Genomic DNA, 122,031 nt, shown 5'->3' with positions numbered 1-122,031 from the left:
CTAACAGTAAGAAGCAAACTTCAGAAGACTAACATCCTTAGGCAGCGATTCTCAAAGTGTGATCCCCAGACCAGTAGCGTCAGCATCCCCTGGGAATTTGTTAGAAATGCAATTCTCAGGCCCCACCCCAGACCTATGGAATCAGAAACTCTGAGGGTGAGGCTCAGAAATCTGTCTTAATAAGTGCTCGAGGTGATTTTAAAATACACTAAAGTTGGAGAATCACTAGAAGTAAGATTTTAGTCTTGGCCAAAATGTGGGCAAAGGAAAAATACTAACTGGAACTGTGGCTCTCAGCTCTGGCAGCACATTTGAATCACATGAAAAGCACTGATGCCCAAGCCTCATAATTGGTCCAGGGTGGAGCCTGAACAATGGTTTTTTTTTTAGAAGCTCCCCAGGTGATTATAGTGTGAGTCGGGGCCAAGAACCTCAGCCACAAGACTTAATCCAGGGGCAGCATAATGAGGGTGTGACTGAATTTGGGTTTCAGAAGAGGTTTGCCTGGCCCCTTCATGCTCCAAGTCATAGCATAAACAAAACCATGCTTTTATTTTGAACTTAAAAAGAATGAAAGACCATATTTCTTTGGTCTAGTTACAGATGGACTACAAAATGTAATTTCAGGGTAGCTCGAGAAAGAGAATTATGTGAATATTTTAGGTGTGAAAAAGGTCCCAAATTAAGACAGAGTAAGGTAAGGATTTAATGTGGAAAAAGAGCAGAAATACTGAATCTTTAGCTGGGAGGGAGGCTACTTCCCACGCTTGATGATGTGGGCTCACTAAGGAATTACAACATGTGGACAGTATGCTGTCCTCTGCACATGTGACCCCAGTCACCATAGCAGCATTTTGACTACCATCTTTTTCCCCCACATAATCTAAAATCAAGTTTTAGTTTTACCTCAGGAGTACCTTATACGGATGGAGCCTGAGCATTTAAAACCAGGAAGTTGGTGATGAAGATCTGGGAGCCATGGGTATAGATAAGATGGCATCTATAGATAGATGCCATGGGTATAAATAAGAGTATCCTGGAGAGAAGATATGAAGGCTGGGGCTTCCCTGGTGGTGCAGTGGTTGAGAGTCCGCCTGCCGATGCAGGGGACACGGGTTCATGCCCTGGTCTGGGAAGATCCCACATGCCGCGGAGCAGTTGGGCCCGTGAGCCATGGCCGCTGAGCCTGCGCGTCCACAGCCTGTGCTCCACAACGGAAGAAGCCACAACAGTGAGAGGCCCGTGTACCACAAAAAAAAAAAAAAAAAAAAAGATATGAAGGTTGAGTGTAGAGCCTGCAGCAATTCGTCCACTTGTTAGCAAGTGGGAGGAAGAGAAAGACCCAGGAGAGGGAGAGAAGAAATCAGCAGAGAGGAGGGGCAGGGACAAGGGGGCAGAGAAACATGGGAACATCTCTGAGAGGACACTGGGCAAGATCCTCTTCAATGACATGACGAGGGCTGGTCCACAAAGGTCAGGTGGGAAGTGCTTTCAAGCAGTTTAGACAACTTTTACAAAAATATGTCTGTAAAGGGTAGGATAGGAGTCTTAGGAAATACCAGAGTCATGGGATGAGTTTTTTTTTAAAGACAGAGCAGATCTAACCATATTTTACAGGGAAAAAGGAGGCTATGAAGACAGAGAGACCAAGGATTCAAGAGAAAGATCAAGACATGGAAACGACCTAAATGTCCATCGGCAGATGAATAGATAAAGAAGATGTGGTACATATACACAATGGAATATTACTCAGCCATAAAAATAATGAAATAATGCCATTTGCAGCAACACGGATGGACCTAGAGATGACCATACTAAGTGAAGTAAGTCAGACAGAGAAAGACAAATATTATAGGTTATCACTTATATGTGGTATCTAAAATATGACACAAATGAACTTATCTGACAAGCAGAAACAGACTCACAGACTTAAAAAACAAACTTATGGATATCAAAGGGGAAAGTGGGGGAGAGATAAATTAGAGTTTGGGATTAACAGATACACGCTACTATACAACAAGGGCCTCCTATATAGCACAGGGAACTATACTTTATATTTTGTAATAACCTATAAGGGGAAAGAATCTGAATATATATATATATATATATAAACTGAATCTGAATACATATATAATCTAAATATATATATAATCTGAATATATGTATACATATATATATATATATATATATATATATAACTGAATCACTTTGCCGTACACCTGAAACTAACACAACATTGTAAATCAACTGTACTCCAATAAAAAAAAAGGATTTAAGAGAAAGAGTAAGGCTGTGGAGTACCTTTCCTAAAGAGACTAGAAGGAGTAGATCCCACAAAGGGGCAATTGTGCACATTTTGGAGGGAATAGGTATTTCTTTGTAAACAGGAGCAAGAGAAGAGATGGGGCTGAGAAACGTTGTCCATGAGAGAAACAGAGTCAGGGACTTATGTTGAAATGGCTTCAGTTTGAGAAGTAAAATGAGAGATGAGCTCGTCTACTAAGAGCTGAGGGAAGAGTTGGCAATAGGATGTGTGTGGCAGTTGCCATGGGAAAGCAGCAGAGTCGGTTCTGTCCACACTATTGACATTTGGGGCTGGATAATTTTTTGTTGTGGGGAAGGGGGTGAGTATCCTGTGCACTGTAAAATGCTTAACAGCATCCCTGACCTCTACCCGCTAGAGAGGGTAGCATCCGTACCCCAGTGGGGGCAACCAAAAATATCTCCAGATATTGCCAAATATTCCCTGAGGGTAAAATCTTCCTCCTGCCAACCTGTTCACTCAGTTGAAAAGGAAAGACAAATCCTAAAACAAACAGGAAAAGGGAAACTAGGGTGATGAAAGGAGAGTAATCTATCTTTGGGGAGAAAAAACTACAACTAATATCCTGATAAATATGGGTAGATACGGTTTTATTAAAACAAAAATAAAGTACATTGAGTACTTATTGAGGCAACAAAAAAACTATATATTGGAAACTAAAAATATGAGATCAAAATGGAAAAGATAAGAAAAGAATTAAAAGACAAAACTGAAAAGAAATCTTCCAGTTAGTTAGACAAAATGATAGACAAATGAAAAAAATAGGAGAGAAAAATAAACAAAACGAAAGTATCATTCAAGAAACCAACATTCAAACAATAAGTGTTTTAGAAAATGAGTTCAGAGAAAAATAGAGGGGAATAAATTACCAGATAAATAATCTAAGAAAATTTCCGGGAACTGAAGGACATGAGACTCCAGTTGGAAAGATGGCCTTAAACATTCAGTACAAGAGGATGAAAGCCACTTGACTTCAAAGCACATCTCTGTAAATTTTCAGAAAATCGGGATAAAGGGAAGCTCAATAACAAAAATTGGGGCACAGACAAAAATTTGTAAATAATAATGGTATTTGATTTATTTTCAGCAACAATGGAGACTATAAAATAATAAAAAACACCTTTGAAAATCTTAAAAAACTACCAAGTGTGACAAGGATTTGGAATTAATAGAAATACCATACATTGCTGGTGGGAATGCAGAATGTCACAGCCACTTTAGGACACAGTTTGGGCATTTTTTAATAAATCGAAACATAAACTTACCATATGACCCAGAAATCCTGCCCACTTATAGAGAAAGAAATGAAATAAAAATATATGTCCATATAAAGCTTGTGTGCAATGTTTGTTGCAGAATCCAGTGTCCATCAGTTGGTGAAGGGACAAATTGCAGTATATTCATACTATGGGATACATCTCAGTTGTAAAAAGGAAAAAATGCATATAACAAAATGGATGAATCTCAAAAACATACTAGATGAAAAAGGACAAACACAAAAGTCTATAAACTGTAGGATTCCACTAATATGAAATTTTGGAAAAGGTAAAACTATAGTGACATGAAGCAGGGCAATAGTTACCCGAGAATTGACTGTAGAGGGACAAATTTTTAGAGTGATAGAACTGTTCTATGTTTTGATTGTAGGGGTATTATTTACACAATTATACATAATTACCAAAATTATGAAGCTATATACTTTTTTTGAATTTTATTTATTTTTTTATACAGCAGGTTCATATTAGTCATCAATTTTATACACATCAGTGTATGCATGTCAATCCCAATCGCCCACTTCATCCCACCACCATCCCTACCCCCCCGCAGCTTTTGCCCCTTGGTGTCCATATGTTTGTTCTCTACATCTGTGTCTCAACTTCTGCCCTGCAAACCGGTTCATCTGTACCATTTTTCTAGGTTCCACATACATGCATTAATATACGATATTTGTTTTTCTCTTTCTGACTTACTTCACTCTGTATGACAGTCTCTAGATCCATCCACATCTCAACAGATGACCCAATTTCGTTCCTTTTTATGGCTGAGTAATATTCCATTGTATATACGTACCACATCTTCTTTATCCATTCGTTTGTCATTGGGCATTTAGGTTGCATCCATGACCCGGCTATTGTAAATAGTGATGCAATGAACATTGGGATGCATGTGTCTTTTTGAATTATGGTTTTCTCTGGGTATATGCCCAGTAGTAGGATTGCTGGATCATATAGTAATTCTATTTTTAGTTTTTGAAGGAACCTCCATACTGTTCTCCATAGTGGCTGTATCAATTTACATTCCCACCAACAGTGCAAGAGGGTTCCCTTTTCTCCACACTCTCTCCAGCATTTGTTGTTTGTAGATTTTCTGATGATGCCCATTCTAACTGGTGTGAGGTGATACCTCACTGTGGTTTTGATTTGCATTTCTCTAATAATTAGTGATGTTGAGCAGCTTTTCATGTGCTTCTTGGCCATCTGTATGTCTTCTTTGGAGAAACGTCTATTTAGATCTTCTGCCCATTTTTGGATTAGGTTGTTTGTTTCTTTAATATTGAGCTGCATGAGCTGTTTATATATTTTGGAGATTAATCCTTTGTCTGTTGATTCATTTGCAAATATTTTCTCCCATTCTGAGAGTTGTATTTTTGTCTTGCTTATGGTTTCCTTTGCTGTGCAAAAGCTTTTAAGTTTCATTAGGTCCCATTTGTTTATATTTCCATTCTTCTAGGAGGTGGATCAAAAAGATATTGCTGTGATTTATGTCAAAGAGTGTTCTTCCTATGTTTTCCTCTAAGAGTTTTATAGTGTCTAGTCTTAAATTTAGGTCTCAAATCCATTTTGAGTTTATTTTTGTGTATGGTGTTAGGGAGTGTTCTAATTTCATTCTTTTACATGTAACTGTCCAGTTTTCCCAGCACAATTTATTGAAGAGACTGTCTTTTCTCCATTGTATATCCTTGCCTCCTTTGTCATAGATTAGTTGACCATAGTTGCGTGGGTTTATCTCTGGGCTTTCTATCTTGTTCCATTGATCTATGTTTCTGTTTTTGTGCCAGAACAATGTTGCCTTGATTACTGTAGCTTTGTAGTATAGTCTGAAGTCAGGGAGTCTGATTCCTCCAGCTCCGTTTTTTCCCCTCAAGACTGCTTTGGCTATTCGGGCTCTTCTCTGTCTCCATGCAAATTTTAAGATTTTTTTGTTCTAGTTCCGTAAAAAATGCCATTGGTAATTTGATAGAGATTGCATTGAATCTGTAGATTGGGTAGTAGATTCATTTTCACAATATTGATTCTTCCAATCCGAGAACATGGTATATCTCTCCATCTGTTGGTATCATCTTTAATTTCTTTGATCAGTGTCTTATAGTTATCTGCATACAGGTCTTTTGTCTCCCTAGGTAGGTTTATTCCTAGGTATTTTATTCTTTTTGTTGCAGTGGTAAATGGGAGTATTTCCTTAATTTCTCTTTCAAATTTTTCATCATTAGTGTATAGGGATGCAAGAGATTCCCGTACATTAATTTTGTATCCTGCTACTTTACCAAATTCATTGATTAGCTCTAGTAGTTTTCTGGTGGCATTTTTAGGATTCTCTATGTATAGTATCATGTCATCTGCAAACAGTGACAGTTTTACTTCTTCTTTTCCAATTTGGATTCCTTTTATTTCTTTTTCTTCTCTGATTGCCATGGCTAGGATTTCCAAAACTATGTTGAATAATAGTGGTGAGAGTGGACATCCTTTTCTTGTTCCTGATCTTAGAGGAAATGCTTTCAGTTTTTCACCATTGAGAATAATGTTTGCTGTGGAATATGGCCTTTATTATGTTGAGGTAGGTTCATGTCGTATATGGCCTTTATTATGTTGAGGTAGGTTCACTCTATGCCCACTTTCTGGAGAGTTTTTTTATCATAAATGGGTGTTAAATTTTGTCAAAGGCTTTTTCTGCATCTATTGAGATGATCATATGGCTTTTATTTTTCAATTTGTTAATATGGTGTATCACATTGATTTGCATATATTGAAGAATCCTTGCATCCCTGGGTTAAATCCCACTTGATCATGGTGTATCATCCCTTTAGTATGTTGTGAGATTCTCTTTGCTAGTATTTTGTTGAGGATTTTTGCATCTATATTCATCAGTGATATTGGTCTGTAATTTTCTTTTTTTGTAGTATCTTTGGTTTTGGTATCAGGGTGATGGTGGCCTCATAGAATGAGTTTGGGAGTGTTCCTTCCTCTGCAATTTTTTTGGAAGAGTTTGAGAAGGCTGGGTGTTAGCTCTTCTCTAAATGTTTGATAGAATTCCCCTGTGAAGCCATATGGTCCTGGACTTTTGTTTTTTGGAAGACTTTTAATCACAGTTTCAATTTCATTACTTGTGATTGGTCTGTTCATATTTTCTATTTCTTCCTGGTTCAGTCTTGGAAGGTTATACCTTTCTGAGAATTTGTCCTTTTCTTCCAGGTTGTCCATTTTATTGGCATAGAGTTGCTTGTAGCAGTCTCTTATATTTCTGTGGTGTCTCTTGTAACTTCTCCTTTTTCATTTCTAATTTTGTTGATTTGAGTCGTCTCCCTCTTTTTCTTGATGAGTCTGGCTAATGGTTTATCAATTTTCTTTATCTTCTCAAAGAACAAGCTTTTAGTTTTATTGATCTTTGCTAGTGTTTTCTTTGTTTCTATTTAATTTATTTCTGCTCTATGATTTCTGCTTTATGATTTCTTTCCTTCTGCTAACTTTGGGTTTTGTTTGTTCTGCTTTCTCTAGTTCCTTTATGTGTAAGGTTAGATTGTTTATTTGAGATTTTTCTTGTTTCTTGAGGTAGGCTTGTATAGCTATAAACTTCCCTCTTAGAACTGCTTTTGCTGCATCCCACAGGTTTTGGATCATCGGTTTTTCATTGTCATTTGTCTCTAGGTATTTTTTGAATTCCCCTTTGATTTCTTCAGTGATCTCTTGGTTATGTAGTAACATATTGCTCAGCATCCATGTGTTTGTGTTTTTTATGTTTTTCTTCCCTGTAATTCATTTCTAATCTCATAGCATTTGGTCAGAAAAGATGCTTGATATGATTTCAATTTTCTTAAACTTACTGAGGCTTGATTTGTGACCCAAGATGTGATCTATGCTGGAGAATGTTCCATGTGCACTTGAGAAGAAAGTGTAATCTGCTGTTTTGGGATGGAATGTCCTATAAATATCAATTAAAACTATCTGGACTATTGTGTCATTTAAAGCTTCTGTTTCCTCATTTATTTTCATTTTGGATGATCTGTCCATTGGTGTAAGTGAGGTGTTAAGCTCCCCCACTATTATTGTGTTACTGTCGATTTCCCCTCTTATGGCTCTTAGTATTTGCCTTATGTATTGAGGTGCTCTTATGTTGGGTGCATATATATTTATAATTGTCATAGCTTCTTCTTGGATTAATCCCTTGATCATTATGTAGTGTCCTTCCTTGTCTCTTGTAACATTCTTTATTTTAAAGTCTATTTTATCTGATATGAGTATTGCTACTCCAGCTTTCTTTTGATTTCCTTTTGCATGGAATATCTTTTTCCATCCCCTCACTTTCAGTCTGTATGTGTCCCTAGGTCTGAAGTGGGTCTCTTGTAGACAGCATATATATGGTCTTGTTTTTGTATCCATTCAGCCAGTCTATGTCTTTTGGTTGGAGCATTTAATCCATTCATGTTTAAGGTAATTATCGATATGTATATTCCTATGACCATTTTCTAATTGTTTTGAGTTTGTTTTTGTAGGTCCTTTTCTTCTCTTGTGTTTCTCACTTAGAGAAGTTCCTTTAGCATTTGTTGTACAGCTGGTTTGGTGGTGCTGAATTCTGTTAACTTCTTTTTTTTTTTTTTTTTTTTTTGTGGTACACGGGCCTCTCACTGTTGTGGCCCCTCCCGCTGTGGAGCACAGGCTCAGTGGCCATGGCTCACGGGCCCAGCCGCTCCACAGCATGTGGGATTCTCCCTGACTGGGGCATGAACCCGCACCCCCTGCATTGGCAGGCGGACTCTCAACAACTGCGCCACCCGGGAAGCCCTGAATTCTGTTAACTTTTGTTTGTCTGTAAAGCTTTTGATTTCTCCATTGAATCTGAATGAGATCCTTGCCCGGTAGAGTAATCTTGGTTGTAGTATCTTCCCTCTCATCACTTTAAGTATATCATGCCACTCCCTTCTGGCTTGTAGATTTTCTGCTGAGAAATCATCTGTTAACCTTATGGGAGTTCCCTTGTACATTATTTGTCATTTTTCCCTTGCTGCTTTCAATAATTTTTCTTTGTCTTTAATTTTTGCCAATTTGATTACTATATGTCTTGGCGTGTTTCTCCTTGGGTTTATCCTGTATGGGACTTGCTGTGCTTCCTGGACTTGGGTGGCTATTTCCTTTCCCGTGTTAGGGAAGTTTTCAACTATAATCTCTTCAACTATTTTCTCTGGTCCTTTCTCTCTCTCTTCTCCTTCTGGGACCCCTATAATGCGAATGTTGTTGCATTTAATGTTGTCCCAGAAGTCTCTTAGGCTGTCTTCATTTCTTTTCATTCTTTTTTCTTTATTTTGTTCCACAGCAGTGAATTCCACCATTCTGTCTTCCAGGTCACGTATCTGTTCTTATGCCTCAGTTATTCTGCTATTGATTCCTTGTAGTGTAGTTTTCATTTCAGTTATTGTATTGTTCATCTCTTTTTGTTTGTTCTTTAATTCTTCTAGGTCTTTGTTAAACATTTCTTGCATTTTCTCGATCTTTGCCTCCATTCTTTTTCCAAGGTCCTGGATCATCTTCACTATCATTATTCTGAACTCTTTTTCTGGAAAGTTGCCTATCTCCACTTCATTTAGTTGTTTTTCTGGGGTTTTATCTTGTTCCTTCATCTGGTACATAATCTTCTGCCTTTTCAACTTGTCTATCTTTCTGTGAATGTGGTTTTTGTTCCACAGGCTGCAGGATTGTAGTTCTTGCTTCTGCTGTCTGTCCTCTGGTGGATGAGGCTATCTAAGAGGACTGTGTTAAGTTTCCTGATGGGTGGGACTGGTGGTGGGTAGAGCTGACTGTAAACATTTTACTGAGCTCTGCTCTGGTGGGCAGAGTTCAATAAAACTTTAATCTGCTTGACTGCTGATGGGTGGGGCTGGGTTCCCTCCCAGTTGGTTGTTTGGCCAGAGGCAGCAACACTGGAGACTACCTGGGCTCTTTGGTCGGGCTAATGACAGACTCTGGGAGGGCTCACGCCAAGGAGTACTTTCCAGAACTTCTGCTGCCAGTATCCTTGTGCCCATGGTGAGCCACATCCGCCCCCTGCCTCTGCAGGAGAACCTCCAACACTAACAGGTAGGTCTGCTTCAGTCTCCCCTGGGGTCACTGCTCCTTCCCCTGGGTCCCGATGCGCACACTACTTTGTGTATGTGCTCCAAGAATGGAGTCTCTGTTTCCCCCAGTCCTGTCAAAGTCCTGCAATCAAATCCCACTAGGCTTCAAAGTCTGATTCTCCAGGCATTCCACCTCCCCTTGCCAGACGTCCAAGTTGGGAAGCCTGATGTGGGGCTCAGAACCTTCACACCAGTGGGTGGACTTCTGTGGTATAAGTGTTCTCCAGTCGTGAGTCACCCACCCAGCAGTTATGGGATTTGATTTTACTGTGATTGCGCCCCTCCTATCCTCTCACTGTGGCTTCTCCTTTGTCTTTGTATGTGGGGTATCTTTTTCAGTGGGTTCCAGTGTCTTCCTATCGATGATTGTCCAGCAGCTAGTTGTGATTCTGTTGTTCTCACAAGAGGGAGTGAGAGCATGTTCTTCTACTCCACCATCTTGGTTCCTCTTCTCCACTATATACTTTTAATGAATGAATTTTATTGTCTGTAAATTATTTATCATTAAAGGTGGCGGAAAAAAACAATATATGAATCTGAAAATAATTATTCACAACCTAGAATTTTATGCCTAGCCAAACTATCATTCAATTGTAAGAGTTAAGAAAAACACATCTTCAAACATGCATGGTCTCAAAAACTATATCTTCTGGCACTCTGTCTTAGTAGGAACCCAAAGATACATTCCATCAACATGAAGAAGTTAACCAAGAAAGAGTAACACATGAGAACCAGAAGACAAGAACCCCAACACAGCAGAAAGGTTGAGTACTTGAGAGGTAGATAGATGGACAAGCCAGGATGAAAGCTGTTCTGCAGTCCTATTGCAGCAAGAAGATGGAGCACTATGTAGAAAAAATAATGAAGGAAAATACAGATGACTTGAGGAATTTGAATATACTGAGGATAGATACACTTTTGGTAGAAAGTTTGGGATTAAAATAATGATAAGTACATGAAACCTAAGCAAAGAAAAAATTAGGCAGTTATTAGCTCCAGGGAAAGAAAATGCAATGACATGGGCTTCCCTGGTGGCACAGTGGTTGAGAGTTTGCCTGCTGATACAGGGGACATGGGTTCGTGCCCCAGTCTGGGAAGATCCCACGTGCCGCAGAGTGGCTGGGCCCGTGGGCCATGGCCGCTAAGCCTGCACATCCAGAGCCTGTGCTCCGCAATGGGAGAGACCACAACAATGAGAGGCCTGCGTACTGCCAAAAAAAAAAAAAAGAAAGAAAGAAAATGCAATGACAATACATTAAATGACTCAGCTCTGGATTATATTAACACAGTCATAATCATGAAAATACCAAAATTGATTAAAACAATGTTTATATAGCTCTTAGCATTTCAGTTTCAGATGTTACATGTGGACTTTCTAAATGGAATATGAGAATTTGCCTCCCTCTCAATCTTTCCCTTCTTCTACTCTCTGCAGATGAATGTGCTTACCTTTGAAAACCCTGGTCTACAATTCAAGATTAAGTGAAAGGCTGCAAGATTTGTGATGAGCATGATTAAGAAAACAAAGCCTAAACTATTACCTGAATACTAATATTTAAGAATTGATCTCAAAGAACTTCAAAACTATAGATAAGTTAAAATCCCTAAGGTCTAGAACACAACAAATTGTTTTAAATATATCTTCAAAATGGAGCTAATCATAGTGCCTACCTCATGGGGTCAATGTCCAGGTTAAATGAGAGAAAACGTGAGAGTACTTAGAACAATACCTGGCACAGTGTGTGCACCTGAAACTCCTATCAGCAGTAATGGCAGTAGTTGTGGTGATGGTGATGGTGGTGATAGTGATGGTGGTTCTGACAGTTGAGGTGGTGCTACTGGTTGTAGTGGTGGTGGTGATGGTGGTGATAATGGTGGTGGTGGTGTCAATGGTGGTCATGGTGGTGGTGGTGGAGGTGTTGGTGGTGATGGTGGTGGTGGTATTGATGGTGTTGGTGGTGATGGTGGTGATAGTACTGGAGGTGACGATGGTGGTGATGATAGTGGTGATGGTTGTGTTGTTGGTGTTGATGGTAGTGGAGGTGTTGTTGTTGGTGGTGGTGGTGGTGGCAGCAGCTGGCAAGGTAGGAAGTGGTAATGCAGTTGGGCAGGCTCACCTTCCACCCACCCATAGTCTCTGCTCCCCTTTCTGGCATGTGGCTCCTGCCCATTCTGTTGATTGGGACTCAGTTGCATGGCCACATCTAAGTGTGAGGAAGGCTGGGAAGGGTAGCCTGGTTTCATGCCCAAGACAAGAAGACAGGCTGGTGAACAGCTAGCCATCCCTGTCCCGGTGGCCATCTGTAATCTGGCCTGGCCTTCACCTACCTTTTTAGGTTTCAATCCCACCACACCACTCCAAGCTCCCTATGCATTTCCCAAATTGGAACAGCTGCTATTATCCCAAAAGGCGTCTTCCTGCCTCTGTGGCTGCCCCTGTTGGAATGTCCGTTTCCCTATCTCCACACATCCAATTTCTGCGTGTTCTTCAAGACCCATACTTTGCCACAAAGGTTTCTTTGGGTTGAAGTGTATCTCACTCCCTTCCCATTCTTCATCTATGTGTCTTTCAGAGACCATGCCACTTTTACCTTCTTTGTGGGCATGTTCATCACATCCATTAAAAATCAAGCTCCTAGCAGTCAGATGGTCATGTCTTAACATTATGCTTAATCAAAGCAGACATGAAAGAAAGATTTGTACCTAATTACATCATTCTCTCTATGTTCCTGTAGAATTGATACAATGCCTCCTATAGAGCAGGTACCAAGTAAACTGATGCCAACTCAGACCCTCAGGTGCCCCCTTCCCCCATCCATGGATGGACCACGGCACTCCAGCTCCAAGGATGAAATCTACTGCATCTATAGTAACTGAGAGCAGATTTGCCATAACTTTTAGCAGGCGTGTCCCCTAACTATGCCCTTGTCAAGGGCATGGAGAGAAGTACTCTCTCTTACCTCAAAACCAAGCTAGAGGGAAATTATTTTCTTTCCCCCTATTTTTCTCTTCCCTTCCTCTCTTTCCCTTTCTTTTCCTCTTGGATTTTTTTTTTTTTCAATCTTACCCTTCCTCCAATCTCACTCCTCTCCTGGACTTTGTTTCCTTAAATAAATATTTATTTCTTTGTGTCTATGTGTACAAGACAGATCTGGATCAATAATCATAATGAAGTACAAAATTACACAAGCATGTTTTTCGCTCTTTGGACTTCTGCAAGCCAGCAGAAAATTTTCCAGAACAGACGGGACAGCAGGGAGAGAGACAGTAACCCTGGTCCCCTCCTCCCCACCCTCCGTGAATCCAAGGCCCTTTTGCTTACTGATACGTTGCATGGCTCTATTCAGACAAGGTAGTTTGGATCCACCTCAAACAAGCTGCCAACTGACGTTTTGCAGGTTGATGCAGATTATGCTAGAGATGCTGAAATGCAGTTCTGTGAACAGCCAAAATAGAAATAAATTTTCAGTGTCCTCTCCCCCGAAGGTCAATAATTGTGCTTGAGGAACATATCATGCTCCACTAGCCAGCTTTTCTTCTTTGACAGATGATCTTGTTAACATTTACTTCAATCAACTTGGGGTATCTGCATTGTCATCCTCATTGATTGGTGTCATCCGGTTGCGGACCTAGACGGTAAGAATTTTGGCTGTTTCATCATTGTCCATTGAGGTGTCCTTGAACAAGTCATTGTGGGGAGAAGAAAGATGAGACCCTTTCCAAAGTGAAGGAAAGAGCATGTCACCCTCTAAGCACTTTGCTCCAGACAAGTCAGTGCCCAGTGATGAGTACGGGTCTGAGAACAGACTAGGGGACGTGTGGGAGAGGGTAACAATTGTGCCCACAAAGACCAACAGCCAGGCATCAGGGCTGCTAGAGGCTTTGTCATAGGAGCTAAAGGCACTGAAAACAGTCTGCTCAGATGAAAACAGCGGTTCTCCCATTTACAAATGACATGGGACATTGTTCAGAGGACTCTGTGCTTCTGTTTACTTACCTGGATAACAAAGAGCATCAACCTCAGAAGTTTCTGGTGAGAATTAAGATGATTAAAATGAGATTGTCCTTGCAAAACCCTTAGCAGGGCACCTGGCTCAGAGGAAGTGCTCCCTTGAGTATTAGCCAATGTTGGGGACTGGCCAGATGCCCACCACCTCTGTCTCCTCCCTCTGAACAAACAGAACAACTATATTTCCCAGGCTCCCTTGCAAATAGAGCTGTACTGTGCAACTAGTTCTGGGCAATGGAATGTGGCTGACAGTAAAACAAATCTTGTGTAGTGCGCTGAAGAATAGCTCCCAAAAAAGACATATCCAAGTCCCCAACCCCCAGAGCCTGTGAAGATGTCCTTATCTGTGAAAAGGGGTCTTTGCAGATGTAATGAAGTCAAAGATCTTGAGATGAGATAACCTTGAGTCTAGGGTAGGCCCTAAATCAAATGACAGGTATCCTCGTAAGAGAAGAGAAAGAGAAAGAGAGTGAAAGAAAGAACACAGATACACAGTGAAGAGGTCCAAGTGTAGATAGAGGCGGAGATTGGAATTATGTGTCTACAGCCAAAGAAACTCAAGAATTGTCAGAGGCACAAGACGCTAGGAAAGAGGCATGGAATGGATTCTCCCTCAGTGTCTCCAGAAGGAACCAACCCTGCCAACATCTTGATCTTGAATTCTGGCCTCCAGAGCTGTGAGACAATAAATTTCTGTTGTTTTAAGCCCCCAGTTAGTGTCAATTTTTTATGGAAGCCCTAGGAAACTAAGACACCAGGTAAGCACTCAAGCTCTTTCTCTCACAAGCAAATGACCCAAGGAGAGCAGACTCACCCAAGAGATGGAGCCTGAATCCCTGAGTCTCCACCTGGGTGGACAGCTGCCCGGGAGAGCTGACAGTGCTCATCAGATTGTACAGGAGTGAGAAACACGCTTCTTGTATACTGAACTGCTGAGATATGGGGTTGTTTGTTACAGCAGCTAGCATTAATTACCCTGAGCAATACAACTATTATGATGAAGAGATCAAAAGTAGGAATCCAGGTGAGACAGAAAGGAAGAGCAACCCAAGAGCAGGGAAGTTGAACAGAAGAGGAGGCAAGCGATTCTCCCTCCTCACCCTCAGTGGTATATCAAGTTCTGGGTCTTGGGGATTCCCTGGCAGTCATTGCCAAAAAAAAAAAGTTCTGGGTCTTTCTCGTTCAGTTGCACTCAAAACTCTGCTGGTCCCACCTTATCTTCGAAACCTGCTGGAGCTATTGTTGGCTCAGAGACATAGTCAGACCCCTTATTACAGAACAGGGCTGTCAAGTCCAGGACCCCATGGAGAAACACTAACATGATGTCCTGGGGAGACCTCACATAGAGGAGGAGTGTGGTCTCAGGCCAAAGCCAACCCAAGAGCACACCCAGGACTGAGCCAACACTGCTCAGGCATCCAGGTTAAAGCAAGATAAAGATGGTATAATCTGTCCAGAAGACAACTCAGTTTGTCAGATCGTCCATTAAGAAAACTGGGAAATCATAGCCTAGGGCTTAGAAACTATAGGAAAAGAGGAGAGATGGTGCTCAGGAAATTCTGAGGGGCCACAGTGCAATCTGTGTCATCCCAAATGGAACTGATTTTAACTGGAATAGCTTATCATGGTCCTAGGACAGCATAGGTGCAGGGAGACAGGCTCTGTTCTGTGCAGCCAGGATACCTAGATCTTGTGTCCATCAGAGAATTATTGTCACAGACATCAAGGACCCTCCTGGAAAGCAGTAACCCTCTGGCAGAGAGCCTTGAGGGAGCAAGACTGGACCAAATGCAAGGGAACGAGGATCATTTGGAGAGCAGCCTGGAGGGTAAGGGGGCCGAGCAAGACTCCACAAAAACAAGCAAGGGAACATCTGGAAGGAGCAGGGAGAGTGGGCCCTGGGGAGCATCCCTGGGGGGAGGGATGGATGCACACATGCAGAGAGCATTACTCCTGTTCATCCTGAGATGCAGAAGCCATGTCCCAGAGACCTGAGCGCCAAGTCATAACAAATCAATAAAGGAGACAGCGTCCCTGAAACGACCTGAATTTCCTGTTCTCTGACCTGAAAAAGCAGAGAAGCATGCACAGGAAATTCCCAAGGACGAGAGGGAGGGTTTCTTGGCTGAAGTTCCAGTGATGAAGCGGGTGAGGCTGCTCCAGAAACATAAGTCAATTCTTCCCATTTTTTAATTCTTAAGAAGCTGATTTCTTCATAAAAGGAGGTTGTAAAACGTATAATATAAACAAAACATATCTTCCATATGGTCCAGAATTCTTGGAACCTGGAGTTCTGGCTAAAAATGCCCACACATCTCCCTTGTCTCACAGTCTTGGCTTGGATTCCCCCAGAAGCAAACTTTAAGGCAAGGATTTGGATGAAGGTCGTTTCACGGGTTGGTTATCAGAGGCAGCATGGGCGGGGACGTGCTGACATGAGGCAAGAAGGGAGTAAAGCCAATAAAGAGCAATGTGGTCGAGCAGGTCACTACGTGCTATTGGGGGTCACCTCCACCAGGATCTCTGGAAGGCAGGATGGTACAGCCTCGGAGTGACCCCACCCGAGGAGCAAGGGAGCCAGGATGGTTGTCCTCTAGCCCCCCACTGGGCATTGGCCAGGGACTGCCTTGAGTAGCAGTGATGCCCCATCACCACCGAGACCTGCATGCAGGCTGAGACAAGCCCCCGGGGAGTAGCAGAGGCTTGCAGGAGGCCATAAGCATTAACTGGAGTGACCAGGGCCAGGAGACACGGGAGACACGCAGACCATTTGTCTCACCACATCAATCCCAACTCCCCAGACCAGACATACCAAGAGAAGTGGACAGACAGCAACTGTCCAGGGAACTTGGTCCATATACGATGCCCATCTCTGTAGTTAGGCCACCAAAGGTGACCCTTGTGTGTCAGAGAATGTACAACCCCTCTATATCCATCCTCCCAGGTGTCCATCCCATGTCCCCTTCTTGGAACTGGAATGTGGACATCATGGTGATCCATCTTAAACCAGAAGGGAAAGGGCAGGTCCTCAGGATAGAGTCAAATGAGACAGAAGGAACGTGTTTCTGATCCCAGGAGCTGCTCTCCCAGCCCCGGAAGGCTTCACCCAGACTGTCACAGGTGAGACAAGCCTGTCGTTGGAGCCACTTTTACTGGGGGTCTTGGTTAAAGCAGCTGAGCTCAAATCTCGATTGCCACCCCCTACCCTCTGCTTTTCTGAGATCTGGACCATAATAGCGATGGAGAGACACCATATTATTTGCTTCCGAGCTTTCTTCCACTTCCATTCCCAGGGAATTTTAGCAAAAGGTTGTGTAGCCTAGCAAGCGGGGGGCCTCCTGAGGCCTGGCTGGAGGAAAGCACAGCCTTGTGTCTCTGATGGAAAGTCGGGGATGTGTTGAATCAGCCCTGTTTGTGGGTTAAGCGTCCTCGGGAGACACGCTGGCCCTTTAGGACTCTGGGCCGGGTCCAGGTGGTGCAGCCATGGACCAACCACTCCATTTCTCGGAGCCTTGCTTTATTTGTTTATGAAATGCGCGGGTGGATGAGATCCCACCCCCGGCCCACCCCGGGTGGCTTGAAGCATTGAACGCTTTTTGATTTATGAACAGGAAGGCACATAAGGGAGCGGTAGATGGGGGTGAGAGGGCCGAGTGAGTGAGTGCTGGATTGAGAGCCCGCAAGTTCATTTAGACCCAGACAGTCACCAAACACACTCCTCAGACAGCTCCCTGGAATCACCATCACACACCCCCTCGAGGTTATCACATTAATAAAGGATCCCGAGTCCTGCTTTCCCATCCAACATTCAGCTCCACCAGGAGGATGCCCTTGGAGCTACACTGCAGCGGGAGGGTGGCAATGCTGGGGGAAAATTACAAATGCTGCAGAGTCTGCACTGCCCCCTCCCCACTCACAGCTCTGCAGCAGCAAAGCCATTCCCATGGCCACTGTGCTCGTCAGCTTGGCTCAGTGCCCTAGTGCTGCAAAGGCTGCCAACTAGCTGGGTTGCAAACAGATCACACATAAAAGAGACTGAGCAACACCTGAACCACGAGAAGATCTGCGATGACAGCCAGTGCTGGCCCCAGGCCAACCTCTGCAGCAGGACAGGGGAATGTTCTAGAAAGAGACACGCCTATGCGTGGCCTTTGCCCACAGTTCTGCGGTCTTGGTAGCTGTTGATGCCGTGATGCTGCCAGGTCACTTCAGCCATCAACACCTCCCACCTTGGGGAATCCCACAGAAAATATGGGTGTGACGATGCTATGCAGCTTCCATCCACAGAGACCCAGCCTGGTGACACGGTGATCTGCCGGTCATCTCAATGGCCTCATCACTGGGCCACCATCTTGGACCTCAACAGATTTCTACTCGACACGCTGATGTGTCTGCACTGTCCTCATGGAGAGGGGTAAACTGTGGTCTCCCCCTGCCAAGGGATTCTCCATTAGCTAGTGCGATAATAATTAACACATGCATAGCAGGTAAGTTACAAGACCACACCAAGTGCTAAGGTACAAGAGATACAGCACAGAAAACACCACTGTATGAATTTCCTATTGCTGCTGTAACAAATTACAGCAAACCGGTACCTTGAAATAACACAAATTTACTATTACAGCTGTGGAGGTCAGGAGTCCAAAATGCATTTTAAGGATTGAAAATCAAGATGTGGGCAGGGCTGAGCTCCTTTTAGAGGCTCTGGTGGAAGAGCTGTTTCCGCCTTTTCCACCTTCTGAATGCCACCTGCATTCCTTGGCTCACAGCGCCTTCCTCCGTCTTCAAAGGGCATCACTCCAACCTCTATGCCATCATCATATCTTTTTCTAACATGATACTCCTGCCTCCCTCTGATAAGGACCCCATGATTACGTTGGGTTCTCCCAGACAACCAGTATGATCTCCCTACCTCAAGATCCTTAACTTAATCACATCTGCAGAGGCCCTTTTGCCATCTAAGGTAACATATTTATATTTTCTGGGGCTTAGAACATGGGCATCATTGGGAGCCATTATTTTATCTACCACCTCTGTTGGAATTCAGAGGCAAAAGGAACTCCTAAGGGCTTGAATGAATGAGGGAGGCATCATGGGGACCACTAAAGATTGTAGACCCCTAAAGCCACCCTATGTGCATAAGAAATTGGTATTTGATGCCTCGTACTGAGTGATACAGGTGTCAAGGACCGCAGGTTCTCAAGTCAGACACAGATGAGAGATTCCACTTCACCCCTCACTAACTGCATGACCCTAAGCATTTCCTGAGCCTCTCTGAGCCTTAGTTTTCTCATCTGTAAAATGGGGATAAAGCACCTACTTTATAAGATTATTAAGATTCAATGAGATAATATATGTATAAAGTGCTCAGTGACTTGCTTCAGCCTGACACACAGAAGGGACTCTGTCCCCTCCCTACCACCCTGGGGACTTTATTATACCCACTTTACAGAGGGGGAAATTGAGGCCAGTGGAAGTTATGGTTCTCGCCCAGGACAACACCGGTGGAAGTAACTGAGTTGGAGCCAAAGCCTGGCTCTGCTGACCACAGGTGCAGGGCGGTCTGCTCCCCTGAGAGGGTAGGTTGAGAGGAGGAGCTTCATCCACATGGAAGGAATGACAAAAAATATGCTAAGCAGGATCCTGGATTTGCAGTGTTCAGACACCTGCTGTCTTCGCAGCCACCACAGGCTTGGGGATTTGTTTGCTTTTTTATTTTTATTTTTTGGAAGGAAGTGTCCTAGAAATGTACATGTCTTGGTGCCCATCTATCCTGATTCTATTGTATGTCTACGCATTGTCAGCTGGGCTGACTTAAAAAATCCACCACATGACTGCCTTTCTAAGACCCTCTTCAGAAAGAGAAATGAAGCATGAAGGCTGATTTTGAACTCTGACCAAATCAAGGTCTTGCTTGGCTGTTGACTGAATGAAACCACAGGGTTCCTTTATGTCTCTCAAATATGGATCTTCATGCCCTCAAATACAATAGGAGCTGATTTCTTCAGAGTACATGCAACTTGGATATGTATTTATTCATTCACTCTCCCAGCAAATATTTAGCAAGCAACTAACTTGCCATCAAATGGATGTCCCTGACCTCACGGAGCTGAGCAGAGGATGTGACACTGATCAAAGAAGCACATAAATGCATGTGAAAGTGAAGCTGTAATAAGAGCCTTCAAGAACAGGACCTTATGTGTGGGGTGGGGGTGTGAGGGGAGGAGTTGCACCAGAAAGAGTGGTGTGTTTCCTCCACCTCCTGAGCACACAGGTGGACGAATTTCCTGCTTCCCTAGAAAATATGTGCAGCCACGTGCCTGTGTTCAGACCAGTGGAACTGCTTTGAGTCATTTCTGGGCCTGGCCCTTTACAAACCTTTGATGTCATCTTCCATGAGGAGGACAGCCATGGCTCAGAACACCTGCCTCAGGCTCTGCACTGAGTAAGAAATAAGCTTCTACTGGGTGTGGTCTCCTGGATCTGGGGGCTGAGCTCTTCCAGCAGTTAGTTTTACCTCAACTGCTCCAGAAGGTAGCTTGTCAGCTCAGAACTAAAGCATGATAGGAGGTAACCGGATGCAAAGACTGAGGGGCAGACTGAAACGCCCTGACATGGGAGGGAGGCCAGCACATCTGAAAAGCTGAAGTATCCAGAAAGTGAGGGGAGAGGGCACGTCAAGGAGATTGGCTTTATCCTAAGAGCACAGGGAAGCTGATGCAAGGCTTTAAGTGTGGGGACAATAAGGCAAGGAAAAGGTGACACAATCAGATTCACATTCTTAAAAGAGTACTCTGGCTGCTACAGGGGAATGTTCTAGAAAGAGAACAGCAGGTGCAAAATGGAGGAATCAGAGGAACAGTGAAGTGATACCAGTGTGAGTGGTGAGGCTCTCTCCCAGTTATCAAGTCAACCCAGACCTTTGGACCAGTGGATCGTTAGAGAGTGGGGCACAAGCTCTCCTGTCTCGAGCTGGATATGCTCCGTGTGTGGCTTCCACAGCACAGTGGATGGTTAGAGGACTAGGGCGCGGGTGGCCGTGGCAGTACCAGAGGGAAACATGTAGTCAGGGTGATGCTTCTGGCATTGGTAAGGTACACATGAGAACATGGCAGGGAAGACTTCTCCCAGTCTAACTGTGCTTTCACCTGCAACCAGGTGTCTCTGTTCAGGACTCCATCTCATAAGTCAATGAGAGCCTGGCTTGGGACAAGACAGTCATCTCACTGGAACTCCTCAGTTCATTTTGCAGGCAGGCTAGGAAATGGTTCTTTATAGTTGAGGGGCTGTAAAAAAAAAACCTCCCTGAAACCCAAAAAGCACTAACAGAGAAGCCCTTCTCCATCCATCCACCCTTTGTGAGCTGTCACAACTCATGTGATGGCATCTTTCTAAACTCTCAAGCAGCAGAGACCCTGCAACACTGGCACATAGAAATAACGAGAATGGTAGCTTCGGGGATTCAAAATCTTCATATTCACATCTGCTTTACAGGGCAAGGAGCAGAGAAAGGGCTAGTTCAGTGTTGTACTTTTGACAATCCTCTGGTCGTTTTATCCATAAACCCTGATGAGGCCCTATGCAAACCCATCATTATCCCTGCCCTGCAGACCCACCCCTGACTCCCAGGGAGGTCACATAAAACAAAGCAACAGTCACCGATATTCAATTAAGCATCTGTTAGCAAAAGAACAAACTATTTCCAAAAGGGCAATATGGCACTGAGCAGAGTCCACTGTCACAGCTGTGAGGAAAACGTCAAGGCAGCAACTGAGAGGAAACAGTGGCAATGAGAACACATCAGAGCCAGGTGGTCGATCAGTGTGGTTGTGGAGCAAGGCCAGTGTGTTATTCAGTCCAATCACATTACGGTAAAGGACTTTCGGGAGAGCAGGTGAGCCCTGCCCCTGAGAAGGTGGATCTTGTGGACTGAATGTTTGTGCCCCCCCAAAATTCATAGGGTGAAACCCTAACTCTTAATGCAATCATGTTAGGAGATGGTACCTTTGGGAGGTAACAGGCTTTAGAACAGGTCATGAAGGTGGACCCCCATGATGGGATTGGTGCTCTTATAAGAGAAGAAGAGACACCAGAGCTCTCTCTCTCCACCATGTGAGGACACAGCAAGAAGGAGGCCGTCTGCTTAAAGACAGACGGGTGGTTGCCAAGGGGGGAGGGGGACGGATTGTGAGTGTGGGGTTAGCAGATGCAAACTATTATATAGAGAATGGATCAACAACAAGGTCCTACTGTGTAGCACGGGGAACTATATTCAATATCCTGTGATAAACTGTAATGGAAAAGAATATGAAAAAGAATGTATATATATACACACATATATATATATGTATGTATATGTCTGTGTGTGTGTATATATATGTATAAATGAATCACTTTGCTGTACAATAGAAATTAATACATTGTAAATCAACTATACTTCAATAAAATAAATTTTAAAAGAAGAAGAAGGATGCCTCCTGCAAGCCAGGAAGAGAGCCCTCACTGGGGAACCAAATCTGCTGGCACCTTGATCATGGACTTCCAGCCTCCAGAACTGTGAGAAATAAATATTTATTGTGTAAGCCCCCCAGTTTATGATATTATGTTATAGCAGCCCAAGCTAGGATATTGGACATTGCACAGTGACTGAGAAACCCCACCTGGATCATCCATGATTTGAATTGGAGTCAAGTGAAAACTCCTTGACATGCCATTAATATGAATCCTCACCTTAAACACAAATTCTAAATGAACTCTAATCGTAAACTCTTTCCCCCTATCTAACCTTCCCCTACAATTATACTAACTTATCGAGGTTAAACTTCAGGGTATACAAAATGTGTGCATTCAAAGGTACAATACTAGGCTTGCAAGACTTGAGAAAAGACAACTGCATGAAGTTAAAATCAAACAACCCAATTAAATGACCTATGGAGATGCCTACCTCATGCATGAGATGGTCTCTCACTGTCACTTGAGATGGAAAAATCCCTTCGCCTCCCTCAAAACACAAGGATGGAGTGTAAGGAAGACAAGAAAGAACAAAGAAAGAAGCTAAAAATAATAGAAAAGAAGAGAAAAAAATATTGTTAATTACAGATCATAGATAAGACTGTCTGCTTGGAAATCTTAAAGAATCTACTGAAAAATGATCAGATATTATGTAGTTCAGTAAGATGAGTAGTTAATGAGTTAAATATACAGATATCAGTAGTTTTCCTAGAAAACAGCAAAACCAGCTAGAGAACACTTTGGGGAAAGAGTCTATTTAGAAGGACCAAAAAACTATGAAATCCCTAGAAATAGAACAGAAAGAAATCTGCAAGACCTATATGAAGAAAACTATAAAACTTGACTGAAAGTCATAAAATGCTCTAAGGACAATATTATAAAGACATCAATTCTTCCCTCACTGTACCCCAGTTTAGTTATAAATTCGTGTAATTCTGCTTGTCTGTGGCATTTTATTTTTTTCCTGCATGTCTTGGATGTTCTATTCTTGGATGTCTGTGAGACCCGAATAATTCTTTCTTTTTTTAGTTCATGTGAGTGGGTTTCTGCTCATTTCAACCAAATGAGTCAACCTAGGCTGCCCTCCCATCTCTCGTGGGCGCATATATCTTGGGTCTTGGATCCTCTTATGCATCCCCCTGCATCTCTCTCCACATGAACTTTTGCAGCTTCTTGCAAAAAAAAAGTTTGTTTTAAGAATTTGGGGCAGCTTTAACCTGCCACAATACCAGCTTCAGCCCCTACTCAATATCTTCTTCCCATTAACTGGCTCAGGTCCCATGACTATTGGTTCAAACTCACGAGGAAAAGATTCCGGTTGTCAGAGCCCACCTCTTGGGTCAGGTGCCCACCACTGGCCCAGCTGGATACAGCCAAGAGAAGCAGAGTCCCATGAATTGGGTTGACTCAAGAAAAAGCATGCTGGTGATGGAGGTGATGATTGACTCTTTACCTCATGGTTTATCATTAATAATCTTCCATTTATCACACACCCACAATGAGATATTTTAAATCCCTAACATTTTCCCATCTACCTTGCCAAGAAGATTTTATCATCACCTTGATGGTAAGGAAACCAGCTGCTCAAGGTAAACTTCTCTGCGGTCACTTGGCCGACCTGTAGGTCAGAGATGAATCCAGTTCCAAGTCCCGAGTGCTGGGGTCCTGTCTCCTGGCCTGCCCAAGTTTGGGTAGCAGTACACGCCCCCCCAAGCTGGGGTGTGCTAATACATCGTATCTCTGGGTCTGCAAAGTTCAGCACCTCTTTCTCCTGGGCTTTGCCCTGACTCTCCTCCACCAGCCAACCACCCAGGCTATTTAACTACAACTCCCACCATCTTTCAGATGGCTGCTGAGGGTGGCAATTCCTCAGGAAGACTTGAAGGATTCTCCAAGCCTGGATGAGCTGTCTTCTCTCTGTTGCACTGCAGTATGAATCTCCCCATTTTACTGTCTATTTATCGGTGCCTCTTCCCCACCAGCCTGCCAGCACTGTGACAGCACCAAGTACATACATGTAGTAGGAGTTCAATAAACATGCATGAAATGCAACTGACACCATGTGCAGCCCAGCTCGGGTGCACCCTGGAAAGGAAAGTTCCATCCTCTTCTCTGCAATGAACACTGCAGCCCACGGGAGCAGAAAGGCCCTCCAAAGGCAGGAGTCATGAGCCACTGCTCTTTCCTCTGGTTCCACGAATCCATAGACCCAACACACCCAATTCAATGCAGAGGGAGGTACATTTGGAGTCCCCCCCCCCCATTGCTGTTGGCTGGAGTTTTAGACTCTCATGAATCCACCTGGGAAGTAAAAAATTAAATTCATCCCTGTGGTTCACAAGAAGTCAGATACACCCTTGTCCTGTGATTGGAATGAAGGTGTATCAGAATCATTGAGGGGTCTCTCCAAATGTCACAGCCCTCACCCTATTCCCCTCCTTTTGCTCTCATGGGGATTTGTCAGGGAGGGAGGGAGAGTTTCCTGTCCCTTAGAATATTGGGGAAGAACCCCTCCCTAGGACTCCCTGCTTTGCATGAAAAGTCCCCTCTTGGGGGAGCATCCTCACTATAAAACCAGATTTGTTGAACTGTGCTGGCCATCAGGTCCAGACACATACAGCAAGGGGATATCCCACTTCCTTTATGTGAAATATTGGAGAGAATGAGGGAGCAATGGGGTTGCTGTGAGATGGGATGTAGAGGGAATTCATCGGAATTCCTTAAGCACTTGTTTTGTTCCCAACTTTCTTTACATTGGTGCTCCAGGGAACTCCAAAGAAGACTACGTCACATTCATACTCCTGCTGTCTAATGAAGCTTTCTATGGAGAGCTCCCTCAACCCACTGTCCTCTTTTCAGCGGGGACCACAGGTCATCAGGAGTCCCAAGAAGCCCTGGCTGCTTGCCAGTGCTCCAATGATCCTAACTAGTGCTTGTCTAATTGGAAACCCATCAGAGGAGCCCAAGTTCGCCCTGTCCCTAGCAGCCCCAGAGAACTGTCCAGGAAAAGGAATGAAGACGAAATGCAGCTTCCACATCAGGTTCTCATGCGGCAGAGCTCCAACCAACAGCCAGTCTCGGGGGCGGGGGCCTCCTGCCACCTGGGGCCCCAAGGCAGGCACTCACCCTGCCCCCTGGCTCTTGACTCGAAGGAGTGTTCTCTGCATGTGACAGCCCTCTCCTCCCTGCCTACCCTTTGGGGTGTGGGAAGCAATTCACCTACGAGGTTTGCAGGGGAAGAGCTGGGATGGGAGAGAACTTGCAGCTTCTCCAAATTGCAGGATGTGCTAAATAATCCTAACAGGTGGCAACTCACTCCCTGAGGGGTGTCAGGAGCTGTGGAGGGGGATGGGAGGGCAGACCAGAGAGCCACCTGGCCCTGGAGCACCCCAGGTACGGAGAGCTGCTGGTGAGCGGCAGACCAGCCCTCAACAGTGGGGGCATCCCCTGCGGAGCTCCGAAATGCAAAATGCGCCTGCTGTGTAAACCTGGGTGACAGCCCCTAAACAGATGCATCGCCCTCCCCCTTCTTGTTCTCCTGGATGAGTCTTAATTCCCCAGGGAACATTCTGACTCTCTAGCACCCCAGGATCCAGGGCTCTAATCCAATCATAAGAAGAAAATTCATCGCCATCGCCAGTCAGAGGTTAGAACTCTCCAAATGAGACAGGCACAGCTGAGAACGTATCTTCCATTCTCAGCAGGAAAGCTCCTCACAGAAGGCACCCACCGTGTTTCGGCTCTAACTCTTAGAGGGAGAAGAAAATAGACATCTAGCCTTACTTCTAGCAACGGTAACTTCCCAAGTTAATATAAAGGGAGAAGTGGAGGCAGACACTTGAATCATGCATCTCAACTCCATTTTATTACAACATCAAGGAAAATAATCAGTTGCGAGAGGAATGATACTGGGGATAAACAGATATTAAGCCGCTCACAATTGCATAGTCTATGCCTTCCTACAAGGGTATAAATATCACGGGTCTCTGTACATGCATTGTGGGACTGCGGTGCACGTGGGTATCATGTGCAGATGATTTCCCTCGAAGGTGTTGTTCTTTTAATTTCTTGACAGTGTGGTTGAAGGTGGTGACTTCTGGCAGACTAGGAAGGGGCTCTCCCGCTAGGACTGGGACCCAGCCTTTTTCTTCTGGAATTTTCTGAACTGAGACTGAATGGCCACTGCTGCGCGTTCTGTCTCTGGTGCATCCATGTCGATGTCGAACTCCTCTTGAACCTTCTTCTGCCCATCTGGAGCAAGAAAAACACAAACATAAGGCAATCACTGAGCTGCGAGCAGGAAGACGGACAGCAGCTCTGGATCAACAAAGCCTCCGGGGCACCACGTGGCACCACCCCCAGCACAAGACCTAGTTTGCAAAATACAAGCCTGTGGAGTGCGTCCTGAACCTCCTCCGGGCTCAGAAGAAGCATCTTCTGGCTGCTTGGCCTCTACCCCTGTGAGGGAGGGACGATGAAACTCAAAGACACAGTCGCAACATTGTAGATATCTTCTGTGCATGATTTTCTGTTCTTATGGCCCCATTTAACATTAGGGTTAACAGATACACACTACTATGTATAAAATAGATAAACAACAAGGACCTACTGTATAGCACAGGGAACTGTACTCAATATCTTGTAATAACCTGTAATGAAAAAGAATCTGAAAAAGAATATATATATATATATATATATATATGTTTAACTGAATCTCTTTGCTGTACACTTGAAACTCACACAACACTGTAAATTAACTATACTTCAATTAAAATTTCATTTTAAATTTTAGCAGTGATGTTACTTTCCTCTGGTTTCTCATGTAGATACAATTTAAACAGTGCTACAGATATGGACCCAGTGATACAACCACTAGAGCTAAAAAAGTCACTGAGTTTCTGTGCACACACCCTTCTATTACCAATGAGATTTACTTATTGAATTAGGGCTTCTGTTTTTATCATTGTCACAGATGGATGACACCATTCGACCTTCACAATCAAGCTGGACTTTCACAAGTCTTACGTTTTGTTCCAACAAGGTAGGCTTTGCATTTTTTGCTAAGGCAGAGGAATGAACTCATTCACGGTTACGATCATTGAAAATAGGATACAAGACAAAGCGAAGTGATCACCTGTGCTGATTGTCCCTGTGTGCTGTGACCTTTCCAGCTAAATGCTGAAAACAAACAGATAAATAAAACCCTCTAATCACTCCTTCGGTCTAGTGAAATTTAATCATTAGAATCATTAAAGGCATTATTTATTTTGCTTTTTTTTTTTGGACCAGGGATTAAACCCATGACCCCTGCAGTGGAAGCGCAGAGTCTTAACCACTGGACTGCCAGGCAAGTCCCAAAGGTATTATTTTTTAATACAGACACAAGGACCCACCCCAGACTCAGGGCTGCCTCTTTGTATGGCCACAGCGGAAGAGCTCCTGAGAACAAGACCAAGTTAGATAAATCAGCGTCCCTGCAGGTAGGGCCAGACAGCCCTACTTTTTAAGAAAGCCTCTCAGGTGATTCCAAGATGCAGGCAGAGTTGAGATCCAGCTACTTGGCTTCAGATGAAGTAACAAACAAGGTCCTGAGGTTAATTCCAGGAAGAACTGGGGGCAGAACCCACCTCGGCACCTGGACGGAGAGCAACCCTGCCACCCTGGGCTCACACCTGGAGCAGACAGGCCGGACAGTATGAACAGCACGTCTAGCTTGGGGATGGGAAAATCGGGGGCCTTTGAGGCAGGAGAGGAAGCCCAGCCAGGGAGCAGGGACAAGGCTCTATTCCTTGACTTTGTCACCAGGCAGCCTGAGTTCATCACTTAACCTAAATGTGGTCCGTCTTTTCAATGCCTGTCTTAGTGCCCTTGGATGAAAGTATTCAGGCAGCGCCCCCAGCATAGAGGGTAGAGGACACTGGGAATATATGCGAGACAGGTTCCTTCTCTCCTGTTTACTCTGTCCTGTTCTCTCTCACACAATCTCGTTCTCTCTCTCTCTCTCTCTCTCTCTCCCTCTCATAAATAGCTAGCTAGATAGCTAGGTAGTTAGAAAAGATAGATAGATGATAGATAGATAGATAGATAGATAGATAGATAGATAGATAGAATGATAGAATAAGTAGATAGATGAGAGAGAGAGAGAGAGAGGGAGAGAGATGCATCTGGTTGCGTGACATATCCCTTGTAGATCCTCGAGCAGGCTCCTCTCAATTTTCCCAGAGACTAAGCAGGTTCTGCCCGGAGCCCTCCAATCCCACCTGCATCTGGGAGGAGAGGATGCTGGCTTTGTAAGCCTTGCCGGACTGATCGGTCCATGACCTAAATCAGCAGAATTGTTTTCCTCTATCCCAAATTGACTGCCGAGGTCCCTAAGTGCAGAGATTTTGAGTGCACCAATGTCCAGGGACTATTTGGGGCAATCTTTTTTAACCCATGAGAACCCAGATGATATGGAGAATAGTGGGATTGTCTCTTACTGCATCGGGTAGCCATCCACGTTTTACTCCACACTGCAGGGCCCTTTCTTCAGAGACTCTCTAAGGGGCAGGGCCATTAGGAGAGGTAGGAGTTTCCTGAACCTCAAGTTCATCCTTTAAGAATGTTTCACTAATGTTATCACATGAGCCCGGGACTAAAGTGCAAATATCTAGCGAACCTGAAATGTGATGGCTCCAGCTCACCTGCCCACAGCAGGGAGGAGAAGCAGCAGCTTCTGTACCAAGATTGTCATAAGATGGTTTGGAGACCCAAGCCCCTGTCCTCCCGGAGGAACCCTTGCATCTACTGTACCGTGATTGCAAAGGGGGAAAATGAGCTCTGACTCAACAGAAGATTTCTTTTTCAGATTTAAAATGTTGCTGCAGCCTGAAGCTTTTGAATAGCCTGCTTTATCTTTTCCCTTTTACAATAATGGAAGAAAACAGCAATATTATTTTTTGACACATGATGAATGAAGATGCGGAAAATTATGTATATTTAGGGAATGTATAATGAGACAGTAAGGGCGGGTCATAAAAATGAATTTCACAATTATATCTTCAACTAATATCTTCAGCCAAAAGTGATTTATCGATTTCTCCCTCGTTTGAAAAGTATTCCAGTGTTTAAAAAAGAAACCACTAATATTTCAGGAATCGTTACTCTCTCTACTTTGTAGAGTCAAGCATGTCTTGGGGAAGGTCTGCCATGGTTACTCCTGCTGAGCCCTCCAGGGACGTGCAAAGCAGGAGGGGGACCCAGACTGTGGTGGAGAGGGGACAGCTAACTAGAATAGGTGGCACAGTGTTCAATGCAAATGATGTGAGGGCCTGGAGATGGGTCCATGTGGTCCTGGGAGCTAGAAAAGCAGAGCTCTGTGCACCCCAGACTCTGCAGGAGGGAAGGGATGATGGAGGAGAGCATCTGAGGGACCACTGCCAGTGCCCAGAGCCCCTGACCCTGCAGAAATCTCAGTCATCAAGCTGCCTGCCAGGCTCTTCTCCCATGACTTGGGTGACGGTGACCACGGAGGGTGCAGGGTGGCCATACGAAAGCCTCCCTTCCCCGTCACTCCAGGGCAGAGGAGAGATGCCTACCACCAGCAGCAGCTGAGACCCAGAGGTAGGACCTCAGCCATGCCCGCTGGGGACAGGAAGGGCCCCAGGAGGGTGTGCTCCCTCCAGGGCCCACCCCATCCCCTCCCCCCACTGCATTGTGGCTCTTCTTGGGGCGATCACTATCTTATTCTACTTCCTGCTCTCCTCCCTACTTTGTGGTCCATTGTCCCACTACAGCATGAGCTCCGTAAGGGCAGGGACATCACCTGCCTTGTTCCAGTGGCTCAGCCAGGGCTCGGCACATCGTAGGTGTTCCATGAGTAACCAATGATTGCAAGTGAGTCCGTTAATCAATAAGGCAGGCGGCTGTCCAGTGCAGGCCTTTCCTGGAGGACTACACCAAGTCACTCACACTGGGTGGGAACCGTTTCATTTCCACGTGGCAGGGGGTCCTCAGCCCCTCTTCCACCACATGGCCTCTCGAGGAGGAGACTGGGAGGTGCCACGGCAAAGCCTCCGTGGGGCATTGACCTAGGTGACATGGTGAGGAAGAGGTGAGGTTCCTCTCTCAGATGGAAAATGTGGCCACTTGGAATGACGTCAGGAAGCATTGTCTAAAGGGTTATAGGGGATGGTCAGGGCCCTGGTGGGAGAAGGGGTGCCCAGGCGTGCAGAGGTGGGCATCTTCCAATACTCCCACTGATGGTGGATTCTCATGCCAGGGAGCCCCAGGTGGGCTAAGCCCCTCCATGCCCAGAGCAGTGCCTGCCACCAGCACCATGTCAGAGAATAAACAAAAGGCAGGCCTCACGTCAGGCAGACAGAGCCCTCCAGCTCCCTGGCGGATGGAGCTGACTCCGTCCCAACCATCAGACCCTCCCGGCCCGGATGAGGCTGCTGGCAGAAGCAGGGCTGTGGGTCAAGGCGAGGTGGATTGGGGGTGTCTCTGCCTGCTCTGTGGCTCTCAGGAAGGTTCCTCGCTTCTCTGAGTCTCAGTTTGCTCATCTCAAAAATGGAGAAGTAAAAATATTTTTTTAAAAGCCTGCTCCGGGAGTTCCCTGGTGGCCTAGTGGTTAGGATTCTGGGCTTCCACTGCCGTGACCCAGGGTCAGTCCCTGGTCTGGGAGCTGAGATCCCACAAGCCGCACAGCACGACCAAAAGAATTTTTAAAAAACCTTTTTAAAAGCCTGCTGCACCTAGTCACCAGTGTCATGTGCAAATCCAGGCCATGGTGTAAATTGCATGCAGGCCCAGTTGTGACGGGCAGGCCTTGCTACGTCAGAGACGGCTGTGGACAGTCACGTGGTTCTCCAGCCCGGCCAGGGCCCTGCATCTGCTCAGTGGTGAGACTTACGGGTGCTTGGGCCCCAATGCGAAGGGGAAGGGATGCTGTCCAGCAGGGCCGGCCATGCAACCTCCAAACACAGCCCGGCAGGGGCGTCAAGGCATCAGGCCCCTCAGGTGGCCTGTGGCATTTGCTGGGCTTGTGTTTGTTGGGACGGTCCCTGCTCAGCAGCACAAAGCACAGAGACTCCTCCACCTAAAGAGGACCCCCAGGTCCCGTGAATAGACACCTGGGAGAGTGCAGAAGAAGGGCGGTGCCAGTCCCTGCCGCTGGGAGGCCCTGAGGGCACCGGGCTCTGCACAGCTTCTCCATCAGAAGGGACAGTAGACCTCGGTGAGCTGTGCAGGGGACCTGAGCCGTCTTCATTTCCAAATCTCCCTGCAGCCACCCGGCTTGTCCTCTGCTGCAGCTCACATCTGCACTGTGTGGGCTGCACCTGACGTTTTTATTCAGGGTCCTGATGCCTGACGTGGACAAAACACATCCCGCTCAGTTCCTGGCGGTGGCTTTTGAGGCTGAGCGCCTTGTAAACTGCCGGGAACTGAGCAGTTCTTATCACCTGTATCTGTCTGGGGTCCTGGAATTCGATCATTTCTGTATGTCCCTCCACGAAGGAGTTCTAAAGCTTACCAGGAGAATGGTCAACAGATTATTTATTCCAATCCACTGGTGTGATACAAAAAGATAGCAATTGCCAACTCCCCTGGAGAATGAGAGGAAAACCCACTTCCTGACAGTAGAGCTCAGGAGGTGTGAGTAGGACCCCAACTACCATGTTCCAGGGCCCCCCACAGACCTTCAGGCCCATTGCCTGGAGCATCTGGTCTCAGAGACATGAGGCAGTCTGAGGAGGTGAGGATTAAAACCTATCAGGCAGGGGCTTCCCTGGTGGCACAGTGGTTGGGAGTCCGCCTGCAGATGCACGGGACACGGGTTCATGCCCCGGTCCGGGAAGATCCCACATGCCGCGGAGCGGCTGGGCCCGTGAGCCGTGGCCGCTGAGCCTGCGAGTCCGGAGCCTGTGCTCCGTGACGGGAGAGGCCACAACAGTGAGAGGCCCGCGGACCGCAAAAAAAAAAAAAAAAACCTATCAGGCGGGACAGCTGACTGTTTCCACCACAGTATCCGTCTACCTACCCGTTATCCATCTCTCCGTGTCCCCATCTATCTTGTCTCTGAGAACAAAAGGCACAGCTGCAAAAGCGTCCCAAGCAATTAGACTTTCCTCCCTGGGAAGACACTTCATCAAACAACCCAGGCACAACACAGAGCACTGCCGATGGCCCCAGCCTGATGAAAAAATGGTGCTCCCTGGGGCTTGGGATGTCTCAGGATTCAGCGCTGCCATGACCTCCCCACCAGGAAAACATCCAGTCCTATTCAGATCTATACTTTGCACGGCTCTAGGTATTCCTTACACCATTTTCCTGAGATATTGCCTTTTCCTTGCAGAAACTGAGACAGGGAATGGCCCTGCTGGTTTTCATTTTATTATATCATAGGAGAAACGTTGAGGTAGCCCTTCTTAAAGATGTCGTTATGTTAAGAACCAGTCTTCCCTGAGCATTAAACGGATCTTCCTTCCTAGACGTAAGTGGATTTTCTTTTACAGATCGTTTGATGGCAAATGGAAAATCGAGAATCATAAATATCAAAGAAAGGAACTGCTACCGGGTAAAGACAATCCCAAATGGATATGACAAGTCTATGATGCTGTCATGAAAATCCATCCAATGGGAGAACGGTTTGATAGACTACAATCCTCTTTGCATGATAAACACAGAGTGTGAACTGATAAACACAGATCATCCCTACAGCCCATCAAAATTTCTTACTGAGCAGCTGTATTAACCAGTAGGGCTGCCATTATGAAATGCCACAGACTGGGTGCCTTAAACAACAGACTTCTTTTTTTTTTTTTTACAGTTCTGGAGCCTGGAAGCCCGAGACCAAGGTGTCAGATGCTGTGGTTTCTCCTGAGGCCTCCCTCCTTGGCTTGTAGACGGCTGCCTTCTTGCCATGTTCTCACATGGTCTGGGGTCTCTTCCTCTTCTTATAAGGACACCAGTCAGATTGGATTAGAACCCACCCTGATGACCTCATTTTAACTGAATCACCTCTTCAAAGGCACTATATCCAAACACAGTCACCTTCTGAGGGACAATGGCAGTTGGGGGGCGGCAGGGGGTCAGGGCTTCAGCATAGGAATTTGGGGGGAGGCACAATTCAGACCTAATCTAACTTTGGGGCTCTCTAGGTTTTAAAGCAACTTTGCATTCTGTGCCTTGTCTGGCTTCTGCAAACATTTATGAGAGCTGCGGGGGATATCCACCGTCCCCATTTTACAAAGGCTCAGAGACCGTAAGGTGCCTCACCCAAGAGCACCCAGTGAGTGCTGGCCATGGGCTGATTCAGAATCCAGGTCTTGTTTTTATTCCCCAGGATGTTGTTACTTTCAGGGCCTTAGACAGAGGCCAAGATGACAGCCTTCTGTATGGACCAGTTAATGTTGCTTAGGGGGAAAAAGAAATCTTAAATAGTCCAAGTCTAAACACATGGTACCATCTACCAGTTTGGAAAATCTGCCTGTTTACTAGGTGGTCCAGGAGAATTTATACCAAATTCTGTCGTTCGGCAAATGACCTGCAAGGCCTCGTACAGGCCCATCACTGTTCTAGGGGCTGTGAGAAAACAGAGCGCAAGCACAAAACCCTGCTCTCCTGAGAAAAGAGAAAATAAAAAGGTAAATTCATGGGTAAGTATTAGAATTTCAGAAATTTCAAAAATAAAGCAGGGTGCTAAGTGGGAGAGCGAGTGTGCATGCTTTAAGGTGGCCAGGTAAGGTCTCTGGGAAGGGGACAGAGCGGAGGGAGGAGGCCCGAACCCAAAGCGAACCTCACACCCACCTGCCCAGATTGGGAGCGGGGGGCAGGGGCCCTTCACCAATGAGAAAACACTTTTTGAAAGATTATTCTTCACTTGTTGAAAAAGTATTCTTCATCCACGCAGTTACCATCAAAGTGGCAGACTTCAAATAATTAGCATAAATTCTGTAGAAATTAACAGACATGTAGTCATCCAAGGTATAACAGAGCTACTCATGGATCCTGCAACAGCTCAGGATATGATTTTAAAAGTTGGAAATTCAGCATCATTCCAAAATATATCATATTAACCACCACGCTTGATCAAAGGAACTCTCACATTTGTTTACAATGAGGCAAAGTCATTGCCTAAAGATACCGGCAGTAATTCGTGAACCCAGGGGCTTGTGTGCGTGCGCGCGCGCACACACACACACACACACACACACACACGCACAGAGGTAAAGGCTTTTGTTTACACATTTATAACCCTCCATATTTTAGGATTTATTTTCTAGAAACATATTACCTCCTAAGGCCTAATCCTGTCGATCAGAAATTTGCACATAAGCAGTAAATTGGGATATAATTGTCCTGAGTAGGAGTTTGCCTTGATTAGGAGGCAAAGCACAGAGCGTACTATAAAAGGACCTAAATTTTAGCACGCCATCAAGAAATAACAGTCATTTAACTTAGTATGCCCTGCAAACGGGGTATTTTAATGCCAAATTTCTTAGAATGTCCTACCTTCTTTCAAAGAATAATGTTAACTTGGAAAGAATTAACGTTTGTCAGTTGGGTTGCCCTCGATACATATAAGCTAACTGACACATTGTGTTCGGGCTCCTGGGGACCCTGAGAGCTGGCCACTGACCCTCTCCAGACCAGGGCTACCACCGAGTGGCCCAAGGACAGCCAGCATGGCTTCCTTCGTAAGGATCCAAACCCAGCCCTCCAGGCAGGAAAAGTAAAGGGACAAATAAGAAAAGTAATAATTGGAATGTTTATCCTTTAAGCCTCAAATTGGATCAAAATACATCCAGAGAACAAGGCAGCTAGCGTTAGGGAAAAGGTCAATTCCTCCTGGGAAAAAAATAATAATAAAAATAAATTGGTATACCTAGTTCATCACGATGTTGACACAGAGAGCCATTTCATGAAATGCCAATAAAAACAAAGACAACACATTCTTTAAAAAGCTGGAAATGAACAGGAAGAGGCCACAGCATCCTCAGCCAGTTGTTCCTGAGTTAAAACAGTGCCTCCCTTGCTGGGCGGGAGCATGGAATCCCAGCAAGCCAGCTCCGAGCTCCGAGCTCTGGGCGATTTCTCGCTCCTGCCCGCTGGCTCAGGATTTATTGAATGGAGGCTGCTGGTGCGGAGAATTGCAATTTTCCAGTTCTGTGCTAAGCGGCAGAGACTAATGAGCAGGGTCAGGCATTAGCGGCGGCAGGCAAGGGGGTGGCTTTCCACAACTGCAGTGTTCTCTCTCGCATCAAATGAAAACACATTTCCCATTTCTCCTAACTTTGCATTTACCAAGTTAGCGCCCTTTTGGTACTTACAGCTTTTTCCAAGAGAGAGAAATTCTCTTTTGTCCTAAAATAGAGGCCTTCTGAAACCCACAGCCTCCACTGTTCCCATCAGGCTTTGGTAATATGAAGCCTCTCTCTCCCATAATCCCATTTCTCTGGCCCCTACCTGGATGTACCTTGCTCAGATGACTACCCAGCTGTGGCATTTAGGTAATCAGATAAGTGCACATCTGTGGGAATCAATGGAAAAGAATAAGCACTGGTGAGACCAAAAATTTCCCCAAACTCATTAAGTCTAGGAAGAGAACCAAAAAACGATATAAATATCGTTGAAAAAAGTTTTTCTATTGGAAAGGCAAAATCGGTTTCCTAGCTGTATTAGTCTGCTAGGGCTGCCTTAACAAACCACCACAGACAGTGCAGCTTACACAGCAGACATTTATTGGCTCCAGTCCTGGAGGTTGGAAGTCCAAGGTCAAGGTGTGGGCAGGCTTGGCTCCTCTGAGGGCTCTCTCCCTGGCATGTAGACGGCCGTCTTCTCACTGTGTCTTCACACGCTCTTCCCTCTATGTGTACCTGTGTCCTGATTTCTTCTTCTAATGACACCAGGCATCTTGGATTAAGGCCCACCCTAATGAGCTCATTTTACATTCATTACCTCTCTAAAGGCCATATTTCTAAATACAGTCACATTCTGAAGCACTAGGGGTTAGGGTTTCAACAGATGAAATTTAGGACATATAATTCAGCCCATGACACTAGCCAAAATGTCTCCATTTTCTAGGAAAAAAATAAAGGCGATGAGATATGATAAGAAACAGCTTCGCTAGAGAAGCCTCAAATTCAAGTTCCAGCTGACTGAGTGTGGTCAGATTTGCCTTTCTGAGGTTCACATCCTCCCCTGTGTTTGAAATGGGCGTGATCATGAATCAAGGCTTGTTTCTGTCTCAAGACGTTTACAAGAGAGTGTGCACTGGCTGCTTTGTAATGTGTAAAGAGCAATGACAAATTCAGGGTTATCCCCTGGTGGTAATAGATGGGGGCCTACAGGCTGGGTTGCCCAGTACCCTCTCTTTCCACCTTCTCCCTCCACCACAGGTGTCCTGGGAGCAGAATTCTGCCACCCAGGCGAAGGGCCAGCCCAATAGGTGCAGCGTGGCAGGATCTGAGAAGGCAGAAGTGAACCCAGCGGAGGCAACCAAACATAGGAAGAGGCCCCGTCTGGCAGACACAGAGGCAGAGGCATCCACAGTGTTTCGCCAGGGCAGTCGGCAAACATCAAGCATCCTGTGCCCAGTTCCAAGGGCCGGGCAGCAGCAGCAGTAGAAGGGCTTCTGCTGGAAGAACTTGCCATGTGGTTGAGTGTTTCCGTATGCATTGTTCCTGGCTGTGCACAGCCAGGGCTGGGTTCTCTGCCTCCCAGAAATTCTGCAAGGCACCGATAACCTGTAATAAACCCCTTTCAGCTGAATCTAGCAAGAGTGGATTCTGCTGTCTGTGCCACCATCTCCTTCCTACAGGCACACCTAGCTTATGTGGGGCTGTGGGAGGAGAGGGGAGTTGTGTAAGGAAAGGGTTGACATCAGATAGCAGGCTTTCATTTTATTTACATAGAAAATTCTTTACTATGTGCTGGAGAATAACTTGAATGAAAGTAGGTAAATAAGAACCTGTCGGACACAAGGATCACACTTCAGATGTTTCTTTCCTCTTCGGAGTACGTGGTGAAAATTCCTTCCCAGGAATCAGCAGCTAACTCACTTAACAGCAGACCTCTCAGAAAAGCCCCCGTTTTCCCTCCTTCACACTCTGAAGACTTCAAGCTGATTAGGGGTAAGGGGAATGTGGAGAACTTATGAGTCATCTAACACCTTAGACCTGCCCTCCATGCAAGCCAGCCAGGTATGTAAGTGCTCAAGAAACTCCACTAGTAGAAATGTGTTGTGGCCGAGTTGATTTCTTGCCTCTATTGACCCCCTTTTTCTTAGTTATAAAACCCCTGATTTGGTGCTGGGCACATGGTTACCCAGAATAAGCTTTTTATCCTCCTTACTGTTGGGTGACCTAGGTTCTGATCAATGCAATGTGAGTAGAAAGAAAGAAATCTCATTAAAAGAAAGCTAACCCTTTGCCCTTTTTACTTATTCCTATCTGCTCCCTACTAGCTGGAATGCAGATGAAATGGCTGGTGCTCGGGCAACTATTTTGGACCATAAGCCTTATGCTAAGGATAGCAAAACAGTAATACAGATGCTTGATGTTCCTTGAAATTATCCTGACTGCCCTCGACTACCTACCTCTAGATTCCTTTTGTATGAGAGAGGAATAACCATTTTTGTTTAAGCCGTTGTTATCTTAGGGTTTCAGCTGCTTATAGATAAACCTCATCTACTAACACATATGTCCTTATAAGGGTATAGTTCATTTAAAAGCATTTTGTTTCAAGCTGATAACAAATTCAAATACACATCCCTGTGCATAGTATGGCTTCATTGTCTTCACTTAACTACATGCTTGTTCTTCTGATATATACATCTGTCCAATTTCTGATATGGCTGGCCATTTCTTTATAGCACTTAATACTTTAAAAACCTCAGGGGTTTTTGCAGAAATATTGCCTGCATATCCAGTAACCTTTGCCAACCATCACTCGCAGGTTTCCCTGCTTCATCTCTCCTTTTCTCCTCATGGGGCATCAGCTTCTCTCGCCATACCCTTCCCCTTCTAGCTTTTGAAAGTATGTAGCTTTTCAAGTGCTTGAAAATTTAAGAAATGAACATGAGCTAGGTGGAGCTCCTAGGAAGGCATTCTCCCCAACCAGGTTTTGGCCCACTCCTTCCATTCTGCCTCAGGTCCATTTTTTTCTCTTCGTTTCAGAGCTTTGAAATAATTGGAGGGTTTTCCTTTCATTTATGTTACCTGGTTTTACCACTTCAGAAGGGTGGAACCTTCTCAGACTCACTTTTGCCCCAGCGTCTAAACTTCAAAATACCAGCTTTAAAGGATTAAATTCTGAAAATTTCACCAATATAGAGAATTTTCTAAAGTTCCCAAGTTTGAAATGAAAGAAAAGTCAAATGCAATCATAATCACGGGACATGTTCAAGTAGCTTCAAAGCAGCATTAATGCACCTAATTAATAGTAAAAAACCTCCCTTGACCCCATCGAATTTCTAACTCCCCTCACTGCATCATTCTAGAGAATTTGATTTGAAGGGGGAAGGTAGGTATCACCTCACACAAATCAGAATGGCTATCGTCAAAAAATCCACAAACGATAAATGCTGGAGAGGGCTTGAAGAGAAGGGAACCCTTTTGCACTGTTGGTGGGAATGTAAATTGGTACAGCCGCTATGGAAAACAGTATGGAGGTTCCTTAAGAAACTAAAAATAGAGCTACCATATGACCCTGCAATCCCACTCCTGGGCACATACCCAGAGAAAAACATGGTCCAAAAGGATACATGCACCCCAGTGTTCATTGCAGTGCCGTAAACAGTAGTCAAGACATGGAAGCAACCTAAATGTCCATCGACAGAAGAATGGATAAAGAAGATGTGGTGCATATATACAATGGAATATTACTCAGCCATAAAAAAGAATGAAATAATGCCATCTGCAGCAACATGGATGGACCTAGAAGTTGTCATACTGACTGAAGTAAGTCAGACAGAGAAAAAGAAACATAGTATGATATCACTTATATGCAGAATCTAAAAAAGAAAAATTGATACAAATGAACTTATTCACAAAACAGAAACAGAATCATGGACTTAGAGAAGGAACTTATGGTTATCAGGGGATAATGGTGGGGAGAAGGGATAGTTAAAGGAGTTTGGAATTGACGTACACACTGCTATATTTAATATAGATAACCAACAAGGACCTACTTTAGAGCACAGGGAACTCTGCTCAGTATTCTGTAATAACCTAAATGAGAAAAGAATTTGAAAAGGAATAGATACATGGGTATGTATAACTGAATCACTTTGCTGTACACCTGAAACTAACACAACATTGTTAACCAACTATACTCCAATATAAAATAAAAAGTGGAAAAAAAAAAGGGTGGGGGGAAGGTAGGTGCTAAGGCAGATGGAATGCATTCCAGAACTCCGAGCCGGAGGAGAAAAGCTGATGAGGACAAAGGCCAGACAAGCCTTAGGGTTCTCATGAAATTAGCCAAGCTTTGTGAATGACGTGGAAAGCAAACAGCATTGTGGGTTGGAAAATCATCACATGGATGCCAGAGAGGGACCAAAGCTGTTTTCAGACTCTGGACCCGGGGTTCTCTTTTCCTCCCCTTTGCTCTCTGCAGCAGGCACTGACAGATTAGAGAGGCCTTTCTCCAGCAGCGTCACAGGTGCTTCTGCATCCTTCCTGGACCCCCCCACCCCCGCCAGCCACTGAGCAAGGTGGTGCGCTCTCTCCCCTGACACATACTGCTCCAGCTCTTCAGACCTGCGCCTTTAATCCAGGCGGACAGGTGTTTTCCTTGGCAGATTTGCAGGGATTACAAGATTTCTTAGACGCACAAGACTATTGGGCAGATGTGTCCATTGTGTATATAGAATTTGACTTCGGAAGCAAAGCTTTGAAAGCAGGTCTGGGAAGCATAGCCAGAGCTCGGTACCTACCAGGTCCAGCTGCAGCCAGACCGATCAATCCCCATTACAGCTCAACAGCTTAAACCCGAGGCTGCCATCAGCATTGATTTCCCCATCTGGTGATGCACCTTGTGCTTCACAAATGTCCTGAGACAGGGACGGGCTCTGCATCGCGGTGCGAGCCTCTGTTCACAAATGCGTCTTTACATGTCAACAGAGATGCACATTCAGCTCCAGGAACTGCCGGCCCGTGGGTTTAGACTCAACACATTCTGGTCTCTTGATCCCACAGTGTCAGTCTTCCTTCCGCACCCCATTTTGTAGGTTTCAGGCAAAAACACATCACTTCTGTTTGCTTTTTTAAAGTGACACTATCTTAAGAGCCCATGACCAAGTGCTTGCTGATTTGTTGGAAAGAGCTTTTAGGACGTGAGCCATTTTAAGCTTTGGGCTTCGTTATTCTACTTACCGGGAAGATGGGTTCACATATATGTAAAAAGAGAATAAGATCAAACACCCAAGGAAGCATAAAGTGATGTGATTTCTGGGCGAGGTAGCTCAATCCCACAGAGCGTCTCAGATTCGGGAGGAAGAGCTCACAGTAGAGTTTGGGTTTTAGTTTTAAGCATTGTTTAATAATAATGTTCTGACGAGTAATCCCAAGAAGAAATGAAAAAGACGTGCTTTCCCAGGTAAGTGGAAATGTGCTAAAGCCCCAGAGTCCTCTATTGGTTCAGGTGAAGAACACCTGGGAAGAATCCAGTTGTGGGCTGTGCTCGGTCCCACGAGCCCTGCTTAACCAGGGCTTTATGTGACCCTGTGACAGGAAAGCAAGGCCTTGAACTTTGTACGGAGACCATCTGGCCCCTCCCCCCCATCCAGAAGTTCTTACAGACCAAAAATAAAGCAGAATATTTTTCTTACAAGAATTCCAAAAAGAAAACAATTTCCAGTGTCAGGCAACCTAATCAAAACAGTATTTAATTTTGAAATAAATTTTTAATAACACATAATTTTTCAAAGGACCAGCATGAAAATATTGTCCCTTGAAGCATTCTAATTATCAACGGAGGTAGTAGAAGCATTCCTGTCTAGATTAAAAATGGAAGCAGTGAAAAAATATCCATTTTTGGTGGCAGCAGCTCAAGGGAGCATTAAGTAGAGGCTGATGACAAGAAACTGATGAGAGAAACCAATTTAGATAGAATGCTAGGGGGAGAAAAAGTCTACCAGTCTAATGCTAGGGGGAGAAAAAGTCTAACCGTCTAACAGTCTAATGCTGGGGGGAGAAAAAGTCTAACAGTCTACCAGTCTAATGCTGGGGGGTGAAAAAGTCTACCAGTCTACCAGTCTAATGCTGGGGGGAGAAAAAGTCTAACCGTCTGCTCAAGAACAATGTGCTCCCAGAGCCATAGCATCTGACCTTTCACTAAAGTCATTTTAAGCTGAACTGAAAATCTACACAGCAGGGACTTCTATTCTGCCAGCTGTGAATGACCAGGGCAACCTAGCAGGCTGCTTCCAGCCCAGATATGGAATTGGCAAGATTTTTGTTTTGTTTTGTTCACCTCTGAGGTGTGTGAACAGAAAAAGACTGAAAGACTGAACATCTTATCTGCAGCTCGCTCACAATGCCTTCAAAGACCCTACGCTAGCCTTCCCTACGCTAGCCTTCCCTACACTAATCTAGCTCATGATTTCAAAATTATAGTGCCGTTCCTGCACACCTTGTTGTCATTTAAGATGTCAATGGGCTGGATTGATAGAAAATGCAAGTGAGACATTTTCCAGAAGTAGCTGCAACTCAATATTCAATTGCCATGGGGCTGGGGAGGGTACACCGCTGACAACCTCACATACCATTCCAATGATTCAGGGCAAATGGTGGCATTGCTTGGCCCACAAGGGAAATGGTTATAAAGTTTCAAAAGAAAATTGCAATACCTTCTGGCTGCAAAATCACAGTAACAATTTAATTTCAAGGGTTAAGGGAGCACTGACAGCAGCCTCTTTATGTGCACAGGTGTGTCCATTTTCGCCCTAGGAGGCCACCCACCTCTTTGTGTCCCTTTCATGCATGGACTCTTGTCGTCTACACCTGTCCTTGCCTGGAGGCCGGTCCCCAGCCGGGCAGCCTCGTTGTCAACCTGAATGAACACCACAGAAACATCCACGGAAATAAGCCACATTCGGAAATGCAGTTTGTCCAGACAAAAGGCCGTATTTTTCCATTTTAACCTATTTTGTTGAGATAGTTAACGTTAGTTATCACATGTCCACAGCCAGTGACAATCTGATTCAGATTCTGTCCACTGTACTTTCTTTCCCCTCTACTGCTTCCACCAAGAAATAGCATCTCATTTCTTCTTTGGACTCACTGGCAACATTCCCTCGATGTGTACAGAAAAGAGACAGAATCAGAATGTAGCCAAATTAGACAAGAGTCCAAAGAGAACATCGTCCCACAAAGAGGACATGGGGACCAAAAAAGTGAAATGATTCACTGTGAGTGAGCCGCCAGCAAATGGCCAAACCATAGAATGGCAGAGGGACCAGAGACTCTGGGGATTCACCCTTCCCCCACCCACTTCACGAGAAAACTGAGACACAGAAGGGGTGTTCAGGCCAGACCATGCCGCCGAGCAGGTTCAGAAGCTCTGCGATCAGGGGAATGGCTAAAAAGTAAAGAACCTTAAAAGCAATCGACTGAAAGGGGAAAAGCCCTGCAGAGGAGGCAGATGTGGTGTCAGCTCTTCCATGGATAGACCCAGCAAAAATTTGATGCTAAACATTTCTCTATTCCTTTTGAAATTCCTAGGAAACAATTACTGAGCGCGACTACCTGGGAGGAACATTTAGAGCAGCCAGAAAATGCACTGTCATCTACAACAGGCATCGCCATGGGCTGTGTCTGATGACCCAGCTCATCTTTAAAGCTCACTATAAAAACAAGGTCTTTATGGGCTGGTGAGAAATTGAATTTTGGTGAGCGCACATCAATTCAAACTGCCAAGAGGTTCATGTTTGCCTTGAAATTCTGAAACCCCGAAACCCCGAAGCCTAAGGAAGGCCAGAGACGAGAAGCCTCATCTCACTGTGATGAGCACGATTAGTGATCACTGTGCTGTGGGAAATGGGCCCTGCCATGTAGGATGCTTGGCTCTGTGAGCTGATTGTGATTGGACGAGTCTAAAGGGAGAGTGACTTCCCTCGCATCAGCACCAAAGCCACGAAAGCATCCCTCTGACATCCGAGGAGATTTTGCTTTCTAAATGAATGCCAGAGCGCAGTTCAATTTTTCAATTATCTTCAGGGTCTGGGACGGGGGGAAGGGTAGAGAGAAAAGAATGTGCTTTGGAAAGACTGAAGAAGCCACTTGCCAAGCATAGAAATAGAGCGAGCTTCCATTTCGCATAATCGTAAGTTCCTGGAAGCAGTGTTCTCATAAATACTGTGAGGAAGGCCACCTCGTCATCTGCCCATTTCCCATCCTTCCCCTGCGGCCCCCCAGGTCTGGCTCTGTCGAATCAATACATATTTCAGCTGATCATTGGTCGACTCAATTCTAGATCCCAACAGGAAGAAGGAAAGTGGCAGCTGGAACAGGACAGCTGTAGCAAGAACCCAAAAGCATCCCAGAGGGTTGATAAGAAGCATCTATTCTTTAGTTCGCTTTTTGAGAGAAAGGGGGTAATCTTCAAGAAAAATATAACTTTTTAATGTCTTATTAAATTAAATCTAGTAATATGCAAGTAATTGGCCTTCTCACTCCTAAGTGGCAATTTCTGTAAATAATAATAATAAATATTCCTTCACCTTAGTGCTGGAAAAAGTGAAGTCTATAAATAATTATCTTCTAATTCAATGATCCCACAGTCTTGCTTCTTCCCTCTTGAAGTTTCAAAGTCTGGCTTATATTAAAGGGGCTCAAATCCTCATTTCTTTGGGAAATATCTTCACCATTGTGCCCGAAAGAACAATCTCCCTGGTTGTGTGGGGAAGGGGAGGGATGAAGATTTGGGTTCTGGTTTGTACTTAATTAAAAGAAAGAGATGGTCATTTCTCATATTCTTTTAAGCAGCTGATCTCACAGTCACAAGTTTGAAGTTTAATTCAAAGTTCTGGGACCCAGGAATCCAAGAGGGACCAAAAGGAAAGCAAATCTGCTCTTTGATGCCTCCCCAGGACAGGGAAGGCAAAGGTTAGCATCTCTAATCTGCAGCGCTGGCTGGGAGAGCACGGTGCCGTCCATCCCAGATCAATACTCCTGCCCCAGGCCAGACGGAAGTTTGTCCAGGTCTCCCGGGGGACACCTGGAGTCCTGGCAGCCCCCCTTCTCCCACCTTTCTGGTGGCCAGGGCGGCTGGCTGAGTTACCCACTGACACAGTAGATCCCACATGCACACTGAAAGAAGTTTTTCTGGAAACTGGTGTGGCTTCCAGCCCCAGTTCACTGGAGGGGGTCTGGACATGCACCATCCCTATTTGGGCCCTGGTGGCCCCAAACCCCAGGAGGCTGTAAGCTGCTGTCCTCTCCCTACTGTCCCAATAACCCTGACTTCAGGGGGGAACCAGGCCTGCTCTGCCCCCCACCCCCTTTTCTGGTTGGCCTCTCCATAAGGTTTCTCTTGAGACTGGACTGAGATGCGTCCAGCCTCACCCCCGTCCTGGCTGCATTCCCAGTAAGCACCCCCCATCTCTGGCCACCTCCCTTGACCCTTGAATGACACCTGAGTTGAGCTGGGAGGCTAAAACTGACTGTGTGAACACACATTAACCTTTACAGGGACAGCCTAATTGCTCTAAGAATGTCAAATATGTCATCGTTCCCAAAAGGTCTGACAGTTTTCCTTCTTTTAGAATTATTAAGCCAACCAACAACACCGCAGTTAAAATAAAAGGATGATATTGATGGACTGCTTTTCTTTTCTTTCCTTTTATTTTTGTCCTGAAACCAATCCAGAATTTGGGTACAAAAATCACTCCTACTCTGTCTTTGTAAAGCTGCAATCACTTACAGTATAACAGGCTACATTTTTAATTAGGGAAGACTGAGAAGGGCATGGGTGACCTGGCCCACAGCCCAGTCGGAGAAGTGCAGAGGTAAGATGCAAGGCAGTTCTCACCTCTCACCCCTCCAGATTCACTCTCCACCCTTTCCCTAACCATTGTGCTGTGGCTTTGGTTGGATTCATCCCAAGGGTGGTCCTAGAGGCAATCAGAAGACAGACAGAACGAGATCTGGGTATTTATTCCCTTGCCTCCTTCCCTGCTAGGGTTGTCAGATACAATACAGACTGTTCAGTTCAATTTGAATTTCAGATAAACAACAAAAAACAAGTTTAGCATAAGTATGCTCCAACTATTCCATGGGATATACTTATACTTTTTTTTTTTTTTTTGCTTATCTGACATTGAAATGTAACTGGGCATTCTGTATTTTTATTTGCTGAATCTGGCAACCCTAGAAGTTTGCAAAATTGCCCGAGGCTTAGCTATGTCCTTCAGAAGACCACAGGCTGCTTCTGCGCACAGCGCCCTCTCTGGATTCTCTTGCCTCCCTGCAGGCCCTGCGGTTTCTAGTCTGAGGTGTTACGCTGTTCTTGGTGGGCTTCCCTGAACCCTGCACGCACCTTTGCAAATGGTCCCTTGGTAGTTAACTCTCCTCGAATTACTCACATGGAAGGTGCCCTCTAGTTCCTCCCGGGACCATGACTGATACATTCGTTACTAAGGACATCCGACCTCACTCTCCCGGCATTGCTTTTCTAAAGTATCGCATCCCCAGCTCTGAGTACCATCTCCAACATATATGAGGTGCTTAGCAAATATTTCCTGAATAAATGGATGAATGAATGAAGGAGCAAAACCAAGCTAGAGTCCAGAGTGTTTTGCAGCATCGCTTTTCTGGTTATTAAGGACCCAAAGGTCTGCATTCTGAAGGGATGCTATACTAACCGGCAAAGAAAATGATCCAGGATATACTTGAAGGAGGGCAGAGTGAGTGAAGGAGAAGCAACCGATGGGTTAGCAAAGATGAGTGGGTTACGTGTGTCCCAGTTAACTATTCCCGGGGAATGAATCACTCCAAATTAGCAGCTTAGGCACAAGATCTGAGTATTCTTTGCCCCCAGTTCTGTAGGTTGGCAAGCTCAGCTGAGCTCCTCTTGGACGGAGACACCCACACGGTTGCAGCCAGAAGGCCCTGGGGCTGGGGTCACCCGAGGACCTTCACCCACACATCTGTCAGCCGGGTGGGGAGAGCTGGCACAGTCACTGGCTGGGTGGGCATCTCTCCAAATGGCTGCCCCACGAGCTAGCTGGGCTTCCTCACAGCATCATGGTTTAAGGTAGCAGGACTTCTTAAGTGGCAACTGGCTTCTCCCACAGCAAACATTCCCAGAGAGAAAAAGCAGAAGCTGCCAGTTTCCTAAGGTCCCAGCCCGGAAACTCACAGGCCTCCCCTCTGCTGTGTGCTATTGGCCTGAGGAGTCCCAGCTGCCCCAAAGCAGGAGGAGGGGATTTAGAACTCCCTCTCCACCAGCCGAAGACTCTGTAGCCATCTCTAATCCTCTTCAAAGCCAGAACCCAAACCAGAAATCCTACAGAGTCACAACCAATATACAAAGTGATCCAGGAATATTCGCCAAGGCCATTAAAAGGTAAGGAATGTATAAAGAGAAGGGAAGTTTTACACCCCTGACTTGGAAACTTAATTAGATGCAAATCAGTTCTCATACTAAAAAGTTCCCATTATCTATCTGCTGTGCTTAAACCAGGGTAGCAATTTAGAAAGTGCTGGGAAAAAACATATTGTGAAATGAATGATACATATTGAATTGTTTTTAAAAAGGAGTTTGTCTGTGGCATCCCTCGGGCCGGCTGCACGGCAGGCAACGTGTGCAGGGACCCTCACTCAGAAGAGCCAGGGCTGGACTGAATGATCTGCTTAATAATTTTTAAGAAGGAGCCCATGCTTTCAATATTCCCTGGACCCTACAACTGACACAGCCAGCCCTGTCCTTTGCAGAGAACCAAAGATGTAAAGAGGCAGCAATCAGAGAACAGCTGAGGATGAGCTTATAGGGGTTTGTCTTCTAGAGCCTGTGGCTGGGTGACACCATGCCAACCTCGAGACAAACTCCACTGTGGTGATTCACGGCCTTTGTTCTCCTGCCTCCCCGCAAAGTGGGAGGCACCTGCCCTCTGTGAGGCAAAGCCACAGTGATGCAGCTGGTCTGCTAGACTAGCTTTTAGCGCAGGGCCAGCTAAACCCACTATCACATTTTGAAGTCACTCTTAAAAAGAGGATTCCAGATAAAGAAGATGTGAGATACACACACACACACACACACACACAGTGGAATACTATTCATCCATAAAAAAGAATGAAATTTTGCCATTTGCAGCAACAGGGATGGACTTGGAGGGTGTTATGCTGAGTGAAATGAGTCAGACAGAGAAAGACAAATAAATACTCTATGATACCACTTATACATGGAATCTAAAAAATACAACAAACTAGCGAATGTAACAGAAAAGAAGTCACAGATATAGAGAACAAACTAGTGGTAACCAGTGGGGAGAGGAAGGGGGGAGGGGTAATACAGGGATAGGGGAGTAAGAGGTTCAAACTACTAGGTGTAAAAAAAGCTACAAGGGTATACTGTCCAACACGGGGAATACAGCCAACTTTTTCTAATAACTATAAATGGAGTATAACCTTTAAAAATGTCCATTGCTATTGTACACCTGTAACTTATATAATATTGTAGAGTAGTTATCCTTCAATTTAAAAGTTTTTTTAAAAGAGGACTCAGAGCCAGTCTGTCCTCAGCTTGCCAAAGTTAGTGAAAAGTGGTCACGTCCTGAGCACGAGGGGCCCACTTAGGAGAGAATAAAAAATTGTACTTGGAGTGAAATAGCACCATTTCTTGACTGAATCATCTGAATTCAGGGCCAAATCATGGCAATTAATTAGGATTGATTGGAAACTCCAACTCGTTACTGATGAAGAATGTTGGACAAAACCAATCAATCGTGTTGCGTGGATTTTACAGAAACACACAACAGTCCCCCGGGGCTCACCCCACAGTGACATTCTAGAATCGCTGGCAGAGAACTTTCTGGTGAGACCCAGGGAGACTTCTGCCCTCGGGTCTGAGTGAGTTCTGTGGGTGCTCTAAGGATGCCAGGAGATGATCACAGAGACACGGAGATTTCCTTTTCCTGCACAACTCAGATAAGACAGCAGGTCCAGCCTAAGAGGAGGTCCAGTCTCTGAAGACAATTCAGCTCACTCTGTTGCTCAAAAGGATTTCTACATGCCTTTGTAATCACAGATACACCCACTGATAGGAACCCTACAAATTTCAACCATCTTAGCTCAGGCTGAAATGTAGCTCAGGCTGAAATTCTAGTTGTTTCTCTCTTCTGAAAAGCTATTTGCTGTGCAAATTAATTCTATAAATAAAATTATCAGTGTATCACCTACTTAAAAGAGCAAAACCTATTCAAGCACTTGAGACGCATTACGTCCGTACAAATAACTGATAAGCAGAATAGGAAATATTCTTATCTCCTGATCGGGGCAAAGGATAGACGGATCATCATTTTCCTGGTACAAGCTACTTCATAGGCTTAAAAAGATGTTGAGTAGCAATTCTTTCAGCATAATTTATAACTTCATTATTTTCGCTAAAGCATATGGGCCTTCTCCATATGATGCAAAATTCTATCTTCAGTTAGTCTAAAGCTGTAACATATAATCTCTAAAAGACAGGAAGAGAGGAGGGAAGGGAAGAGGAAATAAGGATAAGCCTACAAATTAGAATATCGCTTCAGTTTTTTAGTTTTGAAAATCAGCAGGGCTGTCCCTGTAATTAGCCTGTGATCACACCTCTTTGCCAGAGAACAGTTAAGTAAACTGATGAAAAGATGGTGCTGATGAGACTACGGTTTCCAGCCTGGCCAAGGTGTAAGTCTGTGAACTTCCTTCAGTTCTATGGGCTCAGACCACAGCCCACCCCAGTGGTCAGTTTACACCCAAGACTCCCCGTCAAGGAGAACTCAGGAGGGAGCGAACTTGGGGACAAGCTGGTGTGTTTAGATGGCAGTCCAGATGACCTGCTGTCTTTCCTGTGATTTATGTGACCTTGGGGCCTATCACCTGACTTCTCAAGGAACTTGGCTTGACATCACCTCCCCTACCCACCTCCCAAGTCGGCCACGGAATCGGTTGTGTGTGAGAGCATTTTAAACTATGCAAACGCCTAAAGACGTAGAGAATTATAACCAAGAGCAGGTAAAAGGCTCCATGTCTATTAACAATGCTTCAAGCATGTTTACTCCAAAGACACTGAATTAGAAGCATCGTGTTTATCCAAGGTATTACTAGAACGTTAACGTTATTATAACGCTCAGCCTGAAGGGGGGAAATCACCCTTGTAACTAAGATCGGCAGTAATAAATTCCCTGTCAGCACTAATCCCTAAAATAACCTTCACAAAGAATCGATTCACTTGTTGAACGATATCTCCCATTGACCAGGTGTGTGTGGATACCCTGATTAAAAGCCAGGCTTCATAAGCAATTCCAGTTTCATTCCTTCCTCATCTGGATCAATATCAGAAGCAAACATGTGTATCCACATCTTCCTTCCGGAACAGAGATTCTTTAGAGAGTTCAGAGCCAATAGCACAAAGGGCACGTCCTGCTAATAGTATTTGGAAGCCGTGTTCGTATTTCATCCATTCTTGTTTCGAATTTTCTTTTCTGGTTACTTCAAATGCAGAAAAAGAAGGGGAGAAAGGGCCAAGCGACCCCCGACAGAGACCAGAACCGTTCGATTTTTCACCTCGAAAGCTCTGTGTGACTCGGGATTCAGGGCAGCACACACAATACATCAGTCCAGGTGAATTCGAGACTTCACGCGGGTTTTAGCGCTCTAACAGGAAACCGATTTAGAGCTTCTTGGCCTGGGAATCGTTGCACACCCTAGTCATTGATTACCTCAGGGGGGTGCTTTTCCCACAGCCAGATGCCGTCTCTGAAAGTTTAACCTGCACATTTCTGAGACCTGTGGCAGCTCAACATTCAAGGTTATCATTTTCCCTGTTTGAAGGGGCTTAGAGGCTCAGCGCGGTAAGTTTCCACCTAAACTCGTACTGAGATTCGTGCAGAATTGGCATATTACATCCTCAGGGTGGAGGAGAGCTTCACAGCGCCCCCTGGCTTCCAGAACCCTGAGCAGCCTGCAGAACCGACACACATCCAAATTCTCTCCATCCAGTCTCAGACTCTGATTTATCCCATCTGGTATTAGAAGCAGAACCGAGTCATGTGTCCACCGCAGGCAGTTACAGGAGATGATCCCTCCATGGCCTTTCTGGAAATCGCATTTCCCCCCTTGCCTTCCATCCTAACCTCCCTGGGCCCAGGGAACCAGACCAGCCCGGCAGCACCTCCTGCCAGAACTGAACTTCTCTCTTGGGTGCGGTAGTAAACACACAGTAAGTCCCCTTCTGTTCCCGGCCCCAAAGCAGTCCCTTTCTACTCCAAGCTGATCTTCCATCCTTGCACACAAGACCTTGCCCCACACACTTCCACAGACCAAGGAGAGGTGATAGACTAAACGAACCCCCAGACAATCTGCCCAAGTCGATGCATAGACATAGAAAGGTCATCAAGAATACCACAGGGAAAAAATGGGGCGTCTGCTGCGTGCTCTGGAGCCAAGGGGGAAAGGGGGTGGGCAGTGTGTAAAGTGCTTTGGGAATAACTATTTGAATTTTATTTCTTATTTGAAAAGTCAGCCTCAGATAAATGCTAGTGTATCTCTCTGCCTATGAATGCCGGTCCTTCTGAATAAATCTCTCTCTACCTACTTGATAGCAGAAAAACAAAATTACTCTGTGTGTGTGTGTGTGTGTGTGTGTGTGTGTTCCCTCAAATCCAAAGGTGAGATAAACTTAAATGTGTATGATTTTTAGTTTTATTCAAATCAAGGAGAGGAGAGTACCCAGTACAACAACATTTGATCTTATTCATTGTTAGTAATTGTATAATCATATCAAAGCAAACCAAATCTTAGGTGCTCCTAGCATAATCCCACACCTACTAGAAATTTCTCAAGCCATGACCTCTTTTCCAAAGAAGAAGCCCCTATTCAAGTTGTGCTGAGTTTTTGCTCGGCTACTCACATCTCAAAGAAACTACAATGGCGGTGAGCCCCATGGTATTTCAGAACGATACCTTCCTTCTGGGCATTTACCTACAGCCTGGATTGGGTGGCGGGGGGATTCTCTTATCAAACTCAGGTATGTCCACATGCCTCTCACCTCCAAAGACAGACTTTTGGAAACAAACATATCATAGTTCACTAAGTCAAAAGAAATCCATTCCAGTTTTAGAAATTCAATTTAGCTTCGGTAAGCCTCCAAGCTCTGAAAGTAAGCTCCACCAGAAGTTTATTACTTATAATCTTTCCTTCGGATTGGAAGTCTCCCAGCAACCACTCTACTTCCAGTATTTTCCTATTTTTGTAGGTCAATAAAGGAATTTAACTCTTAGAGTCTCTCTGAAAGATGACTATCAAGATAGAAATCAAGAGACCCAGTGAAATTATTGTCTTACAAAAAAATCTTTTGATTGTGTCCAAACTGGTGACGACTGGTGAATAATCTAGATTCAGATGGTAGTGTCTGTATTTATAAACATGTTTGAATTTAATGTAGCAGATGAACTGTAACTGGAGGTCTGAACTGTTGTTTCACTCAAGTAGGGCATTATACCTAGAAACAAATTAAGTCCTTAGCCTAAACTACTCAAATCATAAGGGTACTTTGTTCATATAGGAATGAAAATCCCTGAACCAACAAGATCCTAATGAATTTATTTTTTAAATTAAAACATAATACAACCCTAATATTTCTGGAAAAAAAAATGTCTTCACGCTGCAGGTGAGATGAGGAACATCCGGATTTTGCTGGGTTGTGTATCCAGAAGTTGGTGTCCTGGAGAATAAGGACAATATCAGGGTTGTTCTGGATAGTACGGGGTAGATATATGTCAAATACCACGGCAACAACAACAGCAACACAAAAATAAATCTTAAAAGAATCCAGATCCCCAGCCAGTGGCTCTTTTGAGATAATACTCAATATAATAAAATTTCAGCAGAGCCCAAGACTTTAGATCCCGCTGGGGTTTTAATGTAGCTGACTTGTGTCTTCTCTGATCCAATTTAGAATTTCAAGTCATCCATAATTCACTACCATAGCCTTCATTGCTTTGTGTTACAGATCTCAAATAAATTCATAATATTTGAAATAAGAACACTTTGGCTTGTAGTCAACTAACAAAATTGAGGGATGTTCATTTTACAATGAATTGACTACTATCCCAACCTTATAACATTTTGATAGTCTACGCCTTATATTTCTGCTCTCATGGGTCCCTGTTCCTTCCACATGTGTAGGCAGCTTCATTTGTATTAATAGGAAATATACATTAGATAAAAGATCTCTCTAGATACCCGTGATGACAGAGTAAAATAATCTGAATTTCAATGGAATGTAATATTAGGTTAAAACAGAAATTCCGAGATGATCGTCTCATATTATGAATTTAAGAATAAGGAATTACACAACTTAGATTTTTAGGAAAGCATATTTTAGACCATTTCTAGAAATCTTTACCCCAATCTTTGTTGGGTTGTTACTGACTTTTGTCTTTGTCCATCTTTAGAGGCAAAAGCACAAACTTAATATTATAATAAAATACCATGTACGTATATCACACATGAGCAGTTTTATCTGAAATTAAGACAGAACATGTTAATAGCAATTTGAATGTATACAGCACCTTTATTTTATAGCTATCAAATAATCTCTAACTTTTTCTATTCAAAAATGAATATCCTCTAATATCTAGAATTACATAAAGAAAAGTTTTATCCGTAGCACCTTGAATATTTTTCTTTCTATTAACTTTTATACCTCCAGAAAAGGCACACGCAATTTTCACTAGAGTGGATCAATTTTTATCTGAAGGAAATTTCATGCCTTAGAATAGCAGAAAGTAGTGTCTTCTATAACAGCTGGTAATTCCCTCTGGTGCAAAGCAGAGCATGTAGACTTGCTTTGAAGGACCCGTGGATGCCAGGGGAAAACAGCGCTGCTGATGTATCAAGCACAAAGGACCTAGTCTTGCCTTGGTCACCTCTCTGCTTGATCTCAGACTCCATAACTCCTGTATGACCTGGGAGTTGCCTAGAGCAGCAGTTCTCAAAGTGTGGATGAGGTACCCTGGGGGCATTTCCTTCCTTTGAGGGAACCCACAAAATCAAAATTATTTTTTAATGGTACTAAGGTATTAGTAGCTTTTTAAATTTTCATCTGCTCATAGGTGCACATAGAAAATTCTCATAGAATTTTCTAGAGGCTACACAACACGTGATATTACAACAGATTGCATGGAGAAGCAGGCATCTTCCATGAAGCCAGACATGAAAGCGATTTGCAAAAATACAAAACTTTTCCACTACATTTTTTTTTTCTGTCTTGGAAAATATCATCACTTTTTATTTTTTAAATGTTATTTATGTTAACATGTCATAGGTTTGTCACTTTATTTTTAATGAATGAATAAGTAAACCCTTTAACAAGTTCTCCATTTTAATTTCTAATGTGGGAACCATCAATAGATATAGCCAACAAAAATGGAAGCTCTTAGGGGTCTTTAAGAATTTTTAAGAATGGAAAGAAGTTGTGAGAGGAAAATGCTTGAGAACTGCTGCACAAGGGCATCTCTGAGAAGCCTTTTGACTCTAAATTCAATGATTCCAAGGTTGGCAGATTCCATGGCTGTGAACTCCAATGATGAGACAGATATGAATCTGTGAACCCAGCAAACCGGGAAGCACCCGTGTGGCCGTCCTTCCTTCTCTGTTTGAGCAGCTCTCATTTTGCTCCTCTCTGCTTCCTGACCTCCTTGTTAATAACCCACCCCCACCACAGCCCACACAGAGAAGATGAGAAACGCCGTGGGCATCGTGAAAGGCTTATGAAAGAATTTATTTCCTCCCCCACCCTCCTCAATCCCCCAGGTCTGATCAGGACATTCTTGGGCACCAATCCCTCTGCTTATTAATATAATGACCATTTCATCCCAGCGGTCACCACCACACAGACCCTGTCCAGTACGACGGTGCCAAACAGGCAGCTGAGTCAGCAAGGCCCCAGATGAGCGCACCACAGAGGAAGAGTCTAGTACCTTAGTCTTGTTCAGGCCGCACTCAGACTCATGACTGAGGACCCTAAGTTGTTTTCAGGGCTCTAAGGAATTTTTACAGCTGGTTTTTGAGATTGGCATTATCCACAATTGGACGGACACCAGCCTAAATTCCATCCAGCAGGAAGCAGGAGTAGTTTTCCATAAAAAGTGTGTTCATTTTGTAACTAAGAAAAAGTAGGAACACCCAGAACCTAACCCCACCAGAACCATAACTAACCCTCGGCACTTACTTGGCGACTTTTCATTATGACCAGTCACCCTCTATCACAACCGCTAAAGCTGGGGAGCTGGGCTTCCTCCCAGCTCTGTCTCTTTCCAAGTCCACACTCTTCCCATTCCTGGCCATATCCCAGCTCTTCTGCTCCCTCCCAGTCTGTTTCCCCATCCATAAAATTTAATGATCATTCCTACAATTTAAGGCTGAGGTGGAGACTGGAATCAAGGATGCAAGTGCTCTGGTCTCTGCTAGTTATTGTTATCTGCTGGTGAATCCCTGCGGTGACACTGAGCCAGGACCTCCCCCGGTCCAGCACCGCGCTCTGTGTACGAGGGAGAGAGAAGCGAGTTTTAACCCTCCTTTCCTGTGAAGTTGAGCCCTTCACAGTTTTCAAAGCGCTTCTCTCATTTGATCTCATTTTATCCTCACACCAACTCGGACGATTCTCACCAACCCTAATGAAGAAAACAGAGAACGATATTTGCATTGTAACCATGTTGCCCAAAATGGGAGTCCTCCTTTGGGAGGGAAAGTGTTCTCATCACTGCATTTAGCTCAGTTTTCTTTGTAAAGCCAGACCACGGTGCTTACTTTGAGTTGCTAAAATCCACTCCAAACCAAAGTGCAGACGTATATAGTAGCCGATCAGGATGGAAGTTATGATCCGCACCTGCCATATGCCCAAGGCTACAGACGGGAAAAAAGTAAGTAGTTGGACTATTCATGGGGTCTTACCATTTTCACCAGATGTCTTGTCTTTTCCATTGGTTGCCCCAGCTCCTTGTCGCTAAAGGCATTATAAAAAAAAAAGAAAGAAATTGTTATCAGACACTTTCAGGATTATTTTCGTCTCTCTTATTGCTTCAAATACCTCTTGCATTATATCAAGTTCTATGTTACTTTAGCTCAGATGGTTAAAGCATGATGCTCGTGAGACCTGGAAAAGATCAGCCCATGAAAGGATGTACCGGAACGTCACAGACCACCACCCCACCGGACCAGATCCACTGCTCTATGCATGCAGTCACTAGTCACTAGTCACAAGGAAACCAGAGAGGAGACTGTTGATGGATCAGAACAGCATCAAAAATATGAGGGGAACAGCCAAGAGTTCGTGCCAGCCGCGAGATCAGAGCTGTCCCTTTTGTCAACCATTACACTGCTATAGTTTTGTTCCATTCACTATGTTCAATGCCTCATCTTCAAATAAATTGGAATCAACTAAAAAATCTTATGTCAATAGAGTTTCTCCTATTGTTGAGTTATTTTTCTGTCCGTGTTTATAGCAGTTGATAACAGCTGTGTGTTTTCATTTTACCAGGTCGACCAAAAGTATGAATATATTATGGTTAGTCTTGAATCTTTGGGCATGATTCTCTGGATATGTGGTCTGGGGAGCTATGTGCACTGTATTGTATATGCAAACGTATAAGCATGTTTCCTTGAGGCTTACCCAGTGACTGTCTTTAATTAACATGATGTTTTAAATTGTTCTAGTCCTTAGAGAGAGAAGTATTTCATTAATCCAATTTTCTGGTCATTATCAGAAAATATGCTTCGAGTTGAAAAAAAATAAAGTGATTGTAAAGTCTCTAAATTTCAGGTGAAGAAAATGAGGCCAGGCAGGGAGCCTGATTTGTCCAAGGTCATGTAGCTAATTGGATGGAAGTTACCACTGGAGACTGGACTTCCTTGCCAAGGTCAGTGTCTTTAAGGAATTGTCATCGTTATGTAACTATCTGATGGGATCATGGAAAGAGAGGCAAGGCGCTGACCAAGGAGAAAATCAATATAGATGACTTCCACCAGGGATAAGTTTGCCCTTAAAATTTATATTTCGGTCCAAGACTTCAGCCTAAAAACAATATTAAAAAAAAAATCATCAGTTCCCAATACTGCTCAGGGTTGTCATGAGAAATTCCCAGGTCCTTGGCCAACACTTGATTAACAGAAGCCGGATCATCTGGGAAAATCTTGCTTTCAAGTTCTGATTAGTGTAAATAAACAGGGTGAATGAATGATATAGACTTATGTGAACAAAATTAACCATCCCTGTGTACGCTTATTACCTGGTACATTTGATAACTCGAGAGAGAGGCAAAGCCAAGCCTCCCGTTTATTTCCAACCCCACCACACACATGCCGCACACGCGTGTGCACACACACACACACACGCGCGCTCCACACACACACCCCATCTCAGTCAACAAGAAGCTCAAACTCCCACCCACGGGGGAGTTCACGGGGTCACGGGGGTGCTCTGCCTCGTCCTGAGAAGAAAAACCACCTTTCTCTGGCAGGAAGTGGACGGAAAGGCTAGATAAGTGTGGGTTCTTTCTTCATATTTCACTTGAAAGTTCTTGAATTTTCAGAATCCAGACCTGCCATGTTCCCGCGGAGGAAGAAGGCTGCATCTGGCCAAGCATCAACTGATCGTCAATAAACTCCATTGAGCTCCCCACGTCATGGCATCATTATCTAAAATCTCAACCTGTAATACACATCATCTTGATTTAAACCAAATTACACCTTTCTTAAATACAGTCGATTTGCAAGTAAAAGTGCCACTTTCTTCTTGCCTGTACTTATTCTGTCTCCTCTTTTTAAACACAAAGCTGGTAAGTTCGCTGCTCTATGGAAATCTGATCACCATCGTGAAAGATCAAGCTAGAGGCACAGCAGCCACCCCTGGGGGCTGAACCGCTCCAGGGTTTAACCCCTCCAGCCTTCCTCACATAATTCATAGACGACTCAGAAAACAAAGTGAATTCCACAGAATAAAAGGACAGGGTTTTAGAGTTGAATAAAGTCAAATTCAACGGCATAGAAGTACAAAATAGGTGCACACCCAGCCCCACTGTCTTTAAATACCTTAAACACTGACATTTTTCAAATGTTGTGAATACGTCATTCCATAAAGGATCACCTTTTAGAAACCTAAAGAACACCAAGATGAAGTGTGCACAGGGGAGAAGAGGGGTTCATTTTTAAGGATTTCTAAGATAGGGGTTTTGGGTCAGGTCTTATATGATGAAGGTAAAATGAAGCTGATAGATGTCATAAGGAGATGGTGTCTCGGATCAGAAAATGATCCTGACAAAAAAAAAGTAGTCTTTGAAAGCACCTCATTTCAGAATTCTTTGAGACCTGGAGACATTTTTAAGGCAAGGCTGAGAGCAGTGGGGGAACATCCAATAGCTTTCCTGTTCCTGGGGTCTACAGCCGTCAACACACGTGATTTTTTTTTATCACCAGGTGAGGTGGCTGAAATTCCCTTGAATCTGTACCTGGAGAGGGTCTGAGTCAGGCTGGATGTCGAGGTGCTAAAGCCAGACATGCCCCAAGTGGTCCTGGGCATCAGTGAATTCTGACGGCATCCCTAACCAGGTAGGTAGCACCACTGTCCTCATCAGCATCACCCTACACATCGTATCCCCCGTCACAGAGGACTTGCTCAAGGTCACACAGCAGGGAGGTGGCAAAGCCTGAGCTCCAACCGAGAAGCACTGGCTCCAGAGTTGCCCTGGGAACCACTGAGCCTGTGCCTCCCCCAATATCCTCCTGAGGCCCCACCCCAGCAGGTGGGGAGATTTCCACATGGAGGGAAAGAAGACAGCACCACAGAGAAAAATAACTTAAGAGAAAATGCATCACCATTAAAACCCCCTCCTTCTCTCTCGCGCCCATTTCACCATCAGGAAATGCTAGGTCCCCATCTAAGGACACGGCCCAAGAAGTTAACATTACACACAGCATCGGAGTCGCCTTCTTCTGCAGCACAAGCTGGAGGCTTGCATGATGCTGGGATGTCTGCAGAGCGGTTGTGAGGTGATGTGAGGGAATAAGGCAGAACAACGGCCGGGAGAGGTCTTCTCTGGGTCCTCGGCCCTTAAACCCTCACCTGGCAACTCCCATGGGTCTCGGGAGGGAGGTTTCCTTCCTCGGTGATGTTAACTAATACAAGGATAGCATTACAGAGTCTAATAAAAACCCCAATTAAAAGGAGCCCAGGGCTTCCCTGGTGGTGCAGTGGTTGAGAGTTCGCCTGCCGATGCAGGGGACACGGGTTCGTGCCCCGGTCCGGGAAGATCCCACATGCCGCGGAGCGGCTGGGCCCGTGAGCCATGGCCGCTGAGCCTGCGCGTCCGGAGCCTGTGCTCTGCAACGGGAGAGGCCACAACAGTGAGAGGCCCGCGTACCGGAAAAAAAAAAAAAAAGTATGATTTTAAATCATGCTTTTAAATCATTACAAGTATGACTTTTGAAGTGATTTTTCCTGACAGCCCCCTTGCACCAAGGGCTACAGGAAAATAACAAGGAACATGTCTTAGTTTGGTCAGTTTGGTTTCTCAGAAAGCGGAGCCTGAGGCAAGAGCCATTTGTGCTACAACTCAGCTGGGGAGGGAGGTGCCAGTAATGAGGCGGGAGTGGGAGAGTGGGGCCCAGACAGCCCACGCGAGGACTCGTCATCCCTCTGGCACCGCCAGGCACACCCAGACCCCGAGCCTGCGCCCTCCGGCAATGCTTGAACTGTGTCCCAGGATCCACCAGCTCCCATCTTGCACTGACCCAAGACATGCGCCACAGAACTTAATTCCTGATGCTTCTAGTCTGGGCTGCGTCTCCAACCTGGCATCTGCTCGGGAAAAAGGAGGACGCCCTGGGGAAGGAGGTGGGGACGCACGGTGTGGGCAGGAGGTGACACATTGTCACTTCAGACCTGCCTGAAGTCTGCGGAGCCCACGCCAGCCGGCCACCCACAGGGGCCTCAAGTGACACGAGAGAGGTGCCTCACTCACATATCAATTTGGCTGGGTGGCTCTTTTCCACCAAGTTGCAAAGTCACGGACGGTCCTTTCATATTAGATGCTTCACTAGTGGAAGAGGCCACGCCTATTTTCCGGCACGTAGGCGGCTTCAGATCTATTTCGTCCTATGCTTTGAGCTCAGAATGGACATTACAGTGTGTCTGACCCCTTTGGTGCTACACGTAGAGGCCGTGCACACATCAGGAATACTTGTCTCAACGATGCTGGCTTGAATAGGAAGCATGCTGGCGTCCTGCCCATCACAGACAGTCTCAAACACAAGCCTGCTGCGTGTCCATCCCAAGCCTCCATGTGCTGTCACCTCTCAGTCCTCTACTCTTCCTTGTGAAATCTATCACAAAACCTGAGTTCTTGGAGTAATCACCAGTGGGTTAGGAGAGAGAGGCATTCGCCTTGGGCACAGAATTTAAGAGGGCCCCAAGAAACCCATTAATCAGGACAAACGCTGTCTGGGATCACTTATATGTGCAATCTGGGGTTGGGGGTCATAGGAGCTGAGAGAAGGATGGTGGCTGCCAGGGGCTGGGCGGGGGAAACAGGAGACGCGGGTAAAAGGGTACAAACCGAGTTATGAGGAAGGTCTGAGTGTCCAGTGCATACCACGCTGACTGTCGTTGATAGCACTCTGTTATAAAATTGAAATTTGCCAAGAGTGTGAAACTTAAGAGCTCTCACCAAAAAGAACCAGAAAGGTAAATATGTGAGGTGATGGATGTGGAAATTAACTCGATGGTGGGAATCCTTTCATAACATACATATATGTCAAATTATCCGGTTGTACACTTTCAGTATGTTACAATTTCATTTGTCCATTATACTTCAATAAAGCTGAAAAAAGGCAAATATCTTAATGCAATATTTTAGAAAGTCAAAAGTACTGCAAAAAGTCATAAACAAAATAGCAACATTGTACACAAAGACGGGTAGCTCGTACCACTGAAATTCCCTCAGGCTCCTGTGCAGCGCTACCATGGACTGGCCACATGTTTCCCCAAAGCAAGTAAAAGATTCAAGAAGTCAAGTCATTTCAAGGATTTAGAAAATTGTTCTAATACGGCCTTAGAAACTTTTCATCCGCAGCTTTCTCACGGGCTATGACTGTGAGTCATGAATCTGTGCTGTCATTCTGTGGGTTTTGTTTTTTTGGGGTTTTTTTTGCGGTACGCGGGCCTCTCACTGTTGTGGCCTCTCCCGTTGCAGAGTACAGGCTCTGGACGCGCAGGCTCAGCGGCCATGGTTCACAGGCCCAGCCACTCTGCGGCATGTGGGATCTTCCCAGACCGGGGCATGAACCCGCGTCCCCTGCATCGGCAGGCGAACTCTCAACTGCTGCGCCACCAGGGAAGCCCTGTGGGTTTTTATTATACGATTTCTAGAATACTGCCATGGAGGGTCTCATCTTTCATACTTTGCCATTGATACCCATAAAACTGGGTATGCCAGTCATATGTCGCACAGGACACGGAATCACAAAAACCTGCTTCCTCATTAATGCAAACTCAGAACCCTGGACAGATTATGTCTACTTGGGAAATCATTCAGCCAGTATATATTGTTTTCATCTTTAGGATAAGACACAAGTTCCCATGAAAAGATATTTATTTTTCATTCTAGAAGGTTGGAAAGAATGAAATATGAAATGAATTCCAGCAGGTGAAATTTGGGGCACAACGGACAGTCCAAGAATATTTTCTGAATCTATACCTATTAAGTGGATAAACCTGTCTTCACTCTAGAACTTGGCTGGATGCTTAATTTGGTGCAATGTGACTAGAGGGTGACCAGTTCCAAAGGCCCCTTAGAGTTGGGGAACGAAGTGCCTTCTGAAGCAGTAAGGGTCCCTGTTCATCCCCAGGGTCCCCAGGGTCCCCCCAAGTCTCCACCCCTTCTTCCTCCATCTTCCCAAGCAACTCGCCCATTGTGCCACAAAATTCTGGAACGAGCTCTCCCTAGGCATGCATTTGCTTTGACAACACTGGAGAAAAGACGACAACCCTCATGGAGCCAGGTCCACAGGGGACAAAGGACAGAGGGACCCACAGAAGCCTTTGGCTCACAGAGGCATTTCTTCTCAGTCCTGTTATCCAGCCATCAGGGGAGGGAAGTGAATGGGCTTCTCAGAGTCCTGGGGTCAGCCTGTCACTGGGGCTGCATTAGGAAAATTCCCCAGTTAGAGGACTCTGGTGTCTCCCAGGCTAAGAAATGAAAGATTCTTTTCAAAAGCAGATTATCAAAATTAGGTACATTCACCAATGCACAAAACCATGGGCAGTGAAGGTCACGGATTTAGCATCAGACAGAGGCCCGGAAGAAACCCGGGGGTGACTCGCTCCTGGACTAACAATTTACTTTTCCTTCTATGAGGCAGGCACTGGGCCGGGCCCTGAGGGTCCCCAGGAGAAGGGAACATCCTCTGACTTTGCTTGGCTCACAACTTAGAGGGACAGAGACTAAACCAACCATCTCATATGGTGGGTAAGAGCTTGACCAAAGATGACCAAGATCAGGGGCACGGAAAAGGGTCCCCAACTCACACTGGGGTGGGTGAGGGCAAGGGGGAGGTTCCACATCTTGTGGAGGACCATGAGTCCCAGCGACCCTACCAGCTGGGCATGGCTGGGGAAATCCCTTATCGAGTCTCTGTTCCCTCCTGAGAAGGAAAGATGCTAACCTCTGGCTCCTGCTGTCACAGGTAGGGACCTGACATGCAGCAAGTGTGCTCTCCCCGTCTGTCCATCAGTGAAGGAGTTTTCCAGTAGAGGCACTATTTATTGGGCAATATCAAGTGGATGGCATCTCTGTATCAAGGGAAAGGAAAATACATGTTTCAAGGCATCTTTTAATCTTTTCCCCTCTGTCCCCAACATCTGGCCTCTGCTGGACTCTGTCTACCAGGGAGTTGCAGAGATTTGGCAAAAGAGGGAAAGAAAAGTCCATCCCATCCTCAGGGTGGCTTGGAAGCTCTTGTTTAGCAAGTGCTACTTCACACCGTCTATCCCCCGATGATGCATTTCCTCTGAAGCTATTTTTCTGTGTGGCACTGTTTTCCTTTTGTGCTGTTGCATCCTGATATTCAGACTGCTAATGGGTTCAGGGATCCTGGAGCCCCTGAAATGGCAGCATCGTGACAAGCAGAGCCTCAGATGGGTCATAAATAAGAGGAAAAACACCTATCTCCGTGTCTGGCGTAGAAGGGACACAGGGACCGTGACGGCTCAGATACTGCATATTCTTACCAGGGTCAATATCCTTCGCAGGAGAGATGACAAGATGCAGAACCAGCCCCAAAGATCTCAGCCCACCCTTCTGAGGTGTTTTTTGATCACTGTGTTTATAAAGAAACAAAAAAGGCATGTTCCTATGGTATTATATTAAGGCGTGTTTCTACGGCATTATATATAATGTTTTATTGACGAAAGATCGTGAGTGTCTTAGATGAAATATCAGATTTTAAATGGACAGAGATGGGAAATCACAGCGATCGTGCAGTGAAATAAGACAAACAGCTGGGTCAGCCAGCAGGTAGCTGACGGTGCTCAGAGCCACCACAGTCATTAAACCAGTGGCTTCTCAGTGACTCCAAAGGCACACCATGAAAGGCCCCTTCCAAATCAAGGGCCCTGCATCTGTCTGAATAGCAGAAGAGTCTTTTCTGCCAGCATTTTGTGATAAGGACAGAATTGATTTAATTTCTTGCCACCAGTATTTTAAAATCATCTATATTTCTCCTGGTAACATTCCAAAAACTGAGTATTCAAAAAATCCACTAATTTAATCCCTAAAGGTGTAGAAACCAATTTCAGAAGAGAACTTCAGCTGCAGGGGTTTCAAAGAAAGCCAAAAAGTTGGTTAAAAAGAAAATGACAGGATCTTGCATGACAAATGCATTAACCTTTATTATTCCTCCTAATTCTTCCGCCCCCTGCTTTCACCTCTGAAAGACAAATAATTCCGCCTTAAATACTGTATTCAGCTTCTGGCATTTTCATCCTGACCTTTATGGTAAAAAGATCCCTCATTTTTAGGGATTGGTGGTTTGCCTTATTGAAATTTGCTTTATACTTTATCCTAGAGCCATATATTTTAAATTAGTATTTTCTACCCTTAAAAATCTCCTCTGTGCCCATCTTCTTTTCCAAGAAAAGAAAATTTTGGAAAATAAACACACAAGGAGGAAAGCAAAAAACTACTTATAATCCAACTATTCAGAGTTAATCTAGGTAATCTTCCTTGAAATATTCCAGAGTATTTGCTTCCCATTTTTTTCTGTGTGGACATACATAAATATAGCCTCCGTTTTATAAAAATGGCATATACCACCCATACAATTTCACAACAGGTAAAGGTTGCAATTTAAAGAATAGTTGCTATGTAACGGCTTCTCTATGGGATCCTCTGATTTCATAGATGCGATGATGAGTCCTATGAGTTCATCGTGGGATGAGTTCATGTCCTATTAAATTCATTTGCAGTAAATACCTCTAAATTTTCAAATCCACGTATCTCAAATATGCCAATAAAATCACTTTGCTTCATTTATTCAACTTAGCTCAACAAAGAGTCACGATGACATGTGTTGCTGTCAATTCTCCTTGAAAATGAAAGGCATGGAAGGTTCCAAATGGTCTTTGAAATTGGGTGGAAGGCACCACCACATTTGCAGTGTTATTTGTTGAATTGTGTGTCCCCAGAATTGGAGCCCTAACCCCCAGGACCTCAGAAAGTGGCCTGATTGGGAGATCGGGTCCTTACAGAGGTGATCAAGTTAAAGTGAGGTCATTAAGACAGGCCTTAATCCAATAGGCTGGTGTCCTTATAAAAAGGGGAAATTTGGACACAGACATGCATAGAGGGAGGACAGTATGATGAGACAAAGGGAGAAGATGTCATCTACAAGCCAAGGACAGAAACCCAGAGCAGATTCTCCTTCACAGCCCTCAGCAAAAACCAGCCCTGCCGATACCTTGACCTCGGACTCGTGGCCTCCAGGACCAAGAGAGAATATACTTCTACGGTTTAAGGCAGCTGGTCTGTGGGATTTGTTACAGCAGTCCTGGCAAACGAATAATGCAAATAAGCAGCACGTCAGAGAACAGAGTCCTCCACTTGGGCTGAACTCTAGATGCACATAGAAGAAAGCTCTGCACAGGCCTTGCCCCGCGTGCCCTGGACCCTGGTCCCAGAGAGCACAGGGGCGTCCTCCTTCCGCATCCCTTTGGGTGCCTGCTCTCCATGGGTGTGCCATTCTGTGGGAGGGGGCTGAATTCCCTCCTGAACCCCGAAGTGCACGGAGGCAGCATGCTGTCTCGGGCTCAAAAGAAGGTAAGTGTTCTCTTTAAACCACACGGCGTGACCCAGAATCAGCCCAGAGCCAGGGCTTTCCCAGCTGCATCACGGACGTCCTTGTCTGCAGCTACACGGGTGCCGACAGTGATGCAGGACAGAGCGACGGCAGAGGGGCCCTGCTGGCCGGAAGCTCCTCGCTGGTTTCTGCGTGGTCACAGCAGCCTGGCCAGAGCCAGGCCCCACGAGTGGGATCAGGTAGCGATGCTGAGCGTCAGTTTAAGGGCCAGGACAGACACCCAAGTGGAGACTGCGCTGAGGCTGCTGTGCGGAAGCTGAGCACCCCCTACTTCACAGCATACCCTGTCTGCTCTGTGAGACCCTGGAGTGATTGACAAGGACCCGGATCGTCACCCCTCCCTGGTCATTTTTTTTTACATTTCTAATACATCAGTTCTCAACTGTAAAGGACCATTTGGAAATTGTTGCAATATACGATTTAAATTATTTTCAACTATGTGATCGTGCTATTCTCTAGACACTGTAAACACCTTGCATAACCAGTTGGGCTTACTTTTATTTAAGGTGTGATACTGAAGAACCTGGGTTCTGGGGCTAAGAGTAGAGCCAGGGGACTGACTCCAAAGGGAAACAAAAGAACTTCTGGGAGTCTGATAGTCTATATAGTCTGATAGTCTGTATCGCAAGTGTAAGACTGTAAACATGTCAAAACTCATCCACTGTACAACTTTAAAAAGGGTAATTTTACTGTATATAAAATATACCTTAATAAACCTGACTTTAAAAAAAAGAAAAGAAAGAGAGCCCTGGAATCAGGCTGTCCAGGCTCTCCAGCCCTGTCACTTAGCAGCTGTGTGACCCTGCTCACAACACTTAACTTCTCTGAGCCTCAGTTTCTGCTTCTATAAAATGGGCGTAACAATACACCAACCTCATCAGGTTGTGAGAATTCAATGAGATAAAAATAGTCACATTACCTAGATGTGGTCCCTAGAAAAAAGTCAGACTGCCAAGTAATGGTAAAAGAGACTTGGAAAGACAAATGCCTCCTTCTTTTCCATCGTATTCAACTTGCAGTAAGTTAAGGTAACGGAGGCATACGGGGCTCAGCAGTTTGAGGAACGAGGAAACCCAGCTCTCAAATGTGGCTGAAGGACCCTGAACAAGTGATTTCATTCAGCTGCTTCTTCACCTGCTCAGTTTCTTCTTCGTGGAAAATTAACATAAATACGATTAAATTAAGCATGTATTTCACATGGCTATGATGAGAATCCAAAGACAGAATATTGGTCTGCATGTTCATTTCTTTTCATAAACTATGCAGCCTCTGCCTGTTAGTTGTTGGTACTTTCACTTGAAGTTCCCTGGACCTCTGTTTCTGCTGTGGATGCATTTGTGTGTTTGGTATAAATCACTGATTTATTTTCTTTCTAGAAAGAGAAGATGCAGAAGGAGGGTAGACGATGACCAGAGAAGGAAGGTGGAAGGAAGCTGGAAGGACCTAGTGACCCCCTTACATCGTGTGTGCCTCTCACCCAATCGGCAGACTCTCCCCAAGTCTGAGCTTGAATAAAAGGACGTGGGGGTCAATATACAGCCACAGTCAACTCAACCTGCCTGGGCCATCTCTGAAAGCCCCAAGGATCTGTAAGATGCTAGAACAGGGCTCCAGGACCCTGCAGACAGCTCTCTCTCCGTAATTCACTCTGTCTGGGTGTCCCGATTTATTTTCACACGTTTAACTAGCTTCATAAACTCTTGCCTGGACACTCCTCCTAAGAAAAAGCCAAAGCTCGGTCCCTGTACGTTGACTTGTTGTGACGGAGCGCAGACGTTGACTCAGCCCCACTCGCTACTCCGTGGGCTTCTCCAAAAGGGGGCTGTTCCAGGCTTCAGAAGCTAGTGTCTTTCTTTTTGGTAATAAAGAAGTAGCCAGGGATTTTTTCCCCACTCAAGTAAAACAAAAATAGCTTCAGAACATGGTAGAAGTCTGAGGTTTTATACTTTTGGAAGAGAGGGGAAGGCTTTGTCCTACATCAGCTGTCACAGCTCAAGAAGTGAATTAGAAATTAGAAGACAGCAGAAAAGCTATACTATATATAAAATAGATAAACAACAAGGACCTTCCGTAGAGCACAGGGAACTCTATATTTTGTAATAACCTATAAGGGAAAAGAATCTGAAAAAGAATATATATATATATATATATATATATATGTCTGTATAAATGACTCACTTTGCTGTACACCTGAAACTAACACAACACTGTAAATCAACTGTGCTTCAAAAATAAATAAATAAAATGAACAAAAGAAAAAAGCTACATGGGCCATTGAATCAGCTGCCCCCTGGGGAGGTGAAAATTCTAGCACTATCTCCACTTAAAACAAAACATACACAGGCCCCACCCACCCAGATGCACTGACCAGCTCAGTCTAATGTCTCTGCCTTCTTCACAAGCAATATTGCTCCAAATTTTATTTTCAAATCCCTCCGAAATCCAGAACAATTTAATTTGCTGGAAAACAAAACCCAGCTGTAATTTAGTTGAAGGTTGCCTTCCAGGGACGGGGCTGTGAAAAATGAAGGGAGCTCACGCCACCAACCTGTCTCATACCCGCCCACCTGGTTCTTACTATGGTTAGAGCTTTGTACTTCCCAAGCCCAAAAATGTTCCCTTAATTGGACAAGCATAACACACCTGCCCTCTGTGTCCCCTGACATCACACACACAAGGAGAAAAGGGTGAGGATGGAAGGCTTAAGTGCAGGAAAAGTCTCAGGACGAAACGGGCCCCTCAGAGCCAGCAACCTCACTCAGTAAAGACGTTTGGAATCCGACTCAGGGGAGTTTTTCACATTGAAGTTATAGCTTAGCATTTATATGGCCTTTAAAAAATATATGCTTTCCAAGTGTTTTTGAATCAGTTTTATGGCTCCAACCTCATGACAGTCCCACAGGGTCAGACAGCATCATCGATTCCTTGTTCAAGCATGTCCCTGGGTGGGCTTCCTCCAAGCTGGCATGAAAGCTGCATCTGATTTGTAGCTAAGACCCTCAAGCCACCCTGCTTCCATGGTCAGGCGTGGGCCATTCCGGAAGCCTCCACTTGGAGAGGGGAAAACCATATATAAAAAGCTCCAAGCATGGCAAAGAGATAATGGAATTATGTTGCAGCACTCTGTCTCTCTGTTTTGTTTTTTTTTAACATCTTAATTGGAATATAATTGCTTTACAATGGTGTGTTAGTTTCTGCTTTGTAATAAAGTGAATCAGCTATACATATACATATATCCCCGTATATCCTCCTTCCTGCGTCTCCCTCCCACCCTCCCTATCCCACTCCTCTAGGTGGTCACAAAGCACTGAGCTGATCTCCCTGTGCTATGTGGGTGCTTCCCACTAGCTATCTATTTTACATTTGGTAGTATTTGTAAGTCCATGCCACTCTCTCACTTCGTCCCAGCTTCCCCCTCCCCATGTCCTCGAGTCCATTCTCTACGTCTGTGTCTTTATTCCTGTCCTGCCCCTAGGTTCTTCAGAACTTTTTTTTTTCTTAGATTCCATATATATGTGTTAGCATATGGTATTTGTTTTTCTCTTTCTGACTTTCTTCACTCTATTTGACAGACTCTAGGTCCATCCACCTCACTACAAATGACTCAGTTTCATTTCCTTTTATGGCTGAGTAATATTCCATTGTATATATGTGCCACATCTTCTTTATCCATTCATCTGTCGATGGACACTTAGGTTGCTTCCATGTCCTGGCTATTGTAAATAGAGCTGCAATGAACATTTTGGTACATGACTCTTTTCGAATTATGGTTTTCTCAGGGTATATGCCCAGTAGTGGGTTGCTGGGTCATATGGTAGTTCTATTTTTAGTTTTGTTTTTTTCACTAAAAGGCAATCGGCAGCCCCCATTTCCACACCTCCCTTCCTCCACCTCACGGGGCCAGCCCTGTGGCCCTGTGACACTTGCAGTCCCCTACAGGGTCCCTCACTTAAAGGGCCCACACTTGGCATCACGTTCTCGAAATTCTTCATCATGTTCAACATGGAGCACCACATTTCTATTTTTCACTGTCCCCCAAATCGTGTCACTGGTCTTCTCCCCACCACCCAGTGACAGGCTCACTTAGACTGCCCAGCTCTGAGCTCCTGTCACCTGGAAAGAGGTTTATGGTAGAGGTGGACTGGAGCAAAAGATGACAGAGCTGTGGCTTGTTTTTAAGTGGCCTCGTTTCTGATGGGAATCTGCTCTACTCTTCAGCCCCTGTCCTGCTTCCTTGTTGTAATACTGAAGGGACACAGGAGCAGAGCAAGGTCCCCTGAGGCCCCTGCTTGTGACCCTACAGTTATATTACACGGCATATATATTTGTGTCAGGTGAGAATTCCAAATCCTCATCCAAAATTCAACTGCGGGGAAGCTCTTGCATGCATTTCAGTCAAATCTGGCTCTCAGCAAGAACTCAGCATAAAAAGGGTGATGTGGAAATTCACAAAACAGTGCCCCGCAAGTGAACTGAATCTGCTCTGAAGCTGGGAAAGACAAAATCTAGATGAAAAAATAACAGTGAACTTGCAAGAGGTATTTGGTGGAAGTACAGATTGACAAATGGCTACATCTATTTTAAGAAGACATCAAGAGGAAGTAAAATGGCCCACATTTTGGAGGTAGAGAACATTGCCAGAAATAATATTTGCGATGTGACACTGTATTATCTCGGTATTTTGAACAGGACTTATGCATATGTGAGAACTGAGCTATAAATACAGGGATGAGCCCACGCCCTGAACGAACTCCAAAGACAAGAAAATAATAATAATGAGTAACAAGCCCCCCGGGGCTCTGAGATACAAAGCGTGCAATGATATTCTGCCATGGACAAATGTTAATACCCTCACAGAAGATAGATTACAGGCATATCTAAATTCACTTAGGCATTTCTCACAATCAGAATATGGAACTTTTAAAATAACACAATATGCACAATTCCAAAAATCGTATTGACTGTCCTCATGTAATCTGCTTCCAAAGTACTGAACAGATTTATTTTCACTTAACACTTTTAAAGAAAGATATGACAAGTCAGTAGAACCCAACTATTCATTAATAAGGATGAAGAAAATGTCCAGCATGTTTAAAGCAATTTACATCACTAAGCAGGAGTTAGAAATCAACTACTGTCAGCCCTCCGTATCCGACAGTTCTGAATCTGAGATTCAACCAACCGCAGATTTAAAATATTTTTTAAAAATTCCAGAAAGTTCCAAAAAGCAAAACTTGAATTTGCTGCATGCTAGCAACTATTTACTTAGCACTTACATTGTATTTACAACTATTGACATAATTTACATTGTATTAGGCATTATAAGTAATCTGGAGATGATTTAAAGTATGTGGGAGGATGTGTGTAGGTTATATGCAAATATTATGCCATTTTATATAAGGGACTTGAGCATCTTTGGATTGGTATCCATCCGTGGGCAGGGTGGTCCTGGAACCAACCAATCCCCCTAGGATACCAAGGGATAACTGAATAGTATCCTAATAGATGTGTATCCATTCATTGGACCTGAAGATTGCTAAATTCGCATGAGGTTCTAACATATATGACTTTTAAGATTAACCATTAGTTATGGTGGTTATTCTTCAACCAACATGTACTGAGCTCCTACTTTTGTAAGCATTGACTCTTTGGGAAAGTTTTGCAGGTCACATCCTTCTTCCCCTTTCCAGGTCTGCACAATGACGTTAACCAATGCTTCCCTGGCACTTGGTCTATACAATGAGTAGCCCCGTACCCTGTATGGACCCTGTCGTCCAGTTAATTTTATGTGAACTCTGTCTCCCCCAGTAGCCTATAAGCTCTTTGAGGGGAGGGGTCCGTTCACCCAGCACAATGTCCAACATATAATGGATTCTCCATCAATGTGGGTTGAATGGTATGTGCTGAGCAGATGAAAGGGTGTAGAAGACACAGTCTCTGTCTTTTAAATATTCATAATCTAGAAGGCAAACAGAAATTTGAGAGGGTAAGTAAATACCAATAACAGGCATATCTCGTTTTACTGCACTTTGCAAATATTGCATTTTTTACAAATTGAAGATTTGTGGCAACAGTATGTCAAGCAAGTCTATTGGCGCCATTTTTCCAAAAGCATTTACTCACTTTGTGTCTCTGTGTCACATTTTGGTAACTCTCACAATGTTTCAAACTTTTTCGTTATTATATTTGTTATGGTGATCTCTGATCAGTCATCTTTGATGTGACTGTGCAAAATGAGTATGACTCGCTGAAGGCTCAGATGATAGCATCTTTTCAGCAATACAGCATTTTTAATTAAGGTAGGTACTTTTTCTTAGACATAATGCTATTGCACACTTAATAATAGACTACAGTGCAGTGTAAATGTAAATTTTGTACGCACTGGGAAACAAAAACATTTGCGTGAGTCCCTTTATTGAGATATTCACTTTATTTCAGTTCCATTGGTCTGGAACTGAACCCAAAATATCTCCAAGGTCTGCCTGTACGTGCAATGGTTTTGCCATAGAAAAGGACTCTGTTGCCTGAGCAAACATTTTCTAAGAGTTTGATTTTGGGGGTTTAGAATGGTCTTGCACTTTCAAACAGAGCCAAGGAGGGTAAGGCAAGGAATGAAGACCACTGGTGTAAACTCAAAGTCAAGGAAACTCTGCTGGACGATGCAGAAGGAAACTTTGTGAACAGAGATCTTTATGAGACATTGTACAAGAGTAGCAATACTGACATTTACCAACTTCATGTGTGATTGGGGTGGGAGGGTGAGGGGGTCGGCTTGGATACGTGAACCTCTAGAAACAAAGTGGAAGCCCTGGTGAAGGAAAGAATAACTTTGTCAAGATTTCTGTGGTTGTTCTTTATTTACTAAGAAAAAAATAATCCAGGATAATATTAGTTTTAATATGTTTCATGTCCAAGTCCTAAATGGAATTGGGACAGGTATAAAAGAAATTGGGCTGTATCCAGGATATGTCAGAAAATGAGAAATTTAATAGGATAGGAAATGTGTAAGTGAAACCTAGCCTGACTTTTCCTCAAGAATCTCTGTGATTTTGAACAGGATTAGCCTTGGGGCACTCAGTTCCCTATTTTAAATGACTACCTGGAATGAAATGACGATAGGGCCTCCTTTAATTCTAAGCAGGACGGTAGAAACAACCTTCTTTCTCTGGGTCAATGGTCTTTAAGCAGGCCAGCTGTGCCCCAGGAAGGGGAAGGGCCACCACGTTCAGCTGCACAGGTTGTGCACTGCACAACTCCAGAGGGCACCACTGACACAGACTGCAGAATGGATGGCACCTCAGGGACTGCAAGGTGCTCAATTCTTACAACTATGCGTGGTGAAGAGAAGTTTAGAATGTCTATGTATATCAGTTTAGGATCTAAGATCAGTAAGAGAGAAATTAGATGTTACCAGTAGCTATTATCTGGATTGATATCGACATCATCATTTGGTGGGTGGGAAACAGTGGAAATCCCACGACTGAGGATTGTCCAGAACACCCTCCCTCTTTTTTTCCCTTTTTTTTTCAATTGAAGTATAGTAATTTACAATGTTGTGTTAGTTTCAGGTGTACAGCAAAATGATTCGGTTTTATATATACATATTATATTTTATATATATATATATATATATATATATATACTATTTCAGATTCTTTTCCATTATAGGTTTTTACAAGATACTGAATATAGTTCCCTGTGCTATACAGTTGGACCTTGTTGCTTATCTCTTTTATATATAGTGGTATGTATCCATTAATCCTCCTCCCACCACTTTCCCCTTTGGTAACCATGACTTTGATTTCTATGACTCCCTCACTCTTAAGTTGCTCTTGGAATATCACCACATGCTGCACTGCAGTTCTTTGTGCTCCGGTAAGAGGATTTATATTTATACACCTACATTTAACCAACCTAATCTCACCACAGTAGGTAAGTGGCTTTAAAAAATTCCTGCATAGTCACATGCTACAACATGGATGAACCTTGAGGATGTGAAGCTAAGTAATACAAGCCCGTTACAAAAAAAAAGACAAATATTGTATAATTCCACTTATATGAGGTACTTAAAGTAGTCAAATTCATAGAGACAGAAAATAGAAAGGTGGTTAACAGAGGATAGAGGAAGGAGAACAGGGAGTTGTTTAATGGGTAGAATTTCAGTTTTACAAGATGAAAAATTCTGGAGATCTGTTTCACAACAAAGTAAATACACCATACGATTGAATTACACACTTAAAAATGAGAAAGGTGGTACATTTTCTGTTTTCTACAGGAGTAAAAAAATTCCTGCATAAAATTTTCACAGATATTAATACTTCCAGCAAAAACAACAGGGAAACAATGGAAATGCTACCTAACACTTCTCCTATTAGAATATCTTCACAAGTGCTAATACAAGCCTAAAAATCACAGTCAACAAATTCAGCTCAAAAAGAAGCGCAGGGCTTTCCTTGTGGCACAGTGGTTAAGAATCCGCCTGCCAATGCAGGAGACAAGGGTTTGAGCCCTGGTCCAGGAAGATCCTACATGCCACAGAGCAACTAAGCCTGTGTGCCACAACTACTGAGCCTGTGCTCTAGAGCCCATGAGCCACAACTAATGAGCCCATGTGCCACATCTGCTAGAGCACGTGCTCCGCAACAAGAGAAGCCACCGCAATGAGAAGTCCGTGCACCCCAATGAAGAGTAGCCCCTGCTCGTCGCAACTAGAGAAAGACCGCGCACAGCAACAAAGACCCAACACAGCCAAATATAAACAAAATAAAATAAATAAATAATTTTTTTTTAAAAAAAGAAGTGCAGTTACCAAGACTATTAGTTACCAAGACTATTTGAACTATAGATTTCCACGTTTTCCATCAACAATTCTCTCTCACAAGTATATACGGTGCCTTGAAATTTTGACTAAGATTAATAGAGCCATCACAATTAGCGAGATATCTAAAGTATAGCTTATTTCATCATTCTGTCATTCTTTTCAATGCTTATTTTTGGTATGTTTCATAACTGCACTTAAGAGGTGAGCACATTAGCATGAATAAATAATTTTAAAATAAGTTAATAAAAAATTATCGTGCACGCATGCTCCAATTTTTTCCCTGAGAGGGTACACTCTTCTTGAGAATTGATACCCACGGTCACTGTGTACACCATTCCATTGCTCTGTCACGGATCTACAGGACGACTGAGGAAATGGTTCCCCCAAAGCTGATAAGCTTTGAATGTTAGTTTTTAAGTACTTGTGGATGTTTATTATTAGAATTACCACAGCTAATGGTGAAAAAGTCAAAGAAAGCAAGGGGCAGGATAGCAATGGTTTCACTAGGGAGAGACCAGAATCATTTCAAACCACCTTGAATTGTTTCAGGGATGTGTTCCTATAGCATAATAGTTTGAAGTTGTGCTTGTTGCATCTCCATCTACAGCTCTTTGAGACTCATGAAGAGAGAGGATCTTTATAGAGGGTTCAACACACTCTGCCACCTTGAACGTGGGCAGGTTTGTGTCAACACCTGTGTCTACTGATGACCTCTCAACCCTCCCAAATGAGGAGACCATCACAGTGGATGCCCTCAGGCTCAGAATTTGACCACTTCACGGCCTCAGGGATTCTTCTGCACATCAAACAAGATGCGGAAATGTGGAAAAGAAAAGCCTAGGTACAATTATCCATTTTGCCAGGCTCAAGAAAATAAAGTGATATTTTTCGAACAACCCCTAAGGAAACAGAGGATAATACTTAATAAGGAAATTATTTATGTAAGAATCTTAGGGCTTCCCTGGTGGCACAGTGGTTGAGAGTCCGCCTGCCGATACAGGGGACACGGGTTCATGCCCCGGTCCGGGAAGATCCCACGTGCCGCAGAGCAGCTGGGCCCGTGAGCCATGGCCGCTGAGCCTGCGCGTCCGGAGACTGTGCTCCGCAACGGGAGAGGCCACAACAGTGAGAGGCCCGCATACCAAAAAAAAAAAAAAAAAAAAGGAATCTTAATCTTTAAAACAAGTGTAATTTCTTAATTAGTTTTTAAATATTGGAATTTAACCACATGACTGACAGAAAAGTGTATTGGCTAAAAAAAAAATTTCAAAAAGATCTTGGGAAAAAGAAAGAACGTATTTCCTTGCTATATTTTTACTCTCTTGTTTGGTTAAGACCAATGTTAATGAGTATTGTCAATCTCTGGGGTCCTCTTCTCATGCATCGTATAAAATTAAAATAACTAGTCACTTTGTTAGAACCTTGGCCACGATACAGGTGCAGTGTTATGGGGACAGATGACCATTTCTTTCACCGTGCCACTCCACAACAGTTTTGGATTGTAATAGCCAGCAAAGCGTAATCTCACGTCAATCCAGAAAGAAACTCAGTTATCAAATCTCCATAAGCAAGTATTTGAAAACTAACATTCAAAAGACATTCCAGGCCATTCGGTGAAGGATTGCAATATGGATGACTTGAGATATTTCAGTCTTAGGAAATCCACCAGTGTCCTCAAACTGGAGGCTGAAACGTCCCAGAGCAAAGGACTCCCTGTTCTTCTTTATAGCTCCATCATGATATGAAAATTGCCCTATTTGAGTGGGGCGGTTCACACTTTGGGGCTTCTTCCCTTTAGATGTCCTGCAGGAGCGTTTTCAATGTGTGGATGATTACCTTCTTGCTTTATGATTCTAATTTGTCTTCCTTTTATTTAAAAAGTGGCAGATTAAGAGTAAAATATAAAATAATGGCATTTAGTGGGTGCTTGATTTTCCCACTGGCAATGTTATAAATATGGCCAAGCGTTTCCCTTTCAGATATGGAACAAGAAGTCATCTAGTGAGATTCTGAAGCATAAATTTAGGGCTATTTGCAAGGCACAAACAATATTCAAGCAGATTGATGCCTGGAATGTGTAACTTATACTGAACGGTTCATGTAAAACAGCCCAGAAATGGATGTTGGATTTATGGGTTTGGGCCGTTGCCAGATGTGGCAAGCTTGCTTGGCCTATGACACAAAGCAATGAGCTATAGAACATTCTCCTATCTGTACCCAAAGGGCACCTGTACCAAATCGAATGGAAAATGTTTCCCCATTCCTTATTTATACCTCACTTCATTCCAAAGACTGGAAGAACGGTAAGTAGTTTGTGCCTGGGGACAATAAAAGAGTGGAGACAGACCCCACGAGACTGCACAGCAGCCTGGATGCACAATTCAATGTCCTACTTCCCAGGAGGACAAATATGAATTGATGTCTTTTAGCATATGAATTGTCCTGTATTCCTATTTCAAATATAAATTAATTTGAAATATTTAAATATGCACCTATAATTAAAATATTTGTTTTAATTAGTACTAACATTGGTGCTTCATTTTTAAGTATTAATTAAAATATTTAAATATGCAACTTGCCTCCTGTATGCTAGATATATTGCGCCTGCAACAATACTCCAGATTCACAGTTTGGCTGATGACGATTGGGCATATGGAGCTAACTTACTAAAGATCAGTTTGGACTATTTCTTATTCGCCTCTAATCCCAGTCAAATTGGTTTGCATTTCAATACATCAGCCATTTTTCAAGGTAGTCACGGGTTCTGCCCCTCAGGTTACCACCCCTTTTTGTTTGAATTTCACAGAACTTGTCTAAATCAAAATAATCTCAATGTAGAATAACCCCAAACTGAAGGATATTAGAATTCTCCATCCCTCCCTCAGCTCCCTATTTTCCTTGACATTTTCCCAAATGTCAAGAGTTCTTTCTATTGAGATTCTTCTAAGTTTTTCTCATTTTCTTTGCCTGCCGTGAAGGTATTTATTTTGCATGTATAACAATGCACCCATTTCCAATTTAAAAGGATTTAAATGGCAAACACAGGTTTCAAACCCATAAACAACAAAAGAGAGAATTTTTTGCTCTCCAAACTCACCTGGACCACAAATCTCAACATTTAGAGAAGAGGGTGCTGGTCTGTTGGTCACAGTAACTGATAAATCCACAACCTGAAATCTACTGATTCATCCAGTAGATTAATCTACTGAACATTACAAAGTGCCAAGCCAGGAGCCAGGTCTGTGGATGACTCAGGAAGTTCAAAGTCTAGGTAGGATAATTCTAATAAATAAAATGCAACCCATAATACTTGCTATGGTCTGGATGTTTGTGTCCCCCAAAATTCACATGCTGAAATCCTAACACCCAAAGGTGATGGCATTAGGAGGTGGGGTCTTTGGGAGGTGATTAAGTCATGAGGGTGGAGCCCTCATGGATGGGATTAGTGTCTTTATAAAAGAGACCCCAGAAGGCTCCTTCACCCCTTCCACCAGGTGAGGATACAGTGGGAAGTCTGCAACCGGAAGAGATCCTTCACCCAAGGATGCTGACACCCTGGTATCAGACGGCCAGCCTCCAGAACCGTGAGCAATAAATTTCTATTGTTTATAAGTCACTCAGTCTGTGGTACTTTGTTACAGCAGCCCAGACAAATCAAGATAATACTTTAACAGCGTGATCTTTACTGCAGTGTTTTATAAAAATATCAATCAAATATAATATATACCTGTGCATATGCATCCCATAAAATCTTTCTTTTCCCCCTCTATGAAGCCCTTTCTGGAAAGTCATTCTAAATTAATGGAAAGCCCCAGGCTTGGGTTCATGATATCATTCAGGTGTTCAAATAGTTCAGAGTGCCCAGTGGACCAAGAACAGAAAGACCCCAAACAAATTGTGAATTCTTTCCACCTATGACAACACCTCTGATAAAGCACTGAGAGCAGAAATTAGAATTTTAAAAAATAATGCAGAGAATGTGTTCATCATAAATTCGAGGCACTTCCCATTACAAAAGCTCATGTTTCCTCTTCATCTTGATCACACTATTCTACTAAACCCCTAATAAAATCAATTGTGAGTCATTTATTCAATTTTTCTCTCTAAAAAAAAATACATCTTGCATTCTGTCACTCTTAGAATTCAAAAGAGAAAAACGGTGAGACTTAATCCCACAGCATTCGTTAATGAAATGCAGGATGGGGGAAATCAATCTTATAATAATCCATTACCATCACCAGCCCAGCAAACACATTTTCTTGCTTCACTGTGGCCTCTTCCCACTTAGGAAATGTTGAAACTCGAACCCAAGTTGCAATTGGTGTCTTTCTAGACCTATTGTTCCCAATTAGAGTAGAGAGAGCATCTATCAATGTGTGATCCTGCAAAACCATATGGATTTTGCTGGATCTTCCTATATCTCCTCTCAGGCATATCCCCAAATGAGGTTAAAATTACATAAGGAATTGCATTTTCATTTGACCTTCTCTTGCTAAGCCTTTGGGGCCAGTTGCAAAATCTACACTGTGCACAGTTACCCTCAGAATCCGTGCTTAACTGGTCTAAATTATACTGTTCCTTGCAAACCTATTACTCACCCGTCAGCATCTGTTTCAGTTCACTATTACATCATAGGAAGCACACAACTATACTAATTTTCATTTTAGGCCTGTTTCATCTTACTATTTCTCTCACCAAAGGGTTACCCTGAGAGCTGAGTAGATGAGCCCTAAACCCGTGTCATATGTGATTTTTAAACCAATGGCTACTTCCGGGAAAAAAAACAAGTCTTTTCCATCCCCCGCCCCCCAATATAAGTGGGCATAGCTTTCCCTTGCAATCTCTGTCCAGAGCAACACTGTTCACTGCTTTCTTCTTGCTTTAGAGATTTAATGTATCAGGCAAGTAGCTTCTGATTCTGTGCTAAGGATACACATGTGGGTCTAAAGATTTGACCCACAAAATTCCTCGGTGTGTTCAAACCATGCCTTGACAGGTGTGGTTCTTTTGTCGTGGCCAATGTCTGGATGCGAGAAAGGCCCAGAAACCTGGCACCAAATTGCAACATCCCATCCAAGCCGATGCAAGAAAAGAGACTGTGGACAGCAACAGGGAAGCGTCAGGAGAGCACTTTCCCAAAGGAGTCTCAAGTCTAATTCACAGCTGTCAACGGATGCATTATGCAACCGGGAACTCCCCCATCCTCTCACAAACAGGGCGATGGTGTGTGTCATTTTTTAAATCAACTCTCCAAATGTGTGCCTTTATGCATTAATATCTTGCTCCTGGCTCTCCTAAATAAGTTCTTTTAAAAAGCAACTTAAAAACAGACACCTGAATGAGAAGATGGAACTGATTGTCATTGTTGGTGGAACTTCTTTTCAAATGGTATTATTAGGTCACTAAAAAAAAGGAGCCTTTCTCTTTCTTGGGCAGGGAAGAGATGAGAATACATTTTGTAAACTTCAGCCTTGGTGTTTAGGATTTTTGATCCAGTGAACGTACCGAAGCCTGTATCCTGATCCCGGCTAAATTGTCTTCCAGCTCATTTCGTAGATTGTTCCAGGCGCATCTGACACACTTTAATACTGAAATGCCAATTAGACACCCCTGCAAACCACCTCCACTCTCTCACGTTACCCTAAATTTGGACTTTACTTTCCTTGCTATACTTGAGCTGCTCTTTTCCATCACATGCCATTTACCCCTAAAAAGCGTTGTCAAAGGGGAAAAAGATGTGTGGTCGTAAAGTCACCCAGTTTAAAACCAGCTCCAGGCTCAGTCCCCCCACCAAAGGCTGCAAGAACTCAAAGAGAGAGCTCACCCCAGGGAGCCTGTGGCCCTTTCGGGACCTCTCCTCCCAGCCCAGCTGTGAGCTAGGGAATTTCTGCAGCCGGCACTATACCCTGACAGCTGGAGCCGCAACTCTGTGCCCGTCAGACCCAAATAAATCCTGAGGTCAGGGGAAAGTCTGACAAAATCCATTGCTTTGGCCCTCTGGGGTAAGTAAATGATCATCTGAAATCCACCCCCGCCTGAGAATTATTAAAATTAGAAGCCACAAGGAAGTCATCCAACTAAGGAAAAGCTTAGGGGGAAGCGGGGAGAGATCCCGTCCTCTACCCGGAAAAGGAGCTTCTGTTCAACTTTATTAAATGTTTTCAGCAGATTTAAGTTTGAGTCAAGGGACAAATTCCCGCCCTCCGAGGGGCACGCTCCCAGAAACTTGGAGATGAGCTGCAGACCTGGTCACGGGGGCTGCACGTGACGTGGGGGGGGGGTATGGGTGCAGGAGGGAGAAAGGCGGAGAGAGCTGGAAGGGAAGCAAAGGGGGGCAAAGGTGTGAGATGTTCATGTTGTGGGATTTTATCAACATTTAAGGAAGAGGGCAGAGTTCTTGGAAGAGCCCGCAAAGGCCTCTGACGGAATGCTGGGGGGCGGGGCCGCGGCTGCAGAGCTGCCCTAATTACATGTTCAGCAGAAACGAGGTTGTGATCCTCATGATGGGTGAGCTCTGGGAAGTTTGCTGTCTCCCTGGGGACCCACAGTTAAGTGACACTGCCAAGCTGAGGCATTCTCGAAAGCTCATGAGTGTGGCATGGGACAAGGAGCCTCTGCTGAAGATGGGTGACAGCCAGAGGGGAGAGCCAACGGGGGGATCCCCACTCCCGAAGAGTCCCCTTTAGCTAACTTGATCGAAGAGGGGGAGCCCCCTGGGCTACACAGGCTTCTAAGCCCTTCTTCTATCTGAAACTATTAAGTTGTATAAAAAAAACCCCACCCCACACGGCCATCCCTTCTACTTGCAAGTATGATGAGCCGATGCAAACAGAGAATATACTGAAATCTCTGTCCAGTCTACAGAAAGCCCCTCACCTGAGCGTTCAGGAAAAGAAGGCCTGGCTCTCATTGCCCTGTCTCTGTTTCAGAGCCCCAGCTTCCTGGCCTCAGCTCCCCACTCTCCACCTCTTGCGCTTTCTCTGGCACGCATTGTTCATACGGATCAGAAAATTCCATACGCAATTTGGACATCAAGACCCACCCAAGTCCTGGATCTGCCCTTCACTAGCTGGTGGCTTTGAGCCAGCTGACCTTGAACTTCTCTGAACCTCAGTTTCCTCATCCATCAATTGGGAATCATCATAGCACCTACTTCACAGGCTTGTGGGGAAGTTCAAATAAGGTTACTGGATGCCCTGCTTGGTACTGGGGACACTGGGCAAACAGGAGCTGCTGTGGTAGAAGGTTTGCTGCTGCTGGAAGGTTTCTGCCTCCCCATCCTCCATCCACGCTCGCACTCTTTCTTGCCCAATCCCTTGGCTCCAGCCCAAACCCTGTTCCTAAATTTTATAAAGCTTTGCCTGCTCCGTCTTCATGTCATGTTTATATCAAAAGTCACCCATCAGAGAGATGAAAGCAGGGAAGAGGCATTTTATTTCTGAAGTTGTTAATTTTACTGTAGATTTCAAAAAAAAAAGGATCACCCATCTGTCAAAAAAAAAGGCAAAATAAAAGATTTTTTTAAATAATGATTTAAGTGCCGGCCAAAACGATATGAAAGTGGATTTGTCTCAGCTACCAAGTGGAATTAGAAGGTGTTGGTGTACAACCCCAAAACTGCATTTTTGAAAAGAAAGACAGAGAATAGGATCTTTTAAAAAATACAATGAGCTATCAGTTTGCCCCAACAAACTCTTCTGGATAAACAGATACAGAGCAGTGACTTTCAATTGAAGATTGGAGCCAGAGTTTCTCCCGTCTTAGACCCGCACGCCCATACGCGCAGATTTTTTGTGGTTCATACAATTTGCATTTCTCTACTGGTTTTACTCTGATTAACTGCAGATGTAGTTTGTACAGGCAATGCTTCCACATGGCCGTGCAATGCAATCCTTCCCTCACTTCTCTTCTGAGGCTGACTTTCGCCAGCTGGCCTGCCTGCTCACATTCTGACAGGTACCCACCAAGGAAAACACGTGAAGACACACACGCTGCAAGAGTGCAAATCTTCGCAAGGGACTAAAACCACTCAGCTTTCTCTCCTGAGGTCTAGACCCCAAAGCACTTTCCAAAGTCACAATTAAATCACAAGCAAAACAATGAATCCCTTTCTCTACCTAAGGTGAATTTTTAAAAGTTGCAAACTTAACCAATGTCTGCACTTGCCATGCAAACCCACATATGAACAGAGTCAGTCTCCCAAGCAAATGGGTCCAGGGTCGAAGTGTTCTACATTTTCTGAGCCTAACTGAGCCCCTTCTCACCCCCAGGTTTCCCTCCAGGAGTCAAAGCCCCACTCACCTCACTCATGATGCTGTAACAGCAGCTCCGATATCTCTACCAGCCACACAGAGAGCACTGCTCAGGGGTCGCAGCTCTCCGGTCCTGGCTTTTCTCTTAAAAAGGGCTGCCCAGTGGCATCATGCCTCCCGTGAACCAATGAGATTCATTCACCTGTCTGAACGCCTGGCAGATATCTGAGGGCTCCCAGGGCCACCTAGTGGAGCAAAGGAGGAAGGCGGGCTCGGTCACATCTCCAAGTCCTTCCAGGGAGGGAAGGAAACCACAGATGACAAAATAGTCAAAGTCAGAGGCACACGGATCATCACAGGTTTGCCATTGATCATAATTTCAAGGGGTACAGGATTTAGACATGTGGAAAATGCACTTTCAATGTCGGTGGACAGAAGGGATTTTTTTTTCAAAGGAAGACCAGTTCTGAAAATGCCGGTGCCGGCCGTTCCACACCCCTCCTGGTTTTCTCAGGAGCTGCCATTTCCTCATCCTCTGTAGCACAGTCTCAGCCTTCAGAGTTGAACATTCCCCACTCCTCCTCCAGCCCCAAACCTGCCAGCCTGCTTGCAACCCAGAAACTCATCCCCTGGTGGGGTCATGGACTTGGAGAGTCACGCTGGGACTTCAGAGGAGAGCAGCTCCCCCAGCTTTGCCTATGGGTGTCATAGCGTCACAAGAAGCAGGAGGAAAATGACTTTGACCCTGGAATCTGCCCGTCCAACCTGGCTGTGAAGATCCTTTTGCCCAGGTCTGGACTCCTAAGACCCTGAAAAGCATCCGAGTGGGCCCTTGATTTTCACAAGGCAGACGTCACAGATGAGAATGTGGCTGATGCACAGAACTGAGATGCGTGTGACTGCCTGTCCCCTTGGTCCTTCCTGCAGCTTGCCGGCTTCAACTGGGCCCAGATTCAAGCACAGGAGCCTCAGAGTGGTAACAACGATGCCTTCTCATGGCAGATCCTGCGAAGGATAACAGTAACTTCTCACGTGCCGAGGACCTACCGGAAATACAAACATACCCAAGTGGTGACTATGGAATAGCTCATGTAGATAAATAAATGAGGACCTGGGTACAGCTATATGATCCTCAGATGCCCCACGGGCCTCACCTTTCACCCAGAACACAGACATTCAATCAGCAGCTGCTCTTGGAATCAATGCTAGTCACAGCCCTGTCTCTGACTCTCCTGCATTGGCTTCCATCACCTCCATCACCTCAGCAGCATCTCCCTTCAACTTCCTCCTCCACGGCTCCTTCCTCCCTCACTTCATGCCCCAGGGGGTTTTCAGGCCACCTCCATGCCCTCCTTGTCCAGGCTTTCTGTTCCCAGTGGGCACCCCCAGCTCTGTACCCCAACAATCATGGCAAATCTTAATTCTCTCCCCATTCCCTGTACTTTCCTGATTGTCCTTACTGCCTGGGAATGGCCCACGGTGACTGCTCCGGGGTGGAGTTCCACCATCTCTGCCTCGCAGCCACCCTGGGACGCAGATGCCCTGGTGGGACCTGGGAATATTTGGGTGACCTACTGTTTGAAACCTGACCTGTTGGATCCACAGAAGCTACTTCCTGAGTTTGGAGGAGGAAGTAAGAAGTGGTGACCGCAGGGCAGGTGCAAGATTTAAGGAGGCACTCACTCTCAGGTCCATGCACATGCTGACGCTGCACTTGCTCAAACCCGAGAATCAGCGCCTCCTTAAATTGTGTGCCCTGGGTGCCGGAATTGTGCCAGCCTGGTCCTGGCCCTGCTGGCAGCTCCCCAGTTCCCAGGAGGGGGCTGATGAGCTTCATACCAAAGAATAAAAGCACAGTGAAAGGAGAGAACAGAACCCCTCTGGACCCCATCAAAGAAGAGGCTTGAACGTGGTTCTTTGGGGAGTGTTCGAACCAGAATGTACATTTCAAGATAGAACCAGAACAGATAAATACAATCAACAGCACGAGCACCGGATGGAAACTTCAAAACCTGTGAGCACAGGCTGCCCGAGGAGGCTGAGGCAGAAGCGCTGGGTCCGAGCCCTCATCTGTGCCCTGTGAGCACACGTGAGCAGGATCACGAAGCAGCAAGAAACACGAGTCCCCTATGGCTTGTGGGAACCCATCTTCTTAATTTATAGCCACTTTAGGTAGGAATTGTGTCTGTAGAAAGGCCCCTTTCAATGGGAAGATTGGTACATTCATTATAATAAATCCTATTTCACAGAGCAACAGAAATGGACTTAATATATAAATTATGCATACATGCACATATCCTAACCACACAAATCATTTGCAAGCTATCAAAGCATCTGCCTGCTGGCACATCCTGACAGCGTGCTCCTTAAATTCTCACCCTCCTTCCTCCCGCCCCCTGTTCCCAATTTCACACGTGGGAGAGCCCAGGTGGGATGCTTTTAGGACTCCCCAGTGGGTTAGAAAGTGGAGTTGGGAAGAGGAAGGTCAAGGTGGAGAAATGGGACTGCAGTGCTACCCGCAGATGCACCACAGACCAGAGGAGGGAGAGCAGGGCGCCATCCTGCCCTTGAGAAGCAGAACCACACCCTCCGAAGGGGAGCCTGTGTGGCTGGGAATTCTGAGCACCCGGTGGCTGGAGGGAGCGGGGGAGCTCTCCCAGCGGCAACCTTGGCGGCGTCCCATGGTTTTGCAAGCTGTGCTAGGGCAGAGGGCACAAGAGAAGGGACACCAAGAACCAGCCTGTGCTCTGCTGCCCTGGCTCTGGTGCAGACACGGATTTTCTCCTCCCACAGACACACGTATAGAATTGCAACAGCTTGAGATTTAGGGATCAGCAAGTACACTTTAGCGGGGGTTCCCAAGGGGAGGGACCAGGATTGGTGGTGTACAGAGTGTGGGCTGTGGCTTTACTGAGTAGAGCGTGCAATTGATTGGGACAAACTGGGGGGGGGGGTATAAAGGTTATGGATGGATGATGATATAGGCTGAATTGTGTCCCCCAGAAAATTCATGTATCAAGGTTCTAACCCATCGTAACTCCAAATGTGACTGTATTTGGAGATAGGGTCTTAAAAGAGGTAATTATGGTAAAATGAGGCCATATGGATAGTCCCAAGTCCAATAGGACTGGTGTCTTATAAGAAGAGGAAATTTGGACACAGTCCCATTACAGAGGGAAGATGTGGAGACACAGAGAGAAGATGGCCTACAAGACAAGGAGAAAGGCCTCAGGAGAAACCAACCCTGCCAACACCTTGATATTGGACTTCCAACCCCCAGAACTGAGAGAAAGTAACTTTCTATTGGTTAAGCCTCCCATCCTGCAGTGCTTTGTTATGGTGACTCAAGCAAACATATAGAAAACCTAGCAAGCACTTGGAGAGGACGTTTGGGGAAAGGCTAGAAGGACCTTAAAGGGGATTTCATCAGTGTTTGCCATGTCCCCCACAGTTTAACACTATTCATTTCCCAGGGCATCTTTAGTAAAGCAGTTATCTCTTGTTAATAAGTTGTGAGGTTGTGTCTGTTTTAGAAAACACAAGGCAGAGACAGCTTCAAGATGGCCGAAGAGTAAGATATGGAGATCACCTTCCTCCCCACAGATACACCACAAATACATCTACACGTGGAACAACTCCTACAGAACACCTACTGAATGCTGGCAGAAGACCTCAGACCTCCCAAAAGGCAAGAAACTCCCCACGTACCTGGGTAGGGCAAAAGAAAAAACAGAGACGAAAGAATAGGAATGGGGTCTGCACCAGTGGGAGGGAGCTGTGAAGGATGAAAGGTTTCCACACACTAGGAGCCCCTTCGCAGGCAGAGACTGCGGGTGGCTGATGGGGGGAGCTTCGGGGCCGCGGAGGAGAGCGCAGCCACAGGGGTGTGGAGGGCAAAGCAGAGAGATTCCCGCACAGAGGATCGGTGCCGACCGGCACTCACCAGCCCGAGAGGCTTGTCTGCTCACCCGCTGGGGTGGGCGGGGCTGGGAGCTGAGGCTCGGGCTTCGGTTGGATCCCAGGGAGAGGACTGGGTTTGCTGTGTGAACACAGTCTGAAGGGGGCTAGTACGCCATGGCTAGCCAGGAGGGAGTCCGGGAAAAAGTCTGGAGCTGCCTAAGAGGCAAGAGACCATTGTTTCGGGGTGCGCGAGGACAGGGGATTCAGAGCACTGCCTAAATGAGCTTCAGACATGGGCACGAGCTGTGGCTATCAGCATGGACCCCAGAGACGGGCATGAGATGCTAAGGCTGCTGCCGCCGCCAGCAAGAAGCCTGTGTGCGAGCACAGGTCACTATCCACACCTCCCCTACTGGAGCCTGTGCAGCCCGCCACTGCCAGGGTCCGGGGATCCAGGGACAACTTCCCCGGGAGAACACACGGCATGCCTCAGGCTGGTGTAACATCGTGCTGGCCTCTGCCGCCGCAGGCTCGCCCCGCACTCCGTATCCCTCCCTACCCCCGGCCTGAGTGAGTCAGAGCCCCCGAATCAGCTGCTCCGTTAACCCCATCCTGTCTGGGCGTGAACAGACACCCTCAGGCGACCTACATGCAGAGGCGGGGCCAAATCCAAAGCTGAACCCCGGGAGCTGTGCGAACAGAGAAGGGAAATCTCTCCCAGCAGCCTCAGGAGCAGCGAATTAAATCTCCACAAGCAACTTGATGTACCCTGCATCTGTGGAATACCTGAATAGATAACAAATCATCCCAAATTGAGGAGGTGGACTTTGGGAGCAACGATATATAATTTTTTCCCCTTTTCCCCTTTTTGTGAATTTGTATGTGTATGCTTCTGTGTGTGATTTTGTCTGTATAGCTTTGCTTCTACCATTTGTCCTAGGGTTCTGTCTGTCCAGTTTTTTTGGTGTTTGTTTGTTTTTTTAGTATAGTTTGTAGTGCTTGTTATCATTGGTGGATTTGTTTTTTGGTTTGGTGGCTCTCTTGTTTCTTTTTTTTTTTTTTTTTACTATTTAAAAAATTTTTTTAATAATTACTTTTTATTTTTTATTTTAATAACTTTATTTTATTTTACTTTATTTTATTTTATTTTATGTTGTCTTCTTTCTTTCCTTCTTTTTTTTCTCCCTTTTATTCTGAGCCATGTGGATGACAGGCTCTGGGTGCTCCAGCCAGGCATCACAGGTGTGCCTCTGAGGTGGGAGAGCCAAGTTAAGGACACAGGCCCACACGAGACCTCCCAGCTCCAAGTAATAACAAACAGCAAATATTTCCCAGAGATCTCCATCTCAACACCAAGACCCAGCTCCACTCAACGACCAGCAAGCTACAGTGCAGGACACCCTATGCCAAACAACTAGCAAGACAGGACACAACCCCACCCATTAGCAGAGAGGCTGCCTAAAATAATAATAAGGCCACAGACACCCCAAAACACACCACCAGACATGGACCTGTCCACCAGACAGAAAAGATACAGCCTCATCCACCAGAAAACAGGCACTAGTCCCCTCCACCAGGAAGCCTACACAACACACTCAACCAACCTTAGACACTGGGGACAGACACCAAAAACAACAGGAACTACAAACTTGCAGCCTGCGAAAAGGAGACCCCAAACACAGTAAGTTAAGCAAAATTAGAAGACAGAGAAACACACAGCAGATGAAGGAGCAATGCAAAAACCCACCAGACCTACCAAATGAAGAGGAAATAGGCAGTCTAACTGAAAAAGAATTCAGAATAAGGATAGTAAAGATGATCCAAAATCTTGGAAACAGAATGGAGCAAACACAAGAAACGTTTAACAAGGACCTAGAAGAACTAAAGAGCAAACAAACAGTGATGAACAACACAATGAATGAAAATAAAAATTCCCTAGAAAGAATCAATAGCAGAATAACTGAGGCAGAAGAATGGATAAGTGACATGGAAGATAAAATAGTGGAAATAACTACTGCAGAGCAGAATAAAGAAAAAAGAATGAAAAGGATTGAGCACAGTCTCAGAGAATTCTGGGACAACATTTAACGTACCAACATTCGAATTATAGGTTTCCCAGAAGAAGAAGAGAAAAAGAAAGGGACTGAGAAAATATTTGAAGAGATTAGAGTTGAAAACTTCCCTAATATGGGAAAGGAAATAGTTAATCAAGTCCAGGAAGCACACAGAGTCCCATACAGGATAAATCCAAGGAGAAACAAGCCAAGACACATATTCATCAAAATATCAAAAATTAAATACAATGGATAAATATTAAAAGCAGCAAGGGAAAAACAACAAATAACACACAAGGGAATCCCCATAAGGTTAACAGCTGATCTTTCATCAGAAACTCTGCAAGCCAGAACGGAGAGTCAAGACATACTTAAAGTGATGAAAGGGAAAAACCTACTACCAAGATTACTCTACCCAGCAAGGATCTCATTCGGAATTGATGGAGAAATTAAAATCTTTACAGACAAGCAAAAGCTAAGAGAATTCAGCACCACCAAACTAGCTTTACAACAAATGCTACAGGAACTTCTCTAGGCAGGAAACACAAGAGAAGGAAAAGACCTACAATAACAAACCAAAACAATTAACAAAATGGGAATAAGAACATACATATCGATAATTACCTTAAATGTAAATGGATTAAATCCTCCAACCAAAGGACAGACTGGCTGAATGGATACAAAAACAAGACCCATATATATCCTGTCTACAAGAGACCCACTTCAGACCTAGGGACACATATAGACTGAAAGTGAAGGAATGGAAAAAGATATTCCATGAAAGTAGAAATCAAAAGAAAGCTGGAGTAGCAATTCTCATATCAGAATAAATAGACTTTAAAACAAAGTCTATTACAAGAGACAAAAAAGGACAATACATAATGATCAAGGGATCAATCCAAGAAGAAGATATAACAATTGTACATATTTATGCACCCAACATAGGAGCACCTCAATACATAAGGCAAATACTAACAGCCATAAAAGGGGAAATCGACAGTAACACTCTTACAGTAGGGGACTTTAACACACCACTTTCACCAATGGACAGACATCGAAATGAAAATAAATAAGGAAACATAAGCTTTAAATGATACATTAAACAAGATGGACTTAATTGATATTTATAAGACATTCCATCCCAAAACAACAGAATACACATTCTTCTCAAGTGCTCATGGAACATTCTCCAGGATAGATCATATCTTGGGTCACAAATCAAGCCTTGGTAAATTTAAGAAAATTGAAATTGTATCAAGTATCTTTTCCAACCACAACACTATGAGACTAGATATCAATTACAGGAAAAGATCTGTAAAAAATACAAACACATGGAGGCTAAACAATACACTACTTAATACCCAAGAGATCACTGAAGAAATCAAAGAGGAAATCAAAATATACCTAGAAAAAAATGACAATGAAAACACAATGACCCAAAACCTATAGGATGCAGAAAAGCAGTTCAAAGGAAGAAGTTTATAGCAATACAATCCTACTTTAAGAAACAAGAAACATCTCAAATAAACAACCTAACATTACACCTAAAGCAATTAGGGAAACAAGAGCCAAAAAACCCCAAAGTTAGCAGAAGGAAAGAAATCACAAAGATCAGGTCAGAAATAAATGAAAAAGAAATGAAGGAAACAATAGCAAAGATCAATAAAACTAAAAGTTGGTACTTTGAGAAGAGAAACAAAATTGATTAGCCAGACTCATCAAGAAAAAAAGGGAGAAGACTCAAATCAATAGAATTAGAAATGGAAAAGGAGAAGTAACAACTGACACTGCAGAAATACAAAGGATCATGAGAGATTACTACAAGCAACTCTATACCAATAAAATGGACAACCTGGAAGAAATGGACAAATTCTTAGAAAAGCACAACTCTCTAAGACTGAACCAGGAAGAAATAGAAAATATGAATAGACCAATCACCAGCACCGAAATTGAAAGTGTGATAAAAATCTTCCAACAAACAGAAGCCCAGGACCAGATGGATTCACAGGCGAATTCTATCAAACATTTAGAGAAGAGCTAACACTTATGCTTCTCAAACTCTTCCAAAATATAGCAGAGGGAGGAACACTCCCAAAGTTATTTACGAGACCACCATCACCCTGATACCAAAACCAGACAAGGATGTCACAAAGAAAGAAAACTACAGGCCAATATCACTGATGAACATAAATGCAAAAATCTTCAACAAAATACTAGCAAACAGAATCCAACAGCACATTAAAAGGATCATCCACCATGATCAAGTGGGGTTTATCCCAGGGATGCAAGGATTCTTCAATATACGTAAATCAATCAATGTGACACACCATATTAAAAAATTGAAGGAGAAAAACCATATGATCTCAATAAATGCAGAGAAAGCTTTGACAAAATTCAACATCCATTTATGATAAAAACCCTCCAGAAAGTAGGCATAGAGGGAACTTTCCTCAACATAATAAAGACCATAAATGACAAACCCACAGGCAACATCATTCTCAGTGGTGAAAAACTGAAAACACTTCCACTAAGATCAGGAACAAGACAAGGTTGCCCACTGTCAGCACTATTATTCAACATAGTTTTGGAAGTATTAACCACAGAATTAGAGAAGAAAAGGAAATAAAAGGAAGCCATATCGGAAAAGAAGAAGTAAAGCTGTCACTGTTTGCCGATGACTTGATACTCTACATAGAGAATCCTAAGGATGCTACCAGAAAACTACTAGAGCTAATCAATGACTTTGGTAAAGTAGCAGGATACAAAATTAATGCATAGAAACCTCTTGCATTCCTATACACTAATGATGAAAAATCTGAAAGTGAAATTAAGAAAACCCTCCCATTTACCATTGCAACAAAAAGAATAAAATATCTAGGAATAAACCTACCTAAGGAGACAAAAGACCTGTATGCAGAAAATTATAAGACACAGATGAAAGAAATTAAAGATGATACAAATAGATGGAGAGATATACCATGTTCTTGGATTGGAAGAATCAACATTGTGAAAATGACTATACTACCCAAAGCAATCTACAGATTCAATGCAATCTCTATCAAACTACCACTGGCATTTTTCACAGAACTAGAACCAAAAATTTCACAATCTGTATGGAAACACAAAAGACACTGAATAGCCAAATCAATCTTGAGCAAGAAAAATGGAGCTGGAGGAATCAGGCTCCCTGCCTTCAGACTATACTACAAAGCTACAGTAATCAAGACAGTATGGTTCTGACAAAAACAGAAATATAGACCAATGGAACAGGATAAAAAGTCCAGAGATAAACCCACGCACATATGATCACCTTATCTTTGATAAAGGAGGCAAGAATATACAGTGGGGAACAAACAACCTCTTCAATAAGTGGTGCTGGGAAAACTAGACAGCTACATGTAAAAGAATGAAATTAGAACACTCTCTAACACCATACATAAAAATAAACTGAAAGTGGATTAAAGACCTAAATGTAAGGCCAGACACTATCAAACTCTTAGAAGTAAACATAAGCAGAACACTCTAAGACATAAATCACAGCAAGATCCTTTTTGACCCACCTCCTAGAGAAATGGAAATAAAAACAAAAATAAACAAATGGGACCTAATGAAACTTAAAAGCTTTTGCACGGCAAAGGAAACTATAAACAAGATGAAAAGACAACCCTCAGAATGGGAGAAAATATTTGCAAATGAAGCAACTGACAAAGGATTAATCTCCAAAATTTACAAGCAGCTCATGCAGCTCAATAACTAAAAAACAAACAACCCAATCCAAAAATGGGCAGAAGACCTAAATAGACATTTCTCCAAAGAAGATATACAGATTGCCAACAAACACATGAAAGAATGCTCAACATCATTAATCATTAGAGAAATGCAAGTCAAAACTACAATGAGATATCATCTCACACCGGTCAGAATGGCCATCATCAAACAATCTACAAACAATAAATGCTGGAGAGGGTATGGAGAAAAGGGAACCCTCTTGCACTGTTGGTGGGAATGTAAATTGATACAGTCACTATGGAGAACAGTATGGAGGTTCTTTAAAAAGCTACAAATAGAACTCCCATATGACCCAGCAATCCCACTACTGGGCATATACCCTGAGAAAACCATAATTCAAAAAGATTCATGTACAAAAATTTTCATTGCAGCTGTACTTACAATAGCCAGGACATGGAAGCAACCAAATTGTCTATCAACAGATGAATGGATAAAGAAGATGTGGCACATATATACAATGGAATATTACTGAGCCATAAAAGAAGTGAAATTGAGTTATTTGTAGTGAGGTAGATGGACCTAGGGTCTGTCATACAGAGTGAAGTAAGTCAGAAAGAGAAAAACAAATACTGTATGCTAACACATATATATGGAATCTAAAAAAATTTTTTTTTTTAAATGGATCATGAAGAACCTAAGATCAAGACGGGAATAAAGACACAGACCTACTAGAGAATGGACTTGAGGATACGAGGAGGGGGAAGCGTAAGCTGTGACAAAGTGAGAGAGTGGCATGGACATATATACACTACCAAACCTAAAATAGATAGCTACTGGGAAGCAGCCGCATAGCACAGGGAGATCAGCTCCGTGCTTTGTGACCACCTAGAGGGGTGGAATAGGGAGGGTGGGAGGGAGGGTGACGCAAGAGGGAAGAGATATGGGAACATATGTTTATGCGTAACTGATTTACTTTTTTACAAAGCAGAAACTAACACACCATTGTAAAGCAGTTAAACTCCAATAAAGATGTTAAAAAAAAAAAGAAAACACAAGGCAATGCTGAGTGTGGCCACAGAGGGAGAAGCAAGCTGCCCGTGGGAAATCAGTGCCCACGGGTGACACAGGACGCATCTGCGTGTGCACCCCACACATCTCCACGATGCTCGCGGCCAGTTCCACGGGCACCCTGACACAGAGTGCTCCTCTCTCACGTGCCCAGGTGGGCTCTTGGACCACAAATCTCAGCCAGCCCCATCCATGCACTTGGGGCACTGGTGCACCAACCAGCCATGAGACCACGGATGGCAAAGGTCCTCCTCTTGGACTCCCCAAGGACAAGGGTAATAAACAATAAACCTTGCCATGTCGTTCTGATAAGCAGTCATGTTTGAGAATCACTGCTTGAAGCAGTGATAGGACACACACACACACACACACACACACACACACACACACACACACACACACATCACTTACTCACTCCTTCCAAACTTCCCAGGCTCCGTCTTGCCACCTACCCCCACTCCCCTTACCTCCTGTTAGGATGTGCACAGACATTGCTGACTCTTACATGGACCAGTCTTATTTAAACAGCTTTAACACAACCCTATCCTATGACCCTCGTCAGATCAGCCAAACACCATATTACATGATAGATGAAGCCAGGAACCAGAAGCTTAGAACTTTAATCCTTGACAGGAGCAATCGTTTTCCCTGTGACCTTGGCCACGCCTCTGCATTCCTCCGTGTCTCACTTCCTTCACTGGTAATACAGAAGTATTAAAACCTCACATCTGCCAACATAAGCAAAAATATATACACTAAATATATTGAGCTGGGAAATAAATTTTGAAGGAACTTCAGGAGAATTAGATCTACAGCTTCCTATATTAGACCTGGGGAAATTCTTCAGCCTTGCTGAATTAAAATACAGACATGTGGTTCTATAATTTATGAAAAAATATACAATATGGATAGATTATTTTCATCTTCTTGGAAGCATGATCCTGCCTGAAGGTGCAAAGTTGGACCAGGCGGTCTTTCAAATCTTCCTTTGGGCTTACTTAGAGGGATACTATACATTGATGACCTAAGGCTTTTCCTCAGACTTTCAGACCCAATGCATCACTTGCGTACAATGGCAGGAGATGTGGGAGTTTTAAAAATATCCACCTCCTCTTTCATTTCTCCACCTTTGCTTCTCTACCACTTCATCTTTTGTGGCTTTTTGTGAACTCCATGTGCAGCTGCAGTGCCATCCTAATCCCTGAACATGAAAGGCTTCAGGGCAGAGAATGTGGCCATCCTCCCGTGATGGAGGATTCGCCAGCTCAGCATCAGTGGCTGGTTTTCCCCCTCCCTTCTGCCTTTACTGCTCCCCAACCAGAAGTCAACACTGGTCCCTTGGGGAATATAGGTCCCCACTCCCAAGTCTCAGCATCCCCACCCTAATGGGCAGACCCAGCGGGCTCCTGTCTTTGATCCCCCGCCTTGTTTCCTGCTGCCTTGAATTCTTATCCCTCCTCCAGATCCCAGCCCTCTGCCAACCTCTGGATGTCACATGGTCCAGAGCCGGGAGGCTACCCTGGTTGTATCTACAAAAGTGCAAATGCAACCTAATTCTACAAACCTCTCCTAGAAACATTTCTTTATCACAATGCTTCATTCATGTGTTTTCTGTTTACACAAATCTAGTCTCTCCTTGATTTTAAGTCTCTTGAAAGAGAATGACACCATCCCACCCAGTACACTCTTCCACTGACCCCGCCCAGCATGGCGTCAGCTCCCAACACTACTTTCCAACAAATAAGTATCCTATTGGTCACTGAGTGTGAATGTTGCTATATAAAGAAAACTCTTTTTTTTTCTATAAAATTAGATTCACTTTCCAAAGCTAATGTGTAAGAATTTTCTCTTTTGAAAAGGAGAAAAGAGGATATTTCAAAAATCTCTATGCTATTAAGACAACTTTTTAAAACATTTCAAAAACTTGCTGGCCATTACAAAGAATGAAATAATACCATCTGCAGCAACATGGGTGGACCTGGAGATTATCATACTAAGTGAAGTAAGTCAGACAGAGAAAGAAAAATATCATATGATATCACATGTGCAGAATCTAAAAAAATGATACAAATGAACTTTTTTACAAAACAGAAACAGACTCACAGACTTAGAGAATGAACTTATGGTTACCAGGGGAGAATGGTGGAAGGTGAGGTGGGTAGGGATAATTAGGGAGTTTGGGCTTGACATGTACATACTGCTATATTTAAAATAAATAACCAACAAGGACCTACTGTAAATTAATTAATTAATTAATTAATTGCTGGCAAGAGATTGACTTGTGGTAAACCTCCATGACTGTGTTTTACTGCCTTTTTAAAGAAAAACATAGATTAATAGAAATATTCCGTAATGGCCTTCCAAGGTTTTAGTAAATATCGCACAGCTGCCGTCCTGCCCCTGCTACTTCGCCCCTGCCCAACATGTGGGTTCCCCACCTCCTGTGCTCTAGAGCAACGGTCCCCAGCCCTTTTGGCACCAGGGGCCAGTTTAGTGGAAGACAATTTTTCTAAGGACTGGTGGCGGGGTGGGAGAGGAGCGCGGGGCAGGGATGGTTCAGGCGGTAATGCGAGCGGTGGGGAGAGGCACTGAAGCTTCACTCGCTCGCTGCTCACTTCCTGCTGTGCGGCCCAGTTCCTAACAGGCCGTGGACCGGTACTGGTCCGCAGCCCGGGGGTTCGGGACCCCTGCTCTAGAGATCATCCTTAACTGGCCACTCTGGATGATATATGTGTACATTTTATTATTTCTGGAAGGCATTGCAAGTTTATCTTTGAGCTTTCTCTTCTCTCCCACCCACCCCATATCTCTCTGTCTCAGCTAAAACAACTTGAGTTTACTTACCCAACCTTCCACCCCACCTTGACCCTTGGTGAGGTCACTCTTTATTTACAAAAGGCTCCACCAGCAGAAGAGAAAGGGGGATCATATGGGAGATGGACACATACGGGTCAAACCCCTCTGCCACGATTCTGTGGACCCTCTCTCTTGTCTCTTCTTCTAATTTCAAGTGCAACAGTCTTACCTGAAGCTGCTACTGTTCTCAAGGTTTAAATCACTCCCAGTTTAGGGACTTCCCTGGTGGTCCGGTGGTTAAGACTTCACTTTCCAGTGCAGGGGCTGAGGGTTCGATCCCTAGTCAGGGAGCTAAGATCCCACATGCCTCATGGCCAAAACACCAAAACATAAAACAGAAGCAATATTGTAACAAATTCAATAAAGACTTTAAAAGTGGTCCACATCAAAAAAAATCTTTAAAATAAAAAAAATTTTTAAATCACTCCCTGCTTATAGATGAAAAGGTCATCTTATCACCTGTGGTCCCTTTTAGCCCAATTAAATGTCCTAGTCGGTCCCCGGGATGAGGCCTCCTGGACAGCTCCCAGAGCCAGCTTGCCACACCCTGCAGCGTGCTCTTTGATGGAAAGGTCAGTGGGTGTTTGTATTCAAAGAGCCCCTTCTCAGAAGGCCAACGTTGGGGCCTGCTGGGAGGGTTGTCCCATCTCGGCAGCTGTGACAGCATTCAGAATCGTGCTTTGTTGCGTCCTTAATTATTCTCCCTGTCTTTCCTTCCTACCCAGGTGAACTCCTCCAATTCACTCTCCAACAACTGTACTCAAATTTTCAAATCAGTGATTCTGCAGAGCCATGCCACTTGTCCGGCATTACAGGCTGAATTGTGGCCCCCATTCCCCGCCCCCAACCCCAATTCATACATTGAAGTCCTAACACCCACGTGACTGTACTTGCAGATGGGGCTTTTAATGATGTAATCAAGGTGAAATGAAGTCATATGGATGGACCCTAATCTAATATGGCTGGAGTCCTTATGAGAAGAGGAGATTAGGACACAAACACACACAGAGGGATGACCTCGTGAGGACACAGGGAGGAAATGGCATCTACATCCAAGGAGAGAGGTCCCAGGAGACCAACGCTGCTGACACTTTGACCTTGGACTTCCAGCCTCCAGACAGTGAGATAATAAATGTCGGTTGTTTAAGCCACCCAGTGTGTGGTCCTGTGTTATGGAAGCTCAAGCAGACTTGGACACTGGACCATGGCTGAGGTTCTCTCTATGGAGGACGCTCCAGTGGCCACCCCAGACCCTCGCCCTCCCAGGACGGAAGCCTTGATTCCCCAGCTGCTGAGTGTCGGTGGTCGTGATGGACTCAGCCCCGTACTCAGTCCCCCGGGGAGCCTGCTCTCAAACCAAGGGAGCTGCCTCACCCAAAGCCGCTATGCCATGCCGGAGACACAGCCACATCCAACAAGGGCCTGGCCCCCTTGTCGCAATTCAGGACAATGCTGCAGTGCTATCCATCCCAGCTCTGAAGCTTTCTGTGGGATCTGCTGGAATCGCAGCCCACATGCCCCCTCTGCTCCACCCTGGCCTTCACTCTGTCGACTGGAAAAAAGAAAAGCACAACCTAAAAGTTGAGAATGACATTTTATTTAGCAGGCAAAGCTGAGGATTTAAGCCTGGGACGCAGCATCTCAGATCACTCTGAAGGACTGCTCTGAAGAGGTCAGGGAGGATCCAGGATATACAGGAGTTTTTGCAACAAAGACCAGGTAGTCAGAACATCAAAAGATTACTGTTAATTAAAGAAAACCAGATATCTCAAGTTAATGACTTTAGTGCTTTTCTGTGTATGGGGAGATGCAAGAGTCTGGGCTCATTGAAATCACTCCTTTGATATGCACCTTAACCATCTAGGGCCAGAATCCTGCTTTTCTCCGTCCTGAATCCCCTCACAGTGCACAGCTGGGGGCGGCTGCAGTGGCTGAGAGCTGGGCAGTGGGCAGCCCATTTGTCTCCCTCCTGAGTTCCCTCAGGGCTCACCGAGGGGGTGGCTGTAGTAGTGTGATGGCTATGACATCCTTTGTTTACTGATGCCAGGCAGCCCTTTTTCACTCACAACTCCCACATGGCTATGATGACAGGACACCCCCTCGATCACCCTGAGAATATTTTAACCTCCACCTCAGAGTCTACTTACAGGTACAACCTGACACAGACAGTTGTGACGGGAGAAAGCAGACCCTGACCTAGGGTTGGGAGCTGGACCACCTGCTGGCCAGCTGGCCAGGAGAACCCCCAATGGCAGCAGGTGGAGCGTGGAGGCCCCTGGGGTGCAGCCACACGGTGGCTGAAGCATTCACCCTGGTGAGGTGGGGTGCTACCCCTGCAAAAGCGAGCATGCAGGGTAAGGAGATGCATGTCAGGCTTTCGAGACGTAGGCAGGAAAGCGTAACCATATTGACAGCAGAATGTGTTGGCTGTTGCTGAGGAAATCAAGGATTGGAGAAAAATAAGGCAAGGCTGGGTGATTAATTAGGAATTGAAGACTAAGTGTGAAGCCAAGGGCACCGGGGAGACTGAGGTTCGCAAGACCGCAAAGCAGAAAAGAGGCTGCAGCAGGGAGAGCTGCAGAGATCTGCAGAGTTTCCCCTGAATCTTGGACTGAACAGTGATCTATGCAAAAGTCACTCCCTGATGCCAAAGTGGAAGAAACCTCCCAGCACTGGGGAAGAGCCCCTGAAGAATCCCTGGAGGTCCCACGGAACTGGAAACCGTGCCCGTTCCCACCAGGCAAAGAGGAGCAATCTTGGGCATGGGCTCAAGGCCTCAACGGCCCATGCCTTAGTGACAGCGTTAAACCAGTCCCAGAGTAAAGACTGTTCTTGGCTCACATAACAAAGCCTGACAGCAAGCCTCAGAAGACTCACACCGATCCACAGGTGACCTACTCGTGTGCCAGAAAAATAACCCAACGCTCTTTGAAAGAATGCAGTAAAGTCCAGCACCCGACAATCTGATATTCATAGCGTCTGGCATCAAAAACTCACCTGGCATATACCAAAAAAACAGGAAAATACAATTAGTTCACTTCGTAGAAACTGATCACAAAGGGGATGGAATTAGTAGGCTCTCCCTCCTATGTCTCTGCTCCACGATCCTTTATGTGGGACTCTGCAATGCACACTTCAGCTTGGCCAGCCACTCGTTTCCAGAGTCAGCCACGAGGGAGCACGGGAGGGATGCTTCAAGGATGGAGGAGGAAGGAGAGATGTGTTCCTTCCCGTTTCTTTCTTGCTCTTCCTGCTTGATTCCTGCTCCTCTCGGTGGCAGCACCTCTTCACCCCGGCAGCGCAACTCCTCCTGGCTGGATCTCCCTGGTGGTTTTGCCTACATTTGCCGAACAAGCCTCACCGGGCTCCTTCCAGACACACCAGCCCGAGCCACGCTGCACCCCCATCCTCAGAGGTCTGAACCTCAGCTCCACGAGGCCCTTCCTCTAAAGCTTCTAAGTGTTAATAATCCCAATTCTTCCCTTTGTTCCCTCAGCCCCAAGGGTGGGAGCTGCTTCCCACACTTGCTTCCTCTAGGACACCTTAATGTTTTCTTTTTGCTCCTTTGGTCCCTAGTCAACAACTCTACTCATTATCAATTTTTATACCAACTCCAATCTGAGCAAAAACTGGTGTGGTTTCTGCCTCCTGATGAAGCCCGCCTGGATAGCCCCTTAGGCGCCTCATTACAGTTAGTGCTCACAAAACTGAATAAGGTAGGGAATTCTATTAAGCTCGTTTTTTCAGATAAAGAACCTGTGGTTCAGAGAAATTGGTAATTCGCCTGAAGTCCCACAGTTAGTAACTGTAAAGGTTTGTTTTTAGAAACAAGCAGCATGACTCCAAAATGTGTGTGCTGCCTGCATGGCAGCCTGTAATGATAACATGCCTGGACGCACTGGTATCGGGGGAAGTGTCTGTCAGAGGCTAGAGAGGGCTTAGGAGGATTCGTAAATACTACACACGCTCAGCCCGTGATCACGAGAGCACCCAGGAGAAGTCCTCGGGGTCATGTGGGATGAAATGAGTCTTGCATCTCAGACAGTGTCTACGTGAGAAACCCCAAGTGATCCGGAAATAAAAATACCAGGGAACAGGTGGTTTAGTTGTTGTTACTCACCCACGATATAACTTTCAATTCCCTGAGTTCAGACAATCCACCTATTTTCCCTCAAGAGAAAAAAAAAATAATAGTTTATATGGTAGTAAAATTTTTAAATTTGATCAAATTTCTTCTTGGGTGTACAACCTGATGGATACCACTGTCTCATTCCCTCAAACCCCTTAATAGAGCCCTTTCCTTGTACCAAGGGTTGTTCAGGACAAAGATTTGGAGTGGGGGGCGGGCGGTGTGTACGCATGTGTGTGTCCCAAGGGCTGGAGAAAGGGGCAGACAGAAAGTAAACAATCATAACGTATTCCCAGTGGCACCTTCTAAGTCAAACAGCATTTAAATGGGTCATGAAAGAATTATATATGGTGCCCACTCTCTGGACCTAATGCATATGTCAATAGATGCCGGGAAATTGTGCTAGAATCTTGCAAGATGAAAGCAAAATTGTCCACATTTGATCTCCTGCAAAACCTTCCTGTCATTTTAGTCATTTCAAGACAGTAAAGCATTAGCATAAAAAATAAGTTCACTCCATTTAATATGAACACTTGCTTTAAATAATTCCAAATACTAAATCCCACCAAAGAACCTATTACCAATATAGTAAAAATTAGAAAAAAATCTCAGTCAGTTCAATTCAGTGAAATAAAGTCTTTAGAAAAATTTAATTCCCTAATTAAGCAGCTGGCCGGGTGGGGAGGACAAATGCAATGTTCTCCCCACAGTGGCTGCAGAGTTACTAAGCTCATAGATGAGATATTCTGACTAAGACATAATTGCGGAGAAGGAAGGTTAAAAATGCATAAATGCCATCATATACTCCTGATGATTCACCTCGAAAGTCAACTCCAGAAGAAAAGTTCCAGAAAATTCTCATATCTCAAAGAATTTCCCTAAGTGCCTGATGAGCTGAGAATTTGATTCCCATTGTGTAACAGGTACAATCCATTTTTTAAATAAATTAAGTATATTATTTTTTCATAACAATGAGATCTGATATTTACAATTAAAAAAAGAAAAGAAGTGTAGTGTAGATGTCTCCTGCTGTCATCATTCCTTTCAGCATCTGAGGATGGAACTTTTTCACATATAATTCTGTTAGTCGATGTTGAAACTATTACTTCCAAGTAGCTTTGTCATTTTTATGAAGATGAAACCTTGAAGATAATTAAGCTAGAATACTTAAGTGGTAACAATCTGAATGCAAGGAAAGTAGCTGCTCCCCATGCCCACAAAAGAATCAGTGGGATGAAAAACATTCACAGGTCATAGTTATTTGATATGGAATGCACCCATGTTCTTACTTTGAATTGTAGCTCAATTATAATAATGCTTGTCCATTTTATTAAAATTAGCCACACGATAAACAGGTGAATATTGGATCCACTTCCAGTTAAATAACAACACCGATTTCAAAGAAGGATTTCAAGAAAAAAAATGTGTTTAAGTTGGGAAACCAAGAATTTTTCCTTTATAAATTGTTTTAATTAATAACAGCTTTCAGTGTTACAAGTAATTTGCCTTTTGAAGTATGGAAAATTCACCTTGATCCATGAAAGCTAAGTTTTTCTACTCTAAAAATATTAACCTCCTGTGGAGTCAAATATAGATGAGCATCTTCACGTTTGCGTGAAGTTTAACTTTATTTTCTAAAGAGGGATTCTGAAGCATGCTCATTTTTACATCCCCCTGTGTGTGCAAAGGTAGAGCAGAGAGAGTTCTCTTGCTCAGGCTTATTTTGGTTTTGAAAAGTAACAACCATATCCAGCTCGCTTAAGCCCAAGAGGATTGATGGCAGGGAAGCATCCCGCCTCCTAGATGTCAAGGGCAAGATGAGGATGAACACAGAAGGCTGGGGGTGGGGGGTGAAGGCTGCTAGGGAACCAGGAAGCACTAGTGATTGGCTTCTATCCTCTTTCGCTGCAAACTGGGCTTCTCGGCTGCTCAAGGCCCACGTGGATGGAAGATGACCACTGCAAGCCCAAGTTCACGTGTAGTGATTCCAGCCACATTCGGTCTCTGTGTGTACATGTGGTCAGATTTCCCAGAAATCAGCCCAGTGTGGGGTACACCCCTGGATGAATCAGCTATGCCTGGGATGTGGTCACGTACCAGAATCATGTTCCCCAGGAGCCCTCCCTGAGCCTGGCAGGACCAGCACGTCCTCAGAAGGGGACTGGTCAGACAGCCCGTCAGCTACTCACAGAAATAAACGCCCCATTGGAAGCCTAAGAGTGATTGGATTCTAACGCCAAAGAAACCTGGGGTTGACGCCCTGTGGAGCCCAAAGTTCCTAAAGAGGAAGCAACTGGCCCTGGAGCAAAATGACTGATCCTGGGTCACGACCACGCCACACTTTACAGGATGCTTAACACCCCTGGCCCACCCAGTAAATGCCAAAGGGGCCCCTCCTGGTCACTGTGACTCTGAACCTGCCCACTTTGCTCTAAGTACTTCCTCAGAGCACAGCACCGCATCCTGTTGAAAAGCACTGATTTTCAGTCCAAACTTCTTGAAACACACAGGGACGTCTCCCAAGCCCTTAAGTAAGGTGCAAAAGAGTGCAAGCTATTTAGCATAAGACAGCTGTCTCTGCCAGCCTACCGGCTCTGCGAGATTAAGCAAATACCCTAACCTCCCTGAGCTGTGGCTCCTCACCATCCAAAAAATTAATTAAGTGACACTTGCCCTAGAAACGTATTGTGAGGATTAAGTGAAATTAGGTATTAGGTTAAACCATGGGAAACGTCTGGTTTCGTCGGTCAATTGCAGTTGAATATCTGCAATTTCATACGGCTCAGACCAACAGCCCAGGGCTTTAGCACTGCGCCTGGCACCTAAGAAGAGCTCAATAAATGGTAAATATGAACCCTACAAGGACGTAAGTTAAACTTGGATTGTGCAAAATACAATAAAAAAAAATAATTTCTAGGTAAGGACTTTGTGTCCCATCCTCCAACCTTGGACAGAATATATAGCACATGCCATGAACTAAGGTATAAACAATGATGGGAAGACAGTATCCTTTGGGGAAATTTTAGTTAAATGCCATCTGTGACAGCTCGTGACAATCGGAAGAGCGAAAAGGAGGCACCTTCCCAGTGGAGCCTTAGAGCATGGTGGCCAGCTCTCCTCCGTTTATAGGAGATGCTGGAGAAAGCTAGAGAAAGTCATCTGTGATGACTCAACAGTCATCCCCAGGAAGACAAAACAAAGCCTTCCTCTCCTCTCCAGAAGCAAGGAAGTGGGGCTGCGATTGGTAGCTGAAGGGATTGTGGACTTGGAGATGATTTTCATTTTTCTTGTTTCAGCCTTACCTTTTGCATCATTTTGCATAAAAGAAATAGCTTTTCTTTCAAGCTTCCCAAGGTCCTCATCACTTGCATACAAAGGCCACCTTCTGGCCCTTCAACTGGCCAGCAGGTCAGGAAAGCCCAGAGTGTGTGAATTGCCTGGGTACAGCGGGAGAAAGTTCCTTGGCACTTTTCCACTTGCAGTTAACTTTTAATTAAAAGGTAGACATTAATTATTGGTTAACAAATTTCAATCTCTATTCAGACAAGGGAATTAATATGTCTTAAAAAGATCTCGATAATTATTTCTTGCAGTTTAGAAAAGGTGTGATGATAAAAGTATTCCTCTGCCCCTACTCTCCCCTTTAGGTTTCAGGAAGCTTGAATGTCAGGGCAGCCATACCCAACTCCTGTTGGAGCATTCAAGATTTAAAGGCCCCTTTATAGAAAACTTCAGGAGGTGGGGCACATCCCCCAGTGGAAAGGGAAGCTGTTGGCAGGCTGGTCACCTTAGGAAGCTGGTCCTGCACTAGACTCCCTTCCAGATCATTCTTTTCTTAAGTTTATTCCTGCTTTGCCCCCCACAGAGCTTGGCTTTCTAAATGCAGGTAGGAATATCACAAAGTCAGGAAGGATCTTCTCCACATTCAGAGGTTGCTAGAGCTCAAAGAAAAATGTTCCCAGGTAGGAAAACAAGGCAACCTCTCCCCTCATCACCTTAACAGATCTCATGTTGCAGAGCTGGCCAGTGGAGAGAAATGCTTCTCTACCCCTCTTCCTGTGTTATTTATACTTTGTGATTTTTTTCTTTCCAAACTCTCCTGAGACATTCTTCACTTTGTCAGAACCGGTCTTTTCTTTCCTTCCTTTCTTTCCTTGGATGGAAAATTGAACTGGTAACGTTTACTTGATAAGAGTAAGTCAGCCACTGAGAATGGAAAATGGGGGTTGCGGGGAGGTCAAAGGCTTTCAGCTCCTCTGGTGAAGCCTTATCAGATGGCAACATGCTGAGAGGCCACCCACCCCATGAATAAATTAGAACCTGGGTCGAATATAGCAAAAACATCCTCTTTCACTTGATAGACCTCAATGTAGGTCAGTTTTTAGCTGCTCCGCTGGACCCCCAGCACATTTTGAGGTCACAGAACTGAGGACTCCCCAGGGCTCGAGCCTTACAGACCAAAGGGCAGAGGAGAAAGATTTGCCAAGGTGAAGCCAGAGTGCAGCCACCCACTGCGTTCAAAGACACTCATTCTCAGAAGGAGGGGAAATGCGCCCAAACAGATCTTCCCCTCTGTGCCCATGAGCGGGTCCCTCAGCCTGGAGTCTGCCCCCAACCTGGGCCAGCTTTCCTCAAGCCCTGCCCAGGTGTCCCCTCCACCTCCCCCATTGCTGCCCCCTCTGAGAATTCGCCCTGCAGCCTCCTGCTGATGGCCTCGCATCTCCACGGAGCCACCTCCAGGGCGAAGGCTTCTTCCTGATTATAGACCATCTCATGGTGAAACCCAAAACCCTGCTGACCCCAATGCCCTCCTCAGGAAGTCAGAGTGTCCTAAGTCAGGCAAAAACACATGACTTCCTGGCTTTCGGGGTTGTTTTAGTTACTAGGGCCACAAAATACCACAGAATGGGTGGCTTAAACAGCAGACATTGATTTCTCACAGTTTTGGAGGCTGGAATTCCAAGATCAGGCGCTGGTGAGAACCTGCTTCCTGGCTTGCACGGGCCACCTCCTTCTTACATCCTTATATGCCCTTTATTAAGTGCATGCCTGTGGAGGGAGAGCTCTCATGTCTCTCTCTCTTCTTATAAGGGCACTAATCCCATCACGGACCCCACCCTCATGACCTCTTCTAACCCTAATCACCTCCCAAAGGCCCCACCTCCCAACACCATCCCATTGTGGATTAGGGCTTCAATATGTGACTTGGGGATGGGGAAAGACACAAGCATCCAGTCCATAGCAGAGCTCTGCTCCACAAGTGAGCTGTGGGACTTTGAGAGAGCCGAGTGACCTCTCTGAGCCCTGCTTTCTCACCCTTCAGTCAACCTGGGTCTGACCACAAGCTGTTGGTCCACTCAGATGGGTTTAACAGAAAAGAGTTTACTGTCGAGACTGTGTACCCAAGTGTAGGCAGGATTAACAAAGCAGCAGAGGAAGTTAACCACCCAGGACGAATAACTTCAGGAAACTCTGTCAGCATCTCCCTCTGACTAAACGGAGTCAAGAGGCCTGGTCAGTGTGCTCCATGGGGCAGCTTCCAGGATGAGCAGGCAGGAAGAGTGTGGTGGAGAATGGTCATTGAGGGCAAGTTCGAGACATCTCAGTGTACACTTTTGTATTGCCTTCATATTCAAGTCATGCAAATGGGGTTCCTGTTCAAATAAATGAATATAAAGGAAAATTTAAATATTCACGGAAGTCAATCACTGGGACACAGTGGGACCCAGAATGAGAGAGGAATTACACCCATCTGCTCCTCCCCTGCCCCATTGGTCCACAAAAGGGGCAGAGAAGGGAAGAATCTCTACATGCCCCAGAGTAGAATCAACACATCAAAATGGAATCAAAATGGAAAAACAACAACAAAGAGTGATACATAGTGTAGAACTGTGGTCTTGCTTTATTGTATCCTGTGTAGCTGCCACTGCGCAATCACTGGGGAAGATTTGGAAGTAAAACAATCTCATTAGAGCAGTGTCCTCCTCCCTGTGGGCAAAGAGAGACCCATTCACAGCCAGCGAGGAGGCACCTGTAATGGAAGCTGGTCCTGGGAAGAAGCCAGACACTCCTGGACACAGTGATGCCAGGGCTCATTGTTTTGCATGGGACAATGAAAGGTCGTGTAATGGGAATGACATGCTTTCATTGGGTGAGACCAACTACGTTGTCACCAAGTAGAAATAGCACTCACCTTGGGAAGGTGCTGGCTTTGCAGGTGAGCTAGGAAGGCGGTCAACTGCCCATGTGGCTGGTGGTTGGACCAAACTAGAGGTGGGGAGTCTGCTTTCCTGAGCACCCCCTGGACAATGCTGACCCTTCCCCTTGGGGTCTCAGCAGCAGTAACCTTCTCCACCAGCATCCAGACCAACCTGGAAACTCTCAGCATCCAAGCCTCATGAAGGAACCACACTGAAGAAAGTCTGCCCTCTTAAGGGGAGAGGAGCAGTCTCCCGAAATCGACCTGACCCTTCAGTGAAGAAACTATGCCTCCATCCCCTTCCATGATGAGTTCAGTAAAACATAGTTAAAGCCATGTGAAGATTTAAAGCCCCTCCTGTCCATCACCGAGCCCCTCTAGAAGATAAACCAGTGCTTCCCAAATCAAATGAACATGAGAAAAATACACAGCAGTTGGAACCTTGTATAAATATGTAATTCTGAAAAATATGATTGCTCTAACTTCAATGTGCATTTCTTTCCTATCGTTCATGCCCAATATCCTTAAAACATCACTTCGTAAAAGCTTTATTATATGAAACTTTTTGTACCATTCTCCTCTATTATAAAAGCATTGTTATTGCAGAGCTCTCAGCTTATTTGGGCAGCACCGTCACACAAGACACACACACGTGTGCACACACACACAAATCCCATTGTCTTGTATAGATGAAGGTCAGGCTTTCAAGGCCAAGAAGTCCGGCATTCTAAATGTGAGGCTTGCATACCAGAAGCACTCACGAGATGCTCATGACCCTCGAAGGTTAAAATTCCTTACCCTTTGCAACAGAGACTGAGCATTTTACTGCCCTAGGGTGAGTAGCAGAGAGGTTCATTCATTCATTCAGTGTACAAGGGATTAGTACTCTGGCACTCATGTAAGTAACACTTATTGAACACATATAGTGTGGAAAGCCATGAATTAGCCTTTGTGGGTGCCTATGGAATGTACAAGATGGGACTTCATCTTAGAAAAGTCAACATCTCATTAGGGACAGTAGAACACCCACAAACAACTAGAATACAAGGTTAAAATCGCCAAATGAGAGTTGTAGATGGTTATGTTGATATGTGGGTTTGTTTTTCCTGCCGTAGCTTGAAAAACTTCAAACTTACAGAAAAAGTCAAAGATTACAACAAACACCTATGTATGTTTGACCCCAATTCACCAATTAAATCCTCCCAACATTTGAGTCTCCCCCTCCCTCTCTCTCTCCCTATTTGTTTATCATTTGAAAGTAAGTTGAAGTCATCATAACACTTCATTCCCAAATCTTTTATCCCCAAATATTTCCTCTAAGGAAAAGGATATTTTTCTACATAGCTTGAATCTCGTTGTCACATCCAAGAAATTTGACACCGATAAATGATATTATCAAATATACTGTCCGTATTCAAATGTCCCAGCCATCAGAGACCTTTTCAAGGATCATGCAATGTATTTTATCATCATGGCTCTCTGGCCTCCCTTTACCTAGAACAGATCCTTTGCCTGTGTTTTTATTTTTGTTTTGTTTGCAACATCCTTTTTAAGAGGCCAGGCCGGTTGCTTTGTTGAATGTCCTACAGTCTGATTGAGTCTGACTGTGTCCTCAATGTTAGATTCAGGTTAAAACAACTTGGGCCAGAATGCTAAATATTTGATGTTGCGCCCTTCATCTTGCATCAGAGCAAGAGTCGGTGAAGTCAGCTTTTCCCATGACCCTGATGCTGACAGATGGCTGGGCTGGGAAGGGAAGTTTCCCCTTGTAATTAATGAATAACCCAGGGAGTGTTACTCTGAGACCATGTGTCTATCCTGTTCCCCAACAACTTTTCATCCCATGACCTTCACCTGACTCCATTATAGTCATGATTGCAAAATAAGGACTTTCTAATTCCATCCTTTTCCATCTAATTCTGTCTCCTCCTTTCATTTTGTTCTGCTTTGCTTTTGCCACGTGGATTTTAAGGAAGGGGAGATTCTGCCTCTAGCTGGGATAATAAAGGAAACCTTAGGAAGGACAAGGCATTTGGAAATGCAGAAGGAGATTGAAAAAGCCATCAGGACAACCAGTTGCTAGGCTCTTGGGGCGACAAGAGAAGGTCAGGGTCTGTTCCTTACCCTGCCGCATGGAAAGCTCAATACACCTCATGCTGAATCCCATCCCCAGACACTGTGCAGCTCAGCTGGGTCAAGTACCCCCCATCCCTCAGACACACCCCTGTAGGGCACACCTGCTCAACACAGCATCCCAAAGCATCAGTGTGACTTAAGGGTTTGGGGAAATAGACATTTTTATGTTAAAACAAGTGAGAATGTGATAAGAACGTAAATCATAGGGGTAAGTGGGAAACTGAAATAGAAAATTACACAAAAATGTTGTGCTTTTGGTAAGTCATTCTGGGTTATCCCCCAGAACTGCAGGGACACACATCTCTCTCTTCTGCAAGGAGAATGCTGAGAGAAACATTTGGGAAACACTGTCCAAAGCCAACGAAGCAATGAGGGACCACAAACATCAGCGATCAGGCAGGAAAAATACACAAGGGGTAAACTCGACTGTACAACAGCAAGTGGGAAACTAACAGTATTGACTTCCTTGAAATCAATATTGCGGTCACGTGACAGGAAGATTACTAACAACTAAATGTTTAAACATTTTGATCTTCATAACATCCTTATTGGTAGAGAGGGCTTTAGTTGGTCTCCTTTGTCTTATCCTCCAAATACTTCATGGAATGTGTTAGTAAAGAAAATACAGGTTCTAAATTTTTTTTTTTTTTTTTTTTTTTTTGCGGTACGCGGGCCTCTCACTGCTGTGTCCTCTCCTGTTGTGGAGCACAGGCTCCAGACGCGCAGGCTCAGCGGCCATGGCTCACGGGCCCAGCCGCTCCGCGGCATGTGGGATCTTCCCGGACCGGGGCACGAACCCGTGTCCCCTGCCTCGGCAGGCGGACTCCCAACCACTGCGCCACCAGGGAAGCCCCTAACTTTTTTTAAGCGTTTAATTTTAGGGATTTTATTGTAGGGTTCAAATTTTATATTTTGCAGAGAGAGAGAAAGAAAGAGAAACAGAGCACTCAAAAAAGGAAACCAATCGAATAGAATAAGCATCTCAAAATCTTAGGAGGATTTGGAAACTGGCCCATCATTTCATTTCATAAAAAGGAGAAAAGAAATTGAAGCTTTAAAAAGAAGAGAATGTATAACTGATTCACTTTGTTATAAAGCAGAAACTAACACACCATTGTAAAGCAATTATACTCCAATAAAGATGTTTAAAAAAAAAAGAAGAGAATGAAGTCACTATATTCCTGAAATTTTTAAAAATCCAAACTCTAAGGGCTCAGAGTTAGCTAAGCCACCATAAAATGAAAACCAATAAAGCCTGTCAGTGCACATTTTCATGAAGTGGAAGCTATGCTAATTTTTATAATTACAAAGTAGGAGACTTCTTTGGGTCCGTCTGTCAATTTTAATTCAGGCGCTCTTAAATATTTAGTTTATTGCCTCTTTGGAACTGGAGTCTCAGCGGATAAAATTTTAATGGTGTTAGAAAGCACACTCCAGTCTCACCTCTGGCTGTGTCTGTGGAGGGTGTTGGATAACAGACCTCTCACTTGTGGAGGAGAGCCATTCACACTTAGAAACCCATGGCCTCTAAGGCAGCCTGGACAGCTGATCACTGTGCCCTTGGTCCTTCCCACAGGGGACCTACGTCAGGGCTCAGAGGACGGCAAAGTAAGTGACTGAGCGCAGAGCCCCACCCACCTCTGCACCAGCCAATTCTGGAACCATCTAAACTGCATCCTTCCTGATTGATCAGTTTGTAGTTACGTTTATGTGTCTAAGGTCTGTCTCCCCTGCTAGACTGGAAGCTCCAAGAGGCTGGGGATTGTGCTGCTAGTCCAAAGGGTGAACATTTGCTGAATGAATGCATGAATGAATTATGCTTCCCAAGGAGCAGTCATTGAGTCTCAGAGTTTTCCTCCTTGCCTGGACATCAGTTATTTCACCAAAGGGGGAGGTTCCAGACTCCAGCTTCCTGTAAGTTGTCATTCATCCAGCTCATGTTCTCTGAGGCCCTATCACGTCTCAGGTGCTGAGAATAGAAAGATGAACAAGATGCAAAGAAATGTGTGAACTCATCAATCAAATCAAAGCTTGCCTTCCAATAGTTTTTTTTTCCAGTGGTAAGTACATTGAATTTTTCACTCTTAAAATGCAAAAAATAAAAATAAAATAAAAACTCTGAAAGACCTGTAGGAAAAAGAAATACCTTTAACAACATGATAAGTATAATTCACACTGCTGTATGTTATACTTGAAAGTTGTTAAGAGAGCAAATCCTCACGTTCTTATCATAGGGAAAATTTTTTTTTCCTATTTCTTTAATTTTGTATCTATATGAGATGGATATTCGCTAAATGTACTGTGGTGATCATTTCCTGACATGTGTAACTCAAATCATTATGCTGTATACCTTAAACTTATACTGTGCTGTATGTCAATTATATCTCAATAAAACTAGAAGAAAAAAATAAAATTATACATTTATATGAAAAAAATGCAATATGAAAACAGAAATTATAAATTTAGGAAGAGAAACAAAAGAGGTGGCAATCTTGACTCACCAGTATCTAGGCCCAGAGAGGACAGGCTCTCTGATTTCACTTCTGGTAGCCCCCAGTTTTTCTCTCCTCGAAACAGCAGACATTAATAGAGAAACCCTAAATTTCCTATACACAGAGACCATCAACAGCCAAATAGAAAATGGGGTTACTCTCCAAAGCCCACTCCTATTGGCTGGTAGTGTCTGCCTGGAGTCACAGGTGCCATATGCAAAGTGGGAAAAGACCACCATCAATTAGCGATGCAACAGGCACCATGGGTGCCACATGCCATATTTTTGTCAGTCCTGCCCTAGGAGGTGGACATTAGTACAAGGCAGACATGGAGAAGATCAGAGGAGCTTTTTTCTGACCCTGCCTTAGCCCAGTATTGGGCATACAGTAATTGCTCAAGAAAAATTTAATTAGATTAATTAGTCTCTACTCTAGTAATGTTCACTTGGTGAGATTCATGCCACACTTTCTGTACCATTTTGTAGCTGAAGAGTTTATGGGAAAGTGATCACTTTAGGATGGAGACATTGCAAATAACGTTTCTTACGGTTCTCATATATGACTATCTAATAGAGTAACATTCTTCTATTGTACTCATGCAATAGAGCCCAAGACATTCCTGATTTAATTTATGCCCAAGAAGATTCCTTGTGTTCCCCCATGACAGGCAGCCCTTACTGAACACTGTTATGATCATTTATTTATTCATCTGCCACTTCTGCAAAGACAATGATGATTTCTAATTCATTTTTGTTTCATCAACCCGGGAATAGTAACTGCTACATAGCAGGTTCTTATTAAATTTTAATTAAATTAATGAACTGGAAAGTGGAATGATATAACTACGGTTATATCATTTTTGACAAAAATAGCACAAAAATATTATGATTTTTTAAATATATAAATGCAATTATAAGGAACTCAACAACAAGAAAATAAACAAACCAATTAAAAAGTGGGTAAAAAACTTGAAAATACATTTCTCCAAAGAAGATATTCAAATGGCTAATAAGCACTTGAAGAGATGCTCAATATCACTAATGATTAGGGAAACGAAAAAAATCAAAATCACAGTAAGATACCATGTCACACCCATTAAGATGCTTATTATCAAAAGAAAAGAAAATAACAAGTGTTGGTGAGGATGTGGAGAAATTGGAACCCTTGCGCACTGTTGGTGGGAATGTAAAATGGTGCAGCTGCTGTGAAAACAGTATAGTATTTCCTCAAAAAATTAAACAAGGAAGTATCATATGATCCAGCAATTCTGATTCTGAGTGTAGACCCAAAAGAATTGAAAGCAGGGACTCGAACACATATTTGTATGCCAGTGTTCACAGCACCATTATTTACAATAACCAAAAGGGGGAAACGACCCAAGGGTCCATTGATGGATGAATGGATAAACAAAATGTGGTATATACATACGATGCAATATTTTTCAGCCTTAAAAAGGAAAGAAATTCTGACACATACTCTAACATGGAAAAAACCTTGAAGACATTATGCTAAATGAAATCCATCAGGCTCAAAAAGACAATATTATATGATTCCACTTGTATGAGGTACCAAGTGTGGTCAAATTCATAAGTAGAATGGTGGTTTCCCAAGCTAGGGAAAGGGGAAAATGAGGGGTTAGTGTTTAATGAGTACAGAGTTTCAGTTTGGGAAAATGAAAAATTCTAGAGATGGATGGTGGTGATGATTGCACAGCAATGTGAATGTACTTAAATGCCACTGAAATGTACACTATATTTAGTGCCACTTAAAAATCATTTAAATGGTATCTTTTATGGTATGTATATTTTACCACAATGAAACAATTTTTATAAACAATAAGTGCACATGCCCTTAGGATTATGTCATTTTACTTTTGTGGAGTTTATCCTACATATATAGTCACAAACACATGAAACTACATATGTATACAGCTATTTGTTGCAGCCTCATTTACAATAGCAAAATATTGGAAGCTATCTAAATGGCCATCATGAGAGCACCAGCTAAATAAATCATCTTTCCAAGCATGCAATGGAAATTTTTGCAACTGTAAGAATAAATCAAGATGTTCTTTATATACTCATATGGAAAATTTCCCAAGATAAATAGTTGAATGAAAAAAAAGCAAGGTACAAAGCAGAGTATATAGTATGCTATGATTTGCTTTAAAAATGGGGGGAGAATATGCCCTTGAATGATTTGTATATGCATAAAACTCTCCTGGAAGATTACACAAGAAAGAAATGAAAAATATTGCCTGGGAGAAGGGAAATGGAGCAGGGAAAGGAGGGAGGCTTTTCACGTATTCCTGTTTAAGTTTTTATTGACAACCCTGTGAATGCACCATCTGTTCATATAGATTGCTAGAAACCACGTTTTAAAATAAGAATAAGCTGGTTCAACAATAACCCCACAAAAAAGTGATTATGGGGTATTTTTACTTATATTGAGCATCTGATGATGTCTAATTATTTAGATGCACTGTATTATTTTCTTGAGGCTCCCATAACAAATTACTACAAACTAGATGTATATAAAGGAAGATTCCCTCACAGTTCTAGAGCCCAGACCTCTGAAATCTAAGTATTGATAGAGCCATGCTCTCTGGAGACCCTAGGGGAGGATCCCTCCAGCTCTTCTAGCTTCTGGTGGTTGCCAGCAATCCTTGGTGTTCCTTGACTTTCAGATGCATCACTCCAATCTCTTCCTCTGTCTTCACAGGGATTTCTCCCTATGTGTATGGCTCTGTGTCCAAATTTTCCCTTTTGTAAGGACACTAGTCATATTGGACTTAAGACCAAATAATTTTAAGTTTATTATATTTGCAAAGATACTATTTCCAAACCAAGTCACATTCACAGGTTCTGGATAGATATGAATTTGGGGAGGACACTATTAAACTCAGGACATGCTCTAAAGATCATGGCTGGTGTTTCAGAGTGTTTATATAATTACCATCTTTCTTGGCCCCATCATAGAAACCTCATGTCTTTCTCTCTCCCAGGAAGGTTGGGGTAGAGATGCACCCATAAGGAACAGCTAAATGATCTAACACAAGAGTTGATACATTCACTGGTCCTATTATTATTCCCCTGGTCTTTTCCAATTCCAATCCTGTGACAATGTTGGTCACCAGTTTTAGGTATTTCTACTCAAACCAGTCCCCACTGGGATTATTTTAATAGTAAGGTTAAACTAAAGGACTTACTTGAGAATAACCACCACACTGTGATAAATTGCTGAGGGTATTTACTAAGTTGTTAAACTAAGTATAAGGCACTAACCACAATACAAATATGAGTTAGGTTCTTACCTGTATTTTACTTTCCTAGGAAATAAATAATATTCTCTAGTTGGGGACAGCAGTTTAGTTTTGTAGTCCTGATCCTGTAATCTATGAATTATGACCTAGCATCTTATTCTTGGCTGTACTGAGGGGTTAACAGTCTTACTCTTCATTTTACTCAACATCCAATTATTCTGTTACTGAGTTCTGCTGCTGTTGCCAAAAATGCTCACAGAACCACTTCTTCCTTATTCATCTCCTTTGCTTCCCTTCATCCCTTGTATCTTCTGCAACAAGCCCTGCATCATACTGTGTTCTCTGGCCCCTACTATGAAAGAATAAAGACAGAGAAGATGGTGGTCAAGACACAGGATGTGGATTTCAATTACCTGGGCTCAGATCTCAAATGTGTTACTTACTAGAGGAGCAGCCTCACACAAGTTACTGGACTTCTCTGAGCATCAGCTGGCAAGGAAGTCCTCTCTGAAGAGGTGATATGAATCTGAGACTTGAGTGATGTGAAGATGTACAGAAACAGTGTTCAAGGCAGAGGATCAGCAAGTACAAAGGCCCTGAGATAAAAACAAAATTGACCAGTGAAGACAAGTAGGCAGGGGAGTTGGCAGCATTGTATTACAGTGCATAATTATGTCAATGGGTGTTGAAGGGGTAGGGGTGCCAACTGAAGTCAGAAAAGTAAGGTAGAGCCAGATTAAGAGAGCTTGGAGGATTTTTTTCTTAAGTATAATTGTTACTGAACTCAGGTCCAGCTGCTCACTGCTCGAAAGCCAATACTCAAGAGAAAAGTGTTGGTAGGAAAGGAAAGGTTGCTTTATTCCAGAGGTTGGCAACCTGGAAAGAAGCTGGACTCATGTCCAATAGCCAACTTCCCACTGCTGATTAGGGTACAAGAGTTATTAAAGGGGAGTTTCAGGGGTGTATAGGTAGAAGTAGGGGGTTACATGCACAGCATCACAGTCAGCTCTGACAGTCATCTTGAAATTGGTCATGTGATGTTCTGATCAGTGTCATCTTGATTGTTTTAACTGCAGTTAATCTTTAGTTTCAGGGTTGGTTTTTTCCCATTTCCTTGAGGCCAGTTCTTGAAATTGTGTAAGGTGGAGCAGCTATGTCATGGCTACAGTCTGGTCATCATGTAGTTAACTTCTTCCACCTGGTGGAGGTTTCAGTATCTACAAAACAGCTCAAAGGATATGGCTCAGAATATTATCTATAGCCCTTGAGGAGGAACTAAAAGTCCTTCACTTTGTGTAATGACTAAGCTATTATTATTTTGTCCTGTTTGACTATTTTCCTTCACTTCTGCATTTTCTCACTTCTCTAAATGTATCCTTTGGCTAAAGTTTTCTACAGACAAGAGGCAGGCAAAAGACATGGGGCAGGGGGGCCAGGGGTTTGTCCCAGGAAGGCCCCATAGGGTCCTGCTCCATTTCATGAGAAGTCATTGGATAGTTTTAACAAAGGAAAAAGTATTATCTGATTTACATTTCTAAAGACTCTCCTTGCTATTTGGAGAATGATGTGTACTGGAGCTAGAGTGAAAGCAAGAAGACCAGTGAAGAGGCTAGGGCAGTTGTCTAGAGAGGCGGTGATGATGGTTTGGACCAGCTTGGGAGCTGTGGGGATGAGCCAAGTGGATGGGTTGGGGAAGTACATTGTGGAGGGAGAGCTAGCAGGACTTGCTGATGCATTTATGAAAAGAGAAGAAGCATAATGGAAAGAGAAGAAGCAAGGATTACTTCTAGATTATTTTTTTCATTTTATTACTTCTAGATTATTTTTTTCATTTTATAGTGAGGGATCAAAAGTTCTGTTTTAAACTTTTTGGTTCAGCAGCCTATTAGACCTTGAAATAGAGATGCCAAGGGGGTAGTTGTATATATGAGATTAGAGCTCAGGGAAGAAGTCAGGGATGAACATCAATTTGGAAGTCATCAGCACTTAGTTATTCAAAGTCATGAGACCATAAAAAAACTCCTGAGGGGAAAATATAAATGAAGAAAGAAGGACAGTCAACCATCAGGAGTTTTCCAACATGTCATCTGGTAAAAACAAGCAATAATGAAGGCAGTTTGAGGGAGGAAGAAAATCAAGAAAATGAATCAACTTGGAAACCAAAGAAGAAAGTCTTCCAAGAGAAGGAAGTGGTCAACTTGATCTAACACTGCCAAGAGGACCTGTGAGGTAACCCATGTGGATGTCTTTGATACTGACAAAATGGTAGTCATTGGTGACCTTGACATGAGCTGATTCCATACTGTGCTGGGGGCAGAAGCTGGACTGAATCAAAAAGAGAATGGAGGAGGAGGAATTGTGCATATAAAGTGCTGTTCTTAGCACAGAGCCTGGCACAGAGTAAGCTCCAATGAATGATAGGATGTATCACTAGGCATCAAAGGGCATGGCTCCTCTGCAGCCCCACGTGACTCCTAAGCTGTAGATTGCTACAGATAGAAATTCTAAAGTTAACATGCTCTCCAAGATGCTACATCACCCAGGAAAAGGGTACCAGCAGAGGAACTTGACCAGGACAAAGTATTTTTTTAATTTAAAAAAATGTAAATTTCTAGGGCTTTCCTGGTGACGCAGTGGTTGAGAGTCCACCTGCCGATGCTGGGGACACGAGTTCATGCCCCAGTCAGGGAAGATCCCACATGCCGCAGAGCAGCTGGGCCTGTGAGCCATGGCCACTGAGCCTGCGCGTCCGGAGCCTGTGCTCCGCAACGGGAGAGGCCACAGCCGCGAGAGGCCCGCACAACGCACCAAAAAAAAAAAAAAAAAAACTAAATTTCTATTACCCAATCATAGTAAAAAACTGATGATCAAAACTGCTAGAAAGGGCTTCCCTGGTGGTGCAGTGCTTGAGAGTCCGTCTGCCGATGCAGGGGACATGGGTTCGTGTCCCGGTCCAGGAAGATCCCACATGCTGCGGAGTGGCTGGGCCGGTGAACCATGGTTGCTGAGCCTTCGCATCCACAGCCTGGGATCTGTACCGCAAAAAAAAAACAAAAAAAAACTAGAAAATACATGATGTAAATGAAGAAGCAACAGAAGCTTGAGACCTAAAGTGCCAACTGGGTCCTGAAACATGGATGAGGGGAGCGCACAGTGATTTGGAGGAGTTGTGCTGCTCATGTAGACCCAAGTCCACACCTCCCTAGATGAAGGAGCTGTTCTGTGAATAGGTTTTTTCTTTTTTTTTTTTAACATCTCATCCCCTGATGTCTCAGCACTTCAGCAATGTCATCAGGAATGAGAGATGCGGAAGTTGAGGAAGATGGCGGAAGAGTAAGACACAGAGATCACCTTCCTCCCCACAGATACATCTACACGTGGAACAACTCCTACAGAACACCTGCTGAACGCTGGCAGAAGACCTCAGACCTCCAAAAATGCAAGAAACTCCCCCACGTACCTGGGTAGGGCAAAAGAAAAAGGGAAAAACAGAAACAAAAGAATAGGGACGGGACCTGCACCAGTGGGAGGGAGCTGTGAAGGAGGAAAGGTTTCCACACACCAGGAGCCCCTTTACGGGAGGAGACTGCAGGTGGCGGAGGGGGAAGTTTCGGCGCCATGGAGGAGAGCACAGCCACAGGGGTGCGGAGGGCACAGCAGAGAGATTCCCACACAGAGGATCGGTGCCGACCAGCACTCACAAGACCGAGAGGCTTGTCTGCTCAACCGCCGGGGAGGGCGGGGCTGGGAGCTGAGGCTCTGGCTTTGGTCGGATCCCAGGGAAAGGACTGGGGTTGGCGGCGTGAACACAGCTTGCAGGGGGTTAGTGCACCACAGCTGGCCGGGAGGGAGTCCGGGAAAAAGTCTGGACCTGCCAAAGAGGCAAGAGACCATTGTTTCAGGGCACGCAAGGAGAGGGGATTCAGAGCACCGCCTAAACGAGCTCCAGAGATAGGCGCGAGCCGCAGCTATCAGCGCGGACCCCAGAGATGGGCATGAGATGCTAAGGCTGCTGCTGCGGCCACCAAGAAGCCTCTGTGCAAGAACAGGTCACTATCCACACCTCCCTTGTGGGGAGCCGGTGCAGCCCGCCACTGCCAGGGTCCCGGGATCCAGGGACAACTTCCCCGGGAGAACGCACGGCACGCCTCAGGCTGGTGCAACGTCACGCCGGCCTCTGCCACTGCAGGCTCACCCCGCAGCATCCGTGCCCCTCCCTCCCCCTGGCCTGAGTGAGCCAGAGCCCCCGAATCAGCAGCTCCTTTAACTCCGTCCTGTCTGAGCAAAGAGAAGACAACCTCAGGCGACCTACACGCAGAGGCGGGGCCACATCCAAAGCTGAACCCCGGGAGCTGTGCAAACAAAGAAGAGAAAGGGAAATCTCTCCCAGCAGCCTCAGGAGCAGCGGATTAAATCCCCACAATCAACTTGATGTACCCTGCATCTGTGGAATACCTGAATAGAAAATGAATTATCCCAAACTGAGGAAGTGGACTATGAGAGCAAGATTTATTATTTTTTCCCCTTTTCCTCTTTTTCTGAGTGTGTATGTGTTTGCTCCTGTGTGAGATTTTGTCTGTAGAGTTTTGCTTTCACCATTTGTCCTAGGGTTCTGTCTGTCCGTTTGTTTTTTTGCTTAAAAAAATTTTTTTTCTTAATAATTATTTTTTATTTTAATAACTTTATTTTATCTTACTTTATTTTCTTTTATCCTCTTTCTTTCTTTCTTTCTACTTTTTCTCCCTTTGATACTGAGCCTTGTGGATGAAAGTCTCTTGGTGCTGCAGCCAGGAGTCAGTGCTGTGCCTCTGAGATGGGAGAGCCAAGTTCAGGACACTGGTCCACAAGAGACCTCTCAGTCCACGGAATATCAAATGGTGAAAATCTCCCAGAGATCTCCATCTCAACACCAAGACCCAGCTTCACTCAACGACCAGCAAGCTACAGTGCTGGACACCCTATGCCAAACAACTAGCAAGACAGGAACACAGCCCCATCCATTAGCAGAGAGGCTGTCTAAAATCATAATAAGGCCACAGACACCCAAAAACACACCACCAGATGTGGACCTGCCCACCAGAAAGACAAGATCCAGCCTCACCCACCTGAACACAGGCACTAGTCACCTCCACCAGGAAGCCTACACAACCCACTGAACCAACTTTAGCCACCGGGGACAGACGCCAAAAACAACAGGATCTACAAACCTGCAGCCTGAAAAAAGAAGAGACCCAAACACAGTAAGATAAGCAAAATGAGAAGACAGAAAAACACAAAGCAGATGAAGGAGCAAGGTAAAACCCACCAGACCAAACAAATGAAGAGGAAATAGACAGTCTACCTGAAAAAAGAATTCAGAATAATGATAGTAAAGATGATCCAAAATTTTGGAAATAGAATAGAGAAAATACAAAAAGTATTTAACAAGGACCTAGAAGAACTAAAGAGGTTACAAGCAACAATGAACAACACAATAAATGAAATTAAAAATACTCTAGAAGGGATCAATAGCAGAATAACTGAGGCAGAAAAACGGATAAGTGACCTGGAAGATAAACTAGTGGAAATAACTACTGCAGAGCAGAATAAAGAAAAAAGAATGAAAAGAATTGAGGACAGTCTCAGGGACTTCTGGGACAACATTAAATGCACCAACATGTGAATTATAAGGGACCCAGAAGAAGAAGAGAAAAAGAAAGGGACTGAGAAAATATTTGAAGAGATTATAATTGAAAACTTCCCTAATATGGGAAAGGAAATAGTGAATCAAGTCCAGGAAGCACACAGAGTCCCATACATGATAAATCCAAGGAGAAACACGCCAAGACACATATTAATCAAACTGTCAAAAATTAAATACAAAGAAAACATATTAAAAGCAGCAAGGCAAAAACAACAAATAACACACAAGGCAATCCCCATAAGGTTAACAGCTGATCTTTCATCAGAAACTCTGCAAGCCAGAACGGAGAGTCAAGACATATTTAAAGTGATGAAAGGGAAAAACCTACAACCAAGATTACTCTACCCAGCAAGGATCTCATTCAGATTTGATGGAGACATTAAAACCTTTACAGACAAGCAAAAGCTGAGAGAGTTCAGCACCACCAAACTAGCTTTACAACAAATGCTACAGGAACTTCTCTAGGCAGGAAACACAAGAGAAGGAAAAGACCTACAATAACAAACCCAAAACAATTAAGAAAATGGGAATAGGAACATACATATCGATAATTACCTTAAATGTAAATGGATTAAATGCTCCCATCAAACGACATAGACTGGCTGAATGGATACAAAAACAAGACCCATATATATGCTGTCTAAAAGAGACCCACTTCACACCTAGGGACACATACAGACTGAAAGTGAGGGGATGGAAAAAGACACTCCATGTAAATGGAAATCAAAAGAAAGCTGCAGTAGCTATTCTCATATTAGACAAAATAGACTTTAAAATAAAGACTATTACAACACACAAAGAAGGACACTACATAATGATCAAGGGATCGATCCAAGAAGAAGATATAACAATTGTAAATATTTATGCACCCAACATAGGAGCACCACAATACATAAGGAAAATGCTAACAGTCATAAAAGGGGAAATCGACAGTAACACAATCATATTGAGGGACTTTAACACCCCACTTTCACAAATGGACCAATCATCCACAATGAAAATGAATAAGGAAACACAAGCTTTAAACGATACATTAAACAAGATGGACTTAACTGATATTTGTAGGACATTCCATCCAAAAACAACAGAACACATTTTTCTCAAGTGCTCATGGAACATTCTCCAGGATAGATCATATCTTGGGCCACAAATCAAGCCTTGGTAAATTTAAGAAAATTGAAATTGTGTCAAGTATCTTTTCAGACCACAACGCTATGAGACTAGACATCAATTACAGGAAAAGATCTGTAAAAAATACAAACACATGGAGGCTAAACAATACACTACTTGATAACGAAGTGATCACTGAAGAAATCAAAGAGGAATTCAAAAAATACCTAGAAACAAATGACAATGGAGACACGACAACCAAAACCTATGTGATGCAGCAAAAGCAGTTCTAAGAGGGAAGTTTATAGCAATACAATCCTACCTTAAGAAACAGGAAACATATCAAATAAATAACCTAACCTTGCAGCAAAAGCAGTTCTAAGAGGGAAGTTTATAGCAATACCATCCTACCTTAAGAAACAGGAAACATATCAAATAAATAACCTAACCTTGCAGCAAAAGCAGTTCTAAGAGGGAAGTTTATAGCAATACAATCCTACCTTGCACCAAAATCAATTAGAGAAAAAAGAACAACAAAAAAAAAAGAAACCCAAAGTTAGCAGAAGGAAAGAAATCATAAAGATCAGATCAGAAATAAATGAAAAAGAAATGAAGGAAACAACAGCAAAGATCAATAAAACTAAAAGCTGGTTCTTTGAGAAGATAAACAAGATTGATAAACCATTAGCCAGACTCATCATGAAAAAACGGGAGAGGACTCAAATCAATAGAATTAGAAATGGAAAAGGAGAAGTAAAAATTGAAACTGCAGAAATACAAAGGATCATGAGAGATTACTACAAGCAACTCTATGCCAATAAAATGGACAACCTGGAAGAAATGGACAAATTCTTACAAATGCTCAACCTGCCAAGACTGCACCAGGAAGAAATAGAAAATATGAATAGACCAATCACAAGCACTGAAATTGAAACTGTGATTAAAAATCTTCCAACAAACAAAAGCCCAGGACCAGATGGTTTCACAGGCGAATTCTATCAAACCTTTAGAGAAGAGCTAACACCTGTCCTTCTCAAACTCTTCCAAAATACAGCAGAGGGAGGAACACTCCCAAACTCATTCTACGAGGCCACCATCACCCTAATACCAAAAGCAGACAAAGATGTCACAAAGAAAACTACAGGCCAATATCACTGATGAACATAGATGCAAAAATCCTCAACAAAATACTAGCAAAAAGAATCCAACAGCACATTAAAAGGATCATACACCATGATCAAGTGGGGTTTATTCCAGGAATGCAAGGATTCTTCAATATACGCAAATCAATCAATGTGATACACCATATTAACGAATACAAGGAGAAAAACCATATGATTATGTCAATAGATGCAGATAAAGCTTTAGACAAAATTCAACACCAATTTATGATAAAAACCCTGCAGAAAGTAGGCATAGAGGGAACTTTCCTCAACATAATAAAGGTCATATATGACAAACCCACAGCCAACATCATTCTCAATGGTGAAAAACTGAAACCATTTCCACTAAGATCAGGA

General features: G+C 44.1%; 1 protein-coding gene across 1 annotated transcript; it reads right to left on the bottom strand.

Moving 5' to 3' along the window:
* Positions 1–26,070: 26,070 nt before the first annotated feature.
* Positions 26,071–82,090, bottom strand: PCP4 (Purkinje cell protein 4). Its single transcript, XM_033418336.2, has 3 exons — positions 81,943–82,090; positions 55,365–55,416; positions 26,071–26,478 (listed from the first exon to the last, which is right to left on the bottom strand). The coding sequence occupies exons 1-3, from the start codon at positions 81,949–81,951 to the stop codon at positions 26,351–26,353; spliced, it is 189 nt and encodes a 62-aa protein (XP_033274227.1). The 5' UTR covers positions 81,952–82,090; the 3' UTR covers positions 26,071–26,350.
* Positions 82,091–122,031: the final 39,941 nt, after the last annotated feature.

Source organism: Orcinus orca, chromosome 5, assembly GCF_937001465.1.
Source record: "Orcinus orca chromosome 5, mOrcOrc1.1, whole genome shotgun sequence".
NCBI classification, from domain to species: Eukaryota; Metazoa; Chordata; class Mammalia; order Artiodactyla; family Delphinidae; genus Orcinus; species Orcinus orca.
This window is presented reverse-complemented; position numbering and strand designations above follow the sequence as displayed.

Coding starts and splice junctions, on each gene's coding strand:
- PCP4 (XM_033418336.2), bottom strand. Junction 26,479..55,364: donor CAAGACATCTGGTGAAAATG/GTAAGACCCCAT, acceptor TTCTTGCTCCAG/ATGGGCAGAAGAAGGTTCAA.